The sequence below is a fragment of the Furipterus horrens genome, unplaced genomic scaffold (assembly GCF_987537825.1).
Source record: "Furipterus horrens unplaced genomic scaffold, mFurHor1.1.pri manual_scaffold_4, whole genome shotgun sequence".
Taxonomy (NCBI): domain Eukaryota; kingdom Metazoa; phylum Chordata; class Mammalia; order Chiroptera; family Furipteridae; genus Furipterus; species Furipterus horrens.
This window is the reverse complement of record NW_028327174.1, coordinates 153,926,960-154,048,855: the sequence shown is the minus strand read 5'-3', so window position 1 is coordinate 154,048,855 and position 121,896 is coordinate 153,926,960. Positions and strand designations below refer to the sequence as shown.

At 42.6% G+C, this 121,896-nt stretch overlaps 2 protein-coding genes and 1 non-coding gene across 5 annotated transcripts; all 3 read left to right on the top strand.

Annotated features, from left to right (window-relative positions):
* Positions 1 to 1,927: 1,927 nt before the first annotated feature.
* DMRT1 (doublesex and mab-3 related transcription factor 1) lies at positions 1,928 to 92,785 on the top strand. Of its 3 annotated transcripts, none has more exons than XM_090275857.1 (6): positions 1,928 to 2,040; positions 2,107 to 2,335; positions 5,557 to 5,743; positions 36,957 to 37,240; positions 53,830 to 53,974; positions 92,634 to 92,785. In XM_090275857.1, the coding sequence occupies exons 1-6, from the start codon at positions 1,928 to 1,930 to the stop codon at positions 92,783 to 92,785; spliced, it is 1,110 nt and encodes a 369-aa protein (XP_090131983.1). The 3 variants fall into 3 exon arrangements, with proteins under 3 accessions (XP_090131983.1, XP_090131982.1, XP_090131980.1); XM_090275856.1 differs by having other exon boundaries at positions 2,089 to 2,335; XM_090275854.1 differs by having other exon boundaries at positions 1,928 to 2,335.
* On the top strand, positions 28,572 to 28,739 carry LOC150013103 (U1 spliceosomal RNA). The gene has a single exon (XR_016511083.1). It is a non-coding gene; the product is annotated as a U1 spliceosomal RNA (small nuclear RNA).
* An 8,361-nt stretch (positions 92,786 to 101,146) lies between the features above and the next one.
* On the top strand, positions 101,147 to 114,540 carry DMRT3 (doublesex and mab-3 related transcription factor 3). The gene is made up of 2 exons (XM_090275853.1): positions 101,147 to 101,606; positions 113,521 to 114,540. Exons 1-2 carry the CDS (start codon positions 101,147 to 101,149, stop codon positions 114,483 to 114,485), a joined length of 1,425 nt encoding a protein of 474 aa, XP_090131979.1. The 3' UTR covers positions 114,486 to 114,540.
* Positions 114,541 to 121,896: the final 7,356 nt, after the last annotated feature.

Genomic DNA, 121,896 nt, shown 5'->3' with positions numbered 1-121,896 from the left:
AGCCTTGGGAATGACTCAGCTCTAGTTAATGTATTGAACTGTCAATATGGAAAAAGAAAAGTAAATTGTAGATAACAGCAGTTGGCACATTGGTTTTAGTGGAAGACTTAGGGATATTTCTGAACAAAATAGTGGTTATCACTTAACAAGTTCCAGAATGATATGAATGGTTGCACCCTGGCCTCTATCAGGGGTGGAGCTTCACTGGCTTGATGGGTAGGATACCAGGTATTGTGTAAAGCAAGACGCTTCTTCAAGAACTAATTTTAGACAGAGAACACTGATGGGAAAAATCCAGGCAGGGGAAGAGCCTGTGAGAGGCTTCAGAATAAGAATGGCAAAGGGCAGTTAGAGGATTTCAGAGCTCAGTGCTGAAAACGTTAATCTGCTGAAAGAGAGGGTCACTGGACAGCCATTTTGATGAAAAGTCAAGACGGGACAGCTGCGTTCCTTTGTAGACCTAGTCCCCTAGGGTTGGAGTCCAGAATATGGAACCTGAGTGCTGACACTCAGGAAAAGGAAGGAGCATGGGGGAAAGATGTAAGGGCAGCCCCTTAGCTGGACGATGACCACTGCAAGGTTATGGAAGTGCCCTGAGCAAAGAGGAATCTAAGGGCCAACAAAGAGCTCCCCCAGGCTGGTAGGTAACTATGTGAGGCTGAGAAATGCAGAGGGAGATCATTCTAAGTACTTTAAGCAGTAGCATGAGGTCTTTAACTTTTGTTTTTTCACATTAAAAAAAAAAAAAAAAAAAAAAAAAGACCAAGCTGCTACAAGGGCCAGCTGCTGTGTGCGTGGAATATACTGGAAGGCAAAGAGATCAGCTGGAAGCTACTTCAGAGATTCAGACATGAGGAGGGCTGGCCTTCCAGATGGATTTTTGCTGTTAATACAGAGAGAAGAGACAAACATGGGTGGGGGTAGAGTAGGGTGGGGGTAGAGTAGGGTGGGGCAAAGGGTGTTAGATTACTCAGGGTTTTTTTGAGGTATAATTATATATATAAAGTGCACAAGTCTTAAATATGGAATGAATTTTGATAAATGTCTGCATTTGTTCCCCCATCCCCGAGATTTTTTGAAAGGCTGAGTTTGCTTGCAGATCCTAAGTGAAGCTGCCTCAAAAGCAATAATCTATGTGCACCTTAGGGAGAGAGGCAACATGGGCTGAAACTAGAGATGCAAAAGTTAACTGGAGTCAACAGGTAGAAAGCTTGTGAGCAAATGAACACAGGTGCAGGAAAGGGGAATTGTGGAAGGGAAAGGCCCAATTTTTGGAGCGCATGAGCCCCCCGCACTGAGAGTCTTATTTGAGGGTACAAGTGCAGGGACTTTTCTCAGGCCTTCAATCTCATAGTTAATTCTCTTAAGGGAAAAAGAAACCACTTTCCAAGCGGGCTTCTAGCAAACACGTCTGCCCTACGGAACTTGCAGAGTGGCTTCGTTGGGAGAAAGGAGCTACCAAGACCCCAGGGGGTGGTCTGCACCTCCTGCAAGCAGCTTGCAGGAGTACGATGCACAGCTTTGTTTTGATCTGCGGAGCCCAGCTGCCTTCTTGCAGCAGCTTTGCAGCAATGCCTTCGGTGTTTGCAGACTGTGCAAGCTTACAAGAACGCTAGCACTGCGCTTAAAGTTGGGGGACGGTGGGCGTGGCCGCGCCCTCTCCCGCCCTGGCAGTCCCGGGAACATTCTGAAAAATATCCAGAAGTTCTGTGGCGCGCGCGCCAAAAGAAGATATAAAAGGGCACAACCCCCCACTACTTGGGCATTGCGTGTCCAGATCTCTGCACGTCGGCTGCATCTCCGGCTGCAGCGCACACGCCTCCGCCCCTTCTCGGGAGCCTAGCCGTCGGCTGGCTGGGTGCTTCCCTCGCAGCGGTCTTCTAACCGGAGAGGCGACCAGAGTTCTTGAGCTTCTCTTTGAAGCACCATGCCCAACGACGACGCACTCGGCAAGCCCTCGGCACCGTCGGAGGCCCCGCACGCCCCCGGTGCAGCGCCGCAGGGCAAGGCCGGGGGCTTTGGCAAAGCGCCCGGGGCGCTGCTAGCAACCTCGGGCTCCGGCGGCAGCGGCGGCGGCTGCGTTGGCAGCGTTGGCACTGTTGGCAGCGGCAGCGGCAGCAGCAGCAGCAGCGGCGGCGGCAGCGGTGGGGCCTCGGGGCCGTCCGGCGCGGGCGCCGGGAGCAAGAAATCCCCGCGGCTGCCCAAGTGCGCGCGATGCAGGAACCACGGCTACGCGTCGCCGCTCAAGGGCCACAAGCGCTTCTGCATGTGGCGGGACTGCCAGTGCAAGAAGTGCAACCTGATCGCCGAGAGACAGCGCGTGATGGCCGCGCAGGTGAGTGCGGGCGCCCAGGAACCAGGGTCCAACCCTTAACAATTTTCGATAAAGTCCCCATGTCCTGGCCGGAGCTATGTGGGGCCCGGGTTTGAGATGGAGGGGAGACAGCGTTGCGCGCCGGCAGCCGCAGCGCGCTTGGGCCCGGGGCTTCCAGCCACACGCCGACGTCGCGCTCCGAGGGACGCGTCCGGTCCCGCCGGCGGAGCAGGGAGGTGGGTGGTTCGCTCGGCTCCGGAAGCTCTGGGATCCCTGATCCAGCCCTCCAGCAAAGAGTTACAGGGTTCGCCCCTTCGGGGGTCCCCAGAATCTGATTCCGCTTTCGTAGCAAAGTTGCTGGGTTCGCTCATGAGTCCCCGGGATCCCGCAACTCAGCCTCCAGCAGAGAGTTGCGTGGTTCGCCCTTCTGGAGATGGGTCCCGGGTTCTCCGCCCTGGCCCCAGCGAAGTGACTGGGTTCGCCCCTTTGGGGGTTCCCGGGGATCCCTGACTCCGCCCCCCAACAGAGGGTTGTGATTAAATTCTCTAGGGTACCGGTGTTGGCTACCCATTTGGGCGAAACCTGGACCCGGCTGCTTATCTGGATAACGTGCCGGGCAGCGGTTTTTCTGGAAAAGTCGCTGTAATGGACGGCAGCATGGCGTGGCCGTAGCTGTGCTGTTGGCGTAGTTTTTGTCTTAGCTCCGCGTGGGTCCGGGCTGAGCGCCTCAGCCATTTTGAGCGCTATGGAAATTTTATTACCATTTTAAAATTTGCTCTCTCCACCTAAGTGATTCAGGTACAGATTGCTTTGCCTATATTTTTAAAAACACATTTACCAATTTGTTTTTTTTCCCCCAATATTCGCAGTGGAGAAAATGCTGGGGTTTGAAGTTTTGTCTGCCGCTCATGGTTGGTTTGTTTGTTTTTTTTTCTTTTAAAGCGGCAAAAGCACGACAGTAATTTAATAACTTAACGAAAATAGTTAACATCTTTGGTATCCTAAAAAGATTTTTGGAAGAGAATAATACACATTCTTTCCAGCTAAAAGTTGTTTTATCCAAGATAGGTTCTTTTAAATAAAAAGATAGAAGCATTTACCAAAGATGTGCTACTTTCGGGTAGGAATGTGTAAATATCCTCCATTGAAAATGATTTAGATAAGAGCTTAAAAATTACATTTTATATGCATCCTTTTTAAAAATGTGTTTTAAACGAGATATATTTTGGCTTCATAGATTTGTGTGAGGGCAGTCATGGAAATACAGGTTGTTTTTCTTGGTTTCTTTACAGATTTTTACTGTATAGTGGGTGAAAAGAATAAACTGAGTGTAGCATTAAGATTACCACAGTGAGCTTACTGGAAAAAAAAAACTTAATGAACATTTAAATTGTATTTGTAGTTAGAAAAATATTATGAACATTTATTTAGTCGTTGGCTTAAATCGTGTGGAGAGTACCTTGGGAGGTGAATTTCCCTCAAAATGTAATGAACACATTTATCCAAGTAGAGCCATTAATTTTGAATAAGCTTTACTAGTAGGGGCACTAACTTGGGAGAAGGCTATTTGTTATATTAAAAACAAAAGCAACTCAGGATTACTTTTATAATATGACACTTCAGTGTTTTCCATACCAGAAGGCTTGCATTTTGCCAGATGAAACCTTTCAAATCCACGTAACAGCCATTTTTCAGTCCTTGTAAAATAGTTCGAAATTGATCTTAGATATGACTCTAAAATAATTGTTTGTTTAATCAATTGCCTCACCTTCCCTGTTTAAATAACATTTCCTAAGAACCCTTGAGAGGTCTTTTGTAAAAGTGTCTGGTTTATGGAGTATTTTGTGTGTTTTGTGCATATGCGTCTGCGATTTGTGTAAATCAAGATGTAGGTTGGCATTGACATACTTCACAGGTTTATGGGTATTTTTAAATTATTTCTGACCAGATCCTTACTGTTTTGTTTTTGAACTTCCAAAACATAAGCTGATTTTGTCTTAATTACTTAAGGGTTCTTTTTGTAAGTTGGAGACTCTTATGAGTAAAATTACTTTCAAATTAATCAGCTTTCTAAATGTGGACTATGATTTTCGTAAAACAATATATAAATTGTAGTTGTACTTCTGGTTTACCATTTTGATTTCAGCTTTTGGCTTGTGTTTGGGACTGTTGAGTACAAGTATTTTCTCATCTCATTATCACCAAGTCGATTTAAACAGAGTCTTTCTTTTTTGTTACTTTCTTTTTTGTTACATGTAGTCAGCAAAACTACAGTTTATTTTCTTCACACCTCTTTTTTCAACCTTTAACAATGGTATTTAAAAGAAGATACATTGTAGCCAGACCAGGAGAAGTTTCTTAGGTATGTTAGGTCCTTTTCATCTCCTTCTGTCTTGCCTGGAAAGTCACACCTGTCCTCTCTTTTTCCTTCATCTCCAGCCCCTCCCTTCTCCAGGGACTTCAATAGTCCACCCCTTTTCCCCATTACTTCTCCACATGCTCCCTCTACCCCAGAGAACCTAGCTCTTAAGTGTTTCCTAAGCAGCCTCTGCCTTTCCTGCCCACCCTGTTCCCTTGTCTGCCCCTTCATTCTTACCTGTGCAAGTCCTACTCAACCTGATATTCAAGGCCCTGTTCCAGTTCCATCTCTGGCTGATTCTTATATTTGAAATTATTTCTATTTCTGTCTCTTAATTTCTCCTGTAGGATTGGTGGATGCCTCTCCTGTCCTGGTTGCCACATTCTGTCTTGAGTTGCATGTTTGCCTCCTGTTTCTACTTTTAAACAGTGAATATCTTGGGATCCAATCTAATCTTGCTGGTTGCTGTTCCCAGTAGTGACCTTTCACAAATTGGTGGAATAAAGGAGTGAGTGATCCCATTCTCCTGCCTTCCTGATTTATCAGTGCTGACTTCTCTTGAGATTGAATTCTGCTTGGCTGACTACCATATTACCTGATTCTCCCCAGCCAACCTTATTTCCTTCTAATTTACATGCTAATATATTTAATGATCATTTGTTGAGCGCCTACTGTGTGCTAGACAGTCTGGCTCTAAACCATTTCTCAGTTTTGGCTGCACACCATAGTTACCTGGAAAAGAGATCATCTGATATCCGGCTGGACTGTGGGGTGGGCGGGGCTGCCATGGTTTTCTCAAAGCTGCACAAGTGATGCTTACAAAAAAAAAAAAAAAAAAAAAAAAAGGTGTGCTGGAGGGTGACCTGCAGCCCTGTGCTTCCAGGTGGCCCTGAGAAGGCAGCAAGCCCAGGAGGAGGAGATGGGGATCAGCCACCCCATCCCACTGCCCACTTCGTCTGAGTTGCTTGTCAAGAGAGAGAACAACAACAGCAACCAGTGCCTGGTGACGGAGAACAGCAGCACCTCACAGCCACCTGTGCCCATCAGCACCCCCACCACCGTGGTTTCAGGTAAGCTAGGGGTCCCGGAGTTCACAGTGTGGGTGGCCATGCAGGGAGAAGAAGGGCGGTGGCCACAGAAACAGTCTCAGGACTTTCCTGAGCCACATACCACATTCAGAGCTCAGGATTTTCTTAAAAGGATTCTTCCTCTGAAGGTCTTTTTGGCTGCCTCACAAAGGAAATGTCCATGTATTCTAGAAGTAGAAGTTCAGCAGCCTTAACTTTCCTGTTGGTTATTAGCCAAGACTGAATGGAATCTGGACAGAGTCAGAATCACAGAATGTCAGAGGAGTGAAATTTTCCAGATATCATCTCAGTCCACCCCTCCATTTTGGGGTTCTTTGGTGAGAGCTAAAGATCCTTGTTTCCTAGAACTAAAAGTCCATTTCTTTGGCAAATGACTGCAGTTCATTTGGGTCAAGTTTCAATGGGCATTGAGAAGGGAGGGAAGGCATGTCCCTTTGGCTTAAATTCTCTCTCCTGTGTACAGAGACTGTTCCAGGGGTTACATGTATGTTAATTCGCTTCATTTCATTCTCAAAAGTAGGAGGTGTTAGTCCTACTTCTTATTTTAGACATGTGAAAACTGAGGTGTAGGAAGTTTAAGTGACTGGCTAAATCCACAGAACTAGAAAGTATCTGATTTGGTCCATCTGCTTCCAGAGTTCACTGTGCTTACTGCACTGTCCAGTATGGAAGCCCCTAGCCACCCATGCCTATTTAAGTGTAAATTAATCACAATAAAAAAATTCATCCAAAGAAGATAAGCGAATGGCCAATAAGCATGTGAAAAGATGCTAAACATCATGGATCATTCGGGAAATACAAATCAAAACTACAATGAGATACCAACCAACACATTAGGATGGTTAATGTTTTTTAAAAACCCTGAAAACAACATTGGTGAGGATATGGATAAATGGGAAACTTTATGCTCTGTTTGTGGGAACGTAAAATGGTATAGCTGGTATGGACAACAGTATGGAGGTTCCTCAAAAATTGAAAGTAGGATTACCATATGATCCAGTAATTTCTCTTCCGGTTATATACCCAAAAGAATTGTAAGGAGGGTCTTGAAGGGATATTTGTACACCCATGTTCATATCAGGATTATTAGTAGTAGCTAAAATGTTGAAGCAGTCCAGTGTCTTATCAATAGATGAATGGATAAGCAAAATGGGATGTATACATACAAGGGAATATTATTCAGCCTTGAGAAGTAAGGAAATCTTGGCACATGCTACAAAATGGATGAACCTGGAGGACATAATGTTAAGTGAAATAAGCCAGTCACAAAAAAGCTATGAGATTCCATTTAATTACTTAAGAGTAGTCAGAATCACACAGGAAGTAGAATAGTAGTTGTTAGGGACTGAGAAGAGGGGACATTGGGGAGTTATTGTTTAATGGGTATAGAGCAGCAATTTTCAGTGTTTTTCATCTCATGGGACAATTAAACTAATTACTAAAATTCTGCATCACACCAAAAAAAAATTTTTTTTTCTGATGTGACAAAAAATAAGTAATATTGATTCATTCACACTGGACAGTTTATTGTTGTGTTGGCTGTTGTCATTTTTTATTTGACAGTTAAGGGAAAGAGGTCAGTGCCTCTGGCTAAATAGTCAGGTATTGCATGTTTTAAAAATTCTTGCTGCACACCAGCTGAAAATCACTGGTATAGAGTTTCCGTTTCACCAGATGAAAAGAGCTGTGGAGATGGATGGTGGTGATGATTGCACATTATATATGTGTTTAATACCACTGAACTGTGCACTTAAAAATGGTTATGATGGTAAGTGTATGTGTATTTTACCACAATAAAATATGAAAAAATTTAAAACATTCAGTTCCTAAGTTGTATTAGCCAAATTTCAAGTGTGCCGTTGGCACGTCTAGCTAAGGTCTACCAGATTGGATAGTGTGCATTCCCATTTCTCACCAAGGTGCATTTGATGACCTTGGTTTAGAATGGAGAAGCTCTAAGAAATTCCACCAAAGATCTGTAAAATCCTGTTGGCAATAAATACATATTTAATATACTTAATACATATGCTGAGATTCGCAGCATGTATATAGAGCCTGCTGAGGTTCCGTGAAATATAACATTATAGTTTGGTACCTCTTACTAATCAGAGAAGGAAAACTCTGATTCCAAAAACCTCCGCTGCCTTGCGGCATACCTCTTCAGGGGAAAGGCTAAGGGAGTAAACCCCGACAGAAAATCCGGAGCCGGAGTCCCTAAGGCGGTTTGACGTTGTAGTCAACACCGGCAACTCCTGCGGCGCACCTGAAGCCAAGCTGTATTGACTCCGTCTTTCCCTTGGACCCTTCAGCTGCGAAGAGAGTGGGGGTCTGCTGCATGGGCAACAGCAGACCCTCCATCTCACCCTGCCCAGGCTCTGTAGCTTCAGCTTCACTGGAGAGGACACTCCAGCGTCATCGCAAGATGTCGATTCAACACGGGAGGAGACAGATACCGTGTCACTCCCGAGTCGGACTGCACAGCCATTCTCGGCGGTGCAGATAGACTCTTAAGAAGCTACACCATCGTCTCTCGAGACGGACGGCTGCCGACGAATCTTACTAATGTTTTCAAGAGTTACTCAGTTTGCTGCACCTCACTATTGGACTGAAATTGCTCAGCTGACTCATTAACTAGCTGAGCTAACTTTGAATTTGCCATTCAAGCTCTCTGGGCCTTTTGCTTCCTCTTCAAAAACGGGGAGGGTGTCTGAGGGTTTTGAAGATTCATGAAGTCTTGACCTTTATAAAGGAGAAGGTAAGTAAGTAGGCACCAAAGAAAGCAGGTGAGTGGAAGAACCGTAATTTCTGCATTGCGCATAGGTGTGTGTATCTGTCACTGTATGTTATTAGGGCTATAGGTTCTGTAGTTGGTTTCTCATATACTTACAACAGCTTCCAAACTTTCCTTTTCAGAGGAAGGAGGGAGTATATCTGTCAGAAATATGATCTTTACACTTTGGGATTTTAAGCTTTGTCTAAAGTTAACCACCAAATAATATATATCTCGTCAGGGTCGATCTGGTGGATTTAGCTCGAGGGCTGACATGGAAACTTGGGTTGTGAGAGGAGTTGATATTCACAAACATGTTAAGAGGTAGGAATTATTCTCATCTACCGGTAAGGAAACTGCCTTAGAATAAAGCTGGGTGGAGCTGGAATTCAGTACAGGCCTGTCCAGTCCCACAGCCCATGGATTTTCCACTTAGCTGCCTGTGAAGAGAGACTGTGGGAACAGTTGCCATGTTTCTTTGGAAAATGTGGAATTGTAATTAGAGGCACAGTTTAATCCTCAGAAGGGATTTAGGGGTAATGGGCAATAAGAACAATGTTAGGGTTAAGAGTCTCTGCCATTCTCCATTAACATAGAATGCTGAAACCACTGGTCTTCACTGGGGAGAGGGAGAGGGTATAGGGGAATAGGGAGAGGAATGGATCAGTGTCAATGCTGGGCACTTTTTAGGGCACCACCAATAAACTTGGTCTAAACCCACTGTCCTGCATCCCTCCTTGGAGGGAGGGGTGTTATGTTTGATTGTTACCCCAAGATAGCAGAGCTTTAGAGAAGGATTTCAGGCTAGATGAAGTTCAGAATGACAAAGAAGTTCTCCCAGGGTATTTCAAAGTAGCATGAGGAACAATTACAAATAGAAGCTGCAAGAAAGCAAGATAGAAGGTTCAGGGTCAAGGAGGATGTGACCAGACTCCCTTCTTTGCTACTGGTTTGATAGACCTTGGAGTCACTTTGCAGTCTTAAATCAACACCCAGAGGAAGGAGAATGTGGAAGCCAGCAGTGTGCTGTGCTCACGTGCTCAAGTGTGGGTGGGGAGGCACCACTCTGAAGGCTTTCCCTGCCTAGGGTGACAGGCTCCTCCCCTGACTGCTCACCTTAGTGGGGCAGGAGCCTCAGATACGTCATCATCACTCACTGAACTTCTAAAACTCCTGAGTTGGGATGGACAACTTCCAGACAGGGCTGGGATATGAGCAAGAGAAAAAGAGAAATGCCAATAGCATTAAACTACATTAATACTTAGAGGGAATGAGAGGGAGAAAGGGAAGAGGAGAGTGAGGAAGTGGGAGAGAAAGAACTGGAGAGACAGACAGACTGAGAGAGTGTCCTTTAAGTTTTATGCAGCATGTAGGGCCTGACTTCTTAGATGGCTTGCTGCTAACAAATATGTAGCTCATATTAAATTTCCAGGTTAGGATTTATTTAAAGTAAGGTGTACCTTTCTACAGATATATAGTACCATTTCTAGAGTACAAAACATCCAGTGAAAGATAATTGCTCTTCTAATTCCAACCTATGGCCTCTTCTGTCATTCCAGGTTTATGCGCTGCATGTACAGGCTTATGTGTCCATTGGTCATTTTCATATATGTGTATATATATTTCTATATTTAACATAGTGAGAGTGTATTGTTTCCACCTGTGTGTAATTTTTTTTTTTCCATTTAAAACCACTTGGAATGTTTTGATGGCCTACAGTTCCATTATATAGATGTGGAAGTCTAGGATTTGAAATGATTTAGTGACAGTTGTAGGAGTTGTTATGGAATAGTAGAACCTACCAGCCTGGCTCCCTTGGGGTAAGTTGCTAACCTTGTCTTTCTAATACCTTATATTTAGTGTCTACAGGGCAGTAGTTTAGTGACATTCAATAGATTCGTGTGCCCTTGAAGTTTCTTAGTTATCTCCTTTTGGCTTCTTGAAAGTGCCAAAAGAGTGAGGAATGCCCAGGAATTACTGCTGAGATTATTGGCTGAATTCTAAGTACCCTGGGAAGCAATTGGATTTACCAAGCTCTTGTTTCATTTATTGGAGAACTGACCATGTACCTTAGAAAAAAGTGTCTGCAATCCTTGACTGAAGGTTCCTCAAATAATGGGTATAAAAGATTTTTGTTATTTTAGCTATGATTGTGGGTATTACTGTGGAAGAAATAGGCCTTTGAAGAAATGCCCTGTTTGTTAATTATACTAGCAGGATCAGATGTTAGCAGATGCACTATTGATTAGCAAATAGTTTCTTTACAGTTATTTTTGGGGCACCCAGAAGAAAAAATGAGCATTTTGGCTTATAAACGACAATGAATTAATAGTAACTTTAGTATTATCTCTGTACAGTTTTACTTTTTAATTTTATCATAAAATGAACATATTATTTCAAAAGTTATGAACTTACTTAAAAAAAAAAAAAAACTCAGACATTCTTCCCCTTGAGCCCCCGTTTCTTTTATCTTATATTCTGCTTGTCTTTCAACCTCCTGTGCAGCTAGTAGGTTGCTGCTTAACCCAGTGCTTACACGAGGTCTGCCTAGTTCTTTGCCTCTGCCTCTCTGTGCAGAGCTGTCAGATGAAGGGGTGCATTGTAGATCATCTGGCTCTGCATATGTATGCTTTGTAAGTAAGGACCTGAATGTTATCTTCCCTGGGGCCCTCCCTTCTGAAGCACCTTGGACTTCACACACACTCACATTCACACTCCCCCACATCAAACCATGTCCTTCCATCCTGGCCCTTCCCTGGGCGGCCCAGCTTCCTGTGGCCTATGGCTGGCTTTCACTCACCTTTCCCCTGTTAGAAGGATCAGTCAGGTCTGTGTCTGATAATAGTGGGGCCATCTCTTTGCTTTTCTTTATCAGTAATTGCACTTCTGGGGGGCTGGAGAGGGGCGAGAGCGTGCACAGGCAGGCACACGAGGTAGGGGAACACTTTGTGTTGTGTTTTCTAAGTGCTTAAATGCATTATAAAGATTAAATGTGGTAGTTTGAAAATGGAATAATGTCCCCATGCATGCACTTTTTACCACTAAGAAATGTGGCTGATAAATTTACGAAAGATACTGAGTTTTTAAATTAAAAAAATAAACTAGTCTTTTTAAAAATTATATTAATTGGGGTAACATTGGTTAATAAAATTACATAGTTTCAGGTGTACAATTCTGTAATACATCATACTTATATTGTATTGTGTGTTCACCACCCTAAGTCAAGTCTCCTTCCATCACCATTTGTCCCCCTTTTACCCTGTTCTGCCTCTACCCACCCCTCTTTCCCTTGAGTAATCACCGTGCTGTTGTCTGTGTCCCTGAGTTGTCTTTCTTCCTTCCTTCCTTCCTTTCTTCCTTTCTTTCTTTCTTTCGTGCTTAATCCGTTCACCTTTTTCAACCAGTCCCCAAAACCCCTGTCCTCTGACAGTTCTCAATCTGTTCTCTGTGAGTCTATTTCAGAAATAAACTATGCTTTAGAGAAGTTATAGGTTGGCAGTAAAATTAAAAGGAAGGTATAGAGATTTCCCATGTATCCCCTGCCCCCCACATGCACAGCTTCCCTATTATCAACATCCCCTTCAGAGTGGTGCATTTGTTACAATTGATGGCCTACACTGATGCATCATAATCACCCCAAGTTAATAGTTGGCGTTAGGGTTCACTCTTGTGTAGTACATTCTGTGGGTTTGGACAAATTTATGATGAGATGTATTCGCTATTACAGTATTACACAGAGTAATTTCACTGCTCTCAAAACCCTCTGTGGAGTTATTTAAATTTAAAATAAATTTCGGTTTTTATTTGTGCATTTTCCAGTAGTGTGTAGGAAGAAGTTCTTCATTCAAGTGAATGGCCAAAACATTTTACTCAAATTGGTTTGGGAGTTTATTTTTGAAGGATTCTGGCCCCTAATATGAATAAACTCCATTTGATTTTAGACAAGAATTCTCAATTTCAGAACAGGAGATGTACATATTTGTTTTAAAATGACTCTAGATAAAAGCATTCCCTAGCTTCACTTTCAGACTCAACAGTTGGCACTCAACATTAATAGTATTGATCATTTCTATAGCCTATTGTTTTAAATAGTGTCTCAACCAATTTTTTTTATTTGAAGGACAGTCTTTACTTATGTGTCAAATATAGCAATTTGTTGGCCTGATAGTATTTCTATAAAGTAGTCACAAGAACAAAGTACACAGAAAGTAGCCTACTGGTCTACCTTTGACTAGAAAGGAAATTGAGAAAAGTCACAAAAAAGGTAAATATAGGATTTAAAGTAAATATCTGATTGGTTTACATTTATATCTTTTATAAAAACACAATATTTAGGGCAGGGATTGCATTTTATTCATGTGCCTAGCACAGTACCTGGCTTTATAGTAGATAATAAGTGAGTGAATAACAATGGTTAAGTTTGAAGTTGTGCTTTAGAATACTAGATTAGTGGTCATGAGGCAGCCTGCAGGTATCAAGAGAGTAAAGTCATTGCTCTCCAATGTGCATTTTTGTTTTGCAGTTTTTAAATGTGGATTTTTAAATGGCTAAACATTGAAACATAATTTAACAGCTTAAGATGTAATTCATGTGCTATACAATTCATCTATTTGAAGCGTACAATTGATTGTTTTTTAGTAAATTGTGTAGTTTTGCATTCATCACCACAATCTTAATTGTGGTTCACTTTGTCTCCTCCTGAAAGAAACTGTACCTGTGAGCAGTCACTCCCCACACTGGCTCCAGGCAACCACTAATAGATTTTTGTCTTTAGATTTGCCTATTCTGTAATTTTATAGAAATAGAATCATATGATATGTGATCTTTTGTGTTTGGCTTCTTTGACTTGCATAGTTTCAAGGCTCCTCCATGTAGTAGCATGTGCCTATCATTCCTACTTTTTAGCTAAGCAATATTTCATTATATGGACCTATCACATTGTTGTTTTATTCACCAGTGGATGGACATTTGTGTTGCTTATACTTTTTTACCTGTTGTGAGTAATGCCTTTATAACATTTTTGTCTGAATATATGTTTCACTCTCTTGGGTCCCTACCAAGGAGTGGAATTGTTAATACTATGTTTATAACCTTTTCAGGAACTGCCAGTATGTTTTCCAAAGAGGCTGCACTATTTTGCATTCCTACCAACAGTGTATGAGGGTTCCAGAAACTTCCAATTTAAGTTTTTTAGAATTAAAAGATAAGAGGCCTTCATTCTGGAAAACACTATGGGTATAAAATAAGTCTCTTTGATGACTAGGAATTTAGATCATGGAAGATTCTGTAGGTTTGAATTGTATTACCACTAGAAATTTGTTGGTATTCAGTATTTTGAAATTTTTTTTCTATTTTACTCATTATCACATACAGTTTCTAGGGAAAGGAACAGTGTTGGAGGAAATAAAGCATTGAGGAACCTAGCAGTGGACTTTCTATATTGCATTATGGGCCTGTAGAAATACTGGTTTGTTTCTGAAGAGCTAAAGCAACTTCAGACCTTGGGTGACAGGTATTTCCTCAGAATGAGGGAGAGGGAATTCTTTCACCCTAGAAATTTGGCAAGAATAATTGTTATCTTTCAAAGACTGTCTTAGAATATACTGCCAACAGCTGGTCCTGGCTTTGGAGAACTTTAGTAGATGGCAACACTAGGTGTTGTCATGGTGTGGTACAGCCTTGCCATTTGCTGCTGTAGGGATTTTGGCATGTCAGAAAGCTCATCTGTGTCATCGTTTTCACTTGTCTGTTCCACAGGATCCCCCTAGATTTAAACCACAGATTCCTGGTTATCTGCTGGTCCAGCAACCCTGTCCATTGACCACCCCTCAGCCACTTCCTACTCTTTGAACCTTGTAGACACCTTTCTGACCCATCTGTTGTTTTTGCTAGGTCAGCTTTCTTCAAAGCTTCTTGGCCTTTGAAATCACCTGTAGACCCACATGAGATAAAATGATTCCTTTTATCTCTGTCAGCATCCTTTCTTTCCTTTCTTTCTTCTTCTCCCAGCCCCTAAATTTTTGCTTTATTGCTGACTTCTTTCTCTGTTTTATATGCTGGTCTAATCTGTACTTACGAGATAATGAGGACTCTGAAGTTTCTCAAAGGACTGAGGTTTACAGGGAAAGGGTACACAGGAGAATGTCAGCTAACACCTAACATAGAATTCTGTAAATTCTCTACTTCTGCCAGATGATCTGGACGCGGAGCCTGTGAGTGCTCTGTGTGGTGCTGTGAAGAAGAGGAAGCGGGTTAAGTCTGCCTCTGGCCCCCTTGTGGTTCTAGCTGCTGTCTCACTGGTTCTTGACCTGTCAGGTTCCTTTTGCCATTGTCATAGGCAGCTATGTAAGCGCAGATCTGCATTTCTCTGCTGGAAGGTGTCTTACTTTTCAACTTAGAAAGAAATTCAATGTGACAACCTTTTTGACTCCTAAGAAAATTCACATAAATATTGATTCCTCCTGCTGAACCAAATTTACGTTTCAAATCCAGTTTAGTCTCATCTCATGTCTGTTAGTGGACTGTACAGTCCCTAATCTGGTTTGATTGTATAATTCCTCTAATTCTGCTTTTCAGGAAAAATGCACAATAAACTCTTAAAATAAACTAAATACCTGGCTTGTCAAAAGAAAATATTAATTTACTCTTAGGGTGATAGCAAATTATCTGATCTTCATTGGCCATAAGAATTCTTAGGTATTACTTCAGCCCTCCAATATGAGTTCAATCCAATGTATACTACAGATGACTTTTGGTGTTTATTTCAGTACTTATAAAATTATCCCCTATTTTTCATTATTCCCTAACTGTGATCCTGAGGTTTGGGGGTTTTTCTAAAATAATAGAATAGTATTAATTAGGGGAAACATCAAATGCTAATAAATACTGAACTGGATTGAGTTTACTCCCTTCTTCCCTTTTTCCTTCTGTTTTTCTGTTTTTATTTTTTACTCATTCAACAACTATTCATTATGTGACTGCACTGGGTCAGACCTTGCATGGGATATACAGCAGTGCATAAAACATTTGTCTCTTGTGGGTCTTATATATCCAACGGGAAGACTGTTGATAAGCAAGTACACCAGTAAATAAGCAAGGTATTTTCAGAAAGTTCTAAGTGCTATGAAGAAAGATAAAGTGATTGGATTGAAGTGTTTGAAGGAACAGTGGCTGTTTGATAGGATGGTTAGGGAAATAGGGCCTTTCTAAGGAGATAAGATTGGAGCTAGACCCAAGTGATAATGAGCCATTGCAGTCAAAGTCTGGGGAAGGAGTCTTCTAGGCAAAAGGTGCAGCAAAGCGAGACCTCACTTAGAAGAGGAAGCAGGCCAGGACGCTGGAGTAGTGAGAGCAATGGATGATGTCACTGGGGGGCTGTGTGTCTCAGGGCCTCATAGGTCAGGAAGGAGTCGGGATTTTACTATGACTACACTGGAAAGTCATTGGAGTGTTTAAGCAGTGAATGGCATGATCTGATTTACATTTTTAAAAGATTTTATTTTTAGAGAGAGGGGAAGGGAGGGAAAAGAGAAACATCGATTGGTTGCCTCTCATGTGTGCCCCGCCAGGGACTGAACTCACATCTGAGGCATGTGCCCCGACCAGGAATCAAACTGGCGACCCTTCACCTTGCAGTACTGAGCCACACCGGTCAGGACTGATTGGATTTCTCAAAAGCTCTTTGCTGCTGTGTGGAGTGTAGTTTGAAGGGATGGACGTGAAGGCTGTGCAGTTGCCCAGGTACAGGGGAGAACAACTTGGATTGGAGTGGTGGTAGTGAAGATGGAAAGAAACAGTGGGACAAGAGGTCAATTTTGGAGGCAAATTTACATGTAATTTGGTAGATCTTGTCAATGACACACTCTCCGGAGCAGCATTGCCAGTATGAGGTTGTCACTGGGGCTTTACCAGTCTGAAAGCAGATGGCCACATGTCAGTCCTTACATGGCCAAAGGGAATTTGCAAATGTGATAAAGTCAAGGACCTGGGACAGGAGATTATCCTCAGTTCTCCTGGTGGGCTCATTTTAATGGCATGAATCCTCATAAATGGACAACCTTACTTGGCTGTCCCAGAGATGTCACCACAGAAGACAAAGGAGAAGGTGAGTTGTGAAGTATGAGCGGGACTTGATCCCCTGTTGCTGGCTTTGAAGATGGAGGAGGGGGACCCCAAGCCAGAGAACCAGGAGTTCTCTAGAAGCTTGTAACACCCCTCAGCTGACAGCCAGCAGGGAAACGGGACCTCAATTCTACAACTACAAGGAACTGAATTCTGTTAGCAACCTGGATGGGCAAGGAAACAGATCTTCTTCTAGAGCCTCCAGAAAGGTATGCAGCCCTGCTGACACCTGGATTTTTAGCCTGGATAATGTGTGTTGTTTTAAGCCACTAAATTTGTGGTAATTTGTTAGACAGCAATAGAACACAAATACAGTTAATGTAGTTTATAATCCTGTTTTCTTTGTTAGTGAGGTTGAACAGTTTTTTTCATACATTTATTGTACTTTTCTCTGTGAACCATCTGTGTATGTCTTTAGCCTATTTATTGAATCTCCTCTCCTGTCTGGGGGGTCCTTATTTATTATAGAGATTGACCCTTTCTGATAGGAGTAGCAGTTCTCTTCCCACCCCCTGCCCCCACCACACTTCTTGGTATTTCAAATAATGAGACTAGATGAAACTAGCTGGGGCAGACTGCAAAGTGAGAGGAGCCCAAGGATTGAGCTCTGGTCACTGCATGCTTTGGAGGTCCAGCAGAGGAGCAGAAACCTGTGATTCTTCTAGGCCCTGGTTCGCAGATCATTAGCTAGGCCAAGTGAAAATGGCCGCAGTAGAATGTAGTAGAATAGCTAAACCTGATGTTTTCTTTATGTTTCTTCCAACTTCTTCTCATTCAATTTAACTATGGACAGGTCTCAAGTTAAGCTGACAGTTCAGTGATTGAACCATTTCACAATCATGTCCAGTGTTGTAATCTAGAAGTTTCTATATTGCTCTTTGGTATATAATTAACTGGTATAGCCAGGACTAAGGTGTAGGGTATACTGCCTAGGCAGACGTTCTGGTTATTAGAGATTAACCTTATTCTTACCAATGTTACATGAACTTAGAGTTTAGAGTGCATGTTATTACTGTTTAATTTTACTGCTTTCTTTGATTGATGTGTAGGGCATGTTCAGGGGCACACTTCCCCCAGGGTGAGCTGTTGATACCACGTGGCAGTGCCATATTTCCCCCTGAGAGAATGGTATATGGTGGGAGAAGCTTGCCTAAGGGTCTTGAAACTTGAAGACACCTGGAAAAAGTTTTACTGTTACCTTGATAACTTTGTGCCTGGGGAGGAAGCTCCATGTCACAGAAAAAAACTTAAAATCTAGAGTCCAAAAACCCAACCCACTTACTTACCACCTCTCTGATTTTGACCAGTTTGCTTAATTCCTTTGTCTATTTCTTCAAAAGATAAGTGGATAAAATAGTAATGTCTGCCCAGTTTGTCTGGCAGGATTGTTGTGGTGCTCCACTAAGATATTTATGCAAGTCCTTGTAAGCCATGATGAAGTAGAAAAACATTCTATAGAACTCCTGTTTCAGATTCTAAAAGCAGTGGAATGGTCCACCCAATAGCCATAAACTATTTTCCTTCTTTTTCTTTCTTTCCTTCTTCCTTTTCTTCCTTTCTTTTCTTTCTTCTTTTTTTTTCAAAAATGAAGCTCCATGAGCTAACATCACAAGAACTATATATCTCTGGATGAGGATTATGTGATCTATCACATTTCCTGCCACCCCCACCCCAGCCGCTAGGAATCTCAGAGATACACTTTAATGTCATACAGAGTAAATGTATTTACTCTTACATTGGAATAATTAGAGTAAGCTTTTTGTCTTGGCCTCACTTTTCTTTTTCTGTTTTATAAATCTTATTGATATATGTCTTTAGTCTTAGCCATCTCTTTTATTTTTTCTAGAGGCACTGGAGAGTGTTGTATAACCATACAAATACTCAGGATGCTGAGATGAGGAAATTACTTTCAGTAAAATTGGTAAAGCACCATAAATATTTTGCTGCCCCTTGCAGTTTGGAAGGCACACATTTCAGAAACCTTGGGACGTGAATGTCAGATGAAGAAGTAGGGGGTGTCAGCATAGACCTTTGGGAGGGGCAGACACTTTGATGTCACCACCTTCCAGAAGAAATGTGAGAAGGCTGAACCAGATGAGTCTCATTTGTTGCCCACTATGAAATGGGGTCCAGCTGGTGATAAGGATAGTATTTTTAAGTGTTTAGTTTTAGTAGTTTTCAGTTTTAAAAGCACTCCCAAACCTGTGTGCATTTGAAATTAGTGTCAGATTTTTCATTATGGGCAATACAAAGCATCAAGGGAGTCTCAAGGACGCTGTGCTCATACATGCCCATTGAATGCAGTGGATGGGGAAGGAATGAACTAGTGGTAGCAACGCAGCACATTCCTCATTAGCAAGTTTGAGCCACATCAGACCGTCCCACAGTACCTCACTCCAGGAGCTGCAGTCTCTCAGCGTCCTGGCCATCCACTTGGTGAGGGTGGTGTTCCCTTATCACTCTGCCTCAGTTTTTATCTGAGAGATGGAATTATGAGTTACAGGAGAAAAGGAGTAAGGAGCACATCAAAGAATTTCCTTGTGGCTTTTGAATAAGGGGCCTCATTGGTTTAGGTTGTTAGCTTGGGTGTGCTGTTTTCATCATGAAGCACCTGGGGTTTGTTTTTCTCTTAAAGATGTAGATAAACTAGAAGAATCCAGGGGAAGGGCAACAAAAATGATGTATGGCTTGGACAGAAGGAGAATAAGAGTCTATAAATATTTGAAAGGTAATATAAAAGAGGGAGAGAGATTATTTACAGCAATGGAAAGGAGTTTGACAGGGAACAAAAAGCTTGCATCTAAGAGCAGGGAAAAATTGTGTAGAACTGAAAACACAGAGCATAATAAGGGTGATTAAGCAAAGAAATGTAATTTTCATATTTGTTTGTGTGCCCAGGGGCCAGAATGTCAGGAATAAGTGACGTTTTCCAGACTGAGGATCCATGCGCAAATGTGAATAATGTTTTCTTCATTCTTTGTTGTGAAGCGTGGAGAGTGGACAATACTATATTCTTTGCCCTTTGGAGTATAGTTTGTTCAATTCCTAAATCTGGCATTACGCTTTCAGCGGTGGTAGTAATAATTACAATTCTAGCTCTCATTTACTGAGTGCCTGCCTCATGCCAGGTGGTGGTTTAGCTTTGATATTTACATTCTTATTTAATCTCTACAGCAACTCTGTAAAATAGGAAAGATCTTTTCCACTTGTAGGGAAATTGGGGTTTAATCATATGCTCAAGATTGCACATGTATTAAATGGTGGGGTTGGGATTCAAACCCAGGTCTGTGACTCACAGCCCATTCTTGTACCCTTTACTGTTGGACTATATCACCCCAGTAATGATAGTTCTAATTTAGGACCCAGTAGGTAGCTAGGTTACTAAGCCAGGTGAACAGTTTGTATCCAAGTATAGGGGTAAGTAAAATAGTTGATGTCCAGAGCCCCCTTCTCTCTTTTTGTGAAATATATTTCCTCTAGTATCATTGAGTGCTATGCTATTATTATGTCACATTTTTTCATTCTGTAAATTTAGTTATTCCGTAAGTTTTAGTCATCTTATACTTATTTATAGAATGATCTGTATAATCTCTTGTAGGAAAGATAAGTGTTGTGAGTCAGGCATTATTCTTGATCTTATATGCTAGTTCTAACAGGGATCTCTTGGCAGTATTCTGTACTTGTCCTGAGCTTTCTGTTATTTTATAACGTCCTGTGTATTGATAATTACTTTTAAAAAAATCCAAGTACACCGAATTAATTACTCACAGCAAAGGTGAAGAGCAAGGTGTCTGTTTTTCATGTCATTGCAAGAAGGTACCAAACCTGGAATCAAAGGCCTGGGTTTAATTCAGACTCCAGCTCCTACTGTATTCCTTTATGTGCAGGGCACCTTTCTAAGCCACAGCTGGCTTCTCTTTCTGGGAAGCATAGTAGTTCCTGTTCTCTCAACCTCATAGAGCTATTGTGGGTAGCATCTGAAAGAGTATGTGCAAATTGTAGAATATCCCATAAATAAAAGATGATACTAAAAGTTAGCATCACTTGGATTAGCAGCTCATTTTTTAGCTCAACTCCTCTTGGTTAAAATCTAGGATAGTTAGCAGTGGTTGACTTTTGAGGAAGTTGACATTATTCAAAGGGGGCAGCATCAGATTTTTATTGGGGGCAAAATGAAGTGTCAGGTGACTTTCAAGGGCACTCTTCCACAACCATTGCCTCTTCCCTTTGCCCATGGTGGCATGTAATGAAGACCACACCTAATTTCCTAGCCAGAAGTTGATGGCATAGAAATCCAAAATATGGCTCAGACACTGACATTTTTCATCAATACATTTCACTTTGCCAATCCTATTTGTTGTTCTACATAGAAAATACCTTTCCTCTGGAGCTGCGTGCCTTTTTAAAATAAAAATCTTTTTTATTTCTGTCCCCACACTGTTCTCCAGTGGTGGTCTCTAGAGAATTTCTCTCTACATTCATCCCTAGATTACTTTTATTATAAACTGTAATGCTTTTTCCCTGGTCATATTTCTCCCCAGGTCTCCTATCTCGGTTACTTGTAAAGCTACTCCTCCCCTCTCTTGTTCTCTTTGATCTTTTATAATTGGTTTAAAACTCCATATTTAATCATCAGTGACTTTGTTTCTCCTCCCTAGGTTAGCTTTTTCAGTTCCCAAGAATTTAATAATCTGTTGCTTATTTTCTTCATTTTTCTTACGGTGTCATATTTTCTGTCGCACTGTTTAATAGTCTTTTCTCCTTGTGTACGCATTTGTTTTATTTTAGCTGTTAATGCAAGCCCCCACTGTCTGTATTTGGGCTTGCAATACATAAAGTGCTGCACATTCTGTGCGGTTGTGGGCTTCCTAGTTTCAGACTAGGAGAAAGCTTGAAGGCATCTGCACGTGCAGATGGTAATGTCTGATAAAGTCACTTCTTGCCTTGGAGATAGATCTGTGAGCACTCAGTTGGTATTGAATGAATGAATCGGTTGAATTTTTGAGAGCTTTTTCTCACAAGTGACCGTTCTGGGCCAAGTGACTGAGTGCTCAACATATATGAAAGAACAGCTCTGTTGCCGCCTCTGGTTGACTTTGTGGTGACTCCTTCCTGTGACATCATGGTCTTCTCACTAAGCTTAGTTCTTCAGCCCTGAAATTCTCCTTGTCACAGCACTGTAGTCTCTTCTCAGAAAGTCAGCCTTCCCGTCACTGTTTTGGTCTGTCGAGTCCGGGGATGAAAGAATTCCCTGGGTGAGTCTTGAGGCTCTTCCTGTTTTGTTGTTTTCTTTCTTGGTAAAACAAAACAAAACAAACAAAAAAGCCAACTTAAACTTAAAACTGTAGGAATATGTGTTTTTGTATTGTTCAGATAAGGATCTTTGCCCCATTGTTGATTTTTTAAAAATCTTCCTTCTCTTGCGTGGCAGTGCAGCATGGTTTCTGTGATGGAATACATCTTGAGAAGCACAGGTGAAGCGGGGGCTGACGCAGCCCAGAGGACGCCAGGTGCCACCCGCGGGCGGCAGGGGGCTCCCTCTGCGCAGGCCCTGTGGTGTTCGAGTTTTTGTACCCCTCCCACCGAGCCACGGACTGTGCCCACCCCATAGAGCCTCTCACGTTCTCTCTACTTTGAATTCAGTGACCCTCCCTCATCCGTGGTTGTGCTTCTTGAGGTTTCCGTTGGGTGCCACTCTTGAGGAGTGGTGAAATATTGGGGGGCGTCCGCGCCACCTGTGCTCCCGCCCTTAGTCACGTGGTGGCCACCATTTTGTCTGTCATCCTGTGAGGGGTCCCAGCACTCGTGTTCAGATAACCTTTATGGTGCTTACTGGTGCTTACTCTATGTGTGTGTCTGCATATGTACGTGTCTACATACATATCCCCAGTTGGCAAAGTCTTCAGGGCTGTGCAACTGCTGCCTCTACCACTGTGAAAAGCTTCTGGATCCCCCCAAAATAAAAGGCATTGTCATAATCAAAGTCTCAGTTGGGTGATCTGATTGGCAGAGCTTACATCGAGCGCCTAGGCACCTACTACACACAGGCTGGGAATTCAGGTTCTGGGCCCTACATTGTGGAGGCAGGAATTGTCATAAGTATGATGTTTTAAAAATATTTTTATTTTTAAAAAATAAAAACATTTTTCAATTATAGTTTACGCTCAATATTATTTTATATTAGTTGCTGATGTACACCATCATGGTTAGATAATCGTATACCAATACTTTACAAAGTATTCCTCCCAATGTTTCTAGTACTCATTGGACACCATACATAGTTACTACAATATTATTTACTGTATTCCCTATGCTGTACTATGACTGTTCTGTAACCAATAATTTGTACTTCTTAATCCCTTTACCTTTTGTACCCAGTGCCCCAACCTCCCATTCCTTCAGCAGCCATCAGTGTGTTCTCTGTATCTATGAGTATACTTCTGTTTTGTTCGTTCATTTATGTTATTCTTTACATTCCATGTATAAGTGAAATCATACAGTACTTGTCTTTCTCTGACTGACTTATTTCACATAGCATAATACCCTCTAGGTCCATTCACACTGTTGCAAATGGTAACTCTTCATTCTTTTTTATGGCCGAGTAATACAAGTGTGAAATTTCTTTTTTGCTGTGTCCTTCTCTCCTTGTGGTTAGTGACATGTCTGGTGGAGCAGCTAGCCATAAGGAGTTAACCAAGAGTTTGGAGACATCTTTTTACATTACATAGTGACTTGAGTATGCACTTTGAGAACAGCACACTTGGGTTGGCAGCTGGCAAACAAGGCTGCAGGTGCAGATTGCAGAGCTAAACAAGGAGCAGAAGTAGGAGTGAGCTGCTTCAGAGTGGAGTCAGAAGATCCCCAAGTTAGGAGCTTTGGTCAGTGCCACATGCCCTTGGACCAAATCATGACTCAGCCCTTGCCCTGCCTGGCATTCCCCAATGGAAAGGATGAGGTCCTGACCATTATGGTCTGTTTTTGGAGGCTAAGAACTCTCTTGACCCCTGTATTTGACACACCTTCATGCCAGCATTTAAACAGTTAGAAGTCCCATTCTTTCCCAGGAAATCATCAGGGTTGACTCCTTGTTAGTAGCAACTGTCTTTTAACTGACGCTGTTCACTGGCCACATCTACATGGCTTCCTTTCCCCTTAATGACACAGCGTGGTGGAGAAGCACAAGGTCTCAGATGGAGACCCCAGCTGAGGTCCAACTGCCAACTGCACATGTATCCTGAGACTCACCCCTTCACCTTCTCCAGGCATTGAAACAAGGGATAAAATTACTTCCTGAGACTTTGCTGTTATTAATTCCATGAAAAGCCATAACATCATTTTAGTTGACAGGCCTAGCTTGGTTCTTGGTTCTTGGTAATCATTCCTTTTAGTTAAGATTTTACTTCCTTTTCAGTTAGGATGTTGATTGAGATCTCTGTGTGCATGTTTATGTGTTCACATATGTATATGCATACCTATATGTGTGTACATGTATGTTTGAGTGTGTGTGCACACACTTATATGTGTGTCTGTATATACATATTCCAAGTTGGCAGAGCCTTCTGGGCCATGCAACTGCTCTGTGGTGGATAAAAAATGATTACTGAAAGGAATGGACAAGTTTTTATTTTTAGAATTGACTTTTTAATTTCAGAGGTGCTTTATTTAAAAGGAAGGAGTGCGTGCACACATTGAGGAGATTCTGATGGATGGTCTCAGATGCAGTGGTAGTTAGTGGCCACGTAGAAACCGAGCGGTTTATTCCTAGCTGTGGACACTCTTTCAGACTTTTTTTGTGAACCTTGTAATAGCTTTAAGGGACATCTCACACCCTCATACCAAAAGTGGTGTGCAGAACTTCTGAAGGAGGTGAGGAAGACACAGAGGCACCAATGGGTGGCTAAGCACTTTAGCACCCATGTATGCACCCAGCGATCTCCCGTCGCCTTTTCTCTGTTCCTGCTAATGATGAAAAGTGAGGTAAATGGAAAGTGACACTTTGGGGTGTATCACCAGATGTCAGTTCTAGAATTAATATTTTAAATGTACATGGAATCCCCCAATCTCATTTTAACTACTAATTTGAACATAGTTCTTCCACTTAAAAAAAAAACAAAAAACTCACTGTGGGAGCATATACTATATATATATATATTTTTTTTAAATTAATTAACTTGTTTATTTTATTTTTAGAGAGAGGGGAAAGGAGAAAGAGAGGTAGAGAAACATCACTGTGTGGTTGCCTCTCACTCACGCCCCCAACTGGGGACCTGACGTGCAACCTAGTCATGTGCCCTGACTGGGAATATATACTATATATTGAATTTAAGATTAGAAGTTTCACTCTTTCCCTATTCCCTTCCCCATCTCCACCTTCTCACAAGCAGTCTTTCAAAAGTGTGATACAATTAAAGAGCCAAATCAAAGAAAAGGGTGTGTAAAGGGCTCCAGATAATCCCCAGTTTGGGTCACCAGCTCCCATATAATGGAGGATTGATTATACTTTATATTTCTCATTATTTGAGGGGAGGTAAAACTCCATGGAGGTAGGAAGGGTACATCTGGAAGAGATCTGAGGTACTCCTGACTTGAGATAAGTGTGCCTGTAAAATGTTCTTATGCTGGCTTTGAATATACCATTAAAAGCACTAAAGATCAGAAAAGCTTCCTTCACAAATTTAGTAAGACAGTGTTAGCTGTAACAGAGTGCTACCCTGGAGGTCATAGACCAAGCTAGGAGAAATAATTATGCATGGTAATGGGCAATTACAGTTAATGGCCTTCTGGGGGCGGCAGAAAATACACAGCCCCACAGTCTAGCCTGCAGTGAACATTGAATAGCACATTAACTTTATAGCAAGCTAAAAGTTCAGCCCTGGAATAGCAGCAGTCCTCCCCAAATAAATAAAATCCCTGACTTAAGGGAAGCACCATAAGCTGCACTTCTCAAGAGAATTGAATACAGGAGGTGGGGCTGAAGGAGATGGAGTTTGAGGAAGGGAAGGAATGGTCTGTTCTTCACCTGGCTGTGTTTGTCTCACTAAGTAGAGATGGTTCTGGGCTTGAGGCAGGTACACAGTGAAGAGGTGGTTTACTTTCCTGGCGTCAGGTTTGTGTTTGACGTTTAAAATAGCCTTGTCATGATTGCCTTGTGGGAGAAACAGATTGTTCCCACATTTCTTGATTATGACTGTAGGGAGTGATATCACATTGACTGCATTCAAGGCTACTGTCTGACCTCAGCAAAGGCCAGGAGTGGAGGATTCTGCTCCTTTCCAAGTTCATTCACACTTGGGAAGCCATGCCAGGTGCAGCCCAGCCCTCCTGCGGTACCCTGAAGATGAACATTTAGAGCAAAGATAACTTTTTTTGCAGTTATTTGATGGCTCTCTTGTTTCATGGCAAAGAACATTACCACTGTGTGTGACCGTGATAAAAACAGTAACTAGCATTTAATGAGCACTTACTGTGTTTTCAGAGCCTTCCTTGGCTCTATATAGTGTAAGTAGCAGCATTATCCCTATGTTACATATAGACTTCGGGGCACAGAATTAGTAACTGGTCCCAAGGTCACGGGACAGTAGATTTCAGATCTGATCAAGCATATTGATTTGGGAGCCAGCTTTCTCAACCTGAGGGTCTGTTGCCTGGTGTGCTTTAGGCTTAAGGGTAGGTGGAGGACTTGATTGTGGAATTCTAACAGCTCAGGGAGCTAGGTCAGGATGAGACACTGGACTCCAATTGCTCTGAAATCAGTCCTGTATGACAGAGATTCCCAAACTTTTTTGTCAGAGAACCCCTTTAACGCTCTTAAAAATTATCCAGGACCTCAGAAAGCTTTTGTTTATGTGTCAGAGCTATCAATATTTTTTGGATTAAAAACTAAAACTCAGAAATTAAAATATAGTAATTAATTTCTTTAAAATAGTAAATCCACTACTTGTTAACATAAGTAACACTTTAAGGAAAAATAAAGTATATTTACTTAAAAAACTGAGTGAGGAGAGTGGTGTTTCATATTTTTGAAAATCTCTTTTATGTATGGCTTCCTAGGACACAGCTGGCTTCCCATATCTACGTCTTTATTCAGTCTGTTTTGATTGACATACATGAAGAAGATTCAGCTTTACATAGATACATATTTGGAAAAGGGAGAAAGGAATGTGAATTGCCTTTTCAGATCATTGTGACTTTCTGATACTAGATTAGTTGTAGTGATTCTGAAACTATACTAATGAGCTTTTTGTACTCTATTAAAACCCATTGGTCCATCTTGCCCTTTGAATGACTCTTTCACCCATGTATGATTTCATAACCTCATGCGTTGGTCATTTGGAAAATATCAATTTACTGAGTTATGTACATCTTCCAAATGTTGACTCGTTGCATTACAAAATACCAGATTATCCCATTCATTAATATCAATGATCTTATCAAAATAGTTTAAATTTGGGAAGTTGTTGAACACATAGTGGCAGTCCTAAGTTTTCTGAAATGATAATTTTTACTTTAAAACTCAGATTTTTAGCAGTAAGTACTGACAGTTTTCCTCGGAGACGCTCACTTTGTTTATTTCAAGAAAATTCTGTCCAATACCCAAGTCTCAGTTAACTGTACATTGTCATCAGTCATTCTTTCAAGTTTATGGCACTAAGTCAGAAATTCCTGAACCTGTATAGGATTTCCTTAAGAGTTTATTTGAGCCAAAACTGACAACAGTTCCCAGAAAGCAAGATCTCAAGATACTCTGGAGAAAGTTTTGCTGTTTCTTTTATGCAGTTGGAATTAGGGAGGGAATTTACTGTTACGTGAAGGTGGGAGCAAGTAAGGTGGAATTGGATTACAGGATAGTTAAAATAATTGTGTGCTTTCTTGGGGGTGGGTTATGCTTCTGAGGGGTCTGAAAAGAGGCATTTCAAAGGTGCATTAACCGAGATGGACAAAAATGACAGTCAGGGCTTGCTTAAAGCAAAGATAAACCTTTTACTAAAGACGTTGTGTGCCTGGGGTGTGACTCTCACCATGGCCTGCCCTGTTAGGGATTTCTGCTAACATCACCCTGTGTGGTTACTTTCTATAGAATCCCTTGTGTTCACAGTGCAGTTTTCCAGTCAAAAAAGCAGTGAGTTTAGCTGTTGATTTGAACACTTGCACAAGTACCTTTCCTAAGACGACCGTCACCCTGTGGTGTGCAGCAGAAATATTTGATGGGTGCTTCCCATCTGTTACATAATATTAAAAAGACGCTCAGAGTTTGAGATTTGATGAAGTTATTTTCCTGTGTCATCAAGGGCATCTTAAGCAAAGTTGACATACAGATTTTTAAATTTTTAAATATTTTACTCCATAGCGATGAGGAGTACAGTGACTAGGAGTGCAGCTTGGTGGAGCTGTCTTGATTTGTGCTAGGGCACCAGCTCCATCATCACTGCAAATGTCAACACAGTGAAAAAGGCACATAACATTTTTACATTAACGTGTAAGTACTTAAGATCTTAAGGACCCTTGAAAGGGAGATTTGGACAGGGGGTCTCCAATCACATTTTTGGAACTGCTGTGGCAAGGTGGCATTGAAACACCAGCCTCTGATGGGTTTAAAGCAATTCTCAGCCTGTGGGTGCTGGGGTCACCGTGGCAGTTTTGATGTCTTGAGTCCCATCCCCAGAGGCTCTCGTGTGAAGTGGTCTCTGGTGTGGCCTGGTACTGAGGAATTTCAGCCCCCACCCCACACTCTGTGTAGCCAGGGGTGAGAGCTGCTGGTTTAGAGGCAGGTCTGGTTCCTGGGGGCCCAGTCCGGAAATGGGGTAAGTGGTTGTTCATGACTTGAAGCATTTTATAAGACAAAATAACTGACTGAAAACTGGCAATATTAAATCAAGCTAGCAGAATCTTGAACAAAAGCCACTTGAACCAGTATGATGCATACTTGCCTGGCAGAGGAGATCCCATGATCACGGAGGTCGTCTTCCCAGGACGAGGCTCAGCCATTGCACTCCGGATGTGCCGACCCCTGCGATTTCCCCAGATGTGGGAAACTCAACTGCACCATTTGTGGTAGTGGGGGACTGCATGCGCACTAGCAGGATCTTGAGTGAAGCCATGTGAAACAGTATGATGCGATGTAATTTGGTTTTTTATCCCTTCACATTGACATAGAGCTCCAGCCCACTTCGGACCATCATCTGGGACCTGCAGGAGCAAAGACAAACATCTGTGATCTTTTATTTTAAGAGGTTTTTTTTTTTTGTTTTTTTTTTTTTTAAATTTTCAGAGAGAGGGGAAGTGGGGGAGAGAGGGAGAGAGACATAGATGTGCGAGAGAAACAATAGTTGGTTGCTTCTTGCACGTCCCCAACCCAGGCATGTGCCCTGACTGGGAATCGGTCCAGTGACCTTTTGGTTCACAGGCCAGTGCTTAATCCACTGAGCCACACCAGCCAGGGCTGTGATCTTATTTTTAAAAGAAGGTTATGAAAGCAGAATTAAAATCCCAAATCTGGATGGTGGCTGGCCATGAGCAGACTTAAAAATGTGTCCCTGATGCCTCCTGTGTTCAGCCCTTCTCAGTCCCAAGCAAAAAGACCCTGACAAATTAAGCCCCTATGTTTTAAGCTGTCCAAATATAGTTCAGAGCATACCTTTTCTGTGGAGACCTAAGTATACAGGGGTGGGAAACAGTAGGGTTACAGTTTTAATACAAATAATGAAGTAATAAATTAATAATACAAGAATGACCTCTGTGTTTCACATTCTCACAACTGTAAATCTACCCCCCCCCCCTTCAGTCAGGTACGCTCCTAGTTTAAAATTTTCTTACTTGATGGAGAGGAAGTGTGTTGGGCATCTTCCCTCTTCTCTCACGCACTCCCAAACACAAGCCTTGCTGCTTGGCCTGCTGTGTGGCACTGTCTTCTCCAGTCTGCTGGGAGGTATTAGCAGAGTCCCACACTGTCCCTGGCATCTTGCCAGTGATAGGAAATTCTGAACTGGCCTAAAGAGAGAACACTTTTCTTGGCCATGAGATAGGCTTTCATGGCCATGAGACCTTTTTCAGAGAAAAGGCATTTTCTCTATATCTGACTCCCACTGTAGGGCTCACAGTTTCCCTGGGGGATTCTGAGGCTCTTGCAGAGGGGAGGAGAAAGGGGGAGACAAGCAGGGAGCAGGAGCCAGGGAAGGGAGAGCAGAGCCCTGTGAATTAGAAAGTGCGGAGACACGCATGTGTGTGAGGTGGGGGTCTGTCTCCACACGGCCATAGCTGCTCCTTGGGAACCACACAGTGAAGCCTGCATTTCAAGTGTCTTTTCAGATCCAGTTAGTACCTTCAATCTCATTTTACTGGGGACGCTTTGCCCCACCCACTCTGCAGCTTGTTCTTCTAAGTCCCAGAAGCTTGTTTCTCCTTCGCTCTTTATCCATAGAAGGTAAGCTAGAGGGCAGGGATTGGTTTTGCTTCTTCTTGGCCCAGCACTTCAGGAGTTGCTGCACAATGGCTGTGATTGTTACTTACAGGGCTTTTCAGTGGCCCGAGGGCAGCCTGTTTTAAATCTTATCTTACTTGGATATGCTTTTCCCCTTCTTTATATTTTTTTCATTTTTCTCCATTTTTCCTGCTTGGTTTCTTTGATCTAGTTGTACTTAATAATCCATCAATCAATCAATAAGTCAATCTTTCTCTTCCTCTCTTCTTCCTCCCTCTTTCCCTCCTTCCCTCCCTCCCGCCTTCCCTTCCTCTCTCCTTCCCCTTCCCCCTCCCCAGATCCCCTTTGTAGCCCACAGTGACATTTCCACACCTTTGAACCAAGCCTACTCCTGGCTTTAAAGGTCAACCAGTCAACCAATGTCAGGGTTTTATTTTTTTTATTTTTTTTTTTATGAGAAGTCTTCACCCTAAGAAGAAAAGTGAACTTGACAGATTCCTCCAGGATCAAGTTACATTTAAAAAATTTCCTTGGGAAAAAGGAGAAATAGGCTCTGACATATTCCATGCCTGTGTACAAGAGTGACTGACGGTTAGTGAGACAGCATCAGCAAAACTGTACTTTGAAGGTGGGACTTAATCCTGCCCTCCCTTCCACACAGTTCTGTGTTTTCCCAAAGCCTTGGTCAGTCTCTCCCTATGTGTTTCAGAATCTCCCCCCACTGCAGAGCCCTGCAGTGTCAAAGACTACCTCCTTTGTCTGTGCCCTAAGGTACTGGACAGGTTGTCTTGCATACAGTAGGTGCTCGGTAAGTTTATTGCATTGAATATGAATTGTTTCTCTGGCAGAGGGAGGTGACAGGTGTGATGATGTCCCTCGTTCATCATCACATTCACCATTTAGTCATGTTAATAGTATGCACATTGCTGCCTCAGTTATCAGGCCTCACTCTGTAACGGCTCTGCTTTAATTCAGAAAACCAACCCATTTCCTGGGTTACATTGGTGAGCTTTCCTTCTTAGAGTTGCAGGAGCTCATGGAACAGCTTTTCTCCCCATGACTCCCTCTAGGTTCTCTCCCTCATAGGGGAAGCATCCTGAAGCCTCACATGGATTTCTCAGTGTTCCCTAATGATGCCAAGAAGTGATTAATCTGGACACAGTGTTACCCTGCAGAGAAGGGTCCTAAACGCAGGGAACTGACTAAGTTCTTCAGCCTCGTTTCAGTGAGGGTGCACCCCACTGTCATCCTCTAGAGTCTATGACATGCCATCATCAACTGACATAGTCTTTTTATTAAGACCTTAATATTTCTTTAAACAAAAAAAAAGGAATGACTTGTACTTTTTCTGTGCCCTCCTAGCATTCAGCACATGTTAGCTGATGGCAGATGATTCTTTTATTTATTTCCCTCTCATGTTTTTTTTTTTTTTAATTTAATCTTTATTGTGTTTTTTCCATCACCATTCAGTCCCTTATTCTCCTCCCCCTGCAGTCACCACACTGTTGTCCGTGTCCGTGAGTCCTTTTTCTTCTTTGCTCAATCTCTCCGCCTCCTAAGCCCACCCCCTCGAGCTGTTATCTCCTCTCCGTCTATGAGTCATGGGAGGCAATTCTGCTACCTCAGATTTAGTGGTGAACAATTTTTCCTGACTGGTAATTCTTCAAACTAGAAGCTAAGTGGGAAGGTACTATGCAAGGTATGGATTACAAAGACAAATAAAACCGCAGGTATTACATTCTAGACACCCCCACGATAGGTGAAAATCCGCCGAGTAGGAACCTTACATTTATTTTAGTATTTATATGTATATTAAGGCTTTATAAACCCTTCCCACACACTTATAAACCGTTCCCAGTCCCTTATTAACCTTTCCCACTCCCTTATTAACCTTTTCCACACTTTTATAAACACTACTTACGTTCTTAAACATATTCTACACTCTTAAACCTACATTACTTTAAACATACGTATACAGTACCGCAAAATCCCGCGATATAGTGAAAAATCCGCGATAAATAATTAACTAATATTTTTAAAAATCCCATGATACAGTGAGGCTGTGATAAGTGAACCGTGATATAGAGAGGGACTACTGTACATAAATTCATCGTTTACATGAGATCATTGCAAATCACAAGTAGTCTTATTGTTGAAAATTGTAAATTTTGTGTTTATATGTGATTGTTCATATTGGAAACTGGAGTTTGGTGTTGTCATTGAAAGGGTACTATGGCTCATGAAGGACTAGTGCAGCAACTCTGGGAATCTTGACACTAAAGAAGAGTTGGGGAAAGCCTTCACATACCTTACAATGAATTACTGGTTAACTACTATTAATATTCCATGGGCCCAGAGACCAGCATATAACACTGCAAAATCAATAATGGTATTTATCATGTGTGGGTATATCGATCACTCATGAAGGAGTGAATCATATTTCACGCTGCATATGATAGTGCAAAAAAATGTAGCAGAGGGATTAGGAAAGGCTTACCAAAGAATGGAACTATGGAAGGTAAATGTACGGAGCCACAGATGCACGCCTTGGAGTAAGAAGTGATTGAGTCTGCAAACCTGTCTGCAGATGAATGCTGCTGGTCGTGTTTGTAGATGCAGCACACAGCTTGTGGTTCGAGGTTTGGAGTGATTTAGGTAGAAGCCCATCTTCTTTATTCAGTGGAATTCCTTTGTACACTCTTAGTTGATAGGACTGTCACAATGATTCTGTCGGGGGTCATATTTTTAGGGATAACTTATGAAGCTGTTGGCTTTGAATCTTGAGTGTGAACCAGCGGTTCTTAGTCCTTTGAGTGCATCAGAGCCTACTGAGGGCTTTGTTAAAACTCAGATTGCTGGGCTCGACCCTCAGAGCTTCAGAATCAATGGGCCTGGGGTGGGATCTGAAAATGAGCGTTTCTACAGGTTCCTGTGTGGTGCTGCTGATTCAGTGACCATACTTAGAGCACCACTAGGTTAGACACTTGTAGTTTCTCTCAACCTTGGGAAATTTCCATGTACTAGTAGCATCACAAAAAGGCTGGGAGTCATAAAGATGTTTGTAACATTGACCAAGCATTTTAATTGAGAGCTTTAAAATACTGTTTGGTGATTTATAAAATCCAGAGTTCAGTAGTTTTGTGTGTCCTTGGAACAGGTTCTCTCTCACAGTGCTTTTGCAAATGTCACTTTTTAAGATGCTTAAACATTTTAAGTGTGTAAAAGAGTTAAACGTCTTCTCTTATAGAGCACAAATGCTTTTTATTAAATAGTGGTATAAAATGGAACTTCAACATATATCTTAATTTATTCTTTTAAGAAAATTTGTTATTAAAGCTCAGTGTGATTTGAAGGAGGAAATAAAATATGGGTAACAATATGCCATTGTTAACTAATTACAGCCAGCTGAAGCCAAACAAATTCTTGCTTTGAGCTGACATAACATTTTATTTTAGGTTTACTATGCAGCTATTGAAGCCATTCTCTTGTTATCTTGAGAGTTACTACTGACAGCATCTCGTTGCTGGATAAACTAAGGCCTGATAAAGACATTCAAGGAACCTGTGCCCGGATCCGGAAAACTGCTGCCCTTCCATTTCTATTTAATTCTTTATCTGCTACAGTATTTTGCTTGCTTTATTAAGAACTTTGCTTTTGAAGGGCAGGCCCTAAAGGATATCCAGCTGTTTGAACTGCAGAGATCAAGGATAAGCATCTAAGATGCCTTCCCAGATGTCTGTGAGAGTGTAGGTGGATTTCCCACTAACGTGTTAGACGCTTAGACGGAATGGTCAGAATATGTCATTCATTCCTTTTCTGATTTAAACGTTCACATGATTTATCATTTTGGAGAGGTTTGTATTGCCTTTATAATCAGGTAAATGATAATTAAAATAAGAGAAAGGAGCCAGGGGGGAGGTTGTGGAGGAAAGAGTGACGGACATGTGCTTTCTCCAGACACTGTGTAGAATAATGGAACTGGAATTTCTCATCTCATTAATCGGAAAAAGGAGAAAAAAGGAACTAACTATAATAAAGAGATGGCTTGATGGGAGCCTACAGCAGATGGACCTGGTATCCTTTCAGAGAGAAGATGTCAGTTCTGACTTTAAGATGAAGCAGTAAAAATACATTTTGTTGTCCAGAGCTTGCACGTTTAGTCATGTCCTCCCTTGCATGTGTTTTCCTCCTTCCACACAGTCAGCCAGTGGACATGTTTCTGGCACCTGCTCTGGTCCAAGCATTGATTGTCCTGAGAATTTCTCTCCATTAGCTGCTTCTCCCTGCCTACGTATGCCCAACCTTTATGTTTTAAAAATGAAATAACAACATCTCACATTTATTTTCATGTCAGGCTACTTGAAAAACCATTATTTATTGATCCTGTTCTCAAATATTGACCGCGCTGTGGCCGGCAGTGTGCCAGGCACAGGGCAAGGGTGAGCCAGCAGGCACGGTGCCTGCTTGCTGCATCTCACATGCTGCGGGACAGGACTGTTGTTTTATTCCCTCATTGCTTACTTGCTTCTTGCCCTCTTCTTTCTTCTATGCTAGAAGCACAAGGTCCTAAAATCCTAACCCTCTGTCGGCCTTTTCTAGAACTAGTTTTGCTTGATCTCTTAGCAGCAGTTGGCAGCACAGCGCGCCTGCTCCGCCGTCCACATGAGCTTTGGCCTCTGTGGCGTTGTGTTTACCAGTCCTCCCAACTACAGCCAACTTGACCCTCTTCTCTCAGAACACGCTCTTCTGTAACAACTCCCTCCTGTGCTCCCTGGAGGCAGCCCGCACCTCCCAGTGGTGACTCCTGAATCTCAGCTTCCAGCCCCAGCCTCTCCCATGAGTATAAGTGTCAGTGTCTCACCCTCGTCCATCGCTCCCACTTGGTGGCTCTCTGGCACCTCGATGGAGCAGAACTCGCCACCTCCCTGTCCTCTGCCACACCCAGGCTTCCTCTTCTCCCAGACACCTGCTTTGTGCTCCTTTGCCTTCACCTGCATCTTAATTCGTGACATCCCATCTGTCCTCCCATTCTGCTGAGTTCCTTCTCCCACGTGTTCTAGCACATGCTCCCTCTTATATCTGAGTCTTCTACGTCTCTCCCTGACTACCTCGGAGGCTCCCTGCTGGCTCTCCCTGCCTCTGGTCTCTCTTCCCTCACTGGTCTTACGCATTGCCATCAGATAAATCACCCCACAGCACAGCTCTTGTCCTCGCCACTCCTTACTCAGAAATCCTCAGTGGTTCCCGCCACTCCCTGCCGAGAGGCCAGAGAGCTGGCCTGAGGCTTTCCCTCACTTCGCTGCGGTCCGCCTGTCGGACTGGACCTCTCCCTTTCTGCACCCAAGCTCACCTTCCACTTTCCTGCTTTCTTTTCTTTGTCTGTACGGCCCTTTTCTTAATACTAATTTTCTTACTTTTTCTTTTTTTACCTATTTCCTGCTCCTCTTTTATGGTTCCACTCAGATCAGTTTTTCTTTTCTCTTTTTTCCATCTTTAATTTTACTTATTTTTAATTTTCAATTACAATTTATGTTCAGTATTACTCTATATTAGGTTCATATGTACAGCAAAGTGGTTAGAAAATCATGTACTTTACAGGGTAGTTCTCTCACTTCTTCAGGTACACCTGGCCCCACATATATTTATTTCAATTATTGACTATATTCCCTCTATAATTTACATCTCTGTCTGTGGCTATTGTGTAACTACTAATTTGTACTGCTTAATTCCCTGACCTTTTTCACCCAGGCTCCCAGCTCTTCTCCCGTCTGACAGCTATATTTATGGGTCTTTTTCTGTTTTGTTTGTTTGTTTATTTTGTTCATTTGATGCCGCATATTAGTGGAATCATATGGTATTTGTCTTTCTCAGTTGGACTCCCTTCACTTAGCATAATACCCTTCAAATGCAGTTTTTCCTATGCAGATCTCTGTAATTTCTTTCTAGGCTGCAAGTCATCTCTCCAGTCTTTGAATATTTTTGAAAGTTTATGGTTGTTCCTGTATTGATAATTCTTGTTATTATTTGTAATTCCATCATATTTTTCCTCCTAGACTCCAGACCTCCTGTTGGGCAGGGGCATCCTGACCACCTCATACCCATTTCAGGCACCTGGGTCAACTATTGGAACGTTGTTTAATAACTGTCCATTGGAAGGATGACTCAGGAGTCCATTTTTTAATTTATTTATTCCATTTGGTTGTTTATTGGAATTGACAGTTCCAAGCATAGACGCAGGGCTGGCAATCTATATAGCCCATGGACCACTTTCTCCCCACTGTCCGCGAATAAAGTTTTATTGCAACACAGCCATGAAACAGCTTGTATATTCTGCAACTGAGTGGACCACAAAGCTTAAAGTAATTACTGACAGAAGAAGTTTATGTACTTCTGGTCTAAATCATTGTCCAGACTTCTGAAGGGTATCACCTGTGGAAGGAAGTGGAAAAAACAATGTTTGCTTAAACTCATTTAGCTCTTGCTTTGACTTTCTGACATATCTATGTGGCCACCATAGAGAGGACACTGGGATTTTTTTTTTTATTACCGTATTTTAAATGGATTATAAATAATATTCTTGTAATAATATTGCAGACAGCCAAATTAACTAGATTTGATCTCTAATTTATTGACATTAGGTTAGAAATCAGAGGCTTTATATAATTAAAATGATCCTTAAAATGTCTTTGGTATTTTTAGCAAAAGTAATCTGCAAGACTGTCATCTGCATCTCCAGTATTATGCCAACCTTAGAAACCCTCCTGCAGGGGAAGTAGCATGTTCAGGTGCCTTGTTCTGCAGCTCTGCAGATCTTGAGGAGGATGGTCATGTGTTGCAAAGTTTTGTGAACCCCAGGTTAATACCATGTTGTCTTTTTTTCTTTCTAGATGGACGTATGGTCATCCAGGATATTCCTGCTGTCACCAGCAGAGGGCACGTGGAGAACACACCTGACTTCGTTCCAGACTCCACCTACTACAGCAGCTTTTATCAGCCGTCTCTGTTTCCTTACTACAACAATCTGTACAACTACCCGCAGTACTCCATGGCCTTGAGTGCTGATTCCTCTTCCGGGGACATGGGAAATCCCCTTGCGGGATCCCCAGTGAAGAACAGCCTTCGGGGCCTCCCAGCACCTTATGTAACTGGTCAGCCAGGAAACCAGTGGCAGGTAAGATGTTACCCAGAGAGAGAACTAGATACATGAAAACCACACACACACACCCCAAGTCAGCTCATAAGTATATGCACATTATATGAAACATGTAAAGAATTTTTCATTCTACACATAGGTCATTTAACACGAGAAATTATCTGCAAGGAATTGTAAAAAAAATATTTATATATTTGTTTTCTTTTTCAAATTTTACTTTTCTCTGTTTTCACTGTCCTTTTGTATAAATACCCAGTTGGCCACAATCAGATTCACGAGTTGCTTACTACATGTGGCCCACCTCCTCCCACCTTGCCCCCATTTTCTTTGACCAGTGTGGAAATGCTGGGTGCAGTCTTCTGGGAAGGGTCTCTGAATTTGCTGGCTTATGAGAAAAAGGTTGAGAAAGAAAAATCTTAAGTATTTTCTTCAGAAAAGACAGCTCATGATCAGTTTTATAGCAGAGTCAGAAATCTCCTGTTAATTTACCCTTCTCCTTTGTCAAAATCTTGCAGGTGGCAGATGGCACTAGTGTGTGTTCTTACTTTACCTGGAAAACCTGGGAAGGGTATGGCAGAGGTCTTGGATTTCCTTAGGATTTCCTTAGTGGTTCCTTCCTAAGAGTCTGTCTTAGGGATAGCTTGCAGAAGACCAGCTCTCTTGAACGGCACTGTTGCCCGGTCTTGGAGGACTGCCTCAGCCACTGTGCGCGAGGGAAGCTCCCCTGGAGGGCAAGTTCTTGTACCCCTCCCTGCTAACAAAAGTGGGAGGAAAAACCTTGCCCAAATTTTCTTGTTCCTGTGAGGGCATGTGGTGTTGATGCAGTGCATGCCTTCTCCAGAGCCACCACTTAGGAGGCTGGAGAGAGATGTCACTGAGGCATCATTTAACATTTGAGTTTGTTTTCCTGAAGGGCTGGGCTTAAGCCTTTCTATTTCCTAGCCAGTCACCATTGCTAATATATTCTCATAGAACAAATTACTTTGCAGAAACAGCTCCTTCTCTGCTACCGTGATCGGTGCCCATTCCTCTTAGTAAGTAATAACACCAGTAGTGATGGTGATCATTTGTTTAGCAGTGACTCTTCCCCACACCCCTGGGAGGCCGATGGCATTGTCTCCTTTTTACAGGTGACGACATTGAGATTCAGGGATGGTGGATACATAAGGCAGTGTAATAACTGAAATGAGATGGTTACTATATGTGAAAGTTTCTCTGTACACCAAGAAGTGCCACGCTAATATTAACAGTAGTGGATTTATTTCATTAATTGTTACATTCACTTGGCCCTGCTCTTTTTTTAGTCTATTTAATTTTCAACATTTTGTTCATCTGTATTTTAGTTGGCTACCTCAGATCCCCTCTGTAACAAGATAGGGTATATACAAGGCACATTTAGTTATTGAAGGACTATGACATGTGAATATGGACCAAGTATGAATGTATAAGGAATAATGTTTATCAGGGTTGGGGAAGAATTTGATCCACATAGGAAATACAAAACTGAAAGCATGCACAAACATTATGATGGTGCAAAATATGTTTATTAAGTTGTATATGTTATAAAGAAGTATTAATTAAATAGTGAGCAACTAGAGATAGTATTTACAACCAGTGCTTAAGGGGTAGAACTGGATGGCTCACATTTTAACCAGAGTCATTAGGGCAGAGGTATAGGAACAGTGATCTGGGATGAGACCTCCCTCGGCCCTTGCTATTTCTGCTGTCTGACAAAGGTGCTGTGGTGCTGCTCTTTGGACAATGCTTTGCTCCCTTGTGGTAGGAGCTTTTAGGAGCTTTTAGGCCAGGTGCAGGCTTCCCCTTGGTTGTTGCCATACTCCTCTGTCTCCTTTGTAGGAGGTGTCTCACAGCTGCACCTGGAGAGCACCTGTGCTCGTCTCTCCCGACTGGATCTTCCATTGGTCTGAAGGGCCTGAATCTTAGGCAGCATCTCCTCCATCTACTTCCTTTACTCTGTTGCTGAGACCCGACTTCCCTCCTAACTCCTCACTCTTGCTGCTTCATGTATCAGGGTTTGTTGAGGGAGTAGAATGAATGTTTTTCAGCCAAGAGCTTCTCTTTGATTCCTAGAAAAAAAGAAACTAGCGCAGAGCACCAAAAATTTTTAAAGCTAGACTCCGTAGAGATTAGTCAGGAGGGTATTTAATTATTTGTGAAGAGAAACTGTGGAGTTGAAACTTCATGTAATAAGTCTCCCTGTAAAATCAAGCAAGCTGCAAATAATTAAGTACCTACTAAATGCAAAACCTACAAGAAAAGAAATAGGGCATTCTACTGGGTCAGCATCCTACAATCCCAAGGCTCTTGCTCCTTAATGCTTGCATACAGAAAGCTGCTTCAGTTGCTTTAGGTTGGTCTCCAGCCTGTAGAGATTTGTGGCCCAATCATAGATTCCTGTCCTATTGTGAAACAGGAATAACATTGTGACACTGGTACAAACTCAGAATAAATGGCTGGTTCCACTGACCAGCAGCTCAATTTCACTTCTGCATTTAATTGCCTGCAAAAGCTGTTTATTGCCTTGTGCACTCCTCCACGGCAACATTATCTCTTAAATAAACATGTTGTACCAGGTTGACAAGGGAGAGGTGCATATCAAGTGAGCAGAAATAAATATGGGAGGACTCAGAGCTGTGCCTGGGAAATGTGTTCAGTCCCTGTGGCAGGCACCTTCTAGACTGCTTTTCAGAAACTTGTGCCACCGAAGTGGAGAGTCACATTCAGACCACAGCTTGGTTGTGGTCAAATGGCCACATAGGTGATTTCCTTCCTCTGGTGGTTGTTTTGGGCTCAGTCTGAAATAGCCCATGATATGCTTGTCCATTTATGATTAGGCACCTCACTGGAATGGATTCATGTATTCAGTAAACATGCATGGAGGTCCTGCTGTGTGCTAGGGAATGTACCATTGAACCAAACAGACAAAAATGTGAAAAGTAGGTCTTGGCAATAGGCTGCTATTATCACCTGGGAAAGGGAAGGGAAGTTGTGGACCATGTAAGTAGCCTGGGTTTGAAACTGAGATAGAGGCAGGAAGGAAATCAGATTCTGGCACTTGCGCCTTGGAGCGCAGAGAGATGCCCTTGCAAGCACTCCTGGGCTGGTCTGCCAGCCCCTGATGTTCTTAATCCCATAACCAGCCGCCTGGCGGGGCCCTTGTTTTCACACTGCCTCCTCTTTTGTTAGCATGGCTCAGCGTCAGAACAGACTGTTAGCTAAAAGAATGTTGAGAAGAAGTGATTTCTTGAGCATGTGCTTTGTGGGAGTGGCCTCAGCCTGTCCACGTCTGTGCCCTGGTAGCTGCACAGGATGGTCCAGCAATGAGAGGGGAGCAGGACATGAATCTAGGGTTTAAACTTGGCTCCCATTCCCGTGGTGAAAATTCTAATTAACAGTCATTATTTTTAAGTATTCCCAAATTTTTAAAAATGATTCATCAGAAAGAAGGTAAAATGCAAAATGCACTTCAGTTTTTAAGTTGACTTTAGATAAATTCTTGTGCTTGTCCGAGGCCGCCAGGCCCCCAGGATGATGTGTATCTGGTCAGCCCTAACTCCTGGGTAGTTCTGGACTGAGGAAGTGTAAGTGACTTGCCTGAGGAACATAGCTGTTAATGGAGAGTCAGGTCCTAAACCGGAGCCTTCCTACCCTTGGGAGCGTGTTCTGCCTACAAATGATCCTGTGATCTGCTAGGCTGCCCACCGACTTCCACGGCCCATGTCTTTGACCAGTTCAACCAGCCCTGGCTTCCCTTTTTACTGGTCACTGTCTGTTGCTGGACAGACACTGACTGCCTTTTTCCTCTGAAAAGAAAAATTGAAAAAGTTGGCAAGCAAACACAAGAATAGTTTATAAGAACATATCCAATTTAAAACATGTAAAGCAATTTCTTTCCTCAGGAAAGGCTAATTAAAATAGATGGTATTGGACTTGGGCTATTTGGGATGACAACCATAACTTGGTTTCTTAAAGGGGAATTATAGAGATCTAAATTTCTGTTGACTGAAAGAGTTACAAGTTCTAGTGCTATGATGTGGTGTACATATTTTGTGCCTGGCCACTTCTATGAATGCTTGTAATTCTTATTTTATAGTTGCTTATTTTGGGGCTTCTGGTTAGTCATTTTATACAAAACTATTGGTACATTTTCCTTCCCCCTAAAAATGTCAGTTCTGATTTGTATTCTTAGTACATTATTAGTTCAGATACTGGTAGTGGATGCTGGTGTCACCTCGTTCCTCCTTTTGCTGGGAACATGCTCCGCAGTTCACTGTGGTGTGTGCAAGATGTTACAGAGAAACTGGGGAGAGGACAAGTGGGCTTCTCCTAAAGCTAAATTATTCAGTTCAAAAAATTGTTTTCTTTTAAGTTCTTCTATGTGTGTCCCTTTTGCAGTTAAGTGCTTCTCTCTTCTTTAATTTCTAGCAACCATTGATCCATTATCTGCCCCTATCGTTTTGCCTTTTCCAAAATGTTATATGAGTGGAATCATACAATATGTACATTTTGGGGTTGGCTTCTTTAACTTAGCCAAGTGGGTTTATGATTCCTACATATTGTTGCATGTGTCAGGGTATCATTCCTTCAATTGCTAAGTAGTATTCCATTGTATAAATGTTCTACCATTTATCTAATCAACCTGTTAAAGGACACCTTGGTTACTTCCAGTTTGGGGTGATTATAAATAGAGCTACTATAAACATCAAAAATTGTTTTTGTTGAGACCATACCCTTCCAATTCTTTAAAAAAATAAAATTGTGATCATATTAAATGGCAGGATTTTTTTTGCAAAGGCACTTACTTGGCAATATAAAAAGTTGGTGAGACTACTTCTGTGTCCCCACCACACGCTCTTTTTTCACATTTTACAGTCTGGAGCCCAGAGAGAATCTAGAAACCACTGCATTAGTCACTGTGTTACCACGACATAGCCGACTTCTTCAGGGTCTTCAATATGCTTTTTTAAGCAATTGTGTTGACTTGACTTTCTGCTTAACTCCTTATAGGCAGAGTGCTTTAGTCTCTTCCTTCCTTTTTAATGGCAGCCCTGTGATTACCTTCATGCTAGCCCAGCATTTTGTGGGAGCCCTTCATGTGCACCCCAAATAGCTCCTGCCTTCTAGTACAGTGAGGACACAGGGCCTGCCAAGTTCAGAAGTCTTATCTTGGAGAATCTTCTGTTCTCAAGAAATGGGAAAGTCACATTGGACCACAGAAGTTTAAGCCAGCGAGGTGAAGGTGTCAGGCTTCCCCAAGTTTGGGGGTTGCATTGCTTTTTACTATGAACTTTCCCCTAAATGGCCTGTCAAGTCTTAGCCAAGTCTTTCATTTTTTCTGCTAAAACATAATTCCTCATTAGATTCTTCTATTTTAAGGAGAGATATTAAGTCCAGTTCTCTTGGGCCTTTACAACATATTCTTAATTCTGCATAGAGAAAAGCTTCGGTTTGCCAGTGGGCACTGTGAGGACAGCAGTAAATATCTGGCCATCATGTGAACCCCTCCAGAGCTTTGCAGCCCCAATGAATGCAAAACTGACTTTCTGATTCCAGTCTCCCCCCTACATACATGCATTTTCACAAAGGAATTGCTGTTTTGTCTTGTTCCAGATGACCGTGACAGCCATCCTCTGACTTTTATTGCATCTACTCCTGAAGGAACTGCTGTTCTGTTTCACAGAATGTTGAATCACTTTCATGCTCTCAGTGCTGCCTGAAGGGCAGTTGTGTGTGAGAAGTGGTGCCTATAGTGATGATAACCCTGGTGGAACCAGAGCTGATGGAGCTGGTGTGCATGTTAGAAACTGAACTCAGGTGCTGAGAGGTGGGGCTGATGAATGTTTCTCAACTACAGCAACACACAGTAGAGTCATTTTTGCCAAGTATTTGGTTAAAAATCTGTGGGTTGTAGAAGAAAGTAGAATTGATCTCCAGGAACCTGGGCCAGGGGGAGGCCGCTGTGACTGTGAGAGAAGACCCAGGAGCAGGGGCTGGGCCCTGGACATCCCAGGGGACTGTTTTCTCAGCCTGGCTGAAGTGGTCTAGCAGCATCCCAGGAAATCCAGAGAGAGGGTAACCTCAGAGTCTTAGGAGCCTCAGGGGGACTCCAGGAAATTCTGGGTTGTCCTACAGTTTCATTTCCATTCATACAGGAGTTCAGGGGGATCTGGACTGAGCAGGAAACCTTAGAAAGGGCTGGTTGTCTCCAGGGACTGCTCCACAATTCAGTTGGAGACAGAAAGAAATACTGTGTTAGTCTGTTGAGAGATATTTTTTGAAAACACAACCTGACCTCTGACACAATAGCATCAGGTTGGTAAATAATCCAGTCATTTGGGGATTCTGTCATCTTCTTGTAAATTAGATAATTAGATCACAGTTTTGAAAGCTTTCAGATTCGATTTGCTTAGGCTGGTGCCAAAATCTTAATTTAGTTATGTTTTCCTATTTAGCTTATTTTTTTATGTTACATAGATGTGAATATGATATAAAATCAGTTGCTTATCAAAATGTTTTAGGTTCAATAGGTGGATGAGTGATTATCAAATTTCTTGGGAGTCTATATTTCTGTGCCTATTAAGTGTCCCTCATTGGTTGAATAAAGAGTGGAATCAAGGCAATGCTCAACAGAAGCTGATTTGCTCTTTTTTTTTTTTTTTAACTACATTAGGAATATGAGGGATAACCCAAAAAACAACCCGGATTATCTTCTGGTGTGTGGGCCCCTTGTAGCACAGGCTTCTCCTGCTAGGTGAGTGTTCTAGGAACCCATCTGTATCAGTGTGCCAGCTGGTGTTGTTGTGAGAGGCTGGGTTCAGCTGCAGTGAATTTTTTTTTTGAAGACTCTTTCAGTGCATTTGCCCATTACATGATGAGTGATTTATGAACACACCTGCGCATACCATGCTGAACTTTCTGCAGTTTTTGACCAGAAACTGCATGACCACTGTGCCCCACCCTCCCGATTTTGCCCTGAGCACTTTTTTTGTTTGTTTGTTTGTTTGTTTCCCCGGATGAAAAAAAAAAAAAAAAAAAAAAAAACCCAAAGAGGAATGTTTTGCCGATGTGGAAAAAGTGAAACAAAAAATGGCAGAAGCACTAAAAGTCATCAAAATTAAAGTTCAAGAACTGTTTTGATCAATGGGAAAAAATGGATAGGTATATTGCATCAAATCAAAAGTACTTTGAAGGCGACTGAAGTTTAAACATTTAAGAATAAACACAAAAGAAAAGAATAAATACACACTTTTTTACAAATAAATTCCATCGGAAGGGGGTTGGATTCCCCCTCCCCCCATACAATAATAGAAAAATAAAAAGAATAGAGTTAGAAAGAATCTCCACCATATTACAGAGAATGTATAAAAAACTCTTGCATGCATTCATTGATCATTTATCAAGTGCCAGTTCCTGGCCCGGCTCTGAGTTAGATTCTCCCAACCCTCCAGTACCCACAGTGGGGTAGATGAGAAACAATCAAAGGACACTTGGAGTTCTGTAATTGCTGGTGTGATCAGAGTCAAAGGCTTCCTGGAGAAAGCTGTGCTTCCTTGTGGAGAGAGGGGCACCCTGCGCAGCGGTGTGCCAAGGGGGCGGGCGTCAGACTTGAGTATTTTATCACTGCTTTTGTTCACAATTGTTACTGCATCGTGATAATTAAAAGCAGATTGACTGTTAGCGAGCTTTATTATTTTAAAAAATTCTTTACAGCAAGGGCCCCAGGACCCGTTGCCCCCCTTTTCGGTATCTGGCAACCTTGTAGGCATCACCCTGGAGGAGCACAACCTCCTGGGAAGGGGGTTCATAAGATTTGAGAAACAGGGGAAAAAAGATTATCTCCTCATTTTATTTTTCACACTGTTTTTATCACATTCCGTCTTACAGACCTTTTTTCTTTTTTCTTTTTCTTTTTTTAGCAGTTCCCAGTTCTTACTAGCCCAGTAGTGGGAGGAGGAAGGTACACAGTAATTCCATGTCTCTAGCAAGTGTATAAAACCAAAACACATGAAGGAATATCCCCCGCTTCCTCTTCCCACCTCTGTGTTTGATAGTGGCAGTGTAGCATCTTGAGTTGTTTTTTTTCAACTTTAAAAATTTTTAAAGTAGAAAATTTTCGGAGGATGAATTTTTCTTCTAAATGTCAAACAGTGTTTAGGTCCTTAAAAATATTTTCAGTGTACAATGGCCATGTTTTTCTGTCTCTCCCCTTTTTACTAGAGCCCTGTCATACCTTTGAAAGGGCTCTGAGTTATTTGATAGGGAACCCAAAGGAAGGGTCCTCGAATGTGACCAACACCATGCCCCACGATGGTGCCACAGTGGGGGTCCCTGAGGAGAGCGGAAGGGGGAGGTACGGCAGGACAGCTGTTGAACAGATCATGGTGCCCAGTACTTCATATCTAACATTACACTGAACCATTCACCGCCTCCTTGTCAGAGAGTTACTGCCTTTTGTGGGCGAGGAAACTGAGGCTCAGGGAGATGAAGTAACTTGCCAGTATGACACAGCTGGTAAGTCTGGGAGCTGGAGTTTGAACCCAGGTTTGCCTCACTGCAGAGGGCACATTCATTTCCATCAAATCTCTTGTCTTCTAAAACATTTCTTGGTTTTCCTTGTGTGAAGCCTTGAGATGTGTCATATGTTTTCTCATATCTTAGGATATCTTTAATAACATTTTATGATATCACACATCTTATATAAAGTTTTCAGAGACTTGACATAGTAGAGTGAGTGGAGGGTCCTATGTCCTGATAGTGTTGATCAAGTTTAAATTACTAAGCATGAGGCTCTTAAGCATGGTTCTTCACACACACACTTAATGTAATTTAGGAAAAGTTTTTGTCTTTCTTGTGTTATTTTGATTACTTGGAGGTGGATTCTTTCCATCATGTTTTGGAGTGGCAAGGGCCTTTCCATGCCACTAGCCCACTGGGCATTGTGTGTGCTTATCAGCAATCACCAGCTTGTATTTGGATTTGTAATGCCAGTTGAGGTAAAGTAATGTGAGTGTGTGCGTGGGCTTACACTTAGAAGGGGGCCCCAGATGATCTCACCTTGCCCTTCAGGCAGTTTATCATGTTCAGTACTCATAAGATACCCTTCACAGTGCTGATTTATGCTAAAAGTATCCTAATGTTTCTGACAGCTCATGTGTGACATGAATATAATCCATATTTCTTAGAGCAGCTAATCCAAGTGGCTTATTTCCTGATACTGCTGATGGGGCTATATCTCTTGGTGTCGCAGCCATTGAGATTCTGATGGTAACATAGTGTTTGTGGGTCACTGGTTTTGTCTAAAACAGTAGGTTGGAACAGAGTAGCAAAGGTTAATTAAGTTTGTCCATCAAAATGGGAACAGATATGGATGCCTCTATTACTTCCGGTCCTAAAATCAAAGATCCTGAATGTGTGAGTGCAAGCATCTTTTCTTCTCATTTTCAGACTACTCCCCCTCCAAATTCTTATTTTATTTCAAGGCAGTGAAAATGCGAGAGGTTGTTAAAAGCCAAAGACAGCGATTAGGTCTTTATAACAAAAAGATACCGCAATTTAAAACCGGACAGGTGGCTTTCTGGGATCCAGTTGCTTTGGATTCCGCCTTCTCTCTGGAGAACCACGTTGTTTTATCTCTGAGAAGTTTCTATGTTAATGGTGATTACATTATGGGGACTTGATGAGATGACAAGTCTCTATATTATCTCTCAGTAAATGCTCATTTTCTTCCTCTGAAATTTCATTAGTCCTACGGTCAATAATCATTTTCTCAGCAAAGTTAAGAATATCCCCCTTACAAGCCCCCCTCCGCCTGTCTTAACAGATGTTCTGTAATGCTTTCAGAAATTTGAGATATTAGAGAGATTGGAGAGTCATCCTATGTGTTGATAATTATTAACCAAGTATTTAAAATACAATTTTTGTAATTCCTTTTTCCACCGGCTCATTTACTGGAGTTCTCTTTCCTATTGGCTGTTCCATAAGTGACGCTTGCATTTCTGCCTGGCTCTGTATATATGACATTGGTTGGGTTTGTGTCTTGGGTTTGTGTCTTAGGTTTGTGAATCAGACAAATGGAAGTTTCTGACTGAGGCACTAGCAAATCGTGCATAGATTTGTGATAATGAGACCGGTGCTAGGCTAGTCCTGGCCAGAAACTGTCTCTAAATAGACTTCCCCTCTTTCTTTTGTGAATGCATCAAGGAAAAGAAACCTCCTCCTTCTGTCTGTTTTGTTTGTTTGTTTGTTTTTTGAAAACTATCTTTAACATTTGGCTTTTTCTTACTATGTACCTACTTTTAAAGGCCCTTGTTCCATTTACCTGATTTATATGCATCAATGTCTTTCAAACATTTTCGACTGAGACCCACAGTAAGAAATGTTTTATATTGTGATACAGCATATATTTATACATACATATGAATAAATACAAAATGAAGTTTCATTAAACATCTCTTACCCATACTATATATATACACACAACGGATTCTCATATTTCTGTTCTGTTTCATTCCATTCATTGCCATAGTGTTTTTGTTTTTTTAATTCTATTCACAACCCAGCGAATTATTTTTGGGCCCACTGAATGGTCACAATGCTGCATTTTGGACAAAATACCTGGAGGAGTAAAGTTTATTCTATCAGTATAACTAATACAGATGGTGATAACCAACAATTGAGTGACACAAATTTAAAAAATTATTTTGGGGTTTTAAAAATCTTTTTAAAATAAGAACAAGCAGAATGGGCCACTAATGAATACAAGTGTAATCCTGACACTATATGGAGTTTCCGTCCCTTAGAGTTTATGCAACAGTGATGTGAGTCCCTATTCCATGCCCTGTCCAAGATTCGGGGCGGGGGGACGGACTTGTTTTATGTTCCAATGGTCATTTTCGCTTCTGTATTTCTAAATAACTTTCTTATTTTTTCATGGAGCATTTTATGGCTGCTTTTGTGTTTTTAAAATCTACTCCGATATTAATCCAAGCCTGGAGTGAGCTCCTTTCCTTCCATTCTTTTTGAAAGGCTTACTCACACAAGGGTTGTTTTCACTTTTGTACAGTGTCACACATGTTCTGACACTTCGGGCAGCATGAGGTTTACAACTGAAAGCATCTTAGATGTATCATTTCTTAAATGATTAATCCTCTCTGCCATACTGCGTGAGGATTCTATATCTCCAGTCATCGCCACCCCCGCCCCCACCCGCCATCTCCTTTCTGAGGAGGAAGAGCATCCTTTCCATTTCTGGACAAATAGCTGGTATGTTCTCCAGCCTCTTGGTGCTGACCCTCTAGCTCAGCACCTTCCTCGTTTGCCCCCGAAGGCATCCACCCAGGCTTTGCAAGAATCCCTTCCTGGGCCAGAAGCCTCTCAAGGCCAGTCTCCTTCTGTCTCCTTTTTTCGTTCTCCCTCTATGGAGGATAGTGCAGGGCATTTCATGAGATGGGCAAGATGAGCGCAGTGGGGGAAGTGAACAAAGTTAGGAGAGAGGAAATGAACTCTCAGAGGACCAGATGGACAAGGAAGAAGGGAGGACAGGTGGTAGCCATAGAGAATCCGTTTGTGTCACATGACTCAGCATTTGCCCTGTTACTCTTTGGGTAATCTCTGAAATGTGCTCATGATAGCAGTCATTTCAGCTGTATATTAAAACTAATTCTTTCCAGCTGTGATATATGGAGTCTTAGAGGATGAGAGGTTCCCATTTCAGGAGCTGAATGGGCACTTGCTTCTCAGGTGAGGAACCTGCAGAGGGAAGGTCTGTGGACGAGGACAGCTCTCAGTGTGAGGTTAGGTGAGCGTGGGAACAGGCATCCCATTCAGACGGCTGGAAAAGAAGCTTTTGTAAAACTATAAAGAAATCCTTTAATGAGGGCAAAAGTCAGACCCAACCTTTACTCTTAGCCTCACCAGACCTAGGATTCCATGGCATGTGAAGAGCCCTGCCTTTTTAAAAAAGACTTTTGTTAATGAACCCAGAGGTTCATCCCAGATATGGTGTTTGCAATTTAAGAGTGTAAGCCACATGTCAGTGCCGAGGGAACCTTCACACTATTGGTCTAAACATCAGAGTTTGCAAGTAGGAGTTTATCCTGTGCAGTCACTCTTCTCAGGAATACTCTGTCCTTTCTCCACCACCTCTAGTTCTGTGCAGCTGAGCCACGCTTCCTAAAACAGCTGACAACCACTTGGTCTCCGGGGATCTCATTCAGCCATTGCCTGGATCGAGCGTTCAGTTCAGTATAAGGCCAGACTGTCTTCCCATCCAAGTGCTTTAACAGACAACCAGCACGTAGTATTTAGGGATTTTTTTTAAAAGTCAGTGAGGTCTAACATGTATATATTTTGTTGGGATTTTCTTGTTATTATAAAAAAGGGTGACTAAGGTATATAAAGGGAAACCAATGGTTCTGATTATTGTGCTGTGTGTTCCCAACAGTTCGATAAAATAAAATCCAAAGTTCTTAGGTTTTCCTTCAGGGTTAATACTAACGCCATGCATGTTCCCCACCAGCCCAGCTACCATTCTGGTTCAGAGACTTGGAATGGGTAATAAGATTATAAAACAAGCCTCTTGCTTGCCAGCTACCACATGTTAATAACAATAGTAGTTATAACTCACTGGAACGCTGGGTTTTTAGGTTTTACTTTGTTTAATTTAAAGAAATAAAAAATCTAGAGAAGAAAAAAGGATTGCATAAAGGAAAAAATAATATACTTTTAGCAGAACAGAACTGTTCTTTTAACTTGTGGGCACCTCTATCCCTCTGTAGAACTTTGCTGTTTTAGTGGAGATGAAGGGCTGAGCACAAGGGGATGGTAGGATTGGGTTAGTTTAAAGCAAGTTTCCCAGCCTTGGCAGTATTGAAATGTTGGGCTGGATAATTCTTTGTGGTGGGGACTGTCCTGTGCATTGTAAGGTGCTCAGCGGCATCTTTGGCATCTACTCACTACATGCCAGTAGTACGTCCTCACCCCCAGCCAGCTGGGATAATCAGAACTTTGACTTTGCTAAATGTCCTATGGGGTACAAATTGCCCTTTATTGAATACTGTTGGCTTAAAGTAAAACAACAACTTTCAAAGCTTTCCTTACTTACCCATTTTGTCTAACCCAAAAGCAGCAGCAGGACTATGATTTTTTTTTTTTTTTTTTTTAGGTTTGTAACAAGAAGTGACTTAAGAGTTTTAAATCACATTTGGCCGTGACTTTTTCTGGGTGAATCACAATTCAGTTTTAACTTCATGTTTCATAGGTTTACACATGCACTTAGAAATACATAGAACCGTACTCCTTTCTAATGTCCATGTTGTCACATGGATGGTAATTCGGACATTATTCTTCCAGTTGAAAGTAGCTGAGGTCACATTTTGATAACCTCTGATGGAGTCTGACCCTTTGTATCTTTTTCTTCTTTTGCTGGAAGTTTTTTATAGCTCAGTGTTCTTGGGGATTCACTGGGGGAAACAATGTTTGAGTTCGAACAACTCACTTCCTATTTCCAAATAATCCTTGTTATCTTATGCTTTCTAAAAGCAGAGAAGCTATGGAGGGGTGGTGAATAAACATGTGTGGATTTGTTATTGTGTTTATTTTGCAGTAAGCTTTAGTTAAAGGGGAAAAAACCTCCAGTTTATCTGAATCTCTTCAAATAATATACACATTGGTATTGGCAGCAGTTGGCCAGGCTGTTTATCAGTGTTAACTTTTTGCATTTTTTAGTTAATACTGGGGATGTTGGGGTTTCATACTTGGGGTGTGGGAAATACATAGGTAACACCAGTTATAAGTAATGCTAATTGGTTCTCCGTCTTGGTTTCAATTAGAATTACCTGCAGAGTTTTGATGCTCTGCATCAGAAGTCAGATGCTCCAGGGATGGGCCCAGGCCTCAGCGCTGGGTCTCCTCTTCCCCCTATTCAAGTGGGAGTGAAGGTTGAGAACCAGGGCACATTTTTATAAGTTTTATTGTGACACAGCCACACCCAAGACCCCGTGGCTTGCAAACCTAACATATCTACTATTTGGCCATTTACTGAAAAAGTTTGCTGACCCTGTCTCTAAACTTATAGTGAAGGTTTTTAAAATATTTTGAAAAGAGGCTTTATACAAAACTGATAGTAAAAGGGAAAAATCCAGCATTTTGCAGAGTCTGTAGGCTCAGATTCTGTCAACTTTCTTGCACCTGAGGAAAATTGAAAAGCATTTTTTTTTTTGAAGAACTGACTTGAAGATCTTGTCACACCAGAGGGAGACGTGACCAAGTTAGCACCCAGACAGGGAGGCACCATTGTTTACATTAGGACACTTTGTGATGAGCAGTCGGCACTTGTCTTCTAATGAATGTTCATTTCTTAGACTGTGTAATCGACTTGAAGAAAGGCCTGTAGAGGCAGAAATGTTTCTCTCATGCAAAGTGCATTTGAGTTGGTTATTACCACTGCAGCAATTCTAAAGGGTGGCAGACCCCTGGAAAAAACACCCCTTAGTTCTGGAGAATCTCATGTATAAAAAGAAAACTAATGGAAAATTTTGAATGACTTCATTTCTACCTTCTATTAGTTCAAATGGAAAGTTGATGGTTATAAACAGTTGGTCAAAATTTTCAAAAAGGGCCTTCTTGGGTCATGGGCCCCAAATGGCACCAAGTATGAGAGCACAGGTAATTTATTCCAGTCTCTTGTGAGCACAGTGCAGTTTCTGAGCCAACAGCATTAGCCTCTCCTGGGAGTGATTTTACTCTGAAGCCCCAACCCAGACTGACTGAATCAGAATCTTCTTTTTCACAGGATTCTTAGGCTATTTTACACACACCAGAGAGCACTGGGAAGCACTGGTCTAACTGGTAACTGGGTCAGTGCAGGCAATACCGTCAGTCAGTTGTCACTTCTGTCTGATGACTTCCGGGCTCTTTAATGGCTCTCCTGACTTGGGCTCACGTATTAAGAGCAGCGAGTTTCCCCCTTTCACCATTTCCAAGCATTGCTTACGTGCCCTCTTACTTAGTAAAGGTTTATATGATGGTAGAAAATGAAAATTGGATGATTGAACTGAAGAGATACTATTTTATCTGCTTCAGCAAAATAAACTAGAGAAGATAAAAGGAACTTGTCAGGTAGGCTTACTTGAAAGGTAATAATTAACGTGGAATGGCATCTTTGCTCCTGCATGAAGAAATAATCCACTCATCAAGCATACGTTTGTGCTGGGGAGCAGTTGGAAGAGGCAAAAATGAACTCTTTGAGCTACTCACATTAGCACATGGAAAATCAAGGACTTAGGCCTTTCCACCAAACAATGCTGTAATATTCAAAGTACACCTCAGCCTATATTATTTGCAGAATTATCCAAAATTTGGATTTCCATAGAAGATCTTGAGGAAGCCCAGTACTTAATTTTGTCAAATTAATACTTTAAAAAAAAATCTATTATGTAGCTTTCTAGATATTTTATTGGAAAACATGATTTCTAAATCCTTCCTAAATTCTTGAATGGAATTGGTTTATCCTGAATATTCCCTAGATTGACTACTTTTTTGATAAAATCAATACTATCTAAATTCAGTATTTTTAAAGCAGTATAAATAACTGAAGTCTAGATGTTCTTGCTGTGAAGATAGGACCATGCATTTGATGTTTAGTGTCTGCACCAGGGTGTGTGCAGGAAACAGCAATTCTAGGTGTGCACAGACGTGACCAGGAAGAACCAGGAAAGGGGAAGTGGCGCTCTTCTAACCCTGCAGGTCCCATCTCCTTAGCTGTGAATGAGAGGCCAAGAAGCTGTATGAACTACTTGCATAGAAGCTGTCCCAGGGTCCCAAAGGCAAGGTCCGATTGCCAGAAAAAATGCATGAATGCCAAGTGTCAGCTACTCTCTGCTACTCTAGGGAGAGCATGTGGTCCCTTCTGCCTTCCCTTCCGGCTTCAACATGTCACTCCATGTCCTGTTAGCAGAATCCACATCACCTCCAGAATCTTGGTGAAAAGAGAGTCTGCAAAACAGATATCAAACTTCTGTTCCTTGTGATGGGGAAAAGCATAGAAGTCTGGGGGTTGGGGGCACAGGGAGGCAGGGATGGATGCTGAGTGACAGTCTCCAACACAGCATCGTGCTCGTGACAACAGCTTACCTTCACATTATTGTCGTGTTGTATCTTAAAAAATATTCTCTGTATGAACACTGTAAGTTAACACATGTCAGTTTTGCATGTGAGAAAATGTGAAGAGGTTCAGTGATTGGCTGCCAGTCAAACAAGCCAGTCATTGGCACAGCAGATTGTGTCGGCCCCTAAACCACGCTCTCCCATTTTTGCTGCCCTGTTCCCTTTAGTACTTTTTGATTGGGCATCATATGACGAGATGGAATTTTAGGGGTGCTTTAGCAGGGACCCCAAGAAAGAAAAGTTACCTCAGAATGCATAGTTCTAATATTTTCAGGGTTGGTATACTGGAGGGCAAATTTATAGTTGAGTATACTTCCAACTTAATAGGTTGTTCCCTTAATTTAAAGAATTAGAGGCAATTTTTGAAATGACTGTCAAATGCATCTTTATTCTTAGTATATTTTTTCTTTTTCCTTAAGCAGATGAAACCCCCGGACAACCGCCATGCCATGACTTCCCAGTACAGGATGCATTCTTACTACCCGCCTCCCTCCTACCTGGGCCAGAGTGTGCCCCAGATCTTCACTTTTGAGGATGGCTCTGCTTATGCGGAAGCCAGAGCGACTGGTAGGTGTCTGGTTACACAGAGGGGTCTTGGGGTGGAAGGAGAACAGGGTGTCTAGCGCTGGGCTCCGGCTCTCTGAGGGCTCGCCCTTTAGGAGCTGCTGAGTTCATTGCTCTGTGCCTCTTACATCAGTACTCTTGAAAGTATTTTGTTGTGGATGATTTTGCTTTGCTATATTCTTAATATTACATTTCTCTTTTCTGTGTACCTGGAGTGACAAGAATAAGATGAGAGACTCCTCAGAAGCTAAAAATGTGTTTTCCGGAGGATCAATATGAAATACAGAGGCACTTTAAATGTGATTCCAAGTCCTGATATTTTTAGTGAAGTGAATTTCCATGTATTGAATACTCATTTCCCAAAACTTTTCTATTTTAAAATTGAAGGTATATTTATCTTTTGGGGGAAGAAATAAAATAACATAATAAAACATTTTTGAACACAATAGATCTCAGAGTTTATGTAGTAGCAATGCAAATAACTTTGATAAAATGGCTTTAAAGTAAAAAATGACTGTTTTATGAACCAAAGCACTTTGAAATACACAATTGCTCAACTTCAATTTTAACCTTCTCCCCAACATTTACACTGTGGTGATAGATGTCTTTTATGGCTGCTGTGTTTCCATGACCTGTTTTTAAGTTCTTTATATTTAAGCATCATCTTTTGATCTGAGAGAGTGAGAAGCATACACATTGAGGCAATAAGTAGAAATCTGGGTAACAGTGAATGACTTGGTAGAGAAACTTACTACTAGAACTTACCTTGGACTAAATAAATCTGTTTTTTCAATAACTTGACTTTCTATAGAGAACTTGTTTCTTGGTAAAGCAAGTGCTTAAGAATGAGAATGAGAATCATATTCTGATTTACAAATTTAGAACAATGAGGTCTAAAAAGGCTGGGCAAGTTATGCTTCCTTTATCATACTAAAATAAAATAAAGGATTCCATTAACATGGAATATATAGGTTGAGGGAACTGATCATTGTGAACTATAGAGAGACTGAGGTACACACTGTTGATTGTACTTTGACTTTTATTAATAATCATTTTGTTGGAGTGGACAAACACAACTATTATAAATATTCATGCTGAATAATATATGCCCACATGGTCTTTCTTTTATACTTCTTTTGATTATATACATTTATCTGGATTGTAAGCTCCTTAAGGATAGAGAACACATCTTACACCTTTTTATCTGCGATGATGCCTTGTATTTGTTATTTATTGGTTGAGTGATGAATGAATGAACAAACGATTTAGGTGTTATTTTTAAGTTTGTTCTTTAAGGAAACAATCCTGAAAGGGCAGAATTCTAATAGTCTGATGAAGCCAGGGAACAACTTAGGGATAAAGCCGTTAAATAAACATTCCTTCAGAAAATTAGCAATGAAACCTGTTTTCAGGAAGGAATTGTGTGAGCTTCTTTCTCCAGGATTAATGGAGTGTTTTTATAAGCACTGGCATTCTTGAGACAAAGGTGTAAATTCAAAGGAAGGCAGTAAGACAAAAAGATAGGAGGGAATTTATTAGAACAGAGAGGAATGAATTTGGAGAGGAGCAGTAGGCATTTGAATTTATGGCAGAAAAGGAAGAGACTCAGAGGCAAGAGGTTACAGTCCAAGAAAGAAAAGACTGGCTACACCAGGGTTCATAGGGAAAGACCACGTGAATAACACCTAGACTTTCTCAAAACTTTTCTGGCGATCTGTTTTTGAAAGCATGGTGTAACCTTCCGGAAGCCCTCTAGCTCACTAATACCTAATGAGGAGGGTCAGGTGTCAGACATGAGGGAATTGGCTAGGAAGAATTGCAATGAAATCCCAGTGAGACCTATTTTGGAATTGTCATGGAGAAAAGAGAGTATGAATTAATAGAAAATCCAAATCTCAGCTAATTTTTAAAAGAAATACGGCTTTATGACTTCCAAATATATGGTGTCATGGGTTCTACATTGCATGAGATTTTTACAGAGCTTGTGGGAAGGGAAAAGAGAAAGTCGTGTTTGGGCGTCCACAAGGACACCCCAGGTGTCCTCTCTGGGGGCTCTGGATCCTTAGTTTTATCGTCAGCATTGACACAAGTGGGGAGCTCTTTGGGGCAAATAAGGCCCTTAATGAGGCTGAGGCTAGTGGCAGGGTACCCTGAATGGGGATGGGGACATCAGTATATTTATTCGTGGGAATGTGACAAAGGCTGGCTGTTAACCAGTTACATGTATCAATTTTGTTAAGTTTGATCTGAGGTCCTTTGATTGGTTGGGTTAATAAATAAATTAATGACTTGTAAATAACATATCAATTATTCTAAATGGGGAGTTATGAGTAATTTGAAGAACAGTGTTTTCATTAGGTTTAATGTTTCCTTTAAAGTCTTATTTAAGTATAAATTTGTCCATTAAATCTATTTTTTTCAGTGTCTTTAAAGACAACTATAACTGCTCTTTACCACCTGAAGGAATGAGTTTAAGTTAAGACTTTCCTCTAGTTTTGCTAAATATACCAACGTGAAAATAGAATGCAGGGAGGAAAAGAATTATGGGAAAAGTTTTCTTTTTGCCATGTTGCTACTGTCCATTGTTTTTCTTTGTAAAAAGGCTAGGAGTCGTCCTCCTTCTCATATCCTGGAAAGTGTTAGGAGGTAGATCAGAGAGACGGAGGGGCCGGTCAAGTAGGATTTTGTAAACCATCGCAAGCATTTTGGCTTTTATTTCAAGTGCTCCGGGAAGCCATTGGAGAGTTTCCAGCAAAGAGGCGACATGTCTGCCTTGTGGTTTTTAAACAGCCCTCTGGCTGTTGTTTCAGAATAGGTTGCAGTGATGCAATGTAGAAGCAGGGGGCCAGTTAAAAGGCTAATGCAGTAATTTTTGTAAAACACGACAGTGGCTTAGTCAGGGAGGGCGAATGGTATGCTGACAAGCGGTTGAATTTTAGATGTATTTTGAAGATAGGACCCATAAGATTTGCTGATAGATTTGGGATGAGCCGTGAAGGAAAGAGTGGAGGATCACTCCCTGATTTTTAACCGGACCAAGTAGAAACTTGGAGTTTCCATTTATTGAGGTAAACAAAATCATGGGGAAAACAGGTCCATGAGAGTTAGGAGTGCAGTTTTGCACATATTTAGTTTGAGATGTTCATGAGTCATACACGTGGATTTTCAAATGGGAATTGTATGTATGAAGACTAAACTAAGATCTCGATCGTTCGGTGCATAGATGTTATTTGAAGTCAATATGATGAGATCCCCTGGAGAAGTGTGTGTAGATGGAGAGGAAGGACCAAGGACTGAGCCCGGGCATCCTCCAGTGTTTCAACCTCTGGTAGATTAGGAGGACCAGGAAAGGAGTGAGTAATGCAGAGCAGCCTATGAGACAGGAGAAAAACTAAGAGCAAAGAGTGTCTTGGAAGCCAGCTACAGAAAGCATTTCAATGAAAAGAGTCAAACAGTGCTGATAAGTCAAGTGATATGAGGACTGGAATTGACCACTGGCTGCTGCAAGGTAGAGGTGACTGATGACCTTGGTGAGGAGCCACTTTGGAGGGGAAGTGAGAACAGAAGCCTGACTGCCATTCAGGAGTGCCTGCGGCCAGCGGGTGCGGACAGTGCTGCAGGGGGTCTTGCTGTAAGGGCGGGCAGTGAGACGGAGCACTGACTGGAGGAAGAAGTCAGTTCAAGGAAGGGGAATATTGGGATGGGCTTGTGTGCTGATGGGAGTAATCCGATAGAAGGAAAATTAGCTGGTGCAGGGTATGCGTGGAGGCACGCTTAGGGACGATGGCAGTGTCCCAAGACGGGATGGGAGCTAAGGCAGTGGTCCACATAGTGGGGGCCACAGACTTCACAAGGGTCTGTGGATAGCTTTGTTTCTGGTCTAAAAGGAGATAAGTGAGGGAATTAAAATTAACCAAAAACTTGAGCAGCTTGACAGCAATTTTATATCTGGAATCTAGTGAAAAATCGGGGCTTGTATTTTTGTCTTTGATTTTTCTAGTAATTTTTAATTGAAGTAACAGTCACCTGTCACAGAAATTAACGAGTAATCAGTTTAAAGTATAAAAATCAAGGGCATTTAGTATGTTCATGATGTTGGGCAGTCATTACCTCTGTTAGTTTCAGGGCATTTTGTTCACCCCAGAAGGGAACCCCATATCCCTTAAGCAGTCACTCCCCATTCTCCCTTCCCCAGCCTCTGGTAACCGCTAATCTGCTTTCCATCTTGATGAATTTGTACAGGAAGGGGTGCTAGGAGCATCGTGGAAATGAATGCTTCCTCAACTAGAGATAAAGGCATGGATTGCACAGTAATACTTTTGTGTTTATAGATGGACACATATCTAGGGGTGGGTGGCATTTCATGTCTTAAATAGGCATCTCTCCTTACATGTTGAATTGTTCAGTATACATTCTTGGAGTATATTTTGGCTGGCCAACTCTGTAAAAAGGTTTCAATTTAAAATGGGAAAGATACACATACTTTGATCTTTTTATCTGTATATTTTTTGCAAAGTTCCAGAGTTAGAAATGGTTCACCCTTTTTCTTCTAGTTTTTGGCCTTTTCTGGCTCAGATAAAGTGGCTAGCTCCTGTACAAACTCAGCCTTCTTTTACATTCAACCTCTGCTCTTACCTGGAGAAAAAGAAAAACACATTTCAGGTGTTTATTATGGATCATGAGCTATTCATGTATTAATATCTAAAACAAAGGCTGTTAACAACTGTGTGAGGCAAGGTGTAGAGACATTTCACCCAAAGGCCAAATGGCCCAGGTCAGTGGAAGAGCCTCTCTGAGTTGAAAGCCTCTTGGTCCTTCTGTGATGTCCAAGCAGCTTGCAGAGGCCGATGTATTCCCAAATATGACTTGTGAATGCACTCAGCATTAGCAAATCTGTAGGCCAGTGAAGCTAGAAGTGCCTGACTTCACTGATGGCGCATGCTGCCTGCCCCACAGTTAAGATGACTAAAAGCAAAATGGTTAAGCATTCACTCTGTGGGATAAATATGTTTAATTCTATTCATTAGGGTTGATTTTTAGCAAAAGATCATGCAGCCAAACCTCCCAGTTCTGTAGGTGAGAAGAGAGGTGGTGCTGCCTGTTGAAAGCACGCTGGATCACCTCACTCAACCATCCAGGATGTCACTGTTACCTTTTATGTCAGGTGATGTGACATTCTGCCAGGAGCGGCTGGGTGGGGTTGTTCAGCATCTGAATGGAGCTCTGACCCACAGCTGTGTAGTCTTGGGAGTGTCAGACTCTCCTCTTGAGAGCCTCAGTTTCCTCACCTGTTCAAGGAGGGCGAGATGGGCCCTGTCAAACCCACAGAGGTGTTGTAAGGATGAAATTGGGTCTCTTATGTACACAAACTCTGTAACTAAATAAATGCAACAAGAGGTGGCAGGATACTATTCTTACTTTCACCATTCCTTTCTGCCAGAGTTGTGTTGATGTTTCAGGTAGTTCTTGTCAGGGAGAAAGATGTTCTAGAAATGTTTTAAGAGTCTTGCTCAGACAGGAAAGAGAGCAGGCCAAGGGATCTGAGGGCTGCTTTTGTAATGTGTATTCTGCTCTGAACTGTATGACGGGCTGATAAGAAGAATGCTGATTATTTTGCCCCTTGCTTTTTAAAGAAAGCTGAATGTATTTTATGCAACATTTAGAAAATGCTGAGTTTAAACCTGGCACTTCAGGAAGGGATTTATTATTTGCTAAATCCAAAGAAAAAGCACTCGGCTGGTAAACCTATTTTTCTTATGTGACCTTTTTATTTTCAGCTTAGCTTTGAACAGAGTTAGGTAGTGGGACATTCACATGCACCGACCGTGGCGGCCAGTGCGTGCAGGGGAACGGGAGCCAGCGCAGGAGCGGAGCACTGGCTCGGACCCCAGCCCTGGGTGGGATCCTAAGATGCTCACTTAATCTCTCAGAGCTTCAGTCCCACATCTGGAAGGTTGAAACAGAACAACAGCTTTACTTATTTTTATATATAGATCATATAAGCAATTGTATAAAAGTGTGGCAGAAGCGGTCAACTCCCTCATTCTCACGTGAAGACCCGTCACCATGTCTAACATCTTTCTATTTCCACCAGCGCCTGGCGGTGGGCTGTGCACATGAAAGTGACTACAGTCACTAAGGGGGGCTTATTTTTTAGCTCTAAAAGTAGCCTGTTTGAAACTTAACCACATGTGGATTCTGATTCTTGAAATTAGCTAGACATCATGGCCTGCTGAGTGAGGAAGAGGAAGCATATAATAATTTTAAGCACAGAATAAACATTTAGAAATGGCAGCTTTGAAGACTTATTTCCAATATATCACACACATGATATGTTTCCTAAGTAAAGAAAAGGAAATAACCAGAGAAGAGGGGTGTGTAAAGAATAGGATAGAAGGAAGGTAAACTGCTGTTTTGATGACATCACATAGATTTTTGTATTTTTCTTCCTTCATGAAAAGAACACCCTACAAGGCAAACTGGAAAAGATTGAGATCCAGTGTTCCCCTGACATGTCCTCTGTGTAAAACTCTGGCTTTTGACGAGGCCACCAGCAGCCTAGAAATGGCAGGCACTTCCCAGGGGCCTTCCTGAACCATGTCACTCTCAAGGACAGACTTCACTCACCGCAGCATTTGAGCAGGAATTACCAGGGTGTGTTCTCACACCCAGAGGACAGGGGTCCTAGTCTTTTAGCTTTGTATTCCTCCAGGTGCCTAGCTTAGCATCATGCCATGTTCTCAGAGGGCTGCAGGCATGGTTCCTTGTTTCTTAAATGAATGTCTGGAGTTAGGCATCCTGGTAAAGCAATCCAGGAAACAAATTGTCTATGGACTCACATGGGGTACAAGCATGCCCTGGATTTATACCATGTAGAATCTTCCCTTTGAAAAACTTGCATTTTAAAGACTTAATTCTTCACACATGCTTGGTTTATGATTAATAACGTAGCTATGCAAGAGAGGTCGAGAGGGGCTTTATCACTATTCTCACTTAACAGAGATTGGGTGGAGTTGCAGGCTGAGTACTGTGCCGTCTCTGAGCGTTGGTGCTGGTGTGTAGTAAGAGGAGCCAATGTAGGAACCCAACTCCCTCTGAACCACTTCCTGTGGTTTCCTCTTTCCTTCGCTTCTTTCCCCTTTTCTCACACTTATGTAGTTCTTAGGATCTCTGCATGACTGTCTGTGCACTTGATGGGGATAACTCATTCACTTCTCATAATAGTAGTAGTATCCCCATTTTGCAGATGAGGACACTGAGGCATAGAGACAGTGCCTACGAAGTAGGGAGGAGAAGGGGTCCTCATTTTCACCTGGCAGGGGGAGAAACAGCACGGTGACATCTTAGCTTGTTTGAGGCCTCCCTGGATGAGTCTGGCGTTCTCACGTTTGAAATACTTTTAAGGAAATGATAGCTGTGATTGGGGTTGAGAGTGTACTTGGAAATGTACTGTCTGCTAAGACTAAAAATATGGATGCAGTAGTACTTCTTGTGCTGTAATGATAAAATTTCAGAACCTGCTCCTTTGGTATGCGCGTCATGCCGCAATACCCCCATCTGGGGGTACCTTGCTGTAGCGTGTTGGTGTCCCAGCAAAAAAACCCCAAACCAACAAAAAAAACAAAAACAAAAAGCATATCAGGTGTGGCATTTACATTGCTATTCCCAAAGCTAAATATGACATAAACTTTAAAACCTCTTTTGACCTAATTAACACAGGGAAGGCACTTTTAATTTTGTGGTTATTTTTGAATTTTCTTTTTATAACAGGTGGGCGTGAAATACAGTATTAATATATGATTAAGATAGACATTATTAAATTAGTCATTAGCTTTAAAATTATAAGTGCATAGAAATACAATCAATTGCTTTTATAGTTCTTTTTGTTCTGTGGTTTTATTTTAAAATCAGTGTGAAAAAAAGGCCTGTTGATTTTCCCAGATAATTTTTGAGAGAGACAGTATTTTATACTCTACTTAGTCTGTCAGTGGCTTATTATGAGATTTCTTTTACATCTTTAACTTAGGCTCTAAAAATTGTAAATTCAGTATATAGGGCACCTTTGCAGGGGGTTTTCTTTGGGCTAAGATTGTAGTCTACGGTCGGATGCAGAGAGTGGAAGCTCTGGAAAGGACACTTTCTGGGACTCATAAATGTCCTGAGATAACCAGGTTGAACATAAGGATTAGGAAACATTGCTTGCCCCCGTTTTCAATGCTAATTTTGTCTTGATGGGATTCAGGTGTGACATTTAGTCCCTTGCCTGCCTGCTCGGTGCAGGGAGCTCTGTCAGTTGTGGACACATCACACGTCATCGGGTTCGCCTGTTTCTGTTACTTACTCAGTGACCACTTGTATTTAAAAACCCTGAAGATGCAACGCCCTCATGGGCATTAACTTGGATTCGACATTAGCCACTCCAGTTAGGGAAACCAATATCATCACACACGGGGTTTCTCCTTTGGAAACCGACTTGAATGCATTGGGCCTCATTGACGTTTTTCAGGCATGGTGTGGAGTAACGCGGGAGTTTATTCTCTCTGTTCGATTCCTTGGAGGCACAGCTTGAGTCAACTACAACTTGAATAACCTTCAGGAAAGCTGTGCTGTCCTTCTGTCTGCCGCTGTCTTTGAAAATTGCCTCCAGAGTTAGTGAGCAGGAACAGTTAAGATTTACAAACAATGATGAAGCTTGTCATGCATCTTTCACCATTCATCATCCAGGTGCCGTGCCTGGGCGGTGAAGTGTTCTTCATAAAAACCAGCTCAGTGTGAAATACACCTCGCTGCAATGTTTACTGCTCTGAAGCTCGTCAGAGGCCCTTTATAGTAAATCCAGATTGCGATGTGACATTACAGTATATCATTGCCCGGCGCGGTGGGGTTTACACTGGGAATGAGTGCGGTGCACACCAGATGAGGTGTCTAAATTGAGTTATGTCAGAATTTGGCTGTTATATGGGGATAGCTTTTGTTTTCTGAACACTGAAAGTTAGCTTTATATGTATTTATGTTTATATATAGGCATATACTTCCCATCTTGCACATATACACGGTATACAATATATGCTGAGGTCAGGTTCCAGCTGGGCTTCTGCTGCAAAAGATGGTGACCAGCTTTTAGGTACTTTCCAACTGTTGTTCAGTGAAATTGGCATAAATGGAATCTTTTGGGGGAACCAGAGTAGATGGTTATTTTATCATAGAAGTGGTTTTGATTTACCACTCTTCTTTACAAAACCAAGGATCCCTCTCTCCTGGGATTATTGTAGTATCAGAATGATTGATCTCTTTGATATGAAGGCAAAGAAGAAACCCCATAGGAAACATCACTTGGGGGGAATCTCAAAGTCTGTTGATTATTCATTTTTTTAGTGGATATCAAAATCTTAGTTAGTGCTGCCTCTGTTATCTTGAAAGATGCTGCTTCCAAGAGGAGATTTATGGTGTTTAGCCTAAATCTGCAAAGTAAAAGCACACTGAATTTATTGTATGATCAGGTTTATTTACATTCACCCTAAAAATATTAAAAATGAGCTCTGTAAAAATACAGGATTCGGAGCTAACGGCAGGTCCTACAGTCCCATGATCATTTTAACACACATATTTTAAAATACTCTTTTTACTGTAGCAGTGTTGTTAGGAGAACCACTTTGTGGCCTTTACATTGAATCCAGGGTCTCTTCCCCCGTTTATACCAAGTCTGGGGGAGGGGTTCCCCCCTACTTTAGATAGGTTTCCCACCATTACCCTCTGCTTCTGGTTGCAGCGTCTTCTCACCTGAGATTAATGAGCAGTGAGGTGCCACGTTGAGCTTCCTGAAGCAGCACAAGAAATGACTGCGGGTGTGAGGTGCTGGCCTCCGGGGGTGGCACAGGGGCCAGAGGCCCTCCGTTGGCTCTTGTGGGAGAGGGGGCCGACAAGTCAGCCCAGCGCAGCCCCTTCATTAGGGTTCCAAGATTCAACACAGAATGGCCAGTTAAGGTTCAAGTTTAGATAAACCACAAAAATTATTTTAATATAAGCATGTTGTCTCAGTGCTAAAAATTATTTATTGTTTCCGAAATTTAATATAGCATCCTATATTTTTACTTGTTAAAGCTGGCATCCTTACGCTTCATCCAAGTGCTCCTCAAACCACTGTCTTAGGGCACTGGGGTAGAAGGCAAAGAGGAACAGTAGATGGAGGAAAGCAGTCCTTCGGCTAAGCATATTCAGCAGTTTTAAGAGTTTCATTTATATTTCTATAAAAATAGCACAAGAGGCAGTGCTGATCATGCTTGGAACAGTTTCTGGTTTGGGCTGAAACCATTCATGGGTTTCTCGGTGAAAAGTCTCTGGGTTAAAATTTATCTTGAACATATTAAATGTATTGATTATTCCTTTGTTTAGGTAATTCATAGGTCCCAACATTTCTTTTTTCGTGTTTTATAGGTTAGCTCCATTAACCTAACAGCAAATAAAAATGAACCCACTGCTACTCAGAATCAAAGTAGAAAGTTGTACTTCTCATGCATTTGGTTCATTTGTCTGCCTGGTAGCTTTGCCAGCCACGACAGTGACTCCTGAAGCATCTGACGGGACCAGTTCCTCTCTCTTCCCTGAACCCCCGCCCCCAGCATATGTACTGATGGCTCAGTCAATAAATAAGTAATAAATTCACTGAGCACCAGTTATGTGTCTGTGGACCTAGCATTATGCCCAGGAGATGAAGCACAGCCCTGGAAAGCATGCTGCAGTGGTCCCTAAATGTCAGCAGATCTTGGGGATGCACATCTTTCCTTCCTGTACACAGGACAGCCTTGCTCCCTCGCTTCTAGAGGCTGTACTAGGAAGTAGCCCTGTGTCCAGCTGTCCTGCTCTTATTCAAGACTGGGTTGAAGTCTTAACCTTAAGCCTAAGGGAGAGTTTCCTTCTCAAGTTGGAGAAACCAGGATCACAACCAAGTGTGATTTGGATAGATGCTCCAAATACTCAGCCCTTTCCAGGCATGCTTCACCTTTGTTACTTAGAGGGTTATAGAAGTGGGATGGGCTTGATTGATGGGTTGGTTTGTTCACAACAGTTTTATTAATAGATATATAATTCACATACCATAAAATTCACCCCTTTAAAGCATACAGTTCAGTGATTTTCAGTATATTGACAAAGTTGTATGATCATCACCCCTACCTAATTCTAGAATATTCCCATCATCCCTGAAGGAATCCCCATTGAAATCACTTTTCATTTATATTTCCCTCCCAGCCCCTGGAAACTACTACTTGACTTTTTGTCTTTATGGATTTGCCTATTCTGGACATTTCATATAAATTGAATCATATAACATGTGTCCTTTGTAACTGGCGGCTTTCACTCAGCAAAGTTTTTTGAGGTTCATTCAAGTTGTAGCATATAACAGTGCTTTTTATTGTGCCTTATTTTTAGTTTAAAAACTTGCAGGACCTAAAAAACTATTAAACCATAAAATTCTCAAGGTGAAATACGTCTTTTAGCTCATTTTATTAATCTCAAGCTCTTTCAACTCAACACGTGAATGTCTAATGAGTAGAACCTACTCTGAAGTGAGAGAAATGTAGTATAGACACTGAGCAAGCCATATTGTGCAGTTTTCCTATTTTATGCTAATACTATTTATATTATTCTACTAGGGCTGCCATAAGAAAATAGCACAAGCTGGGTAGCTTAAAAAGGAAAATTTATGTTGTCACAGTTCTGGACGTTAAATTTCTGAGATCAAGGTGCCGTCAAGGTTGCTTTCTTGTGAGGCCTCTCTCCTTTGGCCTTTCATTTGTGTTATGTGGCGGGGAGATCGCTTTGATCTCTCTTCTTATAAAATAGCTCTATCACATGAGGGCCCTACTCTTAAGACCTCATTTAACCCCATTTACCTCCTTAAATGCCCTGACTCTAAATACAGTCACATTGGAGGCTAAAGCTTCAACGTAAATTTTGGAGGACACAGTTCAGTCCATTAGCATCATTGAGGGCTTACTATCTCTACATGTCTCCTCTTCTTGATGAAGTTTTTGGGAAATAGGAGAAGGATGCTGAGGCTTGGTGGGCCAGTGTGTACAGAATGAGTGGGTTATCCTTCCTGGTCTAACGTTTGGCATTTGCTGATCACTCACTCACCCCCAGCTCTGACACGCCGAGCCCAGCCTGTGGCAGGCCCTCATCTGTAGGCCAGGCCCCCAGAGCAGGGGTGTTTTTTGGAGATGGAGAGCTTCATACTGGAGCACAGCCCACTCACCTGGAACACGTTTTTCCCAGATCGTTGTTCTTCCTTACCTCTCCCATCCCCTCCCTCCAAATTTGGTTTCTTCTTTTTCCTTCCCTGAATTTGGAAAAAGAATTTCTGATTTTTTTTGCCATCTTCACCCTTGAAGTGCTTCGTGTAGCCTTAAACAATTTAACTTGCAAATTAAAATCTTTGCCAATTTTCCTGGCAAATACGGAGGGGAGTTTGAGCTTTCCCACACAGGGAAAAGAATGAGAAAGCAATGCATTGCTTCCGGATGTTATAAACTAACACAAAAGTTACCTTATGGTTAGCATTCATAAACTAGCTGATGTTCATTGCATATCCAGTCAAATATGGAAAATACTCCATGAAGCAGTTAGACACATACCATTTTATTTAATCCTAACAGCAATCTAACTAGGTAGTAAGAAGTTTTTTCCTCCTGACACCATCCAATTCTGACATGAACTGGGTTTTCTACAGTGTAATTCAGTTCTGACACAAACTCTCCAAAGTTCACCCAGACCACATAGGTTAAGGGCTTAGTCTCACAGGACTGCCCCCACTTCAGACACCAGCCACCAGTGGGGTCCCCAGGCCACCCACATTTCTGCCTAGTCCATTACAAATTAGATCCCTTCTTAGGTTGATAATTAGAGTGACTCACAGAACTTCGGAAAGCACGTTTCTTACCATTACTAGTCGGTTATAAGGCTGTAACTCAGGAATAGAGGGATGGAGGAGAGGCTTAGGGCAAGGTGTGGGGAGAGGTGGAGAGCTTCCACACCCTCTCGACAGACCACCCTCTCAGCACCTTGATGTGTTCACCAACTCAGAAGCTTTATAAGAACCCTGTCATTAAGGGTTTTTTTGGAGGCTTCATTATGTGGGGTGTGATTGATTAAATCATTGGCCATTGGTGATTAACTCAATCTCTAGCTTTTGATGTTGGGGTGTGGTAGGGCTGGATGGTCCAAGCTTCTATTTAAGGCAGGGTCTTTTTGGCACTTGGCCCTAAAGCTGTCTAGGGGCCCACTGAGAGTCACCTCATCAGAACCAAAGAGGCTTCTGTCACGCTAATTACTCAGGAAATTCTAAGGGTTTTAGCAGCTTTGTGCCAGAAACTGGAGACAAAGACTAAATATCTTTCTATGAATCCACAGGTAGGTAGAGCAAAAGTCATTGGCGCCATTTTACAGCAAGTTAATCACTGAATAGAAAGAATGGGGACATGGCTGGGAGTGGAGCTGGGTGGTCTTCTCTGTCCTGGCTTCATGCCTCTCTGGGACACTTTCCAGCTTCAGATTGCCACACCACTATTGACACTATCTTTAGCCTGTTGTCTTAGAGCTTCACCATCTAGTACAGGAGCTACTAGTCCCATGCGCTTATTTGAACTTAAATTAATTGAAATGAAAAATGTATCGTTTTTCTGTCACACTCTCCCCATTTCTAGTGCTCAGTAGTAGCCGCATGGGGCTAGTGACTACTGTCCTGGACAGAGTGTAAAAAGAACATTTCTGTCCTCACAGGCGGTTCTGTTGGACAGCACTATCCAGATAAGTAGGTGAGGCTATTTTGTTAAGGACTTTTAGAGGCAGAGGAAGGGGAATCACAGGGTTCAAAGTTGAGACAAAGCAGGGACAATACAGTAAGTTCCCAAAGCATCATTTTAAAAGTTAAACATAAGCTTTTATTCAAAAAGCTAGTCTGTTTGAGGGAATTGCTTCAGGTGGACTAATTAAAGGCCGATAAATGTTAGTCAACCTTTGGCTGTAACTATGGTGCACTATTTTTTTTTTTTTTTTAATAGCAGATGGAAGGGAGTGAATGCACTAGAACTTGGTTGATCTCAGTCCAACAGTGGTAGTACTTGCCCAGGCTGGGTCTTTATACAGGTCTTTGATCCATTTTGAGTTACTTTTGTTTTCACTTTGAGTTAACTTTTTAAAATGGCATAAGGTAAGAGTCCAACTTCACATTTTTGCACACAGATATACGGTTTCCCCAGAACCATTTATTGAATACATTGTTCTTCTTTCATGGAGTAATCTTGGCACCGACAGCAGAGTGTGACAGAAAGGCTACGAAGTTTGACGCTTGCAGGTGGCCCTCTCCTCTGGTTATCAGAGAACATCGGGCATAGAATGCTGAACCCTCAGCACAAGCCTGTCACGTTGCCAGTTGATGATTCACTTGGATCTCTGTGGTGAATAGATTTTCTCAGTTATTTTTTACTTTGGTTCACACGTCTCTCTCTCGTCTCAACTGTATCTTTTTTTCCACTCCTTACCGTTCTGAAATCAAGGAGAATGGAGTAACAAGGGAAGGGAATCTTTCCCAAATCAGTACCACAGTAGAGCTGTGAGAACAGAAGTGTATGTAAAAGACTGGCTGATTTTTTGTTTTTCCAATGGAAATTTTTCTAATAGAAAGTGACCAATATTGATGTTAAAATTCCGAATTTTTAAGGGTCATTTGAAGCTGCTTATATGTAAGACATGGCAGAACCTCCTTAGATGAGCCCCAGTGGAAAGCCCTGAAATCCGTTCACATCCTATAGGAATATGGCTAAGGAATCAAACTGCTTGAGCTGAGAGCAGACAAGCAAAGAGGGGGTATGATAATGGCTGCCTGGCTGGCTGCAGCCTGAAGTTGTCAATCACCCCTTAATGTTTACAGAAGCGAAAAGTCAATGTGTAGTTGTTTTAATTTGACACACTCTTGGGTTGAGAGTGTAATCGCTGGAGGGGGCAGTTAAGTGGCTGTGCTCCTTGTCAGCTCCTCCGGGTCTGACTCCTGTGCTAAGCGCTTTTTCTGATGAGCAATAGATTGGGTTAAATACCGGAGTAATTGCTCACTTCCGCTTACCAGTCTTGCAGTGCCTTGTACTACATTTCCATCAGCACTTGCCTGAGGCTGTTGGGGTTTATGCTGCAGAGGGAATCAGTCCGTATGTTCATTTTCATGAATCAATGTCGGGTTTTGAAAAGCAGTTGTTACAGCGCTAAGTGGACTGAAATAAATTACACCCCCTCAGACCATTAGAGGAAACCAGAACTGTTTATATCTATGCAACTGGTCTTCTGAATATAAATGACTTGTTTACTTATCAAACCAAATGTTTGTCTCCAGGAAACAGAGGCAAATGATTTGCTCATTTTTAAAAATCTTGCAAATAGCACTTAGCTGCTGTTCAACAAGAGAGGAAATTCTGTGGACTGATATGGAAGTATCCCTCCACGCCTCACCCCCACCCCACCCCACCCCCTGCAGTAAATGGCATTATCCCAAACTCATTTTCGAGTCTGGAGACAACTCTGGGTCTTCTCAAACCCCTACTTGACATGTGCCAGTAATGCACTGAGCTCTAAAAAGAGAGCAGGATTTCTTGCTCTGGAAATTTCTAAGCAAAGAAACTAAATTTTGAAACACATACCAGTATTTCTCTCCTTGGATTGCTTGTGCTACCTGATACTTCTTTACCTTGGTGGGTGAGAGAAAACTGTCGAAATGGCTGCATTCATTCCTTTTGCAAATCCAAGTGACCAGCAGCTTGACCCTTAACGGTTGGGACACAGATTCTGCAGTTTGATTGTATGGCTCTGTTATTATGAAATGTCTGTTTTCATGTTCAGTACTATCTCATGGTTTTCTTTTCTTTTTTTTGAGGTAGGGGAGGGGGTTGGGCCACTGCCTTTTTTCCATTTATCTTTTCCACGGGGCTTGCTATATATAGTCCATGTTAATATCTCAGTGAAACACTAATAATCTTTTATTTTTATTACACATTTTCTGATAATGCTAAATATAAATAACAAAATTTGCCAATTTAACAATTTTTAAGGGTAGAATTTAGTGGCATTAAGTACATTCTTAATGCCTCGTAACCATCTAAGATTACTCTATAGGTCTAAGGCAATGGTGGAGGTGCTGGGTTATCAACTCCAGGTGACCTTCTATCCTGCCCTCACCCCTACTTGCGCCCCACTGGTTGAGTTGCCTCACCGCACAGCATTCTAGGGCTACCTCCAGGGTACCAGTCACCCATCCATCCCTCATGTATCCTTCTCCCTAAGAATCCTCGCCGTTTACCTGACTGCTGGATCCTGACCTTCCCCCTGCTTATGCCCTGGATAGTTCAGCCTCTTCCTTTCTGAGGTGACTGTGGTGCCTACTCTTTGCCCAGGAATAGTCACCAGGCCATTAAGGACATTCTTTTAACTGCCCGTTCCTGTGGAACTGCACTTTCAGGCTGTACCATGTACTGAGGACAATCTTTGCTCCCTACTTGATGCTCCCAACTTCCCTCAATCCACAAGTCCTCTTCTTTAACCCCTTTGAGTGCCAATGTCGCTGTGAGTGACACTGACAAATTTTCCCAAAAGTGCCAGCGTTGTTCCCAGCGACTCTTTTTTCGATGCCTGTAAATGTAAATAACAATGGAATAATTCGTATTTTATGTTTTGTTCTCTTTTTTTTTTGTACTTCAGGTTATATATTGATATAATTTTTTCTCATGTTGATCCAAATTTTGAATTATGCATGGCACTCAAAGGGTTAATTAGCTGCCTCTGAAACTCTGCTATTGTGATGTTTTTCAAAATTACTTATAAATAACAGGGTTAATTTTCCCTGGTCCTGCTCTTTTAAAATAGTGAAACTTTCCTGCAAATACTAAAAAGTCCTATTTTCTTTTATATATTCTTTCTCTTCATTTGTTCCTTGAACTTCATCATTTCTTTATTGTCACTTAATACAGACCACAACTGCCTGAAGAGGACTCTGCATTATTCTGTGTGTAACTTGTAGTCCAGTGCTTCATGCATGGCTATTTTTATCATTATTTTTACAAAAAGAATGTAAGCTCATGGGGAGGAAAATCAAACAGTATAGAAATAGAATTAAACCAGAAATTTCATAGTAAAGTTTTATGATTTCTTTCATATAGATAATTATACATTTTATGTTCCTTTCCTCTGCGGTGTATGTTACAACAACATACATTAATACCGGCAAGAGTGGACATTATGTTTATATCAAAGTATCTTTTTTGCATCCATTGGAATGACCATATGATTTTTATCGTTTTAATGTAGTGAAATGACATTAATGGACTTGGTAATGTAAAACTATCCTTGTATTCCTGGAATAAATCTTACTTGGTCATGAGGCATTATCTTTTTAATAAATACATTGCTAGATTCAGTTTTCCTGTATTTATTTAGGACTTTCATATTGGTAGCCACAGGGAGTTTGACCTTCTTTCCTATTTTGGTGTATCTTGCCATATTTTTGTATCATGGTTATAAGTTCATAGGATGAAACTGAAGTCATTCCTCCTCTTCTGTTCTCTGGAGAGGTTTAAATGGTGCAGGAATAATCACGTCTTTGTGTTTGAATGAAATTGCCCATAAAACCATCTAGGCCTGGACCCTTTTGCAGATGGGGAGTAAGCTTTGATTAACTTATCTGTTTATTTTATGGAAATTATTTAATGAGCTCTGTTCCACTTGATTTTGGCAGTTTTTATTTGAAGAGAACTATTTATTTTACTTTTATTTTTAAACTTAATGATAAAAATAACAGTGATCTTTTAAATTTTTGAAAACACTATACCTCTAATTATATCCACTTTCTCATGTTTAGTGCTTTTTTCTTTATATATGATACTTATTTTGATACTTATTTTCTTTTGTTCATAGTCAGACTTTCCAAATGTTGATTTGTTTTATTGATCATTTCATAGCACCATTATATGAGTTTATTTGTTCATGCATGACATAACTTAAGTTGTTCTTAAGAAGACTTTTTAAGTTCTTTATTTCTATATTTTTCTTTCAGTTCCCACCAACAAAAAGTGAGTACTTGTAGTAATAAAGCCAACTGGCTTAAAGAAGTTACTTCCCCAAAGAATGTGGCTAATAAATGGCAGAGCTGGATTTCAAGCTCAGGTTTATCTTTAAAATTCACTTTCCCCCAACCCCTCATATTATGCTGCTTGGTGAGGTATAAAGGATGTCTGTTTCTTAGCTTGGATTCTGCTTAAAAGCAGAATTCAAGACAACAAGGACTTAGGTGCTATGGTATATTGGACAGTAATTCCAAGTAGGAAACGGCAGCATATAAAAGTTGTGTCATTGGTGTCACCACAGACAGCAACAGGAGTTAGATCTGGAACCTTCTGAGGAGCTCCTAGAAAGCGTCTCAAAATCATCTGAGGATAAAGCAGGAGAAGCATTTATCCATGAGTTCCCATCCCCTTTGGCTCAGGCGTTAAGCCCCCTCACTCCTGAGTTGTGTGTGTCTACTTGAAGAAACCTAGTATCTGTGGCATCAGAGAAGGCCTGGGGTAGGAAGTAAGTGACCCCAGGTCCACTTCTGATGCAGGATGCCATCACAGGGAGGTGGTGAAGCTTGCACAGAGGGGTTGACAAGAGAATGTAATTCTGGCTCTAGAGGCACCTAGTACAGTCTACTTATAGGAATATCATTTGAACTCATACATGACAAGGCATTTACCCAGCTCCCTTTTCCATGAAAGTAACATATAGCCACCTAACCTGGTTATTGGATAGTGAGGATTATTTTTCTTTCATTAAAGTCTGAAACTCATCAGAATAGTGGGATATATGGTCCATTGTCAAATGGACTTCTTTTTTATGTGGGATCATCAGCCAAGAGAAGGGATATCGGGTGGGTTATTTGAAAGTAGTGTGTTGAAAATTTGCCAGCAGATTCCAATTTATTAATGGAGTACTTCATTCTAGAGATTTATTTGGGGCAGAGGATGGTGAGGCACCATTGCATAATGGTTCAGACCATTGAGTTTGGTGTCTCACAGACCTGCATTGTCACTTAGTGCCACAGGAACTTGGGAAGGTGTCTTTTTCTCTCTGAACCTTAGTTTTTCCATTGGTAGGTTGGAAGTGATAGAGTGCATTTTGTTAGGTTTTTAGTGTGAATTAAGTGAAGTAATGTATATAAAGGGCTTAGCACTGTATATAGCATATGGTATTACTTAATAAATTATACTTTTATCGGTTTTAGAAAAATTTCCTGATCTTCTTAATTTTATGTTTCTGATTCAGTTGGTGCCTGTCAAAATTCTTAGAAAGGGTACAGTTGGAAGTGGTGCAGGCAGGACCAATTCCAAGAAAGAAACAGAAGGATGAATTAGTAGGGTTGGACTTCTGTCGTTTCTCTTCTATCATCCGCACACAATAAGGGCAGCACTTACAAAAATAGAACTTGCTCCTAAATTCTGGTAGCCTACTTCCCTTTTATTTCTTCCTCTTTTGAGAAAAAAAGATTTATAAATAACAAGATAAAATAAGATTGATTTTATGTCATAGGTCTGCTGATTATTTGAATTTTTAAGGGGCATCAGTGTTTATTCTGAAGAAATGAATCTTCAGTCATGAAATCTCAGATGTTTTGTTCTTTGGGTGGCAGGCATGTTTTGAGGACAGAATTTCTTGTCCCCCGAATTTCAAATCACTCTTTTATAAATAACCACCTCTTTTGTGTATATGGAACCAAACTTGATTCAAGCATCTTGGTTTTTGAAGTGCTTTAAATTTGGGATTATTCGAAATACTGTATTTGTATCCTTATTATAATATCACACTTATAACAGGTTATGTGTCATAAAATATTACTGTCTTATAATGTTTTAAACATACACATTACAGAATATTTTTATTACAGTTGTCAGTTGCTTTGGGAGGTGTATGACTACTTATTAACAAGATTATTTATTTTAAGTTAACAAGATAATTTAATAGCCCAAACTACACATCACCCAATGACTAACTTAACCTAAGGAATTGTGTAGACCTCTCTGTTGGGTAAACACCTGCTGTATTATAACAAGTTGGCAGTAATAATGAAATGCAGTGCATACTTTATCAGCAAGTTAGATCTTTGGCAAAGTACCATTTCCAAAAATTCATAATAGTTTTAAGTGGTTCGTAGACTTTAGTTAAAACATTATGCTTTCATAATAGTTTACAGTCAGTCATTTCATACTTACGTAAAGATGAAACTTGTGATACAGCTAACTTTTGTACTTTATTCATCTAAAAAGTACTTTATAAGTCAGAGATTTATAAGAGAACAGTTAAAAATAACTTTGGAAAACTGCTTTTTCAGAACATGTTTCTGTACATACAGTTAAAATAACTTTATTTTTGCTTAAGTGAACAGGAGAACACTGCTGTTTCTGTTTTCACTTACAAGGTTGTGTGTGTGTGGTTTTTGTTTCGTTTTTTTTTTACCTGTTTTAATCTGTGCATACCATTTTGTGGCCTATTTTTCCCTTAATTTATTTTTTTTAACAGTTTGGCTCAAGAGCTAAAAATATACTGTACATCATTTTAAACGTTTTGCTATGAAATCACATGCAGATACATGTTGCTGTAGAAATACATGGCTTGTTTGGCTTTTAACATAGTGAGCATACTGTTGCTCAAATATACTCCTTTCAATCAACAGTTGGTCTTTGAGCTGTCTTTCATGTTAGTGCATGACGGTCTGCTTTATTCTTTTTAACTGGTACATAGGATTCCACAGTTTAGGTGGATCATAGCTTATTGTTTAATTTCCTTATTTATTGACAATCATGTTATTGTAAACAAATGATGCAGTTTTCTTGTACATGTGTGCTGGTGGTTTTCTGGGGAGATGCTAAGAAGGGGCATTTCAAAGAAAGTCTGCTTTAGATTATATTAAATACTGCCACATTAACGGCAAGAGTGGGCTTTACCTGTTTCCCTTCCTATCAGCATTCCTACCAGCAGTGTAGGAAACTCCCTCTTTCCACAGACCTTTGCTAGCATGATATTATTGAACATCTACATTTTTGTCAGTACGGAAGGTGCCCTCATCCTACATTAGGCAGTGCCTAAGACGTCAGGCAAGTGGAACATTTTGTCCACCATGTTTCCTTCTCTCCCTGCAAGAAAAGTCCAAGAGTGGGGTCACAGGTCACAAGGTAAGGCCCTCCAGCATAGTCCATCTCTGCCTAACAGTCAGCTTGCTCTGACTCCCAATCAATCTCCACATAAAAACACCAGCTTTTACACAAGCAGAGGTGCTTGTCAAGACCCTGGTGACTTCCATCTCAGCAGCTTTCTCATTACTGGAAGGTCTCATCTTTCGGAAGATAGCCCCAAAACAGAAAGGAGAAGGCGCTGCGTCTGCTTTCTTGTTGACATAGTGTAAGGACAACCATGTTTTCAATGTGGGTAAAAATGCGCTGTCTTCTTTGTAGGAAAGATTAGGGATGTGTCCCCTCTGTGCTAAGGGGTGCGCACGTTCAGATCTGTGAGGCCACCCTGGACAGCAGTTGAGGTTCACACAGAGATCAGTGACTGATGCTACCGAGGACTGGATTCATGGACTGAGCCAATCAAGACACTGAAGAACCACTAGGGTTGGGAAATGCATTGTGAAAACTCAGCTCTTGATCTGATTTCCACAAAGTGTTCATAATATGATCAGTGGTGAATTCAGAGACAGAGGCTGTCCCACGTCACCTGAAGCCACTTTTGCACAGTAACAAACACAAAAACGGGAGAATTGAACCTCCTCCCATGCAGCTGAATCCCACTTATTGGAAAGAGCTTAGTCCATTATTGACAGAAAACATAAATATCTCTATTAAGGAAAGGAAAAAGGTTAATTTCTTGCTTTGGAAGTAATCACTTGATGCTAAATTACCCAGCTCTGTTTTGTCCTCAGTTAATTCTGACTTTGAGCAGGCACTTAAACCTTTAGAGCTTAAAAGAAATGGAGATTTGAGAAATTGTAAATGCACAGGAGATTGTATTTGTGGGAGAGAAGTCAAAAGTTGTTGTGCTCAACCCTCTCACATCATATATGTGGAAACTGAGGCCCCAAACATGGCTTGCGCAAGAGACAGGGTATTCTTAAAGACAAATACCATCCAAATCCACGAGTTTATTATTGTACTAGCACTGTTCCCTGACCCTCTGGTTTTAGATTTGAGCATGAACTGGACTCGGTGTTAGCTTCACTGATTGAATGGCCCTGGTCAGGCACCATGGCATTTCTGTTAGATGTATCAGGATCCCTTGATACTGATGACCATGAGGTGCTGGAGCCTGCTGGGGTGAATTGCTTCATTTTTCATTGTCTCCATTCTGACTTCATGGAAGGTCACATGAGGTGGACTAGGGTTATTAGTTATCTGCTCTGAAAACTCACCTGTAAGGATTGACCCAGAATTCGGCCTTCTTGGGCCTCTCTCTCGGGGAACATGACAGTGAGCTGAAGCCTGCACGCTGGTCCCACCGTGATGTCCACCTACCCCCTTCTGGCTCTGTCCCTGCCGTCCTCTCTCCTTCCTCTGTCAAATGTGTACTTTGATGAACATTGCATGTCATCATCTTCAGGCAGTTACTGAAAGAACTGAACTGTTTCTGGAGTGAGTTGAGGGGGAGGGTAAGGTGTAATTTGGCAAGAGGGGAGACCAGGGGAAAGGACCAGGGAACGCAGAGCACAAGGTACCTAAGAACAGAAAAGACGTGCGCAGAGATGAGGGAGATGTAAAGGATCAGGCAAACATAAGGAAGGAAAAGTGTCACCTTCCTCCACGTTTTGCTTCAGATGGCCCCTGGTGCCCATTGGAAGCACTTGCTATTTGCTTCCTTATTACAGAAAGAGACAAGCAAAGGAAGGACCTAGTGTTGGTGGAGTGCTTGGTATAGTTTATTTTTTATTACAACAGCCTTTAACATTGTTTCATTAATGGACGAGGAATTGAGGTTCAGAGCTGTTAAATTATTGCCTACAGTCATATCAGCAGTGAGTGGCTTAGCTGGAATCTGGTCCCAGGTGTCCCTGGCGTTGTCCTTGTGAGAACAGAGACTTGTTTTATTCACGGCTATATTCCCTTTACCTACAACAGTGCTGGGCACAGAACAGATGCTCAGTAAGTACTCCACAAATTAAGTAACCAACTAGCACCACACTGCCTTCTTTCATGCTTAAGAAGAGTTTTAGCTACTTCTGGAGGTAGATGAAGAAATAAAGAGGACAAACAGCAGTCGTCATGTTCCTGAGAGCACTCGGGTTCTTAAGAGGCCTCTTCCAATACCGTGTCTATAAAATAAAGTGTGCTCTGCAGTTTATGTTCTAAAAATTATGCTGTAATCAAAAGGCCAGACAGTGCATAAACTTGACAATTTATACAATTTAAGTAACATTTCTGATCCCCAGGAAGCTTGCAGATGACTGGAAAGCATTTCCCACCTGTAAACTAGTCACTTTTGAGAGATCCCTACTGAAATTAGCAGATTACTTAAGCTTGAAGGAGCTGAGGTCACCATTTGTTATTTGAATGCTCTTTGCTCTAAGTTTTGAGGGCAGCCAATAATGCAGTGACTGCTGGACTTTCACTGTTTTTTCAAATTAAAGATTTAATTACAGTCTTCACTGAAGATGAACCAAGTGTGAAAATACCTGATCTACTTGGAATGTGGGATTGAGGGAGGAGTGTGTGGGTTGGAGTCAGTGCCTAGGCATTTAAATACTTTCAACAGTAGCATTCAGAGTAAAATCAATTATATTGTGACCAAATGCTGGCCTGTTGGTTAAAGTCAATGAAATTTATTTCATCTTATTTATCTTTTTTTTTTTTTTTAAGCGGAAGGATTTTTTTTTATAGTAGCTATTATGATACAGTACAGGCTTTAAATCTCCAAGATTTCTAAGGTTTGAAAGATACACATTTTTGAAATTTGTGGAGACCTGCTTTGCAAACTAGTATATGGTCATTTTGTATAAATGTTTCAGGTGTGCTTGTGAAGAATTTAGATTCGCTCATTGTTGGGTCTAGAGTTCTATGTATGTCTGTTGAATAAATCTCGCTGTATTGTTCACATTTTCAGCCAATCAAAAAAAGCAGTTTATCCAAAAGCTATCTGATAACACCACATTACCTAATTTTTGTAAGTTAGTATTAATGAGCTTCTCTTCCTGTGGAGGGAAAAGAAAAGTCTGCATACCTTTCAGTCTTCCAGCTTGTTGTTCTGACATTTCTGTTAGTGTCCAGATTGAAGGTACATCTGTCCAAGGATTGGGTTTAAGAATGGATCCATGATGTCTCATTAACTTGCCATCATTGAGAAATAATCTGTTTCACAAAAATGAGTTTTCCAAACAACTGATAATTTCTCCTGCAATGGCCAGAGTTTCCTGCTTCCAACCTTTGATGACAGAATGTTTATAAAATAGATTTTCTTCCTTCTTGCCTTCAGGATGCTGAACCTTCCTTGAGGGTTCAGGTTCATTGTCACATCTATTATTTTTAGTTTTCCTCACCTCTTCCTTGACGTGGGGCTGGCGGCTTCATTTCTTTAGTTATGATAGCTGTTTCTCCACCATTCTTTTTCTGTATGCTTGTCTGTTATGCTGGTCATGAGTGGTTGGGTTCTAGGAAACAGATCAGCTGGCTTTGACCAGTGACACTTATCTTTCATTCATTCATCAACTATTACTTGTTGAGTGCTTACCAGGGGTAAAGCTTTTAACTGGTGGCCACGAAAGCATCTCAAAGACAAATATGTTGTGGGTTCTGCTCTGTTCTGTGGAGGAGCTGTTAGTTCTATAGTGGAAGATGAAAGGAAGGTGCCAATGATAGTGTTACAAGAAAGGTATAGGCATAATACTTATGGGCACGAGGAGGGGGGTGTTTCTTTTAGAGACATCAGGAAGGGTTGGCTTTTGAGCTGGGTTCAGACTTATGGAGATGAGGGAGACAGTGGGACCAACATGAGTTCAGTGTCAGAGACAGGGGACCTAAGTCTGTCCTAGAATCAAGAGCCAGGAGTGAGTCAGGAACATGGTTTAAGTGCAGAGAAGTGGGAAATCAGGGTGCCCCTTCAATGCCAGGTCAGTGAGTTTGGACTTCTTCAGAAGCCACCAAAGGTATTTACTTAGGAAAAAATGTCTTGTTAGAGACGTGCTTCTGGGAGAGTAACAGGCCACCGTGGGTGAAGTGAAGTAGGGAGAGGAGACTGGATAGGACAGCCTCTTGCTGGCAGGGTAAGTGTGAGAGAACGGGGGGAATTCAGACTGGCGTGTGGTAGGAAGGAGGGATGCGTGGAAGAGCTCTGTGGAGTTCACAAGAGCAGGACTTGGCAGCTGCTCAGATGTGAGAGGAACAGCAGGTCTAAGATAAAGCCTGAGCAAGCAGGTGAAGTGGTCATGCTCAGGACCCGAGAGAAGAAGGAGCATCAGGTTTATTGTTGGAGGAGGAAATTGTGGGTTCAGTTTTAAACACCATGAGTTTTACATTGAAGGAGGTTCAACCAGGTGGACCTGTCCAACAGATATTTAAAATACAGAAGTAGTTTTCATGACAAGAGATATAAATTGTGAAGTCATTTGCAAGGAGGTGACATTTAAATCTTGTGTGACAAGACAGGACCAAGTCGAGCAGTTTGGAAAAAGTCTCTACTAAGGATGTGGTTGAAGAAGAGCCAGTCAGAGAAAGGGAGAGTCTGGGAGAGTGGTAGTGGGAAATGGAAGACAGAGGACATGGTCAGGTGTCCAGTACTCCAGAGGGAGGGTGGACAAGCTTAAACAGGCCATTGGCCTGGGTGATCAGCAGGTCATGGGCAGTGAGGCTGACTCTTCAGTTAAGTTGGGCAGTAATAAGGACTCTGGTCAAGATGCTGCCCCTCCTCATGCAACCACAAAATAAATTACAATTAAATCTCCAACAAATAATGTGCAGAACGGTCAGAAAATCAAACTGTGTGGAAGGTCCTGACAACCAAGGATATAAAAAAGCCATATTCGTCCAGAAGGGTGGGAGCGGCCGACAGGTGGAGAGGGGTGGTGTGGCATGGAGAGGTGGCTGAGGAACGGCCCAGGTGGTCCCACACTCATGTGTGGTGAATAAAAATCAGGAGGGACACCTTAGGAGTGAGCAATCCCAGCCCCAGGACAGACCACACAGCCCAAGGTTTCAGCACCAGGAAGATAAATTCCCATAACTTCTGCCTGTAAAAACCAGTGGAGGTTGGGGCAGTGGAAGAAACTGCTGCATTTTCAGGAAACTCTGCTTAAAGGGCCCACACAGTCTTAAAACATATACACACCCACCCACTCTGGGATTCAACACCAGTGCAGCAGCTGGAAGGGTGCCGGTCACATACATGGAGTGGGTGAAGTGACTGGAAACAGGCCAAGTGCCAGGCAAACCTCCAGAAGCCAGGCAGCAGCACAGTCCCCTCTCCAAGCCCTCCTTACACACAGAGACAAAGCAGTGAAGCAGGTTGCCCCCGCCCCCAAGGATTACCTAAGGCTTCACACAATTTACAGGTGCCTTTTTGATAATAGGCCACACTATTAAGACAAGGAATCAAAGAAGCTCTACCTAATACACAGAAGCAAACACAGGGAGGCTGCCAAATTGAGGAGACAAAGCAATATGCCCCAAATGAAAGAAAAAGAACAAAACCGCAGGAAAAGAACTAAATGAAACAGAAACGGCCAACTTATCAGATTCAGAGTTCAAAACACTGGTGATAAGGATACTCAAGAGAAGTCATTGAGTAGGGAAAAACCATAAGAAAAGAAATGAAGGTTACACTAAGTGAAATAAAGAAAAATCTACAGGGCACCGACAGTGAAGGGAAAGGAGCCAGGATTCACATCAATGATTTGGAACATAAAGAAGAAATAAACATTCAACCAGAACAGAAAGAAGAAAAAAGAATTTTTAAAAAGAGTAATGTATAACAACACCCTGGGACATCTCAAAACATGCCAACATATGAATCATAGGGATGCCAGAAGGAGAAAAGGAAGAGCAAGAAATTGAAAACTTATTTGAAAAAATAATGAAAGAAAACTTCCCTAATTTGACTAAGGGAATAGACATACAAATCTAGGAAGCACAGAGAATCCCAAACAAGTTGGACCCAAAGGGGACCATACCAAGACATCATAATTAAAATGTCAAAGATTAAAGGTAAAGAGTCCCTGGCTGGTTTGGCTCAGTGGATTGAGCGTCGGCCTGCGAGCTAAGTGTCGCTGGTTCGATCTTCCAGTCAGGGCACATCAGAGAAGGAAAACTCTGACTCCAAAAAACCTCCGCTGCCTTGCGGCATACCTCTTCAGGGGAAAGGCTAAGGGAGTAAACCCCGACAGAAAATCCGGAGCCGGAGTCCCTAAGGCGGTTTGACGTTGTAGTCAACACCGGCAACTCCTGCGGCGCACCTGAAGCCAAGCTGTATTGACTCCGTCTTTCCCTTGGACCCTTCAGCTGCGAAGAGAGGGGGGGTCTGCTGCATGGGCAACAGCAGACCCTCCATATCACCCTGCCCAGGCTCTGTAGCTTCAGCTCCACTGGAGAGGACACTCCAGCGTCATCGCAAGATGTCGATTCAACACGGGAGGAGACAGATACCGTGTCACTCCCGAGTCGGACTGCACAGCCATTCTCGGCGGTGCAGATAGACTCTTAAGAAGCTACACCATCGTCTCTCGAGACGGACGGCTGCCGACGAAAGGTAAAGAGAGAATCTGAAAAGCAGCAAGAGGAAAGCAGAGAGCTACCTACAAAGGAGTTTCCCATAAGACTATCAGCTGATTTCTCAAAAGAAACTTTGCAGGCAAGAAGGGACTTGTAAGAAGTATTCAAAGTGGTGAAAAGCAAGGACCTACAACTAAGATTACTCTATCCAGCAAGGCTGTCATTTAGAATGGAAGGGCAGATAAAGTGCTTCCCAGATAAGGTAAAGCTAAAGGAGTTCACCATCACCAAGCCATTATTGCAGGAAATGTTAAAGGGACTTACTTAAGAAAAAGAAGAAAATCAAAATCAAGAGCATTAAAAAGGCAACAAATTCACAGCTATCAACAAATGAATTAAAAAAAAAAAAGAATAGAAAAAAGGAGGAATCAACCAGAACAGAAATAGAATCAAAGATATGGAGATCATTTGGAGGATTATCAGCTGGGAAGGGGAAGAATGAGGGAAAAGATGCTGCAGGGATTAAGAAGCATAATTGATAGGTACAAAATAGGGGGACATTAAGAATATTACAGGAAATGGAGAAGGCAAAGAACTTATATACACAATCCATGGACATGAACTAAGTGGGGGGGATTTCTGGAGGGAAGGGGAGGTACTAGGTGGAGGGGAGCAAAGGGGGAAAATTAGGACAATTGTAATATCATAATCAATAAAATATACTTTAAAAATTGGCAAGTAATAAAACAGGATAGTAGGTCAGGGCTGGGGAGGAGTGGGAAAAAATGGAAGAAAAGATTCATAGAAAAGGATCAAAAACCAAATCCCATATTTTATACCCAATAGGATGGCTATAATTTAAAAAAAATGGAAAAAACAACAGTGTTGCTGAGGATGTGGAGAAATTAGAATCCTTGTGCATATCTGTTAGTAATAATGTAAAATGGTGTCACTGTATTAGAAAACTGTATAGCAGTTCCTCAGAAACTTAGAAACAATTATATATGATTCAGCAATTCCAGCTCTGGGTTTATACCCCAAATAATTGAAAGCAGGAATGCAAATAGCTATTTGAACACCAGTATTCATACAGTGTTCACATTAGCCAAAAGAGTGGATACAACCCATCTGTTCATTGATAAATGAATGGGCAAATAAAATGTGTCATATACATACGATGGAATATTCAGCCATAAAAACAAAAAAATTCTGCCACAGCTACAGCATGGGTGAACCTTGAAGGCAGTGTGCTAAATCTAATAAGCCAGTCATAAACAGACCATACTATGTGATTGATTCCACTTATGTGTAGTCCCTAGAGCAGTCAGATTTCACAGAGAAGGTAGAAGGGCGGTTACCAGGGGCTGGGGAGGAAGTAAAGCGGAATTATTGTTTAATAGGTACAGAGTTTCAATTTGGAAAGATGAAAAAGTTCTAGAGATGGCAGGCAGTGTGATGGTTGTACAACATTGTGAATATACTGTGCACTTAAAAATGGTTGTAAATTTTATGTGCATTTTATTATAATTTAAAAAGTTCAAAACTAAATTCTGAAAGGAAACCACTTTCGACTAGTGGGAGCGAGAATTAAATAAAAATTTGTCTCATATTAGTTTCCTTTGTTCAGTTCAGAACTAAACTCTGCTGATCACAGCCAACAGGCCCATCCCAGGCTTCTCACTTAAAGACCATAGGTGTTTGTTCTGAGAGGTCCCTAAAGATAGGCTTCAAGTAAGTGTGGCTTCAGATGGGGTGCATTTGGCGGGGGAAGGAAAATCCTTTTCTTGAAAGTAAACTACAGTACTTGTCAAAACATGAGGTCGTCTCTAATGAAACAATTTAAAAATATCATAAAACCCTGGAGAGGGGCAGGTGTGGTCACATTCCCTGAATGCCTTATATCACCCACAGGTTAACCTCTCAGGATGGACATCCTTTTTGGGGGACTCATTGAACAGACAGCATTTTAAACCAAAAAGAAATGTTTTAAGAAATACACAATTTTTTTTAGCTGTTGCAATTTTATAAAAAGTGTTGAAATATTCTATTGGGAAAACACAGTTTGTGCTATTATTTTCTTATGTCTGTTCACCCTAAGAAGAACTATTTTAAAAGAGTATATTTTGCTCCTGTAATCTGAACTCCCTTATCCATCCCTGGTGACTCTGTTGTATTTAGGTGTGTATAACTTACACAACTGTGAGTAGGCATGTATTCTCCTGCCTGGAACTTTCTATTCTGATTGATTTCATCTGGGATATATTTTATGTAGGTGTGTCCTGATGTTTGCTTCCTTCTTCTGTACCAGAGAAAAATATTAATAATTTCTAGTCTTAAATTTCCTGTAATGCTAGTTTGAAAGAAAGAAGAAAAAGTTGGCATGGTATGATAGCCAATGCTGATGGAATTTTGTATTTGCTTTTTGCAGAAGATAGAGTCTCCTGGTAGTTAAGATAAAACAATTTACCTGACACAATCCTCTATCTGCTGCTAGCATATCATTTGAAATATTAAATGAAAATGTTATACAAGTTCTACTTAAGAAATGGCTTGTGAACTTTCTCTTACATCCATTCAATTGCAAAGTCTCAGGATATTTTTAAATAAAAGACTTCCTAAAAACCATATAGCTAAAGCTGTACATCTTATGTGTTTTGTTAAATGGTGTGTTTTATTGAAGATGATGTAATTCCAAAGTGAAAGGCTGGTGGATTAGACAGAAACCAGGCTCCTTGTGGACCCAGGTTAGAGGTGGTGTTCACTGTCCTCGTGAGCAGCTCTCCTGGCAGCGGTGTTGACTCCAAAACTTCAGTCTTTTTTCTTAGCCTTAACAAGATGCCCATCAGGTTGAGCATGATTCCTTCTTCTCAGTGTGAAGAAAATGCTCTGCAAGGCTACTTTAAAATATTTCTTGTTGCAAAATACCTAGACAGAGCCAACCTAGTTTCTAGGATGGCAAATGCCACAGTCTGCTCTATGGGTTTGATTCCTCTTGTATCTGAGAAAAGAGCTTGCCCAGAATCAAGAGAATTCTGTTCCAGAAACCACTAGTAAAGCATCTTCTTTTCCTGATCTGCCTTAGTTTCTGAGGTGATCACATTGATATTTAAACTTTGTTTTCAAATGCAGTTGTACCTGTGATCACCCAGGCTTGGCGCTGAACTTGGATTTGAGCCCTCTTTTGCATTGCCGAGTCTCCAAGGAACACGGTCCTTCGGGCTCTGTAAGAGCCGGGCTGAGATTCTGGTTTTACCCCTCATCTCAGGGTGTGCTTGATGCGGCTTTTCTCTTTGCCTTGGCACCCAACCTTCGCTTAGAGTTCCTGTGCAGTAAATACAGATGGAATTAAATAAAACCCTTGCTCTTTAAAATCCTCAAATCTGGTTTTAGACTTAAGACTCTCCTTGCCAATGTGTGTGTGGGTCAGCCCTGCTTTGTGGTTGCAGCATGTCTTGTAGAGACCAAATTCCATGGCCATTCTCACTCATTCATCCAATATGAAACACCTGTCATGGGCACTGCGCTATGCTGGACAGTGCATGGTAGGTATTCTCGGCTCAGTTGCCATTTGCCAGGTGTTTGTTTTGTACCTTGTAGACTTCTGTTTCTGCCATGCGGCGTTTCTCATGGCTTTCCGTCCCAGCCTGGTTGAGCCAGTCCTTCTTGCCCCCTGGGCCAGCCTCAGGAGAGGTGTGTGGGACTGAAGTCCTGTGCATGATGCTATAGAAAGCACAAAATAACAGGCTTGTGTTTCAGTTTGGAACTCATCTTAACTTTCAGTCTTTGGGTATGTAAGGAAAGGAATAAAATACAAGTCACTTTTCCCTGAACATTAGAACTGAAACTTGTTTGAGAGCACTCAGGGATATTTGAGCTGTGTTGTCACTAAAAAAATTTTTTTTCTCTTTCCCAGCCAGCGTTCAATAAAAATCTTACTCGTTCCTTGGTCCTGTCCTAAACAGTGAAGTAAAGATACTAACTCAGTCCTCTTCAAGTTTACAAACTTTTGTCATATACTATTTCCTTGACCATAAAAATCTATTTTGTGAGGTACAAGGAAGTGGGGCCGCAGCAGGTGTGTGAGGACAGCAGAGAGGAGCATGGAGGCTGGGAAGTGCTGTGACAACAGCCTGAGTCGGACAGCGTCCAGTGCCGAAGTGCTGGGTGACCAGGTGGTGCACGACTGTGGCCTTTTCAGCTGTGTCAGGCTTCATGGTGCCCCGGAACCTTGCATAGAACCATCCTAAGTGCTCTACTCTGTCCCCATTTTACAGATGAAGAAACCAGGGCATGGAGAGGTTAAGGGACTTGTCCAAGGTCTTCAGGTAGTCAGAGACGGTCTGTGTCTAAAGCCCACACGCCTAATCCTAGTTCTGCTCTGTGCATTTTTGAGCAGTTTCTGATACCCCAGCAAGCCTCATTCAGTCAGGGCTCCAGGTACCCAGTTACTGTAGATTAGGAATCATGAGGCTCGCTCTTCCATTGGGACGTGGAAGCCCATGCCCAGTGCTGCCCCAGAGGTGCAGATTTTAGGACAAACAGGCTCAAACACGAGAGATTCCAAATACTGCTGTCTGAAGGGATGGTTTGCTAGATGACTGGATAATAACACTTTTGTGTGTGTGTGGTTTATAAAGCATGTCCACAGACAATCTGCTATTTGATTTAGACTTGGCACCAGACATCTTATCACCCCGCCCTCAAAAAATGAAAAAGGCAGAGTGTACATAACGAGGGACCTGTTGTCCAAGGGAGGAAGAGGTTGCTCTGCCTTTTGAATATGACACTCAGACTATTTATTACATTGGCCCAAAATGAAGTAAGTGTGTGTTCCTGGTTTCTGGCTCTCAAAAAGGTATCTGTGGTCTGGAGTGAATAGACCTGTACTAAATCCTTACTGGATTCTGGCACCTTCAAAAGCAAGAGTCACCTAACTTGAAGATATTGAAACTTAGACTGTAGACAAAAGAAGCAAGGAAACGAATATGTACTCAGTAATGATCATAATCACCTGTTGTTAGCCTCATTTCACAGATGGGGAAACTGATGCTTAGAATGCTTAAGGCCACCACCCAGGTGCTAGAGGGCATTTCTCTCTAGTCCACCTTGAGGTTATTTCACTGAAGAGGGAAAAAGAGGAGAGTTAGTAAAAGTGAGGAGTGCTACCTCAGGCTGTTAGCAAAGAGAAGTAAAAGCCACACTATGTTTAGGTTCAAAACTGAGTGTTTTCATTAACACAGTGAATTTGAGAATCTTTGAATGTTTGGATTGTATGTGTCATCACATGCTTCCTCCCTGGATGAGACCAGTCAGTTGAGCAAGTAACCAGTTAACCCCTCACATACACACTTGCTCCTTCTGGAAAGGGTTCAGGAAGGAGAAGGTCAGTGAGAGAAGAGTCCCCACAACTGCTGGTGACGGTTTGGGGGTGAGGGCACAGCAGGAATATCCCCACTGCTGATGGGCAAGAGGTGTTCTGGGGGGTGAGGACTGAGTGGGTGAGTCCCTGTCGGGGAGGGCTGCTGTCAGACACATTGCTTATTTGTGGGTTTTCTTTGAGACTCCAGCTGGTTTTGGTGACCCCACCCCTGTGAAATGAACACGGAATTTGGGGCCCTGCCATGCTGTAGTCCAGGCGGGTCTGCTGTACAGGGAGCGGGCATAGCAGTGGGGCAGGGACGTCTGGCCCAGGATGATTCTGCCTGAGTCCTGGTGGAGTGGAAGGCTGAGGGGTGTCCCTCCTCTCTCTTCCCTTCCGTGTGCTGCATTGAAACAAACAGAGATTCTACCCTTTGTTGAGCTGGGTAGGGTAAGGGATGGTTCAGTGCATTATCCCTTCACTTCCCAAGCAGTGGGAAAGCTGGTCTGCCGCAGGGGCTGTGCCAGGCTGTGGTTCCGGGTCCTTAGTCTGATGTGCTACGAAAGGACACTTGGTAGACTTCTGTTTATTTTGAGATTTAAGAGGTTGTTCTTAATGGGTGAAAGGGGTCAAAAGGTTTTTTATTTTTAATGTTCTAGTATTATTTTGTGAATTGTGTATACAAGTTATACAAGAAATTTAGAGGGAAAGAGGTATTGTTGATATACATAAATATGTACTTTCTAAGTTCACTTCACTGTAAAGCGGTAGTTCCCAATGCTAACCAAGGTTATGATAGTTGTATCAAGGAAGCAGCACTGATAACATTCCTTCCATTTACAGGAACTCTCGTTTACTGTGGCTTGGCCCCTTCTCCAAACAATACGCAAAGTGTGCAGCTGGCCCCTCTCAGATTGGTGTTAGATTGTAGAACTGACAATTAAGATGTGTTTTCAGGGAAAGCATAATCCTAAACAGCTCCTCTCTTGTCACTACTCTTCAATTACACTTACGTGGAAAAAACACACTTAATTGTTTCAAAGGTTTATTTTTTTAGTAAATATATAGTAAGTGGGGAAGATTTTAAGGGGGGGGTGTCTTTTTTTTCTCAGCTTGTGGTTTCTAATTACATCAGTTACAGCTTAGCCTTCCTCTTAACTAGAGTGCAGGCATGAACTGGAAAAGAATGAGCTAATCCATGATAGATCAGGTTGAATAAAGATCTCCATTCATATCTTTAGCTTTTATCCCTTGTTCTTAGTGCCAAGAATTAATGCTGTTTGAAAGTGCAAACTGAACCTGCCAAGCTTTGGACAGCTAAGATAATCCTAATTATTTAGAATGTTAGTGAGAAGGGCCGCAGTTCCACTTTGGAAAAGAGTTCTGTTGTAAAACATTAAATATCTGCTAAGTGGTACTGATTGGATATGATTTTATTTCCAAACACTATGGTTATCATGAAGCAGAAGAATTTGTTTAAGAAATATTCTTCAGCTTTTCATCAGACTCTTAGGCCTGTAAAACTCTAGGAAACAGAAGAGGCCAGCACTTTTGAAGGATTGCTAACAGTTGAAGAATACCACTGCATTTTTATTTTTAAATGGTTCTTAGTGAGAGTTTAATAGTATTTAACATAGAGGAGGAAAATTTTTTTTTTCTCAAGCATGAATATCCTGTTTTCTCACATCACTGGAAGAGAATTATTCGTTCCAGTCCATTGACTTTCAACAGATCATTCAAGTTAAAAGTCAGGGGTCTTTGCAATGTCAAAAGATTTAGCAGTTAGAGTGGTTTTTGTTTTGTTTTTCAGAGAGGTGGGGCTTTTTGGCAGTACATAATATTTTCCAAAAAGAATACTGATGGTTTAGATGGTATCACTGCAATCATCTTAAGGTTTTTTTTTCCCCCAACATTCTTGGTAAGAGTGATTATGTGTAAGGTTTTTTGTTTGTTTTTAAATAATAATAAAGACCCTTTAGCTTCTGTAGACAAATAGGCTACTTGAGAGAAAACAGATACTGGGCTTGCTGGTTCAAACAAGGGTCAGCTTCAGAGGTTTACCCACCTTTCATTGTAACATAAAAAAGATCAGATGGGCAGGGTTTCCCTTTTTTCCCCCTTTTCTTCCTTTTCAGTCTCTACTTTGGTCTCCAGAAGTCATTTCTTCCATTTCTGTAAATACTGGGAGCCTATTGATGATTACAGGGTAGCATAATCCTGAATTGTTCATTGCCTGTGCATGCTTCCTGCCCACCAACCTCAAGGCACCTACCCCCACCCCCACCTCAGCACCAGAGCAAAGCACTAACATCTTTATTGATGCAAATAGTGGTGAGCTGAGCATCTTTGGGCCCATTATTCTTTCTTTCTTTGGGCTTATTCCCCAAAGTGGAATTACCAGGTCAGAGGGTATTAACAGTTTTATGGTTTTTATTACATGTCACTAGATTGCTGTCCAGAAAGATTGAACCAATTTCTAGTGCCACCAACAGCAGACCTTTACTTACAGTTCCACTGACAACGAGGCATTAGCATTTTCACAGAGCAATTAAGAGCAGCCTTTTGAGTGGAAATGAGCCTTGTGCCTGGGCTCACTGGAATCAACATAAAAAGCAAAAAGTATAATTTTGACTTTTGAATTTTTAATTGGTATAAAATGATTTATAATGATCAGTTATTGCTCTTTCCCCCAACAGAGTGTAATGAAGCTGCATTAAAATGGAGAGGGTACCTTTAAGGTTTTGGACATTAGTTACTAAGATAAACACGACATCTTTAATCTTGGATCTACTTTTATGAGGTGCTACACAGAATGAGTTAAACAGATACTGTCCCTAATTTCAACAGTCCATTATTCAGAGACTACTAAACCTTGAACAGAAGTAAAATAACATGGATTTAAATTTTGAGTGCAGAAATGCTTTAAAATATACAGGTATATTTCAAAACAGGTGGAGTTCATTTATTTGCACCTTCTCTGTGGTGCAGTCATGCATTAAGCATGCTCAGAGCCTCCCTAGTCTATGCAGGAGACACACTCTGCGTGTTCTTGTAGCCCCAAGTCATGGGAAAACTTTCCAAGTAAATACCCACGAGGCAAGTGGGAGCAAAAGGGGTCTATCCAAATTCCTTTCTTCTGCAGAACTCCTGCATCTCCCTTCTGTAGTCCCAAGTCCTTTAAATGGGGAGTGGGAGGTGTGTGACTGTGGTGGGGGTGTCTCCGAAATCAGCTGCTAACTGAAGGCAAAGGCAGGCTCAGAGTTCAGGACGTCTGGAAAACACCAGTTCCTTTATATAGCCTCTGGGTTATTCTGACCAGAGTCAGTTGTTTGGCCTTCTTAAAATCAGAGATTAGGAAGGTTCAGTGGCCAATGACTAAATATGGCACCCAAGGGTGGGGTGGTGCAGGGATGAGAGCAAGCTGAAGGGCTGGGCTCACCAGGGTCCCTTATGTAAAACGGAGAGAATAATTCTCTTAGTGAATGGTTTGAGGATTAAATACCTCATTAAAGTATGTGGCATACAGGAAGTAGTCAGCAAACGTTCGTTCATTTCCTTCCTGTCGCTTCTATACAGAACTTCTGTCCCTGGTTTGAGGTGGGGATGGAGATTGGCAGGTTGTCTTAGACTCTGGCTGGCTCTTAGTAGGCTCTCCGGGTCTCTCTCTGGTAACAGGATGTCAGAGCAAAGTCTATCACCTTTGGAAACTATTTGTATAGTTGTGTACATACAACATCCTTATGTATGTAACACAGTTCATAATTCATCTTAGATTTGCTGGGAACTTTAAATTCATATGACAATTCAAACAGTAAGAAGCCTTTATGAACTGCAATAAAATGAAGGCTTCAGAATTCATAGATTCAGTTTTTTGTTGCTATTATATATTTATATATGCACACGTACCCTTATTGGCATCTATTAAATACTATTTAATGGCTCTTACTTTAAAATAAAAAAGGTTTTCAAACTTACCTTGCATTTTATTTAAGTTATTAAATAAATACTGTCAATATCAAAATAGTTGCTTATCAGGAAATTACCTAAATTAGTTTTCAAATTTATTCACTTATTAAGTATTCAGATCATGCCTTTCCTTACTGGATACTGAGGTGTAGCTATACAAAACTGTCTGTCTGTCCATCCATATGTCACATTAGAAGAAAGGGGCTTTCTGAAATAATTTGGTCCAGTGGAGTGGTTAAAAGTCTGCTTCTTAAATCCCTGCCCTGCTCTTTTATTTTTGTGAGGTTTCACTGGCTGCAGCAAACCTTTTCCAAACCCATAACAAACATAAATGGTGTTCTCTTGTAAAAAGGTCTCTTCAGCATGGTAATATACCTTATTAAATTCCAAACATAATAAGTATTGATGGCAAACACATCAGGGCCCAGTACAGCTTCTACTATGATTTAGTTCTCTACAAATGACTTCAACACTCAGCTCCCAATGCATTTTGCTAATTACATCATAGATTTCCCTATTGATGAACACAAGCTGAATTAACACAGGAGCACTAATGTACCCTTTCACCATTATTGTTGTACAAGAAGCCGTGGCAGATGCTGGCAGTTAGTTACACAAACATTAGTATTAACGATTGGCCATTTGGAATTGGTGACAAACTACTGCCCCGCAGAATCCTGAGGCTGAAACCAATCAGGAAGTTAATGAGGAGAGAAATTACCACTGCAGCTTCCCCTTAATTACATTCACACTAGGCAGGAAGGGAGTTCTGGGGGTAGATCCGAACTCTGCTAAGGTTAAGAAGGTCAGAGACCTTTTTGCTTTAATTTTGTATCTTCTGTGGCTTCTAAGGTTGCAAAAATTGTTTAGCACTTTATTACTTTTGCAACCTTCATATTTAATGTGGGTTTTAATAGAAGTTTAAGGTTCACAGGTTTGCTTTAAAAATCTTTACCTGGCTCTGTTTTAGTGTTGTGGTATAATTCTATTTCTTTTACTTTTTGTGGTCTTAAAAAGTTTCCCTCCCATTTACTGGTTTTTACTTTAAAAAAGGTATGTTTGCTGAGTCCCTCCACCACCACCAGGTATTTGTCCTCCTATATCCAAGAGAAATAACAGGAAAGTTGATAACCTATCACCTTCACTTGCTATATATTGAAAAACTTGGGTTAACTGTCAAATGGTGGAAATACATGGGTGGAGTCTTGCTGCGGGTAATTTGTCAGATTGATTATTTGACAAGACAAGTTCTGTTAGCATCCTTTATATAAAGGAGGGGCTCAGTGAAGGATGGAAAGAGTTCCCCTAAAGGGAGGAACAGACATTTTTGTTTTTAATGAACATAAAAGTGGAACTCTGCTAGATAATTTTTCCCGATAGTTAAGTAGGTAATACTGTGCAGGAATACTTTCTTTTTTTATTCTAAAGAAGTGCTGGGGATTTAATGAATGCATAGAACACTCAACTAGGTATAGACGTGCAGAATGCCTCTTTCTTTGTTGAAGCCTAATTGAAGACTGAATGTAAAAATATTATTCACTTTTAACACACTCTTCTCCCTCTCTCTCTCCCCACTTCCCAGTCTTCTCGCCGCCCAACAGTCAAGATTCTGGCTTGGTTTCCCTTTCCAGCAGCTCTCCTATTAGTAACGAGAACACAAAGGGAGTGCTTGAATGCGAGTCCTCGGAGCCCAGCAGCTTCACAGTTACTCCTGTCATGGAGGAGAACGAGTAAGCCATGCCACGCATGCCTTTGGCGGTTCACTTGGAATAGCAGGCTTATTCCAGTTATACACAGGGTTTGTTGTTAATATTTTGCCTTGACTCATGTCAGCTTAACTGTTGAGAACGTGTTTGGTTTATACTCCTTAGGATCTTAGCCCAGAAGCTAAAATACATTTGGAATACTTTAGGATCGTGATACCATACTCAAGAATTAAGTGGTTTGCTCATGGAGTTACACATTAAATAGTAGTGTCCCTCATTTTTTTTTATGACACTGGTTTACATGTAGTTTTCAAGAAATACAGTAATTCACTCAAAGCAATGGGCTTTTGCACCTAAATATGTCATAACTGTTAGGTGTTTTAGTTTTAAAATGAAATCTTAGGTTCTTTAGGTATTTTTGAATTTTAGGATTTTACAAAACTTCAAAAACAAATTTAGCCTGACTAGTGAGAAGAAAAGAGCAAAGTTAGTGACAGTTTTAGAAATCTACAGGTCAGTAAATGGATGTGTTTATGTTGCTGTTGGAAAAGCCCAGCCCAACCTCACATCCCCAAAACACGACTGAAAATATGGTCAGAAGAAAATATTAATGCTCTTAGGATTTGCTACCTTTTCAGTAAAGAGTAATTTGAAAACAGTACAGTTTCACCCCAGTAAGGCAGAGTTCCTGGCTGTTGTTTCTAGAATAGTGCAAGTTTATCTTATACATTCTTTCAACTACAGGGAAAAAAATGGATGCAATCTAGATTATTTTGTAACCTTAGGTTGTAATGTGATTTGAAAATAAGTACATCTTTAAAAGTTACTAGATATTTCTGAGTTCATTATTTTGTTAAAAATTGCTTGTGGAGTATTTCCTTATGTAACAGAAGCCATCCTGAAATGAAACTAGTCTAAAAAAATTCATTGTTCTGTAGTTGCAGCTGTACCTGAAATAAAAATGTTATTGATGACTGAATTTTCTTGTGTGTATATTTGGTGAGCGATATTAAACAGGAAAAAAGAAATTACTTGTATTTTCTTCGGTCTGTGCTTTGAAAACATCTATTTGATTTCACCCTCATCTGTTGTAATCAATAACCTGACCATCTTGTTTTTTATTAAATGCACTTACTCTTAATTTCATCCACCAGTGGTTTTAGAGAGAATAATGTGGAGTTACCTATATAGGTTTGACATTATAAATCACTTCTTGGGGCTGAATCGTATAGCGGTATCGATTGATCCTGATATATCACAGAAATTTACTGTCACTTCTGTTTTCAATTAAAGATACAATCAGTCAGATAATGACTTAATTGGATTTTACAGAAGATTGAGTTTTATTGCCCAGTGCTTTACGAGTTTAGTTAAGGGAGATCATTTTATCACACTTGTCAGGCTGCTGCTACTGCAGCCTGTGCCCTTCTGGGCGGTTGTAGCAGTAGCTATTGTGAGGGCGATGCCAGGAGGCTGCGCAGCGCGCAGGGCAGGACCCGCATGCGGAGTCACCACTTTCAAGGCATCAGTGGTGGCGTCCTTGGCGATGGAGATACCTCGATCACCTAGGCACTCGCTGCTCACTGACCAGACCCCTCTCATTTCTTTGAGTAGCCCTAGCTTCTGCGGGTCCCAGGAGTCCCCCTGTCGTTGACCTCCAGCATATTAATATTGCCTGATGGTTTTGTTGGGAGGAGCTCGGCAAATCCCTTCAATGGGCGGAGTGCGTCCTCGAAGCACACCCCCCTTCGGTGCCCCCTGCATTTCTGGTAAGCCAGGAGGAGCCGCATAAGCACCCCAACGCTCTCGGAGCCTTGACTGAGCACCCTCTGGGTCCCTAGTGCGCACGGAGGGCTGGCCTGGGGGTTCGCAACTGTTCATCCGGGCCTGCTTTCAGGAACCAGGTTGAGTGGGCAGCGCCCGTCCTTCTAAGAGGCCACTCTTGCCTCCTGGGTCCCAAGAGTCCACCTGCCGCGCCTGACGCAGAGTTTGACTTTGAATCGGGCAGCCGCCAAGCAGGGACCCCTGACTGGGGTTCCTGCCCCAGAAGGGCCGCACCATTTGGAGGGCCCGACCTCAGGACCACCACGGGCCCAGGCGGAGTTGTCGGAAGACCTGGCCTCCGCTTACAATAGCCCCATAAAAGAGGTACCTAGGGCCTTCCGCCCGTGCCTGATGAGTGGCCCTGTGACGCCCCTTTGCTCCTTGACTGCTGGGGTGGGGTAGGGCTGGGGGGAGATGCCAGGCAGGCCTAGGGCCTGTTCCAGGGGGACGGTATTATGAATTTACATAATTCTGAACACAAGGCAGAGCATTGCAATTAAGTCTTGGCTGCTGAATTTTGGAACATTTTAGTACACGTTTGAGGCGGCGGTCATTTTTTCACAGCTCTGCCTCCTTGAAAGGAAACCTGTTATTAGTAAGGCCTCTTCCTCCCGCGGCGGTATCCATGGTGTGTGCGGTATATGAGTGCGTGCAAGTGTGTGCAAGTGTGGGTGTGTCGGGCACTGTGTGCTCCTCTGGTGGGCTGCCAGGACAGGCGCATCTGTTGCTCTGGCGCGGGAACACCGAGGCAGGCTTTCCCGGCCTGGCCTTTCTTTCCTGAGCGCCGTGAAAGCTGCCGCCGCCACGCAACATGGAGCTATAAGCAAACGAAGCGTGCGTCTTCCTTCTGAACCACAGTGGCTGGGGGTGAAAGCGACCCTTCTCAGTTTCCAGCGGACGGGGCCCTGGAGCCGGCAGCCCACCCGGTGCGTTTGGCTCTCACCCGACTAGCGCTGCAAATTCCGCGCCGCAGTGCTAGGGCTTCAGGGAAAGCCCTTGGTGACACGCTTACTCCCTGCCACAACCATTGCCTTACCCGCAGTGGGGCTTTCCGAAACCCATGCACGAAACGCAATTCGGGGCAGATGCGTGAGCCAGACCCACCTGGCCAGTCCCACCGTCTCCCTAGCACCTCGTGGAAACAGGGCTCCCATCCACGCATGGAACTTGAGCCCCCTCTCCGCTTCCCATGAACTTAACTGAATTGGTTTCACACGTACACCTGACGCTTTGCATCAAGAGGTATTACAAGCGCTTTATAGAATGCTATTCGCGCTACACGAAGCCCCTAGAGAGCAGTATGTTGATGGAGAGGGATTTTCCTTGGCTCCCCCCAGCTTGACCTTGTCCACCCGGCCAGATGGGGTCGCGGCTGTCGGTCCCAGGCCGGTGCCTCTGAAAATATTTCTAGGGAACGTGCGCTGTGCCTTAACCCTCCTTTCTCCCTCCGCACACCCACACGTGTACAAGGCCTGATACCTGCGCTGCCAATGACTGGCCTTTAAAAGAAGACTCGTCCCCCCTTCCCCCTCAAAGAAACTCGAACGGGCTGGACCCAGTCACTTATATGTTTTCTCCCCCGACAAAACAACCAGCAAACTTTTCAACTGTTCGAAGCTGCAGCCTTGGGGGCAAGCAGGAGACCTGGGCGGGTAGGCGGGGCGAGCAGGGCTGGGGGCGGGGCTATGGCTGGGTGGGCGGAGCTCCGACTGCTCCGGAAGTTGCGGGGCCCAGAACGCTCTGTCTCGGGCAAAGTGTGATGTGATGAGTTTCACCCTGAATCTCCCGAGTTGGAGCACTGTTCGTCGTCTCCGCGCAGTGTGCAGCGCCGCATTATTCTCCCGCCGGTCTGGCCTAGGTGCAAGGACCTTGTTCGCACCACTTTCCCTGGGATGCAAGCAGCGCCGGCACCTTCTTCTTTTATCCCCCGGGCCCTTTATCCAGGAAGCCCGCCCATTCTCCCACTTTCCCTGAAGTGAGGCTTTGTGTCTGGACTCCAAGGGAGGGGCAGAGGGGAGAGGCGGAAGAGAGTTCTGGAAAAGGGGCTCTTCCTGGGAAGGACTGCACTAGAGCGAATGTAGCTCTTAATTACCTAAAAAAGGTTTTTTTGGCCTTTTCTTTTGTTTTTGTATTAACTTTTTTAAAGTCAGGAGTAAGATAAGCCTGTGCTCACCTTGTTGGGTACGTTTTTTAAAAATCTTTTAAGCAGAAGGCAGGCGGGGTTTGCAGGCGGCCACTGCGACCCTCTTGCGGAATGTGGAGCTGTGACAGCCATCCTCAGCCCTCCTGCTGCCCGCGGCTGGGTCCGGTTCAGCCAACTAGCCCAGATCGAGCTCCTACGCTCAAGGCCACAGCCTCCAGCTCCCAGGTCTGACGGAATCCACAGGGCGGTGGACAGGCTGAGGCTGCGGGCGCTCCTGGGTCCGGAGGCCAGAGCCAAGGACTGAGTGGCCGCGCCCAGGGACTAGCAGGGAAACGGGCCTGGCTCCAGGCCCAAAGCGGAGCGCCCCTGAGGACGCGCTTTTCCGGTCCCTTCCTCCGAAAGCCTGGGGGGTTGCTGTTCAGTGGGCGCCCTGGAGCAAGCGATGCCGGAGTGACACCCCACCCCAAAAGGTTGGGGCGGGACCGGCCTGTGTCTAGGCTGTCTGAGGAATCTGTACCTTGGGAGCCGACCTTCCCAAGCTTCAGTCGCTGCTGGCTCCTAAAGTTCGATAACACGAAGAACCAAGCAGCAGCACCTGCTGGGGCTGCACAGGACCTGTGGCGTGGCAGGCCGTTCTGCGCCTCCGTTTGCGCCCGAAGGCTTAGGCCCCTGGAGAGCCTCCGGCTGTCCACTGCCAAATGGTGCGAGGACACGACCGTCCAGGACTTTTTTTTTTTGCTTAGTTGCGTCCCCCAGGCGCAACAACTGCAGGTTCAGTCTCCCGGGAGCGCACGAAACCTCTGCCCCACACCCCAGAGATTGGCTTCGGGAATATCCTGGGGAGTGCTCAAGAGTCTCCCCAATTAATTGAAGGAGACAAAGGCATTATTGTCAACTCGAAGAAATCATTGCTGGTTGCCCCACCAAGGCCTCGCTAGGCATTTGTTCCCCCCTTTCAATTTGAAGCTGGCCAAAGAGCGATGCCTAGAGGCACGGACACTGTGAGAGCTGAGAAGTTCATACTTGGGGAGAGAGGGCTCTTTATTTTTTCCCTGCATTCAAAGGGCTTTCTGCACGCCCCCCCACCCCCGGCTTCCAGCATCACCGTGGTCGCGATTAAAACGACAAAATAGGAACCCTGACCTCCCCCTCCATGAGAATCCAGCAAAGCAGAAAATGTCCTGATGTATTATACATTCAGGACAATATGAAACTGTCCTTTTGATTGTTTCTTGAGGTGAGGAGCAGCTGGCAGGACTCCCAGATTTGGAGTCGGAACATCCTCAGTTTCTCAGCAAGGACACCTGCATTCCTAGCGCTTTTAGATAGATACGCGCTTCTGTGAGATTGTGTGCATGCCAAGAGAAAGAACCACATACACACTTTATCTTTTAGCTTTTCACTATTAATATGTCACAATGCTAACCCAGTTAATTGTGGTTTGAAAACACACCCCACCCAGAGCAGAACTCGAATAGGTCCAGTCTCGTGAGGTTACATTTACTTGTAATCCTCCTCTCTCCCTTTCCAATGTCTTTGATTATTTTTCCCATAAGTGAAGAAGCAGGCCGCTCTTCCAGTGTGATTCGGACCATATGCTTTTTACATTCATTCCCGCTTAGGCTTTTCTTCTCCGCACTAACTGCTAACACGTTATAGTCACCTTGAAATTTCCTCTGCTATTTTCCAATTAAAAGCTTAATAGCCCTGGAAACGGAGTTCATGTGGTGAAGTTTACCATAGCCCCTTGTTCTAAAAGGCTTTCTGCTGGGATCCCATTATGTGCTTGAATAAACCCTTTCTGCAAACAGAAATGGGACTCGGGGTTGTCAGGTGTTGGGTTACAATAGACTTGGAGGCAGGGGACATTTTACCAACATAAATACAAACCTGTCCCTATAGGGAGATGTTGTCAAATACTGGGATATGGAAAACATTCTCATCAAATATGAGAAAAGGATTATTACGCTTTATCAAGTGAGTATTTAGATCTCAGCTCCCGATGTGCACTGGAGCGAAACGAGGCTGGGGACCAAATAATGCCAGACTGAGTGGCAAAGGGGTAGGGTGACTAGGTGACCAAGGGAGAAAAGGGGGTCACCTTGCTAGTGGGAATGTCCCCCTGCCTTCAAAACCTGGTGTAGAGCTCTGCTGCTTTCCTTAAAAAAAAGAAAAACAAAAAACTGTACTCCCAAGGTTTTTATAGTCCCGGTTTCATCGACCATTTGGAGAAAGTCCGGAGAAACTGGCTTTGAAAAAAGTCCATGGTCCCTCAGGAGCCAATAAACCTGGAGATTTTAGCGCAAACTAACATTCCCAGATTCGGTATCATTCTAGGTCCTCTGTATCTGTCACGTGAAGCGACTCGCTGCCAACTCCCCACTTCCCGGCCCCTGGCCCACAGGGCTGCGGGTGACCTCTATCTCCAGTCCAGAGAGCTTATTAAGTTCCTTCAGTTGTAGTGTTTTAGGGCTTGTTTTTTGACCAAAGATAGGGAGAAAAGGAAGGAGGAGGGGGGTTAAGGGAAAAGACCGAGGGGTCTGTGCCCCAAGGGGCTTTGGGAGAGGCCTCCCAGTGTTGGCATTCTCTCGCAAGGGATTCTTGCCCACGCCCCACCAGGTCAGCATCCAGCGATCCCCAACTCCCGAACTGGCCTGCACTGGGGGTGAGCGCGGCTCCAAGGGCTTCTAGGGAAACGCACACAGCCGGGGGTCCCTTTTAAATCTTCCTCCGCTCCAGAAATCACCCTTCTACGCTGAGGGTTGTCTGCTATGACGCAGGGAGGTGCTTTACTTGAATTCACAGCAAACACAGAGGGACGTTTTCGGGTTGCTTGTTTGTTTCCAGGGCGGGGGAAAAGCGGCCTTACCTAGGGGACAAGGGCCGCTGCACTGCCGAAAGGTTGGCCATTGCAGCGAACTCGTCTACGCTCTTGTCTCGCGTTCCCTGCTCGAAGGCTGCCATCTTCCCTGCTTTGCACTTAGCCTTTGTGCTGCCCAGCACCGCTGTATCCACCTGTATTTTGTTTTTGGGGGGGAGGGGGTGATTAGCCCTCCCGTGCTTGTGGCAGTAGGCTGCATCTGGCCAAAACGGCACTCAGGCGATTAGAAACACACAAACAATTTAAACAAAGTTTTATGTTGCTATCTTGTGCGAGGATCCCCTCTACTCCTACTCAAAGACAATGGTGTGGGTTAGAGAAATTGTGCCACTCCTATCCATGACTAACTTGAGTCCGTGGGGATTTGAAATTGGGTGGTGCAAAGTCTCCATTTGAAGGTTCAATGGCTGTTGGGCCGAGATCACATCCAGTAACTTTTGAGTCGCCATTCTTAAAGTTTAGACCCAGCGCTTAAGCAACATCTCCACACGAACGTTCCCTCCGCTTTTCAGGACTGAAACTGTTCATTAAAACATGAGAGAAAGTTAAGAGAAATAAATTCAGCGCCAGAGAGGGAGGACTGTGCCTGCAAAATGGGTTGTCATCCTTGGGCCTGCAGGTTTTCAAAAACATTTTCTTCAGCAGCACGATTTATTTATTTATTTAAGTTGCAAAAGGAAATCAAGAAAGGGTCAAATTTCCCCGAACCAATTCCACGGTTGGCTCCAGTTCTCGCGAAGTCGAGTTTTCTGCAGCTAAGTGTTGGAATAAAAGCGGCCTCGGGCTTGGTGCCGCCAAATCAGGCCTGAAGGGAAGGGAAGGAAAGGGAGCGGCCACTTCAGCCTCCAACAGGCACCCCCACCTTCACCACGCTGGCCCTCCCCTTTCCCGCCCCGCGTGTAACGCTGCGTCCCGGAGCGCCACAGTCCCTCCCGCCCGCGCAGGGGCTGCGCACAGCTTGGAGGAGGGGGCCGTGAGCGCCCCCGCGAGAGCCGCCTGGCTGCAGGTGGCAAGGAAGGTTGATGTGGAGGAACTCCAGGGGCGCGAGAAAAAAGGAAGGCGTGGAGTGGGGTGGGGAGTGCAAGAAGACCGGGACTCGGGCGGAGGGGGGGTGCAGTGGGAGGGAAGAGGAGTGGGGGGGGCGGTGGAGGGCGGTGGAGGAGGTGCTGGGGCACAGCAGAGCGCGCGGGAGCTGCAGATAAGCTGGTTCATACCTTAACCAGAGCTCTCGCCGGCTCCTTGCAGCCGCCAAAGCGTCTCGGCGAGAAACGACGTCCCAGCCGAAGCAGCAGCTGGCGGAGACGCGACCGGCGTGGAATTGGCGGAGTACCAGCGCAGGCTGGGGCTGCGAGCGCCGCGAGAGTCGTAAAGACGCCCGCTGCATCTCCGGCCGTCCGGGAACCCACGCGGCCGCTGTGACTTCGGGACCAAGGACCGCGCAGCCCAGAGGCCGCTCCTGAGCTGGCCTCCCAGCCCCTCTGTCCAGCGCTCCCTGGGCCGCTCGCGCCGCCAGCCCGCCAGCTCTTCCGGGAGCCCGGGGCATGAACGGCTACGGCTCCCCTTATCTGTACATGGGCGGCCCGGTGTCGCAGCCGCCGCGGGCGCCCCTGCAGCGCACGCCGAAGTGCGCGCGCTGCCGTAACCACGGCGTGCTGTCTTGGCTCAAGGGCCACAAGCGCTACTGTCGCTTCAAAGATTGCACCTGCGAAAAGTGCATCCTCATTATCGAGCGGCAGCGGGTCATGGCGGCGCAGGTGGCACTGCGCCGGCAGCAGGCCAACGAGAGCCTCGAGAGCCTCATCCCTGACTCGCTGCGCGCCCTGCCCGGACCCCCGCCGTCCGGGGACGCCGCCGCGGCCGCCGCCCCGCAGCCTCCTCCGACCTCGCAGCCGTCTCAGCCACAGCCGCCGCGCCCGGCCGCCGAGTTGGCTGCTGCCGCAGCGCTGCGCTGGGCCGCCGAGCCCCAGCCCGGGGCGCTGCAGGCGCAGCTGGCCAAGCCAGGTGAGAGCGTCTGTGGGGCGGGGGCCGGGCTCGCGGGCGGAAACATTTGGGAGCACCTGCTTCGGCTCTGCCTGGGAGTCCCGGAGGCAAATCTAGGGCAGTGGGCCTTGCCCGGGCCTTCCTCCCCAAACTCCGCCAAGCCGGTTCTTATTCTCCGGGTAGTAGCCGGCCTTCCGTCTCGATCAGGCAGGTGGAACCCGGACTCCCGCGAGAAAGGCATCAGAACTGTGCGACGGGCTCGCCGAGTGCCATCCCCAGGTTGGGCTCGCCGAGTGCCACCCCCAGGTTAAAGCGAAACGTGTCCGTTTAGCTAAAGTGGTCCTTACAGGACCAAATTAAAATCCACGCGCGCATACCCACCGCCGTGCGGCAGGGTTTTCCTGGCTTAGGACTTTTTAGAGAGGTTGGGATGGGGAAGTGCGGGGACAGAGCCAAGGCCCAAGGCTTGGTCGCCTCCGAGCTGGACATTCTTATGGCCCCGAGGGAACTGGAATGAACCGAAGCCTGTCTAGTAGCTCACTGAGGTCTCCAGCGTCTTGTAATTTGTTGAAAGTCTCATTTAGAAGCAATAGTTAAAAGGACCAGGGGGGATTTCTAAACTGATAGCGAGAACCCAAAATCCGGTGCGTCCCAGAATGAGCTCCTTTGCAAAACTGCTCAGGCCCTTCAATAGGCTCCTCAGGTCGTCTTCAGCCGTCTCTGTGGTTTGAAAAAATAATACAAACAAAACTTGATCTACAGTGAGGGAGACCACGTCTGGAGAGCTCTTACCCCGTTCTAGGTGGGCCTGGGCCTCACTTTCCAAGATTTGGAGCAAAGGCGCACTCTCTTCCTCTTAGGTCTCCTCCCTCCTTTCCTCCTGTGCTGTGCTTTAGAGAGAGTGGGTCTGTGCCGAGCTCTAGAGGTTTCCTCTACCCCTATGCTTCCACCCCTTCCCCTCCTCCAGATCTCTGGGGTCTGCAGACACTAGTTGTGGCTCCTTTCTCCTTGGGTATCCCTTGCTTGCTATCCTGCCCAGCACAAGCACTCCTTTGATTTTAGGCTCTTGGAATTCAGTTGACATGTGTTTGGTGTTTCCCTTTCATTGTGGCGACTGTGCAAAGGAAAACAGTCCATCTTCTTAGGGAGGGGATTAAGGGGTATGCTGAAATTCAAGAGGGAAGGCACTGTAGGGCCCAGAGCCCACGGGTAGGAGTGTGATAGAGCTCCTGCCTCCCCCCCTCCCCCCGACCCCCCAACACACACCTCCAGGGGGCTGTGGAAGCCTGCAAAAGCTTAGGGCTCACGGACATGGGCTTTCAGGAACAGTTGCCTGCTGTGTGGAGCTGGGGAAATGCAGATTCCCTGGTTGGGGGTGAGTTGATAGGCAACCTGGCAGGCACAGTTCTGCTGCCCTGTTGCTCAGTTGTGCTCTCCAGGCCTGAGGCTCTGAGAACATCTTACATGAAGAGCAGAACTGGATATTTTAAGGCAGAAGAGAATTTGCTGAACATGGATTTTGTGGATATTTAATGCAAGGTAGGGTGTAAGCATTTCTCTCAAGTAATGCCCTCTATCCCAGTTGTCTTTTTTTCAGTCTGATCTCTTCATATTTGTAGGTTTGCCACAGAGGAATGAGAGGGAAAGAGAAAGAAGGTTTATTTTGCTTTTCTTCTTTAGGTTAGAATAAGTAACTAGGAGAGTTTTGTCTCAGTTCTAGAAGTTGATCCATGCCAATAACTTTTCTTAACGTTCCCTTTTCCAGTTCCTCCAGCACCAGAGCAGGAATCTGAGTTTATATCAGTAGTAGATAGCAGTTTGTAGTAGCCACCTGCACAGCAGGACCCCTGTAATAGGGCCTTGGATTGCTGGGTCCTAATCCAAGAGGGGATTCTATTCCCATCCTGTGCCCTTTGAAGCATTCTTTGGGATACCCACAGTTCGAGAGTCACAAAACCAAAACCAGCCTCAGGAGGTGGGTAGTGAGGGCAGGAAGAAAGGCGAGCAGCAGCTGCAGCAATAACAGCAGAAGGGATACAGATGTGGCAAAATTAAAGAGGGAGATGTATTTCAAGCCAGACCTGATGCTCTCTTATTCTTAGTATTCAGGGATAGACAGAGCCTTCCAAATTGAAAATAGGTAATTGCGAAGGAGAATAGGATTTACCATAGGGAAAGGTCAGAGTGGTGGTGGCTTTGAGACTGAGCCATCAGGGACCATTTGTTAGCTGGTTACGTTGCATACCTTGCACATTCATATATGTAACTTTTATTTTCTCCTTTCAGTTGGTTTGGTCCCATAATTCCATCTTTTAAGTGCCAATCAATCCAATGATGTTGGTGGGTGTAGGCAGGAAAAGAACAGATAATTGTTTCCATTAGAAAGGTAAACATACAAGTGGATCGTTTCCATGCGTTGCTTTGTAAGAAAACCCATTTGGGGTTTCAGAGAAAATTGCCTGGATGAGACTACTGGTTGCTGTATGTATTATACCTTTTTTGCAGTTGCTCTCATTATGATCTATTTGTATATAACATATCGCGCATATTTAGAAGTATGTCAGATACTCTCTATTCAGATGGTAGGTCCGCATGTACGGTAAGTTCACAGACCATTAGGAATCTGTAAATATCTACTGGCAAATTATGGAGAACTGTGGTTTCTGTGTTTAAAACATGGTTGGTCATTTTGCAAAGGGCTTCTTGAGTCCATAGCTGTGGAAACTTTGTTGTTGGCTACAAATGCAGGTGAAAAGCACATGCCCTAGAGAAAAGTCTGTTTGCTGGGCACCACTGGAGAAAAAGCACCCTGCTAAGAGAGTGCCACATTAACACCAAAATTCAGTTTTGTAGCTGGAAGAAATCTCCAAGTTCTGTTTCAGGGTCTTTAAAGGATTGGAGGTTACTTTATTTAATAGTGTAGTGTGTTGCATGTCCCTATCCATGTGGTGATGGTTTTAAGGAGAATTTTCATAGTCTAATGTTATTATTTCTATGGATTGAAGCATTCTTTTTTCCTCTGGGGCGTACATTTCCCCCTGCTCCTCTGTTATCATCTCTGACTGGCCTGGAATTATTAGATTTGATTAAGCACAAAATTCTAGTTTAAGCTTCTTTACATACATTCCATTGATTCATTTATTCTCCTAAATTCCCTCTTCATCCCCCTCGCACGCCCTCCCACCCGTGATCCACATAAAAATATCCTGGGAAGTGTGACGCCTTTCAGCTCTTAGTGTATCTGAGTCAGCAGCCTTAACCAGCCAAGCCAGCCTTTCAGGACGTGGACTCAAGAGCTGAGGAAAGTTAAGGGTCAAGACCAAGGTGAGAGCTAAAGTTACATTCCTGTATTGTGGCTCCCTTCCCCCACCCTCACCACATCCTTCAGGACAGTGTCCTGGGCCTTCTCCTCTGGCTGTGAGAAGAATGATCTGTAGCTGTAGATTCTTTCTAGGGCTACAACTGTCACCAAAATGAATACGTACACAAGTTCTTAAAAGTCTCCTTAAAGCGAAAGAAATAACGTCATATTTGGAATAGGAGAGCAGGATCAAATAGGAAAGTGGGGTCTCCTTTTCTGTTTATTTCTCCTGGAAAAGGGCGAACAAGAGACCTATAGCGAGAGAAGTTAGGAGTTTTGGAAAACTACCTTTATTTTATTTTCCCTCCAGCCCTGCACCCCATAGCATCTTTATGCTTGCTCGGGACCTTTTAGCTCCAGTTTGATCGGGTCCAGTCTAGTTCCTTTTTTAAAAAATTAACTTTAATTAAAAAAAAGAAAGACACATACATGAAGTATAATGACCAGGATGGGAAACCCTCTGAAGAAAACGGAAAAATGGGAAAGACTTCAAGCTCATTCATGAAGTGTGCCTCTGAACTTAAAAACCGGGTCTGGTTTTAAGATGGCTTGATTTGGGGTGCGGGGCACAACTCAGAACTGCACTGTAGAAAACAAAAGCCACCCAAATGAGATGGAATATGTGTTAATGTATTAGTGGTCTCTTCCAAATTGTACCCCACCCAAGGCTGGCACCAGGGGCACCTGGAGGGTATTCAGTTTCTGGCCTTTCCCAGGGGATGCCAGTCAATTTGTGCCCGGGGGCCGGCCGGGTGCACAGCCCAGCCTGGCGAGTGTAGGGTGGTGTGCCTGCGGGAACAGTCGCAGGGGACAGGGACCCCGGCAGCACAATCGAGGAGGGGGTATGAGAATTCTGGAAAGGCGCTTGCTGTTTGCACTGGACCACTGTCCCCTTGCAGCCAGCCTCAGGGAAACTGCGCTGGGCCGGTCCAGTGCGCTGCCTGGGCAGGGGCACCCCCAGCCTCCTTTGGTCCCCGCTGCAGTGGGCTCCTTCCTGGCTTGTTCAGGGAGACCTGGGAAGGGCCTGAGAACAGGGAGCCTGAGGAGCAAGACTTCCCTTGCATTTCTCACGCCTGACTCTCAGGCCATCCATTGCCTCCCTGCTGGGTTGCCAGTTTTAGCAAAAAACATGGAAATAAAAAACAAGATGCTAAATTTTGCATGGGGAATACTAACACTAAAAATCCTTCGTTATATATCTGAAGTTGAAATTCATCTGGCAACCTGCGGCTGAGGTGTCCCCTCCCAGCTCCAATCACCCCAGAGGGCACCCCTTGGGGTGGGGGTCACTCGGGTGCTTCTCGCTTCTCTCAGCTTCTCTCTCTGGAGCCCAAGCTGCCATGGCCAGGCATTTGAATGGCGCTGGTTTCCATCTTGTGACCTGAGGACAGGGCTGGCAGAAAAAACCTGAGTGGTTTCCATGTCTAGAAACCAGAGTCCCACTGCCATCCGGGAAAGAATCTGCCCCCTCCACCCAACACACTCCTTGGGGTTATAAATCTGGCGGATAGTCGTGCTCTGGGCCTATACAACCAACTTTTCTTTTCGCTGATGGATGAACTCCTGGGTTTAAAAGATTACAGTAATCACAGGAGGACAGTGTAAATCGAATCTGATAGCAATAACTTTCGGGGAAGGTCAGGCTCAAGTGAAATGTTACCAAGCAACAGGCATTTTGTTTGCAAAATACAATCAAAGAGCATCGATGAGAAATTTTTTGCTGCAGCCAGTCAGCACTTTCTGCTAACAGCTTTACAGAGGGAAAGTGAGTAAATCTTCATAAATCAAAGTCCCTGGAGGACTTGAAGCCCCTTTCTGGAAATGTGGCACTTCTGACAGGGAGGAGGACTGGAACCCAGTAAAAATCTATTTGCCTGCCTGCCCCTCCTTGCCCTTTCTTCCTCTCCTCCCTACTCTTAACTTTCCTCCTTTTTATTTTTTATGCTTTTTAACCTGTTGAGGCTTCCCAGTCATTAGCCACTCAGGTTCCTGGGCCCTTCTGTCTAGTTCGAAGTGACAGTGATGCCCAGTTCACTACTGGAGTTTGCATGGGTGCCCATGACCAAGGCTGAGGCCTGAGGGTCACTCCCCAAGAATCCTCCTTGGCTTTAGTGAGTCATTTCCTTGTCCGAGCACTAAGAAAAAACTAAAATACAACTCAGTGGTTTTTCTTCATTTTATTGTATAGTTAAACAGCTATAAAAATAAGCTAATACACTACTCAGTGACAATATTATGAAACATTTAAATATCAGAACCATAGTTCCTTACCAGATCTCTAATCTCTTTTGATTCCAATGACGAGGCAGACATAAATTTTATAAAGCTGGGGTCAGTGTTCTGCTTTTTCTCCCACTGATTATTACTTTAATTCAGTGTGAATATCTGTTGCACCCATAGTTTTTATCTGTGAATGTTTACCACAATATTGCCTCAATGACTACATCATTGTCTGCCCAGATGCAGTTTCAATGTAAACTTTGCAAAAGATTAGTTAGTAAACTGTAAGCCTTTCGGTGGCCAAGAGGCAATGCTTCGATCTTCTTGGTGTCGGTGTAATGGTACCTGGTACAAGGTCTGGGCACGCAGGGAGGGATTCAAGGATATTTGTTCAATAGCTGGATGAAGGAGTAGACAGCTGCATTTTTTTAAGTACCAAATACACGTGTCGGTTTAAAGGTAATTTCCCTCCTGTTTCTTGAAAAACGTCCTTTCCTGAGTCAAGAAAGAGGTCAAAACGAAATTTTCATAGGGCATGTATAGTCCACAGTTACAGATCCATGCTTTCTCAGGTCCCCCTTTATGTCCCTGAAAATATTGGTCCTAAGGAACCATCTCAATACTATATGTTATTAAGCCATTATTGTTAATGATTTTTTAAAGGGAAAGTATGACTATATATGTGTACATTCACATGTTTTCTTTCCACCAAAGGAAGAAAAGGAAAGATTTTAGACTGACATTCATTTCCTACTGTACTTCAGGTTGTCAGCCATTCAGTTTTTTAAGGATTGTACTTGTAGTGTGAGATAAAGGTAACAGAAATAGTAAAAGCTTGTCTCCTATTGGAACTCTAAGTGAGCAATTGACTCTTCCGGACGCCACTCGTGGTCCTGCCTGGGGTTCCTTCCCTCCCATTGCTATAAGATTTGTGTGCTTGGAAAATGACCGATTGGGGAACAGTTATTTAGAAGTGTACTCCCCAATGCTCAAGTGAACAGATGGGGACATGACTATCCATGTTTCAAAATGCCTGACCTGGTTCCAAAAGGAAAAGAAAAATCCAGTGACTTATGCTAGGAAACATTTCTCTCTTTATGCCAGGGTTTTTGTGTTTTCATTTTGGATGTTAAGATATATTTTGTTTTTGTAGATATAATTGGATAAAATGTATCAAACCCACCACATTTAAGTAAGACAGATTTTTCATGTTTATGTATCTTGAGCAAAAAAATTTTTTCCATATACGGTAGGCTTTCTCAAAATGTTTGAAATGAATACCTAGAATTTTTTTTTATTGTATTGTACTTTCATATGAAAAAATCCTCTAAAGAAAGATTTTGCAAACTGTAATTTTAGATCGGCAATTACTTTTGTGTGTGTTCGTTTTCTCCCCTTAAAGTCCTGTAGCTATCTTATGGCTTGAATATATATACGTAGGTAGATAGAGAATCCACATAAAAATTTCCTTCTTTATTGAATATCTTTTAAAAACCTTCAGCATTGTGAAGTTTATTTTAGAGATGGCTATGTTACTACATCATGAAAAATAGGAAATCGAAGCATGAACATTTCATAAGATTTTTAAAATATGTAGATGTTTAAACCTTAGAGGCAGCAGATTGTATCACTTTCAATAGGTGGTTTATAATATCATATGAAATTGATTTCTTCTTAGTTTTTGTGTAGTAGTTTTGGCTTTCTGTGCCCATATGCTAGGGGCACAAATATCAGTTGAAATATGCTCTTATTCTTTATGTTCTAGGAATTAGAGTGTCAGTTTCAAGAAAAAGGAGGGCAAAGCATTTAGGGAGTAGTTTTCTTTTCATTTTGTTAGTTGGTAGTTTTACATTTCTATATCAGGAAAGGCCTTTGTGTTTTAAACCAACATAAATAATTGATAAAGTTTATTTAGGAAAAAATCTAGAGATGTAAAGAAACACCTGTTATTAAATTACACTTTATCACTGGGATCACAACTCACCCTCTATAATTATTTGTGAAATTCAGTATTTATAATCGAATAATGTACAAGATCTAGTTTAAGTACAACAATAGAATCAATACTAGACACCACAGTGCCACAAAATTACCGTGACTGTATATTATGCTTTCAGAAATTATTGTTGGGCGAGGACTTACTCTTGGTGCAAGGTGAGAGGCTTGCCCAGTTTTGAAACCCCGATAGCCTTGGCTGTTGACTGGGATTCTGCTCACCCAGCACACCTAGCACCTAGCAGGCCCTTCTTGCTGCTCAGGGGTATGAATGCCATAGGTGCATCTCACTCATTGCTTTTTTCAACATGGTTTGTTTTCCCTTTGAAAACAGTATCAATAGTGCTCAACTCGGTTAGTTGGAACATTCTCAGTTTGTAAAATTGATTCCTATGACGTCTTGTGAGTTTTCCTCACATTTTCACCATAGTGGACTCCCGGTTGGAGAGGCCGATCAGCCCAGAGAGAGAGAGTGGATGAATCAGCACAATCCACCACTGCTCCTTGAGAAATAACCGGAAGTGCATGGTGCACTGGGCACAGTAGCAGGGCTAAGGGTAGCACAGGAAAATAAGAAACAGACTTTTGCAGTCTCGGGCGGGGTGGAGAGGGTCACAACTGATGAACAAGGTGGCATCCATATACTGTAGCCTGTTCTGCAGAACAGGAAAATGGGTATGACAGTGGAATTTTGTATTGTCGTAGACTTATACTCCAGCCATCCCATAACCAGTTGATTGGGATGGTATATCCTTTGCTGTCTTGGAAAAAAATACTCCATTTTCAATATGGTAGATATATCAGATTAGCCAGAATGTCATTTCCTAGTTCTCCTTTAGCTAAACTCATCTTTGAATCACATTTTTCTGGAGCGTTCTGCAGAAGAGTGAATTTGGTTGACAGCCTTTAGAACCTTTTCCTCAAATGTTGTCAGTGTTTGAAACTCATCCAGGGTAGGGAAATTTACCTTTCAAACTAGAAAGATGTTCTTAGGTTCACACATTTCTTTTAAAAATAGCTAGGTTTTCCTTTTTCTGCTTGATCCCTCCAAGGACTCGTGGGCATGGACAACAGCGTGGTGATTGCAGGGGGGGGAGGGGAGGGGAGGGAGGTATAATGGGGATAAATGATGATGGAAAAAAATACAATAAAAAATTAAAAACCAAAATAAAATAAATAAAAACACTTAAGCAACTTAAAAAAAATAGCTCATTTTGAGCTTTTTAGCTATACTTATACAACTTGTATTTTCTAGAAGAACCAGTTGTTTCTCTTTAAAAAAAAAAAAACAACTCACCATTTCCTACATTGCTATGATACTGTGTATCATATTTCTTTATTTTTTATTGTGCCAAAATATACAAAACAAAATTCATTATTTTAACCATTTTTAGGGGGTATAATGTACTGGCATTAGTACATTCCCAATGTTGTGCAACTGTCACCACTCTCCATTTCCGGAACTTTTCATCATCCTGAACAGAAACGGTGTACCTATTAAACGATAAGACCCTAGTTCCCTTTTCTCCCAGCCCTTGGTAACCCCCATTCTATGACCATTCCTGTTCTAGGTACCTCATATAAGTAGAATCATAGAATATTTGTCCTTTCATGACTGGCTTATTTCATTTAGCATGTTTTCAAGGTTCATTTATATTGTAGCATGTGTCAGAATGTCATTCATTTTAGAGGCTGAATAATATTCCATTGCATGTATAGGCCACGTTTTATTTATCTATTTATCCATCGGTGGACACTTGGGTTGCACCCACCTTTTGGCTATTATGGGTTATGCTGCTATGAACATTTGTGTACATGTGTTACATTTTATGCTTAGCAAGTCTACCTGGGTGTATTTGCTTTTCCCCCTGTACATGCGTCTTATCACCCCAACTTAATAAGTTCCACAAGTTGGGGCAAGTTTCATACTTCCTGGTGTTTTCTACCATCCATTCTGTGTCTTTAGTTTCTTGTGTACAATAGGGATACAAATACTTGATACTGATAATAACAGATAATAACAGAAAACTCTTTAGAACTACATAATATTTAAAACATTATTTTATGTCTGTATTTGCTCAGCGAGAGTATTTGACTTGTTCTTCGGAGCTCCATTGAGGAGGGGCCAAAATCTAATGGTGCGTTCAGTTTGGTGCTAAGTTAACACAGTATCACTGTCCACTCATTTCAACTGTCTAATAGAGTAACAGCCAAGAGGCATGCATGGGCTCAGGAATCAGGAAAATTTAGATGGGTCCAGCTGACTAGAATGTGATTTTTTATTGTAAAAAAATGTTTTTATTGATTTTACAGGGAGAGAAAGGGAGAGAGAGAAACATTGATTGGTTGCCTCCCATGCATGCCCTGTTCTGAGGATTGAACACACAACCTAGGTATGTTCCCTGACTGGGAATTGAACCCGCAACCTTTTGGTATACGGGACAATGCTCCAACCAACTGAGCCACCAGGTCAGGGCTAGAATGTGATTTATAGAAGCTTTTTTTGGTGCTGTTTTTCTCTTTTGGATGAAGTACAAGTTCCACATTAACTCAAGAGATGAAAGCTGGGTCTCTAGTCCTAGGAAGCTGGAGGAGAGAAAATGTCAAATTTCTCTTTCAAAGATGGGATTATTGTGCATCGAAGAGTTGTCATAGAAAATAGAGATGGCTTCTGTGTGTGGGCTTCAGATGAACCCCATATAGAAAACTTACATTTCATATAAAAAAAGAAGCAGTTTACTTAAAATGCAAGTTTGGGATAAATATGAATTCATATCAGATTTATGATTGTAAGTTCCACTGATCTAATTTAAGAATATTTTTTAAGTATTTGTGCCTGGCACATTTGTATTGCTTTGTGAAGAACTAAAGATTTGCTTTCCAGTTATACTTAAGATACAGCCCATATTAGAAGAATGTTCATAAATGGGCCATTGTTAAAGGCTTTTTAAATAAACAGCAACAAATAAGAGATGGATTTTAGAAGCCACTTTCATAAAATTTCACCAGCTGGCTATCTACAGGTAATCAGGTGTGCCCACAGAGGTGACAATGAGGCTATTCAGGGAGGGGAGTAGAAAACACAGGCAAACCAATTGTTTACAACCTGACAAGTGAGTCATTAATAATTTTCATCTTTAGATCAGTTACATTGGTTTTGAGTAGATATGGCCAGCTCATGTTTTAAGAAGGATAAAAATCCACTTGTGTATAGCTTATTAATAAAGAATATGTTTCTTTATTATAAAGGTCTGTTAGAATTTACTTCTGCAAGCAAACCAGTCTTACCTCTCCTTCCTGCCTGGTTAGCACTGTAATATTAGCCCCTTTGTGGGTAATGTCTTAGGTCAAAATGTTAAATTTATAACTGGTTTATTTCCCAGAAAATCTCTGCTTTATTTGGGAAGCTTTATTTTCTCTTCTTTTAAAATAATTCAAGAAGTTTTCAGAGTTTTTTTTATAATAATTTGTTTTTTTCCCATCTACTTTACTAATAAAAATAAAACAGTACATGAAAGCCTGTCTCCCCGCTGCACTGCAGGTTATGGACACGTCTCATAGATGGGTCAGGCTCCTGGCGCAGCTTCACAGCCCTCTCAAGTCACACCCTTCTTCCTTGCCCGCAGCCTGTCCCATCACCCAGAGTGCACAGCTGGTTTTGCTTGCCTTCTAATGCAAGTTATAGACAACCAAGTCTGCCAGCCCCTCAAGTGGCTTTTAAAGAAAGATTTCAATGTATAGAGGCTGCTTTCTTTCACTTTGGCAATTATATCAACCAGTTATTATGCACGGTATGCTATTGAAACATATCGATACCTGGTTCACAAGACATATTTAAGAAGAAATCCACGCATTGGAAAAGGGATTTAAAATATTACAGTTTCCTGTGGTGTATGGGTTATGCACCAGCTGCTGATGTCCTTAGATTACACTGGACACCTCATTTGTAGAAGAGGAGCTAGAAGAAAGACTGAGCTCTTTCTCCTGTTCTTCCCTCGGCTGTGTTTATGCCCAGCTCCATAGACCATCCCTGTTTAGGTTGTACTGCTAGACAGCCACATCTGTGAGTCTAGGTGTCATGTTGCCCTTCATGTTTAAAGCAAGCTTCCCAGCACACATCATTCTGAGAAGTTGCTCTGGTTTCTAGATCTTTTATATTCAGGTTGTTTTGTTTTGTTTTGTTTTTTGTGTGCCATTTGCCAATGACATAGTTTGGATTTCTTTTTTTAAGGCCTGCGGTATGTTATAACCCACTGGGACACATTTCACCTTCCAGAAAGCAGGGCTCTCTCCTGAGCACATCTGTTCCTCTTTATGCACACCAGGAAAGGATTAACCCAGCTGTTCTCTGCTTTTCAGATTTGACTGAAGAGCGACTTGGGGACAGCAGCTTGGCAGACAACACAGAGACCTTCAGTGACAAAGACACTGACCAGAGGAGCTCCCCAGATGTTGCAAAAAGTAAGGGCTGCTTCACCCCCGAGAGTCCCGAGATAGTGTCGGTGGATGAAGGTGGGTATGCAGTCCAGAAAAATGGCAGCAACTCTGAGAGCCGCTCCGACAGCCCCAAGTACCACGGGGAACAGAATCACCTCCTGATTGAGGGCCCCTCAGGGACTGTGTCTCTGCCCTTCAGCTTGAAAGCCAACAGACCCCCTCTGGAAGTGTTAAAGAAAATATTCCCCAACCAGAAGCCCACGGTGCTCGAGCTGATCCTGAAGGGCTGTGGGGGGGACCTGGTGAGTGCCGTGGAGGTCCTGCTCTCCAGCCGGTCCTCCCTCTCGGCCGCCGACCGAACTTCAGCAGAGCCCGAGAGTCTCGTGTTGCCCTCCAATGGCCACATCTTCGAACACACCTTGAGCTCCTACCCCATCTCCTCCTCCAAATGGTCTGTGGGATCGGCCTTCAGAGTCCCAGACACCTTGAGGTTTTCTGCTGACTCAAGTAACGTTGTCCCCAACCCCTTGGCCGTGCCTCTGCAGCACCCTTTCCCCCAGCCGCCCCGGTACCCGCTCATGCTGAGGAATACTTTGGCAAGAAACCAGTCGAGCCCCTTTTTGCCCAACGATGTCACCCTGTGGAACACCATGACGCTGCAGCAGCAGTACCAGCTGAGGTCCCAGTACGTCAGCCCGTTCCCCAGTAACTCTACCAGCGTCTTCAGAAGCTCGCCTGTCCTCCCCACTCGCGCCCCAGAAGACCCTCGAATCTCCATCCCTGACGATGGGTGTCCAGTTGTGTCAAAGCAGTCCATTTACACTGAGGATGACTATGATGAGAGGTCTGACTCCTCAGACTCTAGAATACTCAACACATCTTCTTAAAGTGGTGCCAGACAGGAGGTGATCAGGTGACATGTTCTGTGCATTAGAACCCTTGGGAGGGGGGGGCCCTGAGGAGAGGCCACATCCTGTGTATTCCTTTTCCTTCTGTTTGACAAAGTGACTGTGCTTGATTCTATATCTTAGCAATAAAAACATAACTTATTTAATTTCTTGCACTTCACTGGAAAATGCCAAATAGCTCTGCTCTGTGGCTTTAGTGCTGAATGTTTATTGTAAAAGAAAGTCTAATGCTAAGAATAGTCTTGGGAAAGCTGGGTCTACGGAAGATTTATTTGGGGATGTAAAGCTGAAGGTCAGCCTTGCTCCTAAACTCAACCTGGAATGTTCAATAAAATAGTATACTTGAATGCAGTTTTGTAAAAGGAGATTCCTCAGGATATGTGAAACCTAAAGGAAGTGGTTCGATTGCAAACGGACTGTAAAGAGACATTATATCCTTACGCTAAAAGTCCTTGTGTTTTAAAGAGAGACTGCACGTAAGAATAGAGTGAACTGCTCCCGTGCTTATTTAAGCCTGGACAGTTTTCAGAGACAAACTCCATTAAGAATTATTCTTTTCACTTGGCTGAATCAAAACATGTGTAATGTCGATGTAAAACCAATCACAGCTGTGAACTGCATGAAATGTATTGTGAAATGAACACAAGATTAAGCTTTGTCAGGTTAATGTAGCATGCTAAGGACTCTAGAAGAAATAAACTAAGGAGATGATTTTGGTTTATGTCATTTCTACTTGTGGAAAGAGGATCTCTAAAAATAGAAACTTGATGTAAACGGTACTTACCACTGCATGGATCCCAAATCAAGGTGTCAGTTCAGTGACACACTCCTTGAGAAACATGAATGACAAAGTTTGGGGCTGCAATCAGAGAATTTATTGTTCAAGAATAGAGTTAGTTCAGTTACTCTATCTGTTCATTTATTTCTTCAGCAGATACTTAGTGAGTGCCTACTATGTGTAACAGAATGTTCCTTGTATGTTATTGTGCGAGTTACCTGCCCATGACGCCAGGCAGGGATGGTAATGGAGAACCCCATTAAAAACAAAGTGGAAACAAGACAGTCTACCGTGTGGGAAGTAAGTAAAGTGCTTAGCACGGCACCAGACAGAAAACACTTGGTATATGAGAACTGTTACTCCTATTAAGTTCAGTAGCTTTCCCTTTAGGATGGAGAAGTGAATTCCCTGTTGTCGCTTGGAGAAGATGGCCACCACAAAACATTGAAAACCAGAGCTTTTCCCCCTTAATTTAATTAAATTTTTTTTTTTTTTAGATTTTATTTTTAGAGGGGATGGGAGGGAGAGAGAGAAGGAGAGAAACATCGATCAGTTACCTCTTCTATGCACCCTGACCGGGGCCCAAACCTGCAACCCAGACATGTGCCCTGACCAGGAATCAAACTGGTGACCTTTCACCTTGTGGGAGAACGCCTAACCATCTGAACAACACTGGTCAGTACTCCTGTTAATTTCAAAAGCATTTTGGGAGTACTGCCTAAGTCAAACTTCTTGCTCAGATGTGTTTAAAAGTGGGTTTTCAAACAATGATATTCAGTAGTGACCACACCAATCACTTCTTACACTGTTTTCCTTCTTCAGAGTGCTTGAAAGATGACTGCCTGGGTCAAACTGAGGAAGGTGGAAAGGAAAGGAAATAAGCAAGTAAATAAAAACATCTCTGTGACAAAGATGTAGAGAGAGGTTCCAGGACAAGAAAAACTCTTGATGAGGTTAGTCTCGGGGAGAGGAGGGCAAGTCCTCTTGGCCTGAGATGTTCCCTCAGCTAGGGGTGGGAACTGACTCCCACCTTTGTTTGGGTCCCAGGAGAAAAAAAATATATATGTACAAGAAAAGGACCATCTCATCTTTATTTCTGCTGGGCACTTTTGAAAGGAGATATCTTTAAGGGGGAAAAATTCATTATTATTAGTTGGACTAATATGTATTTAATTGACATAGTTACATAATAGTATTGAAAAGTAAATACAATTTAGAGTTATATTTAAACATTAGTGTGTACATGAAGAAGGCAGGGAAGTGGAGAGGAATACTTCGACCTGATTCTAAAGACACATATTGAGGCCATTTTATGTGAAAGCGATGGGCTAATATCGGGCCTACCCAGGACAGATATATTTTCAATATATCTTCATCTCAAAAGTTTATGTACATTTATTTAACAAGCAACAATGATAACATCCCATGTGAGCTGATGGTGCTACAAAGTCGTCTTCAGCTGTTACTCCTTCAGATTGAATGATCTGGACTGAACAAAGCTTGGCTTAAGATACAGCATCCTTACAGCTTGATTTTGCTCACAGTTCATCAAAGTCAATATCTTCTTTTTTACAGTGTCCAGCAAAATGGAATTATCTGTAAGATGGCTTATTCATGGGTTGGTACAGGTATGTTTAGTCCTCAGTTTACTCTTCTACAGCAAAAAATGTTTACTGCAGTGGGTGGTGGGGTGAAGGCGGTCGGGGGTCAGAAGGGAGAAACTGGTTGTTGAAAGCATACATCTGGCTTTCGGCATTCAGTCTTGCTTCCTCTGTAGTCTTGGCATGAGCCCCCTCTAGGTGGTTTCTAGCTCAACTCTCAAAGACCATCCTGCAGAGGCATGTAGAATTCAAGGGATATGAACACTTGTCTGTCCATGGGCACCAGTTACTCTTTCACATGAAACTGAACATCTGGGTGAAAAGAGAAAAAAATCAACCAGCTCCCAGTTAAATCCCATCTGTCCCATAGATAAATTATCTGGGGGCTTGGGTGTCCACTTACAGTTGAGTCAAGCCAGCCTCATGGGAAGCTAATGCACTTTAAAGCACAAGTGAATCCACATTAAGCCACAGTGCCTCTCCTCTCTCCCCTTCTAGCGAGGACCTGCCAACTACTAGTCTCAGAGAAAGTGCTTTGTTCATTTACTATGTGTGTCGGTGGGTTAGTATCTTGTTCCACAGCAGTTTTTCCCAAAGTGTGGCCCATGCACCCCAATGCTTTCATTCTTGTTTAGATTCCTGGGTCCTGCTTATTGAGCTCAGAATCCTTGGTAACCTAAGCACCTAAATTTTTTATCATCCTCTCCAGGTTACTTCTTGAACTAATATTTGAAAACCGCCTCACTCTGCATCACATCTTTGGGTTTTCTTCCAAGATCTATGCCTAATAGATGAGCCACGGGATACAAACTCTTATGCTGGAGATTTCTAGTTGTCCTTCCGCCCCTATGTACTTTTCCATGGCAAGAGTAAACTTCAGTATGTAAGCTGTCTTAGTACAAGCCCTAGATCTAGTTCAAATAACTTCAATGTCAATATTAATGATTAGCTTGAGTACACATTTGGGATTAGAAAGGCCTGTTTTGGAAGCTTCTGGTTGGTAAAGGACCAGAGATGAACCTAAATGTGCTACCCTTTCCTCCAAGGCGAGTGCTGCTTAAGGCTCCTCAGGTTGTGCATGCTGTTGCTCCTTCATTATTTCATGATTCCTACTTTAGTAGTGACTCCTGCAGATAGGTTTTGCCCTGGAGCTTTTAGATTTAAGAAAAGTCAACTATCCCCACCACCCAGCTTTATTGAGATATAATTGACATATGACACTGTGTAAGTTTAAGATATACTATGTGATGATTTGATACATTGTGAACTTATTACCATAGTAAGGGTCGTTAACAAATTATCACTTCACATAGTTACCTTTTTCTTTTGTGGTGAGAACATTTAAGATCTGTTCTCAGCAACTTTCATTTATACAATGCAGTATTGTTAACTATAGTCACCATACTGTACATTATATCCCTAGAACTTATTTATTTTATAACTAGAAATTTGTATCCTTAAACCAATATCTCCTCTATTTTTCCCACCCCACAGCCCCTGGCAACCACCATTATCTCTGTTTCTATAATTGTCTTTTTAAGATTCCATGTATAAGTGGAATCACGCAGTAGTTGTCTTTTTGTGTCTGGCTTATTTCACTTAGTAAATAACATTTCTTTATTCATCCATTGATGGATACTGAGGCTGTTTCCATATCTTGGCTATTGTAAATAATGCTGCAGTGACAATTGGGGTGAAGATATTTCTTCGAGACAGTGATTTCATTTTCTTTGGATATATACCCCAAAGGGGGATTGCTGAATCATATTGTAGTTCTATTTTCATTTTTTGAGGGACCTCCATACAGTTTTCCATAGTGGCTACACCAATTTACAGTCCCACCAATAGCGCAGAAGGGTCCCCTTTTCTCCACATCCTCGCCAACACTTGCCATTTATGGATTTATTGATAATAGCTATTCCGACAGGTGTGAGGTGGTATCTTATTGTGCAGTATCACCACTCTTGATGTGAAAAAAAAGTAGTTTCACAGAATATATTGTGAAACCAGGCACTTGTTAGCCAGGTATGTGGCTGTGGTTGAAATTAATAGTAGAGCACCCTGGAGAGACAACAGGTACCATGGAAAAGGGGCAGTGATTCTAGCCCTCTGGTCCAGGCTGTTCTAGTTAAATGGCAGACTTATAAGTGCCTGAGAACATTTACAATGTATTAAATGAAGTTGCACCATAGGAAGGGGTATGCAATGTAGCAGTCACGTATTACTGGGTTCACTCATCACGGACTTATCTTTCATGGTCCCCAGGTTGCACTATGGCTAGATCAGTGGGGGGTGATGGGAGGGATGGGTGCATCTTGGGAACATTTGTTGGGCGCCCAGAAAACAGGCACTGCCTGCATTTGAACTGACATATTTGAAAAATGAACTTGATTTCACTGCATACTGTTTCAGTGATTCATTCTTTATATGTGCATTTACTCAGCAGAAGTGAGTTGAAAATAAGATGGATGCTAAATTTATATGTTAATTTTAATATTAAAGCTATCCTATATTTGAAGATTAAGATCAATGCTTCAATTTTATTTCTTATGTGGTACTGAATGTTGTCATTACTGGGCAAAAAATCATTTCTGGACGCATCCTCCCCAAATTCCAATCTTAGAGGAGTCTCAGAAGAGGCAGTCTTGCCTTTTGCTGATGGTCTGTTCAGTGATATGCTTCCAAGTTCCCACAGTATCATTTCCTATTTTAGTGTGAAGGTAAATAGCAAGCGTAGTGGTTTTTCCTTTAATTACAATGGAGTTTATTTACTAATTGGATTCTGAGAGTTGGCTGGAGTTGGTAGGCTGTGTCAAGGGTTTCAAATATCCCATGGGCAAAGCTACTGGATTTAACCAAAAGTAAACTCAGCAGTTGTTCAGAAAAATGATCTCTCCAGAAGACTTGAGTCACAGCTTGGTGGTTTAAACTACAACCTCGCACTTGCACTGTGATTTAAATGAAAGATTCCCAAGGTCTGTGGAGCTTCTTTGGGGGGAAAGAAGGACTCTCTGTCTTCCATTCAAACATGGTGGAACCAGGTGTGTGATGGCTTCTGTGGAGGGCGGGCAGGTGCATTTGACTTGGGACCCAGCTCTTTTTCACCCCGGGGCTGCCATAGGGCAATGCAAGTGGGCTGTCTTCAGTGGAAGACTACTCGCTCCCATGCAGACCCTGGCCTTCCTCATTGGCTTCTTTCTGTCTTTGGGGAGCACTGGGTGACATTGGCTGCTGTGGGTGGTTGTGTATTTTGTGTATTGTGCCAAGGGGCTGAAATCCAGACTGCGTTTTTCCTGATTTGCCAGACCAGAAAGGTTGCTGTTTGGGGAGGTGCCTTTTTCTGCTTTGCAAAGAGGCATAGTAAGTGCACCAGGGACCCAGAGGAGAAACAAGGAGAAGGAAAAAGAGTGAGTGAGCTGTAAGAGAACACCTTGAGCATTGGAAGGATTAGCTGTGAAAGCTATTGATAAATCTTTGCCACCCTATCTCGCTCAGCCTGTTCCCATTGAGAAAATAGGAAGCTTCAGTTCCCTTAAGAGTTTCAAAAACTCTCACAGGAGTTGAAATTAAAAATCCAGGGAGATGTTGGAAGGAGAGGTAGAGAACTTGACTTTATTGGGCCCCTACAACCTGTGTTGGTTACCTCAGACCTCATTCTGGCCTCAGTGTGTCTCTCTCTACATGTTTTCTCTGCCCTAAAACCAGCCCAGATCTCCAACAGCCAGACAGACAGATGTCTTTTGGGGCTGTCTGAGCAGAGCTAACAAATGACTGCAAATGCCTGCAGCAAACGTGTGCAGTGCTCTCTCTCCAGGAGAGCTCTGTGACCAGCCGGGCTGCCGTGCTCCGCCGTGATTCACTGCAGACCCCGAGTCTTCCAGAACCATGATGTCTAATGTGGTTTAGTATGAGAGACATTTTATTGTATATCTTGAGTTTTGAAAATTGGCAAGTGGGCATGATGCATACATACCTCCTTATTAAATGGAATATTTGACTTGCCAAAGTGCCCTCTGTGTATCTGTCAGAATCATGTCTGTATACCCATGTTTATGCCCATTGCAAAAAGTCTCGTAGATCCAACATTGATTTATTCAAATTAGCAATTCAAAGGACCTGTTAGATGTTATTATTTTTAAATACCTGTCTAGATCCAATCCAAATGCTAATTAACTAGTACTACCCAGAACCCGTAATTTTCCAAAAATGGTTCGAAGTTATGTGTGACTCAGGTGCAATCATTTATAAAGCACTTGATCAGTGCTAGCCACTGTTCTAAGTGATTAAGCTCTATTAACTCATTTTTTCTCTCAACAGCTGCATAAGTGTGCATCATTAACTATTCCCCTTTGATATTACAGATGAGGAAGCAAAGACATAACTTGCCCAAGGACAGCTCCGTGGAAGTGGACGTGGGTTGCAGTCTCAGCAGTTTGGGCCAGTTCTATGGGCTTAGGGCTCACAGGGGCTTTTAGAGCTCCTGGGCCTTCTTTACTCAGCCTCCAGGTTTCCTTCTGGGTCCAGAGATACCTCCCCCAGAGGTGGGAAGTGCAGCTGTGGCTGCAGATCCTGGGCATTTTAGCAACCAGAACCCTTGCTACCCCCGCTTTCCATCAGGGACCCATCGATTACAGAGGGACAGACCATGACCTGTGGTCCACAACATTCCTGAATGTCCTTTCTGGCTCTGCTGTCCCCTGGAGGGAAGTGAGGGTAAAACAGATGAAATCAGCATTTTCCCTCTGCTCTTTAGTCATAATTAATCCCGTGGCCAAACAAGAAAGGGGTGAGGCTCTTCAAAGGCATCTTTGCCATTGCCTGTGTTATTCAAGTTCCAGGATTCCCCCCCAGGACTGCTGTGCCTGCAGACCAAGCCATTCACACACCACAGTTGCTGGATGTTGGACCTACAGGGAATTTCTGAGAAGCCTCAGCCTCTGAACCAGTGAACTCACCCCAGAGTGAGTTTGTTTTAGTGATGGTTGTGCCTGTTGACCACAGAGATTCCCAA

Coding starts and splice junctions, on each gene's coding strand:
- DMRT1 (XM_090275854.1), top strand. CDS start 1,928: ATGCCCAACGACGACGCACTCGGCAAGCCCTCGGCACCGTCGGAGGCC. Junction 5,744..36,956: donor CCCCACCACCGTGGTTTCAG/GTAAGCTAGGGG, acceptor TTTTCTTTCTAG/ATGGACGTATGGTCATCCAG. Junction 37,241..53,829: donor AGCCAGGAAACCAGTGGCAG/GTAAGATGTTAC, acceptor TTCCTTAAGCAG/ATGAAACCCCCGGACAACCG.
- DMRT3 (XM_090275853.1), top strand. CDS start 101,147: ATGAACGGCTACGGCTCCCCTTATCTGTACATGGGCGGCCCGGTGTCG. Junction 101,607..113,520: donor GGCGCAGCTGGCCAAGCCAG/GTGAGAGCGTCT, acceptor TCTGCTTTTCAG/ATTTGACTGAAGAGCGACTT.